The sequence below is a fragment of the Lepus europaeus genome, chromosome 14, assembly GCF_033115175.1.
Source record: "Lepus europaeus isolate LE1 chromosome 14, mLepTim1.pri, whole genome shotgun sequence".
Lineage (NCBI taxonomy): Eukaryota > Metazoa > Chordata > Mammalia > Lagomorpha > Leporidae > Lepus > Lepus europaeus.
In genome coordinates this window covers 39,107,538-39,244,629 of record NC_084840.1, presented here as the reverse complement: position 1 = coordinate 39,244,629, position 137,092 = coordinate 39,107,538, and the positions used below count along the sequence as shown (strand labels likewise).

The window sequence follows — 137,092 nt, the reverse complement described above, 5'->3', positions numbered from 1 at the left end:
GACAGCTCCTCCTCCCAGAAGGTCTTTCTGCCCAACTGTGCCTCTCTGCCTCTGCTCACTTTTGCCTTTATGGCTTCCCCCATTCTTGTTAACTGAGGATGTAGGCCTGGCTCATCACCTTCATCATCTTACCCTCTTCCCTGCCAATAAGTGACTTTCATACTTGTGTGGATAACCTAACCTGTAATGCAGCCTTACCATCAAGTATCTTATCTCTGTAATGTTAAACCCCAGTATTCACTCTGACTATATCTGCAGGTTTTCTTTCCTATTATGTTGAGATTTCCTTAAGAAGTGTTCCCTTAACACTTCTCTCTGTCTTTAATGATTTCTAGTCTCTTAATTTTTAAAAAAATTTATGTTCATTTATTTGAAAGGAAGGGAAAAGGAGGGAAAGAGGGAGGGAGGGGGAGAGAGAGAAAGAGAGAGAGAGAATCTTCCATCCACTGGTTTACTCTCTAAATGCCCACAACAGCCAGGACTGGACCAGGCTGGCCAGAAGCCCAGAACTCAATCTGTGTCTCCCATGTGGTGGCAGGGACCCAATCACTTGAGCCATTGCCTGGTGTCTCCCAGGGTCTGCATTAGCAGGAAACTGTAATCAGAAATAGAGCTGAGACTTGAACCCAGGCTCTTTGATATGGAATGTGGGTGTTCCAAGAAGCATCTTTTTTTTTTTTTTTTTTTTTTTTTTGACAGGCAGAGTGGACAGTGAGAGAGAGAGACAGAGAGAAAGGTCTTCCTTTTGCCTTTGGTTCACCCTCCAATGGCCGCCGCAGCCAGCGCGCTGTGGCCGGCGCACCACGCTGATCTGATGGCAGGAGCCAGGTGCTTCTCCTGGTCTCCCATGTGGTGCAGAGCCCAAGGACTTGGGCCATCCTCCACTGCACTCCTGGGCCACAGCAGAGAGCTGGCCTGGAAGAGGGGCAACCGGGACAGAATCCGGCACCCCGACCGGGACTAGAACCCGGTGTGCTGGCGCCGCAAGGCGGAGGATTAGCCCATTGAGCCGCGGCGCCAGCCCCAAGAAGCATCTTAACCACTGTGCCAAATGCCAGCTCCAACCTCTCTCTTTTGAACCAGTTAACTGCCACCCAGCTAGCCTGGATTCAATGATTTATCACCTCAGCATCCTTGACTCTTTGTCCTGCCTCACATACCCTACAAATCCCAAACACCTGCCTTTACTATTCCAATAGCCAGGTTTTTGGGTGGTGCTCAGGATAGACCCCGATTAGAGCTATTCCCAAAGTATGGTCTCCAGTTTCACTCTGCTTGATATACTGTTCTTGGCCGGCTCATTTGTCATAATGATCTTTCCAAATCTTTTCCTCAAGGCACCAAATCCATCCTGTCCTAACTTGGAAGATGGTTTTGGCTCTTAGGTGACAAAGAAAATTTACTTTCTTGCCCTCTGCTATAGTTTGGGTTTGATTTGTCCCCCGAAGGTTCATGTGCTGGAAGCTTGGTCCTCAGTGTTGTGACACTAGAGGTGGTGGAACCTTTAAGATGTGGGGCCTACTGTGGGTGATTAGGCCTTTGGGGGCACCACCCTTGGGAGGGACTGACGCTGTGTTGAGGGAGTTCTGGCGCTCACGGAACTGGATTAATATTGCTGAGAGCAGGTTGTTGCGAACGAGCCTGGCACTTGCCTTGTACCCTCCCTCCACACACACGCCCCCACGTTACACCAACCACCCTGTCGTCAGGCGGCAGGAGGCCCTCACCAGAGGTCTGCAGTCTTCTCCGGTTCACCACCTCCCCTACTTGAGAAGATACCAACCATCTGCTGATGATCCTACTTGATAGCTCTCCTGACGTTCCAGATGGAGACACTCGGCTAAGCTACCAGCCATCTCCACCTGCATGTCCCAAAGATACCTCATGCTCATCAAGGCCAGGAAAGGACTCATTGCCTTCCCTGAGAGCCCCAGCACCTGTATTTCTTCCTGTCCTCCTTTTTCGGTCAATGGCACCACCACCCCACTGACGGGGGAGTCATCTTCTACTCCTTCCTCTCCTGCATACCCCAAACCGATCATTTACCACGTAAATCTTGAATTTGTATCCCTCCATTCACAAACTAGTGCTGTAATCCAGCTCCATGGCTTCATATGCCTGTAATACTGCACTGGCATCTTCAGGGGGTCTCCCTGCCTCCAGGTGTAGACCACTTTCATTGGTCTTTTTTTTTTTTTAAGATTTCTTTTATTTATTTGAAAGAGTTACAGACAGAGGTAGAGACAGAGAGAAAGGTCTTCCATCTGCTGGTTCACTCCCCCAGATGGCTGCAAGGGCTGGAGCTGCACCGATCCGAAGCCAGGAGCTTCTTCTGGGTCTCCCACGTGGGCACAGGGGCCCAAGGACTTGGACCATCTTCTACTGCTTTCCCAGGCCACAGCAGAGAGCTGAATTGGAAGAGGAGCAGCCAGGACTCGAACCGGTGCCCATATGGGATGTCGGCACTTCAGGCCAGGGCCTTAATCCACTGTGCCACTTTTTTTTTTTTTTTTTTTTTTGACAGGCAGAGTGGACAGTAGAGGGAGACAGAGAGAAAGGTCTTCCTTTTTGCCATTGGTTCACCCTCCAATGGCCGCTGCGGTAGGCACGCTGCAGCCGGCGCACCGCGCTGTTCCATGGCAGGAGCCAGGTGCTTATCCTGGTCTCCCATGGGGTGCAGGGCCCAAGCATTTGGGCCATCCTCCACTGCGCTCCCTGGCCACAGCAGAGAGCTGGCCTGGAAGAGGGGCAACCGGGACAGGATCGGTGCCCCAACTGGGACTAGAACCCGGTGTGCCGGTGCCGCAAGGCGGAGGATTAGCCTGTTAAGCCACGGCACTGCGCCACTTTTTTTTTTTTTTTTTTTTGAATGGCAAAGTTAGACAGTGAGAAAGACAGAGAGAGAGACAAAGGGCTCCCTTCCAGTGGTTCACCCCCCTAATGGCCGCTACGGCCGGCGCTGCGCCAATCCGAAGCCAGGAGCCAGATACTTCCTCCCGGTCTCCCATATGGGTGCAGGGACCCAAGCACTTGGGCCATCCTCCGCTGCCCTCCCGGGCCACAGCAGAGAACTGGACCAAAAGAGGAGCAACTGGGACTAGAACCCAGCGCCCCAACTGGGACTAGAATCTGGGGTGCCGGCGCCGCAGGCGGAGGATTAGCCAAGTGAGCCACAGCGCTGGCCCCCTCATTGGATCTTGATGTGCCATTGCAGCCATAGAAGATGCAAACATGCTGAAAGCCCTACAGTAGATAGGAAAAACTAATTTATAGCAGCAGAAAGCACAGCCCTGGGGGCAGGGACATGGTTAGGGGAATCAAACACAAAGAAGCATGAGGGAGATGAAGAAATGTTCTATGCCTTGACTGTGGTATTGGGTATGTGGGTATATACCCAAGGGTACATACATGTACATATATCAAAATACATCAAACTGAACACTAAAAGTCGGTGGGTTTTATAGTACATAAAACAAACCTGATGGGAGAAAGATAAGCTTCCATGTCACCCATTGCCTGGAGGACAAGGTTCTGATGTCTTACCCTGTCATGGTGGTGAGAAACCTTCTGCCCTTGCTCCTTCTCACCCCCCACCCCCGAACAACAGTCATATTAAGTGCACAGCAGACCTAACACCGGCCGAGAGGTGCTGCTTCTCTGGCCACCTGTTCACCTCTGTGAGCCTCCCCCAGCCGGACACGAAAGGGACCCGACTCGGACTATCATACAAAGTTTTCGGTTATACTCGTGTTATGTCTTCACCTTCCTAAACTAGGATGTACGTGTGACGGCTGGACCTCAGCTCCAATCTTATCTCAGGTGCGCGGAAGAGAGCCGCTCAATCTTTGTTGGAAGAACCTGGCTTTTATCCATCGCAGTACAGCCTGGAGGGCATCGGGGCGGACGCTGCTCCTCCGCTACTACAGGGGGCGCTGTGGCGGCCGCCACCTGCCTCCCTGCTCCCCACTGCTCTAGGTCAGCTCCCGAGCTCCACGGCGGGGCTCCGCCCCCTCCCTGGTAGCATCCCTCCTGCCCATTGGGCGAGCCAGGTCGGGGCTGTCCAATGGGGAGAGGCGTTGGTGCGAGGCGGCGCCACCATCTTTGACGGCCGGGACTCCAGCATCGGTTAGCGGCCCCGGGAGTAGGTGGGTAGGCGGGCGCCGACTGCGGTCCCGCGGCCTTGCCTGTCTTCCCAGGACCCACCCCAGACCACGATGCCTCAGTACCAGACGTGGGAGGAGTTCAGCCGCGCGGCCGAAAAGCTCTACCTCGCTGACCCTATGAAGGTATTCACTGGCGCGTGGCTACCTGGGTCCGGCACCCCGTGCCCTGGTCAGGTTGTCCTCCCTGCCGTCCGCTCGTCCTCCGGAGCAGCTTTAGCACTCCCAGGAGGTGCCGGGATTGAGCAAAGGACGGGTCCCGCCAGGTCTGATTGTCCTGCTTCCTTCATCCCTGACCCTGTTGTCCAGTGAGGCCGTGTTAGGACGGTCGGGGTCATTTCAGCCCCAGACAGCTTGTGGCCGGCCTTGCCCGCCCCCAGTCCCTGAACTTCCCTGCCTTCATAGGTTTACGTGTCTCTAGGTCAGGGCTCCTCCCCCTGCAGCTCGGCTTCCTGTCCCTTCGTTGTCTCGGTGTCTTCCTCTCTTACCGCCAAGGCTTGGGTGTTTTGTGTGTATAAAAAATGGTGATGTTTTCCCTCCATTGCTCATTCTTAAAGATCCCAATTTAGAAGCACCTTGCCTCCACAGAATAGTAGATCTTAATCTTTGGGGGGTGGGTGCAGTGGCCTCTTGAGAACATGCTTGCTCCCTTTCCTCAGAAAAATACACTTATACAGAAAAGCAAACGATCTTAGGGGGCTCGCTGACCCCTGAAATCCATCCATCGTCCCCACAAAACCTAAAGGAAGCGGGTGTCAGAGGTTAACATTAATAAAAAGCAAAGGAATTTAGCATTGAGTCGTCCTCTTTGCTCCTCTCTTGAGCTTTTGTGTTTTTATCATCACATCTAGGAGTTATTTGAAGCAGCTCCTTGCTCCTTAAAGCTAGTCATTCTTTTTAGAGTTCAGCATTTTGGAAGGAATTTTATACTACACATCTCAGACCTGTAGGTATGATGGTCTTCTTTTTTGACTATTGAAGCAAAGCCTAATGGAAAGGGATCATAAAGAGGGTGCACCTGACACACCGGGCAGGCATCTCAGTAAAGAACTGAGAGCTGGTGTGGTGCCCTGGTGTTTTCTGTTGTAACTCAGTCATCTTTGTGCCCTGTGTATTCCCCATTCACATGTGCCTGGACTCCCAGTAATGTTAGGTTCTGTGTGAGACACAAAGGGGAGATCCAGCCCAATTAGTAAGGAGTGGTGGTGTTGGGTGCTGCAGATGAACTGTCTTGTAAGTATGTCCATTTAAGAAGGAAGAAAACTAAAGGCATTTAATATATTAATCTCCAGAAACTGGGACTCCTGGTTTTCTGTGTGAGGCCTTTAGTGATGATGAAATAGTGTGAACTATATTTTGTTTTTAAAGGTTTATTTATTTGAAAGAGTTACAGAGAGAGAAGGAGAGATCTTCTGTCTGCTGGTCCACTCTCCAAGTGGCCACAGTGGCTGGGATTGGACCAGGCCGAAGCCAGGAACTGGGAGCTTTCTCCTGATCTCTCACGCCAGTGTAGGGGCCCAAGTACTTGAGTCATCATCCACTGCTTTTCCTAGGCCATTAGCAGGGAACTGGATGGGAAGTGGAGTTGCTGGGACATGAACTGGTGCCCATGTGGGATGCTGATGTTGCAGGCGATGCGTTTACCTGCTTTGCCGCAATGCCGGCCCGGTGAACTGTGTTTTGAAAAGTCTGTAGTGGGCTGGTAACCTGTAACCCCAGTGCTTCATAGTGCTCACAGTGAATATCAGTGAACTGCAGCACGCTATGCTAGCGTTAAGATTGAAAATAGTCTTAGACCCATAGGAGACCGTGACAGTAACAAGAAGCTGTGAAACATGCTCACTCCCATTCATGAAACAGTACATGAGAGTAGTTCATTAGTTTCACTCAAAAATAGTTTTTTATTTATAAAACACAGCTGATGAATTAGATAGTTTTGAAATTGAATACTTTTCTTTTAATATTTATTTATTTGAAAGGCACAGTTACAGAGAGGCAGAGGCAAAGAGAGACAGAAACGTCTTCCATCCACTGGTTCACTCCCCAAATGTCCACAACAGCCAGAGCTGCGCCGATCCAAAGCCAGGAGCCAGGAGCTTCTTCTGGGTCTCCTATGTGGGTACAGGGACCATCTTCCACTGCTTTCCCAAGCCATAGCAGAGAGCTGGATTGGAAATGAAGCAGCCAGGACTAGAACCAGCATCCATATGGGATGCCGGCACTGCAGGATGCAGCTTTACCCACTACACCACAGCGCCAGCCCCCTGAAATTGAGTACTTTATGACCCTGTGATTTCTGACTACTCATTTTGGTCGGGCTTCTGTAGTTCACAGGTTGTTTATTTCTTCATGCAAGCAGTATACCATGAGAACATACAGGAATTTTGTCAAGAAGTACCCATCATACAGACTAAAAAATATTGGAAAAGACAGTAAAAAATACAGAGTTCACATAAAGAGGAGCTATATTTTAAGTATTATATACTTATTTATTATTTATTTGTTATTTCAGTGAGAGTGTGAGTTAGTTATCTTCTATCTCCTGGGGCTGGGCCAGGCTGAAGCCTGAAATCAGGAACTCAAACTGGGTGTCCCATAGTGGTGGCAGGGGTCCAAGTAGTTGAGCCATCATCTGCTGTTTCCCAGGGTTCACATTAGCAGGAAGCGGAGAGCGGAGGCAGGACCGGATCCCAGGTGCTGTGATATGGGATGCTTGCATCCCAAGTGGTGGCTTAATTCACTATGTCAAATTCCTGCCCCAAGAGTATGTTAAGAATGCGATGGTGCTGTATAGAAAATGAAAAAATAGCAGAGCCTCACTATGAGCAGAGCGTGCCCACAGTAGACAAGCAGGGGCACCTCTCAGCTCTACACCTAGACAGAATGCCACAGTATGCATTATGAGATTTTTTTGGATACTGGAGGGGATGAGGGAGGAGGGAAACTTTACTTTCACTCTTATTGAGTGACAGGCATATTACAGATAGTGTTTGTATGTTGTAGGCATTTAACATTTTTATATACATATATGTGGAATTTGTGTGAATAGTTACAGCAATCCATTGACGTGGATAAATAATCTTGGATACATGAAGTGCTTTGCTTAGACTCTGGGAGACAGCTGAAATTGAACCCCAAGTCCATTCTGTTTCTACCAGAGCTAAAGAAGAAATTTTGTCAGGACTCTGGACTGCCTTCCAAAGTTCTGTCTTTTCTGTCCACCACATTATGCCTGTTGGTTGTACTTCACATCTGTCCCCATTCTTCCTTGCATGACTCTTAGTTGAAGATGCTGTTACTGCTGGACTCTCGTAACCTCTTAGTTGTCTGCCTGCCTTTCTGGTCCCTTCTCCACACTCTTGCCACAACTGTCAAAAAAAAAAAAAAAAAAAAAATCAGAATCTGTCTCCTGCTGAAAAACTGGTTTTTTCTTGATTATTGGATAATGTCCCAAATCGCAGTCCACAGTCTGACCCTCTAGTCTCTCTGGCTGTCTCCTATCATTTCTACCATCCTCCACTCTAACCTCATGAAACTGTAGGACTTATCAGTTTTGTTCAGAAAGGGTCTTCAGGCTTTCTCCTGCCTTCCCCTTAGGAAAGGCATTATCATAGGCACCTGCCCTTTACTCTGTCCCTTGCCCTGTCTGAATTACCTCTCTCTGTAAGCATTTTATCTGTGTTTACCTTTGCAGGACCTAACTCATTTTGCCTTGTATTTGATTACTTTGATTGAGTTCAACACTCCCAACAGAAGAACCTTGATTTCTTTTTCACTTTTGACAACATTTGACATGATTGCTTAAGTACTCCCAAGTTTCAAGATGGACCCCCTTATAGTGTCATAGGCTTTTTTTTTTTTTTTTTGACAGGCAGAGTGGATAGTGAGAGAGAGAGAGACAGAGAGAAAGGTCTTCCTTTGCCGTTGGTTCACCCTCCAATGGCCGCCGCGGCTGGCGCGCTGCGACCGGCACATTACGCTGATCCGAAGCCAGGAGCCAGGTGCTTCTCCTGGTCTCCCATGGGGTGCAGGGCCCAAGGACTTGGGCCATCCTCCACTGCACTCCCTGGCCACAGCAGAGAGCTGGCCTGGAAGAGGAGCAACCAGGACAGAATCCAGTGCCCGGACCAGGACTAGAACCCAGTATGCTGGCGCCGCAAGGCGGAGGATTAGCCTAGTGAGCCGCAGCGCCGACCTTTTTTTTTTTTTTTTTTTTTTTTTGACAGGCAGAGTTAGACAGTGAGAGAGACAGAGAGGAAAGGTCTTCCTTCCATTGGTTCACCCCCCAAATGGCCACTGCGGCCGGCACTGTGCCGATCCAAAGCCAGGAGCCAGGTGCTTCTTCCCGATCTCCAATGCGGGTGCAGGGCCCAAGGACTCGGGCCATCCTCCACTGCCCTCCCAGGCCACAGCAGAGAGCTGGACAGGAAGAGGAGCAACCGGGACAGATTCCGGCGCCCCAACCGGGACTAGAATCCGGGGGTGCCGGCGCTGCAGGCAGAGGATTAGCCTAGTGAGCTGCAGCGCCGGCTGGTGTCATAGGCTTTTAAACTAGTTTCTCCTAGTGAGACTAGTGATTATTCTTTAAATAAAAGTTAAACTTTCTATAGCTGTCATATTTAGTATGTTTTTAAGTTGTAGTTTATTTTTATTTCTAGATAACTGGATTTTTAAAAATATGTAAGGAGTGGCATTGTGGTGCAGCAGGTTAAGGAGCTGCTTAAGATGTCATATTCGGGACCGGCGCTGTGGCGTATAGGTTAACCCCCTGCCTGTGGCTCTGGCATCCCATATTGGCTCCGGTGCTAGTCTTGGCTGCTGCTCTTCAATCCAGCTCTCTGCTATGGCCTGGGATAGCAGTAGAAGATGGCTCAAGCCCTTGGGCTCCTGCACCCGCGTGGGAAACCCGGAGGAAGCTCCTGGCTCCTGGCTTCGGATTGGCCCAGCTCTGGCTATTGCGGCCATTTGGGGAGTGAACCAGTGGAAGGAAGACCAGTCTCTGATGCAGCAGTTTTACCCACTACGCCACAGCGCCAGCCCCACTATGAACTATTTAAAGCCAGGATTGTGTTTATGTACATCTCGTTCTAAAACCTGGACTGAGACTCACTATAAAATTCAATCTTACACTGAACTACATTTTCATTTTTCACCTGGTTCTCCCAAACTACTGATTTTCTTTACATAGCTGAAATAAGTTTAGGTATCACATCACATTCAAACAAATACACTGTGATGCACCACAAGGCCAGCCCCCCCTACAATTTATTTATTTATTTAACTTTTTTGAGATTTACGTATTTGAAAGTCAGTTACAGGGGTTGGCGCTGTGGTGAAGTAGGTTAATCCTCCTCCTGCAGCATGGGCATCCCACATGGGTGCCGGTTCTGGTCCCGGCTGCTCATCTTCTGATCCAGCTCTCTGCTACGTTCTGGGAAAGCAGTTGAAGATGGCCCAAGCGCTTGGGCCCCTGCACCCACGTGGGAGACCCGGAAGAAGCTCCTGGCTTCAGATTGACCCAACTCTGGCCATTGTGGCCTCTTGGGGAGTAAACCAGCGGATGGAAGACCTTTCTCTCTGTCTCCCTCTCACTGTCTGTAATTCTGTGTGTCAAATAAATAAACAAATACACTTTTTAAAAAAAAAGTCAGTTACAGAGAGAGAGGGAGAAATGGAAAATGAGAGAGGTCTTCCATCCACTGGTTCACTCCCTAGATGGCTACAACGGCTAGAACTGGACCAGGCCAAAGCCAGGGGCTTCATCCAGGTCTCCCATGTTGGTGGTAGGGGACCAAACACTTGGACCATCTTCATCTGTTTTCCCAGGCCATTAGCAGGGAGCTGGATTGGAAGTGGAACAGCCAGGACACAAACAGGAGCCCAAATGGGATGCCAGCATCACAGGAGGTGGCGTTACCCACTATACCACAATATAGGCCCCTGTTTTTTGTTGTCGTTGTTTTGTTTTGTTTTGAAAACAACTTATTTATTTGCAGTTAAAAGTGATGTACTGAAAATTCTCAAAACATACATTCTGGGAATGTCTGTGAGGCAATTTGATATTTTTTCTTTTTCTTTTTTTTAAGATTTATTTATTTATTTGAAAGGCAGAGTTTTAGAGAGGCAGAGAGAGAGGTCTTGCATCTGCTAGTTCACTCCCCAGATGGAGTGAACAATGGCCAGAGCCGTGCTGATCTATAGCCAAGAGGCAGGAGCTTCTTCCAGATCTCCCATGTTGGTGCAGTGGCCCAAGCACTTGGGGCATCTTCCACTGCTTTCCTAGGCCATAGCAGAGAGCTGGATCAGAAGTAGAGTAGCCGGGACTCGAACTGGCACCCATATGGGATGCCGGCATTGCAGCATCCCATTTACCTGCTGCGCCACAGCACTGGCCCCAATTTAGTATTTCTTAACAGTAAGAATACATATCAACACACCTAGACACAGAGGAGTGACAGGAAAAGAAGGCAGAAAATGAGCAGAAATGGTTAATTAAGTCCAGGAGATGAGGAGGTGTTATAGCAAAGCGGGTTATGCTGTTGCGTGGGATGCCCATGTTGCCCTATCAGGGTGCCTGGAATTGAGTCCTGCCTGTTTCTGATCCAACTTCCTGCTAATGTACATCCTGGCAAGCAGTAGATCCCTGCCACCTGCAAAGAATAGCTAAATGGAGCTCCTGGCTCCTGGCTTTGGCCTGGCCTAGCCCAGCTGTTGTGGGCTTTTGAGGAGTGAGCTAGTGAATGGAAGATTTCTCTATCTCTGCCTGTCACTCTGCCTTTCAAATACAATAAATAAACCATATATACATGTGAAAGTCAAGGGGAGAACATTTGGTGAAAGTAGTTAAGACCCTGCCTGGGAGGCCTGCATCCCATGTCTGACGGACTGATTCGCATTCCAGCTTCTCTTCATTGCCTTTCCTAGGACGATTGTTCGGTGCGGCAGTTAAGACATGGCTTGGACACTCACATCCCACGTCAGAGTGCCTGGGTTTGAGTCCTGGCCCTACTTCTGATTCCCGCTTCCTGTTCATGCAACCCCTGGGAGGCAGTGGTGCCGGCTCAGTTGGTTGAGTCTCTGCCACGCATGTGGGAGATTGAGTTCCTGGCTTCTAAAGCTCCACCCAGGCCCCTCAAGATAAGTTTATAGTAAAGATACCTTTAGCTGTTTGGGATGTTTATCCTAAAAGGATCCTTTTCAGCCCACCTGAAGACCAGACTATTTATGGGAAATGTCATCTGTCTTCACTGATGCTAATTTGTATTTTTATTCCAGGCACGTGTGGTTCTGAAATATAGGCATTCTGATGGGAGTTTGTGTATTAAAGTAACAGATGATTTAGTTGTAAGTATACATTTTGATTTGTTGCATACTTTAAGATTTGTTAAAATCATTGTGTTGAATTACTTAAAATTTGTACAGATTATCCATTAGGATGCTTATTTTGCACTTCATTCCAAGGTGAAGAACCTCATTCTAGAGGCTGCTTTGACAGACATCCAGGAAATAATGTGTCTCGTTAATGCAGCACGGAAAGTGCAGTTTAGTGACAGCGGTCTTCAGACTTGGAGGAGGAGCAATGTGGAGACCAAAACCAGATGTCAGGGCTTAAAGGGCTCCTTCTTGGTGTGTGAGAAGGGAAGGATGCTACATGAACGTGAGCTGTAGACTGTATTGTGGTGTGTCTTCTCATCTGCCCACTCTTGTTGCTTCCTCTTGTCCCATTCATGCCTTGACCCTCTGCCTTCTGGTTTCTGCATGCTCTTTTCCATGGAAACAGCTCTTGGTGGTGCTCATACACCCTTAATTTTCTTTCTTTCTTTTTCTTCTTTATTTACTTGACAGGCAGAATGGCAGAGAAAGGGAGAGACAGAGACGTCTTCCATTTGCTGGTTAACTCCCCAAATGGCCACAGTGGGCTTGGACCGGGCTGAAGCCAGAAGTCCAGAATTCCATCAGTGTCTTCCACATGGGTGGTAGGGGCACAAGCACTTGGGCCATCTTCCCCTGCTTTCCCAAGCATGTGAGCAAGAAACTATCAGAAGTAGAGCAGACAGAATGCAAACCGACACTCATGATTATTTTGGCACTTGTGGCTCCATTTCGTCTATTTTATATTTTTGTTTCATTATTTGCCGATTATTTCCTTGATGTGCCCCATACATATTCGTTTCCTCAGGATTCTGCCCGTCATTGTCTTGTCATACCATGTTGGGAGCAGTCCATTCGCGTCCATTGTGGCCTGCATCTTTGTCTACTTGCGTGTTTATGTGTTGAGCTCGTATTTTCCTGGACTTCCTGACTTGCTCTGAGTTGAGCATTCTTACCTCACCTGCTCCTCGAGGCTGGCCTGTCCTGAGTGGCGCTTACCCTGCTTCTCAATTTGACCCCTTCTGTGCAGTCATGCACCTCATCAGAAACCTGGGCATGTGCCTTCCTTTCCCTCATTCTCATGTCCACTATTCCTTCCTTTGAAAAACTGATCCCCTCATAGTCCGCAACTACACTCGCTGGGCATTTGGAATGACCGATTTGGCCGCCTTCCTGTCGTTGCCTGTCATGAACTGTCCATCCTCACCATCTCTCTCTCTTCTTTTTAAGATTTCAATTATTTGAAAGGCAGCAGAGATATAGAGAGAGGTCTCCCATCCGCTGGTTCACTCCCCAAATGGCCACAATAGCCAGGGCTGGGCCAGGTTCAAGCCAGGAGCCAGGAGCTTCTTCTGGGTCTCTTAACACAAGTGCAGGTACCCACATACTTGACCCATTTTCTGTTTTCCCAGCCACATTAGCAGGGAGTTGGATAGGAACCACATCAGAATGGGCTTGTCACAGGCAATGGCTTAAACTGCTGTACCACAATGCTAGCCCTCACCTTCGCTCTCTTAAGTTTAGGATTGCATCAGTTGCCTTGACTGCTAGTCTCCTAACTCTATCCCTGCTTCCAGTCCCTCCCTCCATCATGCGGCCAAGAGTAATTTCTAAAAGTACAGATTTGCATAAAAGCCTGTAAATGCCACCTTCATAGCCCCTCCAGTTTCTGTGTTTTCCGTTTTACTTAAGAGCTCCTTTATTATGCTGCTCTGTTGAGGCCTCTGTGCTTTGAAAAGTTGTTTTTCTCCTCTGTGTATTGAGTCCTGCCCACCCCAGTGTGGCAGTGAGGGAGGATTGCTTCTTCTCTTACTTTTCTTTTTAGCTCTTTTGTGCTATATCACAATTCTTTCATCTCATGTATTTTCTTAATAGACTGCGAGCTTCAAGACAATATAGATGCATCAGTATTACTCTTACCTATATGTTAAAAATAGATTCTTTTAAAACTTTTGTACTATGTGATTTTAAGGATTCCTTTTTTTTTTTTTTTTTTTTTTTCGACAGAGTGGATAGAGAGAGAGAGACAGAGAGAAAGGTCTTCCTTTTTGCTGTTGGTTCACCCTCCAATGGCCGCCGCGGCCGGCGCATCTCGCTGATCCGAGGACAGGAGCCAGGTGCTTCTCCTGGTCTCCCATGGGGTGCAGGACCCAAGCACTTGGGCCATCCTCCACTGCCTTCCCGGGCCATAGCAGAGAGCTGGCCTGGAAGAGGGGCAACCGGGATAGAATCTGGCGCCCCAACCGGGACTAGAACCCGGTGTGCTGGCGCCGCAAGGCGGAGGATTAGCCTGTTAAGCCACAGCGCCGGCCAGGATTCCATTTTTTTTTTTTTTTAAGATTTACTTATTTATTTGAAAGAGTTACACAGAGAAGGACAGGCAGAGAGAGAGGTCTTCCATCTGCTGGTTCACTCCCCAATTGGCCGCAGTGGCTGGAGCTGCACCAATCTGAAGTCAGGAGCCAGGAGCTTCTTCCAGGTCTCCCACTCTGGTGCAAGGGTCCTAGGACTTGGGCCATCTTCCACTGCTTTCCCAGGCTGGATCAGAAGTAGAGCAGCCGGGACTAGAACCAGTGCCCATATGAGATGCCGGCGCCGCAGGCAGAGGATTAACCTACTGTGCCATGGCACCGGCCCCATGGATTCCATTTTAACGTTGCATGGAGTCAGGCCTTTTAATGTTTTTTTTGTCTTATGAGAGCCAGTCCAATTAAATGAAGTAACTGAAAATGTGAAACAAAGGAGAGAAAATTGAGGTGTGATGTGTTACACACAGATTCAGAAGATCTGATTCCTAGTATTTTGGCTTTGGAAAAGCTTAGGCCACTGTTGCACTGTAGGAGGTCTGTTTCCTCATCTGTAAGGTGCTGTAGGGATGGTCTGCTTACCTGTGTGGGTGGTTGTGAACCGTAAGAAACATGTGAAAGTACCTAGTATTAGTGCTTGTTCTGCAGTAGGTTTAATAAATGGAACTGGGAACATTTTTACTTGTGATTGTCAGAGCAGTTAGTTTGACCTGCTGAAGAGAAGCCAGTGCCTTCTGTTTTTAGAAGGGGTGGGGTGGGGGGTGTAGAATTAATTTGAATACAAAAAGCTTTATCTCCAAGTGGTACTCCCCTACCCTGTAATGATTCAGCGTAGTATCCATGTCAAGCTTGTTCTAAATCACTTTTTTTTTTTAATTAATTTTTTTTGACAGGCAGAGTGGACAGTGAGAGAGAGAAAGGTCTTCCTTTGCCGTTGGTTCACCCTCCAATGGCCACCGCGGCCGGCGCATCTCGCTGATCCGATGGCAGGAGCCAGGTGCTTCTCCTGGTCTCCCATGGGGTACAGGGCCCAAGGACTTGGGCCATCTTCCACTGCACTCCCTGGCCACAGCAGAGAGCTGGCCTGGAAGAGGAGCAACCAGGACAGAATCTGGCGCTCCGACCGGGACTAGAATCCGGTGTGCCGGTGCCGCAAGGCGGAGGATTAGCCAATTGAGCCGCAGTGCCGGCCTCTAAATCACTTTTAAAAACTGTACTTTTGAGGTATTTTATTATAAAAAGTTGTTGTTCCTGAACTGAAAATTCATATTTACTTCATTTTTTAGCTTGACCTTCTGGTAAATCTTTAGCTTCAGTGATTTTGGCTGCTATATAAGGAGATCCTCCCTTGTGTGGTGTAAGAGCATAACTCATCAGTGCGCGCCTCTTATTTTTCCTTTATTGGCAGTAGGGCTTAACACCTAGTTTTTTTGTTTTGTTTTGTTTTGTTGGACAGGCAGAGTTAGAGAGAGAGAGAGAGAAAGGTCTTCCTTCTGTTGGTTCACCCCACTAATGGATGCTATGGCCGGCACACTGCGCCAATCCAAAGCCAGGAGCCAGGAGTTTCCTCCTGGTTTCCCATGCGGGCGGGTGTAGGACCCAAGCACTTGGGCCATCCTCCACTGCCTTCCTGGGCCACAGCAGAGAGCTGGCCTGGAAGAGGAGCAACCGGGACAGAATCCGGCGCCCCGACCGGGACTAGAACCCGGTGTGCCGGTGCCGCAGGCAGAGGATTAGCCTATTGAGCCGTGGCGCCAGCCAACACCTAGTATTAACGCTGCTGCTTGTTTTATCATTTTGGGTTCAGATCTACCTCTGTAATAGCTGCCATTGAAGGTAGATTTTGGTAGACTTTGAAAAATTGGTTTTCTTGAGGCTCCATATATCATGCCTTTCAAATAAATAAAAAAAAAAAACAGAGTTGCAGAGAGGCGGGGTGGGGTGGGGGTCTCCCATCCTCTGGTTCACTCCCCAATTGGCCACAACAGCTAGAGCTGGGCTGATCCGAAGCCAAGAGCCAGGAGCTTCTTCAGGTGTCTCACATGGGTGCAGGGGCTGGCCCCAGGTTCATTTTTAAAATAGCCATGATAGCCAGGGCTAAGCCAGGCTGAAGTCAACAGCCAGGAACTTCATTCAGGTCTCCCAAGTGGGTGGCAGGAACCCAAGTACTTGGCCTGTCATCCACCTCCCAGGTCCATTAGCAGAAAGCTGGGCTAGAAGCAGAGGAGCTGGGACTTGGTCCTAGACACTCCAGTAATGGGATGTGGGCATCGCAAGTGATGGCTTAATATGCTGTATCACAGTGCCTGCCCCTAAACTTATCTTTTAATTCTATTTTTGAATCAGTCTTGGGATTTTTTTTTTTTTTGAAGATTTATTTATTTATTTGAATGGCAGAGTGATAGGGGCAAGGAGAGATTTTCTACCTGCTGGTTCATTCCCCATTGAGCCGAAGCCAGGAGCCAGCATCACCATCCTGGTCTCCCATGTGAGTAGCAGGGATCCAGGCACTTGGGCCATCTGCCACTGCTTTTCCCAGATTAGCAGGGAGCTGGATTGGAAGTGAAGCTCCCAGGAGTTGAACTGGTGCTCCTGTATGGGATGCCAGTATCACAGGTGCATTGCCGTGGCAGCCCTTCCTCAGGTCTCCGCCCCCACCCCCCCAAACTATTGAGAATTAATCCACATCTAGAAAAGACCAAAGATGCAATCAGACCATCTTCCTACAAAGGAAATTTATGAATCAACCCCAAAAGTTTATAAATCTGTTTTCTAATGACTCAAAAGTTTGTGTGTTTTCTTCTTCTTCTTTTTTTTTTTTTTTAAGATTTATTTATTCCTTTGAGAAGTAGAGTTAGAGAGGAAGAGACAGAGAAAGAGGTTTTCCATCCTCTGGTTTACTTCCCAAGTGGCCGCAGTGGCCAGAGCTGAGCCAATCCAAAGCCAGGAGCCAGGAGCTTCTTCAGGGTTCCCCACACAGGTGCAGGGGCCCAAGTACTTGGGACATCTTCTACTGCTTTCCCAGGCCATAAGCAGAGAGTTGGATTGGAAGAAGAGCGGCCAGAACAAGAACCAGTGCCCATATGGGATACCATAATTTTATCTGACCCCTTGACTAATGCCTAATGTTGTCTTCCACAAACCTAAAGTCTTTCATTAGAAACTGTAGTGGGAAATTACAGATAGTCTCTTGCAGCTCATATATGCACTAAAATGTGAATGATAGAGATTAGTGTGGTCTCTTTGCAAGATTGCCACATAAAATTTATATATGGAGAAAAAAAATTTTAAATGACTTAAGTGCTGAATGAATTCAGATTAGTTGGGCATGATAAGGTTGAATTCTAAGTTATTTAAGTTGATGACTTATTATAGGATTGTTCATTCCCGTTGCTTAAAACTCATGTGAACCATTAAAATAGGCTAAAGAAAATTAACCTTACTACAAAATGAGAAAAAGGCCTACCTGCTTGAAGTCAGTATTTTTGAAGATTCTAGAATAAATGATTTCATAACCAACCATTTTTTTAAGAGATTGATTTATTTGAAAGGCAGAGTTAAACAGAGAGGGAGACAGGGGAGAGAGGGAGAGAAATATCTTCAATTGATGGTTTACTCCAAATGACTGCAATGGACAAGGCTGAACCAGGCCGAAGCCAGGAACCCCAACCAGGTCTCCCATGTGAGTGGCAGGAGCCCAAGCACTTGGGCCATCTTCTGCTTTCCCAGGCGCGTGAGGGAGCTGGATCAGAAATGGAGCAACTGAGACTCGAACCGTTGCTCATATGGGAGGCCAGTGTTGCAGGTGGCGTCTCAGACTGCTGTGCCACAAAGCCAGCCCCCATGAGCAGATCTTTAGTATCTATCTAGTGAGTTTAACTGGAATTTATTAACTTGAAAGAATTTGATTGAAACCTTTAGGAAGTTGAAATTGAACCTATCATTAACACCCCCCCCCCCCCAATTTCACAAATAGAGAAGGGGATCCTAAAATTTCTTTGCTTTTTTCCAACATAACTCAGTTACTTGTGACCAGATCACAAGGAGAAAATAATCTGCTTTTCAGCCTTGAGTTCTCATCAGCCCTCAGCAGGATTTCATGTATTACTTAGCTGGTTGTTTTTGAGAGCTTCTGATAGAGTTGGTGCAGTCTTTTGTCCATAGCAATAGAGTGTAAAATCCTGTACATGAGGAATAGAATGGCTGGAGGCTTGGAAACTTGAGTGCAGTTTCCAGTAGGACCTCCAGAGAGAATAGAGCAAACAATGGAAGGAAGGGCTTGAATGTTCATTCACTTATGTTTCCTACACTGTCAATATTTAGTTTTACTTAATGTGTACTGTTAAAATTTCAACAGTGTTTGGTATACAGAACGGACCAAGCTCAAGATGTGAAGAAGATTGAGAAATTCCACAGTCAACTAATGCGACTCATGGTAGCCAAGGAATCCCGCAGTGTTGCCATGGAAACGGACTAAATGGTTTGAAATGAAGACTGTCGTGTTCTTTGGAAGTAAACATCTTGGATTTGAGAAAGTGTTGGGGCAGAAAACACTTTATGTAATAACTAAATGTGGGCTATTCAAAGACAAGAGAGCATTTTTTGTACTTTTTTTTTTAGTGTTTATTTGAGAGCGCTATGAAGGTAAATACTTTCAATTAGAAAGCCTTTATTTATTTTTGGAAATTGAACAAGAAATGCATCTATCTTAGAAACTTTTTGCAGATTATTTGATGTTGGGCAACATATATAATTATTTCCCTGGTAAATTTGTATGACTAATTTTAAAATGAAATATCAAGAAAAGCAAGTTCTTCCTTACACTTAGTTCTTCTGTCTTTAAAAGAGAATTAAATGTAGCCTTTTTGCTGGATCATTATATTTCTTTTGGAGCAGTTTGTGCTGTTGATGACCAATAGATATAAAATACAGTAACTGGAATTAACTATACACAATAGTATACCCGATTATGTAGTGTATTTCAGTTATATCTAGAACTAATCTTAAGATATATGCTTTAACCTTAATCTTTCCATATTGAAACTATTATTTTTGAATGTAAGGGATTTGAGTATCATCATCAGCTTATTAAGCTGTGACTTTGAATCCTGTTTTCAGTAATCGAAAGCAGCAGCAGTTGTTGGAATGCATGGATAGAATGAGAATCACTATAATGGACTGAAACCACCATGTTACCGAAGTATTTACTACATATTTCCCATCTATAGTTTCTCAGAAGGGCTAAGGATTATTCGAACTGTTGAATCTTTGCATACCTCTGTGACACCTCTACCCATTTTCTCTCCTCACTTAACCAAAGTGTTGAGCATGACTGTCACAACTGTTATGTTCTCCAGTAAACCAGAAGTCCAATATTATTTGATGTTTACCTTATATCTATAACCTGGTGTTACCACCTAAATGTAATGTTCATGTGTTGATTCTTCAAGAGTGAAACAAGGCACTACATTGAAATATTTTTTGTAGAGATAATATTGATCCACATTTTAGTATGGAAAATTCCATTGGCCAAAATGAATTTTGGCATGTTTCGGCGAGGTTGGTAAATAAAATATTATATAAGTACATATTGTTTCTGTTGAAATTTTAACTACTGGAGAATCACTGTTTTATTGCCTGGGATGTGCTGTGTTCATTTAATCTGAAAATACATTTTTTTTTTGGTTAGTTTCATTTCTCAGTATTTTTATTGCATAAATTTTCTGAGCTGTATGTTGATGGCAGGATTGTTTTCCTGAATTAGAAAAATAACATTGAATAGTATTGAGTTTTTTTTGCTTTAGGTTCCTGCCTACCACCACTGAATTTATTGAGGGGGTACTTTTTGTCCCCTCATTTACAGCATTTTTGCTTGTTTTTGTTACTTAGTTTGAAAAGATAGACATCTTCCATCTGCTGGTTTACTCCCTAAAGGTCAGACCAAAGCCAGATCTACCACATGGTGACAGAGACCCTGCTCCTGCTGCCTCCCAGAGCTTGAATTAGGAGCAGTAGCAGCCCTCACACCCAGGCACTCCAAAATACGACGCAGGCATCCCAAACAGTCTTACCTGCTGCACCAGATGCCTGCCTTACAGCTTCCGTTTCTGAGTACTGCTTTATGGAGTGACTTGGAAGGGAGGGATTCGTGTTTGGGCTCTTCAAGTCTTTGCAGCTTACAGCAGAGTGCTTCAGAACAGGTTAGGTTACCAAGTCAGACTGCTCAGGTTGTCATCTTGGTTCTACTGTTTTCTAATTCTTTTCCTTTTTTTTTAAGATTTTATTTATTTATTTGAGAGGCAAAGTTACAGACAGAGGGAGGGAGTGACAGAAGGATCTTCCATCTGTTGGTTCCATTCCCAAATGGCTGCAACCAATGGCTAGAGCCAAACTGATCCGAAGCCAGGAGCTTCTTCTGGATCTCCCATGTGGGTGCAGGGGCCCAAGGACTTGGGCCATCTTCCACTGCTTTCCCAGGCCATAAGCAGAGAGCTAGATTGGAAGAGGAGCAGCTGAGACACAAACCATCGCCTATATGGGATGCCAACGCAGCAGACAGAGGCTTAGCCTACTATCCCACAGCACCAGCCCCCCTGTTTTCTTTTTTCTTCCTTCCCTCTGTCCCTCCCCGCCTCCCCCCCCGCCCCGCCTGTCTGCCTCCCTCCCTCCCTCCCTTCCTTCCTTCCTTTTATTTATTTATTTATTTATTTATTTGAAAGAGTTATAGCCGGCGCCGTGGCTCAATAGGCTAATCCTCCACCTGCGGCGCTGGCACACTGGGTTCTAGTCCTGGTCGGCGCACCATCTTCTACTGCTTTCCCAGGCCACAGCACAGAGCTGGATTGGAAGAGGAGCAGCCAGGACTAGAACCAGCACCCAACTGGGATGCTGGCACTGCAGGTGGAAGATTAACCTACTGCATCATGGTGCTGGCCCCTAACTATTTTCTTATACAAGATTCTCTTTTTTTTGCTTTTCTTTTTTTTTAAATCTTATTTAGGGGCCAAAGTTGTGGTACAGCACAATAAGTTGCCATTTGGGACAGCAACCTCCCATGTCAGAGGCTGGTTCAAATCCTGGCTGCTGCGCTCTTCTGATCCAGCTTGCTGCTAATGCTCCTGGGAGGATAGCAGAAGATGGCCCACGTACTTAGACCCCTGCTGTCTGGATTGGAGACCCAGATAGAATTCCTGGCTCCTGGCCTGGCCCATACCTGGCTGTTGTGACCATTTTGGGAGTGAACCAGTAGGTGGAAGATCTCTTTCTGTCTCTTCTCTCTGTTACTCTTTCAGTAAATAAATCTTTTTAAAAAAATTGTTTATTTGAGAGGCAGAAAGGGATCTTGCATCCCAGGAACCCAGCCCACTTGAGCCCTCACTGCTGCCTGCATTACCAGGAAGCTGAAATCGGCCAGAATTGGGTACGGAACCCAGGTGCTCTGATTTGGGACATAGGCATCCCAACCAACATTTCAACTGCTATGCTAAATGCCTGCCCCTAGAAAAGATACTTTTCTAAGCTTTCATTTTCTTCTCTGGAAATTGGGCTAACAATAGTACCTTCCTTCTGGGACTGCTAAGATTAAACAGCATGATCCATTTTAAGATTGTAGCACAGTGCCCAGAAGATAGTAAAGCGCAATTTAAAAAAAAAGAGCTATGACTGTTACTACTATTGTTCTGATTACTGTTTTTCAGGTATAAGTAACTCTTACATTTTCTCAAATCCATACCCAGACACAATCATAATGAAACTGAAAACTGAAATAATCTTTGAAAGCTACCAAAGAGAATCAACATACTACCCATAAGAAAATGATGATTTGAATGACTATATTATCAGAAATTGTGGAGGCCAGAAAGAAGTGGCACAACAATTCTAAAATGCTGAAAGAACTGTCACAGTTCTACAGCCGGTGGAGATGGCCTTCAGTAATGAAGTAAAGCCAGCTGCGGAGGAAGAAAAGTCAAGAGAATTCATCACCAGTAGACATTATCTGAAGAGAATTAATTATGCCACAAGGAAACTTGGAACAGTCAGAAATGAGGAACGATAGAAATGGTAATGATCTGGGTTAAAGGAATAGACTGTTCTCTTGTTCCTAAAATATGTTTAAGACACCAACATAAAGGGGGAAGGTAAAGGAGCCTACATGATAATAAATTTCGTATATATTCCACTTGAAATTGTAAAATATTTATTCCAGATAGACTTAAGTATGTACAAGAGTATTCAAAGAGTTTAATTCCATTCAAAGAATGGAATTAAAAGTGATTTTATGCAAAAAACTTGGAAGCCATGCATAGTTTTGACAAAATACACATTTTTCATGAGCTTTTTGAAGACCCACCCATATAAATGGATTTCAAAGTGCTTTTGCACCAAAATAATCTTGTCTTTTAATTCCATCTTCACAAACTGAAATGTTTAAATACCTGAACCACTAAAAGAATATGCAAAGAAATATAATAAAAAAATTACTAAGATAAAATGAAAGGCTAAAAAGTGTTTAGCTCAAAGCTAAGAAACAGGAAGCAGGAATTAAAGGCCAGGAAGAGGGTAGACCTAAACACAGGCACCAATACTTCACTAAATGTGTATGATCTAAACAGAAGGATTGCAGAATGAATTAAAAAAAAAAAAAAAAAATGGAGGGGCAGGGCCAGAACTGTGGCGCAGTAGGTTGATCCTCCACCTGCGGTGCCTGCATCCCATATGAGCACCAATTCTGGTCCCAGCTGCTTCTCTTCCGATCTAGCTCTCTGCTGTGGCCTGGGAGAATGGTGGAGGATGGCACAGGCGCTTGGGCCCCTGCACCGGCATGGAAGACCTGGAGGAGGCTCCTGGCTCCTGGCTTCAGATTGGCTTAGCTCTGGCCATTGTGGTCATCTGGGTAGTGAACCAGGCAGATGGAAGACTTTTCTCTTACTGTCTATAACTCTACCTCTCAAATAAATGAATAAAAGTATTTAAAAAGAAAATAAAGAAAGGGAGGGGCCAGCGCTGCAGTGTAGCAGGTGAAGCTGCTGCCTGCTGCCGGCATCCCATATGGGTGCCAATTTGACTCCCGGGTACTCCACTTACAATTCAGCTCTCTGCTATGGCCTGGGAAAGCAGTGGAAGATGGCCCGAATCCTTGGGCCCCTGCATTCATGTGGGAGACCCAGAAAAAGCCCCTGGCTCCTGGCTTCGGATCAGCACAGCTCCGGCCATTGGGACCTTCTGGGGAGTGAACCAGTGGATGCTCGCTCGCGCTCGCTCTCTCTCTCTCTCGCCTCTGCCTCTCTGTAACTCTTTTAAATAAATAAATAAATCTTAAAAAAAAAAAATGGAACCAACGATATCCTCAAAAGAAATTCATTTTAAAAATGATACAGATAGGCCAAAACTAAAAGGTTAAAAAAGACATATCTGGCCGGCACCGTGGCTCAACAGGCTAATCCTCTGCCTTGCGGCGCCGGCACACCGGGTTCTAGTCCCGGTTGGGGCACCGGATTCTATCCCGGTTGCCCCTCTTCCAGGCCAGCTCTCTGCTATGGCCCGGGAAGGCAGTGGAGGATGGCCCAAGTGCTTGGGCCCTGCACCCACATGGGAGACCAGGAGAAGCACCTGGCTCCTGGCTTCGGATCAGCATGATGCGCCGGCCGCAGCGGCCATTGGAGGGTGAACCAACGGCAAAAAAGGAAGACCTTTCTCTCTCTCTCTCTCTCTCTCACTATCCACTCTGCCTGTCAAAAAAAAAAAAAAAAAGACAACTATACCAATGCTAATTAAAAGCTAATATAACTATCTTTTTTTTTTTTTTTTCCACATGCTTATTTTTCTCTCAGAAAGCAGAGAGAGTGAGTAGTTCTGGTTCAGTCTCCAGTGCCACAGCAACCAGGGCTGAACTAAGCTTAAGCCAGGAGTGGGTGGCAGGAACCCAAGCACATGGGCCATCATCTGCTGTTTCCCAGGATGCATTAGCAGGAGACTGGATTGAAAGAGTAGCCAGGACTCCAGTTGACTCTGCTAGGCGATGTGGGAGCTATGAGCATCAGCTTAACCTGCTAAACTACAATGCCCGCCCCCATCCCCAGTATAGCTCTCAGTACCAAAGTAGATTTCAAAACAAAAAACAGGCCGGCGCCGCGGCTCACTAGGCTAATCCTCCGCCTTGCGGCGCCGGCACACCGGGTTCTAGTCCCGGTCGGGGCACCGATCCTGTCCCGGTTGCCCCTCTTCCAGGCCAGCTCTCTGCTGTGGCTAGGGAGTGCAGTGGAGGATGGTCCAAGTGCTTGGGCCCTGCACCCCATGGGAGACCAGGATAAGCACCTGGCTCCTGCCATCGGAACAGCGCGGTGCGCCGGCCGCAGCGCGCTACCGCGGCGGCCATTGGAGGGTGAACCAACGGCAAAAGGAAGACCTTTCTCTCTGTCTCTCTCTCACTATCCACTCTGCCTGTCAAAAGAAAAAAAAATAAAAATAAATAAATAAATAAATAAAAATAAAAAAAAATAAAACAAAAAACATTCCCAGGGAGGATAATATATTGATAAGAGGGTCAGTTCGCCAAGAAGAAATAATCCTGTGATTGCCCATAAACAGAGCTTCAAAATGCATGGAGCAAAAGACATGAACTGAAAGAAAAAACAGAAAAATTATCTTCTAGTTGTAGTTTGAATCTGCAGTGTATTTCTGATAATATAAAGTTAGTGGGTTTTGTAGATTAAGGACAAGGTCCTCACTTTATTATTTTATTTTATTTTATTTTATTTATTTATTTGAGAGAGAGGGCTACAGAGAGACAGAAAGGTCTTCCATCCTTTGGTTCACTCCCTACATGACCACAACGGAGCCAGGAGCTTCTTCCCAGTCTCCCACATGGATGCAGGGGCCCAAGCACTTGGGCTCTCTTCCACTGCTTTCCCATGCCTTTGACAGAGAGCTGGATTGGAAGAAGAGCAGCCAGGACTTGAACCGGCGCCCATTTAGGATATAGGTGGAGGCTTAGCTTACTATGTCACAGTGCTGGCCCCAAGGCTCCCTTACTTTAGACAAAAGCAGCAAGCTTGGATTCCTAGGCCATCTGTGCTTCTGACCAACTGGCTGCGAATTTGGCTGTTTTCACTGGCTCCCCTGGGTTCAAGAATTCATTAGAATGACCTCAGAACTATGCTTACAGTTTTATTGTATAAGTCTCAGAGCAGGCATTTGGCACAGTGGTTCAGCCGCCGCCTGGGACACCCACATCCTAGTAGAGTGCCTAGTGAGTCCCAGCTCCTCTGCTTCTGATTAGGCTTCCTGCTAATGCACACCCTGGGAGGCAGCAGGTGATGGCTCGAGTACTTGGGCTGCTGGCTTCCACCTGGCTCAACCCTGGCTGTTGCAGGCCTCTGGGGAGTGAACTAGCAGACAGAAGATCTCTGTGTTTTATTTTGCTTTTCAAGAAATGTGAAAATAGATTTTAAAAAACTTTTTTAAAAAGGATACAAGCCAGAAGCAGCCAATTGAAGAGAGATGTAGCATAAGGTCTAGAAGAGTCCCAAATGCAAAGCTTCTGTGTCCCCAGGACAAGTGAATCATTGATGTATGGTTATCAAGTAGGGGAGCCTACCCAGCTCCAGGTGTCGAGTTTTTATTACGTAGAGATGTTTGGAATCATTGACCACTTGATTGAACTCCATCTCTATTCCCATCCTCTTCCTTGAGGATGGGTGGATATCATTTGACTTAAAACTCCAACCTTCTAATCCACGGTCATTCTTTCTGGCATGGCCAGCCCCCATCTGGAGTCATGTCATCAGCTTAAACTCAGGTATGGTTCCAAGGGCCCATAGTCCCTCTGTCACTCAGGAAATTTTACTTCTCAGGAACCAAGGACGAAGACCAGACAAGTGCTTTATTGTATACTAGTAACTCAAGCTTATATCTGTAATCTCCTATCTGGAAAGCAGAAAATTAGCAGCGACAGCCACCTGGATCAGATTAACGTAGAACACTCCATTTACCTGCAGAGTACACGTTCTCATTAGTGCCCACGGAGTGGTCACTCAGGTCATAACAGGAAACCAGCCAGTGCGATAAGGCAAGAAAAGAAAAGCCATCCAAATTGGAAAGAAAGAACTAGTTTCCCTATCTGAACGGGTAGTACGTAAAATGAGGCTTAAAAAAAAAAGCACTCCAAGGCCAGTGTTGTGGCATAGCAGGTAAAGCTGCCACTTGCAGCACCAGCGTCTTTGTGAGCACCAGTTAGTGTCTCGGCTGCGCCCCTTCCGATCCCATTCCCTGCTAATGGCCTGGGGAAAGCAGCAGAGGATGGCCCAATTATTTGGGTTTCTGTTACCCATTTTGGAGAACGGGTTGGAGCTTCTGGCTCCTGGCTTCTGCCTGGGCCAGCCCTTGCCCTTGCAGCCATCTGGGGAGTGAACCACTGGATGGAAGATCTCTTTGTCTCTCTAACTTTCAGATAAACATATAAATTAATAATTTAAAATAAAACAAGGAAACACTGCAGGTACTTGGGAGCGGGCAGGGGTCAGTGCAGAACAGAGAATAAAATGATTAAATATGGTGTTTGCTCTACTAGAAGCGGAATGGGGGAGGAGGAGCTGAGATGCGTCCTTTTTGTTCGTTTGGTTTTTTAAAGATTTATTTATTTTGTTTGAAAGGCAGAATTACAGAGAGGCAGAAGCAGAAAGAGAAGGAAGTCTTCCATCCGGTGGTTCACTCCCCAAACAGTCACACTGGCTAGGGCTGGGCTAATCTGAAGCCAGGAGCCAGGAGCTTCTTCAGGTCTCCCATGTGGGCGCAGGGGCCAAAGGACCTGGGCCATCTTCTACTTTCCCAGGCCACAGCAGAGCTGGATCAGAAGTGGAACAGCTGGGACTCGAACCAGTGTCCTTATTGGGATACCAGCACCCGCAGGCGGCAGCTTTATCTGCTGCACCAGCACCAGTCCCGACAAATCCTTTTTGTTTAGTAAAGGGTCATACCTTTTTACTGAGGGGCTTGGGTGAGCTTGAAAACACGATAAGGATGAGATCTGAAGTCCTTAGCTGGCCTTGTCTTCACTTTGTAGAGGGGGCCGGCGCTGTGGTGCAGCAGGTTAAAGCCCTGGGCTATAGCACCAGCACCCATATGGAAGAAGCTTCTGGCTCCTGGCTTCAGCTCAGCTCAGCTCAGCTCCAGCCGGTCGTTGTAGCCATTTGGGGAGTGAACCACCGGATGGAAAACCACTCTCTGTCTACCTTTCTCTTTCTTTCTTTCTTTCTTTCTCTTTCTTTCTTTCTTTCTTTCAAGATTTTATTTATTTGTTTTTGAGAGGTAGAGTTACAGGCAGTGAGAGGGAGATACAGAAAGGTCTTTGATCCCCCGGAGCTGAGCCAATCCAAAGCCAGGAGCCAGGAGCTTCTGGGTCTCCTACGGGGTACAGGGGCCCAAGTGCTTGGACCATCTTCTGCTTTCACAGGCCATAGCAGAGAACTGGATCAGAAGTGGAGCAGCCGGAGCCGGCGCCATGGCACCGGCATCGCTTATGGGCATCGGTTCTGGTCCTGGCTGCTCCTCTTCCAATCCAGCTCTCTGCTGTGGCCTGGGAAAGCAGTGGAGGATGGCCCAAGTGCTTGGGCCCCTGCACCCACACGGGAGACCGGGAAGAAGCACCTGGCTCCCGGCTTTGGATTGGCACAGCTCCCGCCATTGCAGCCATCTGGGGAGTGAACCAACAGATGGAAGACCTTTCTCTCTCTTTCCCTCTCACTGTCTGTAACTCTCTCTCAAATAAATAATTAAAGTATTAAAAAAAAAAAAAGTGGAGCAGCCAGGACTAGAACCGGTGCCCATATGGGATTTTAGCACCACAGGCGGAGGATTAACCTACTGCGCCACAGTGCCAGCCCCTGTAACTTTCAAATAAATAAATAAAACTTAAAAAAAAAAAAGAGAGAGAGAGAGACCTTGTAGAGCCACCTGACATTTCAAACATTTGACTCTGATTAAATAGGAAGTTCTTACACAACAGGAACAAGTACAAAATGATTCTTTTACTCTGACATGGTCATAATGCAGTGTCCAAAGCAGGCCCATAGAGGGCTCAAGAGGCCCTCTAGCTAGTGCTGCAAGTTGCCACAATGTATCTATTGTTTGCAGACTATTTCCTTCTGTTGACCTTTGATCTTTATGCTTTTACTTTTGTTGAACATGGCCCTTGAAATCCTAGGAATATGGTTAGAGATCTGAAGAAAGCTCAGGGGCCAGCGCTGTGGCCTAGAGAGTAAAGCTGCCACTTGCAACATTGCTTCCAGACCTGGATGCTCCACTTCCGATCCAGCTCCCTTCTAATGGCCTGGGAGAGCAACAGAGGGTGGCCTACGTGTTTGGGCCCTTGCCACCCTCATGGGAGACCCGGATGAAGCTCCCAACCCTGGCCATTGCAGTCATCTGGGAGCGAATGGCAGATGGAAGATCTCTCTGTTTCTCTCCCTCTAACTGGCTTTCAAATAAATAAATAAATATTAAAAAAAAAAAAAAGGGTTGGGAGCAAGTGATTTGTGGGGAGGAGTCAATGCAATGAGTTCATTTAAAAGAAGTATCAGGATTTAGAGAGTAAGGATTGTACCCGTGCCCCTTAATATAGATTTAGGGAAAGTGTTTGAAAAGTCAGTGCTTTGAATCCTTGCATCTTTTGATAAAGCTAGAAATCCAAATAGAATCTAAATCTCTTTTCCATGCATAGAATATTTTGTTAGATCGGATATCTCCTAACAAATACCTCTCTAGACCGGCGCCGCAGCTCAATAGGCTAATCCTCCGCCTGTGGCACCTGCACACCGGGTTCTAGTCCCGGTTGCTCCTCTTCCTGTCCAGCTCTCTGCTGTGGCTGGGAGTGCAGTGGAGGATGGCCCAAGTCCTTGGGCCCTGCACCCGCATGGGAGACCAGGAGAAACACCTGGCTCCTGGCTTCGGATCAGTGAGGTGCGCCGGCTGTGGCGGCCATTGGAGGGTGAACCAACGGCAAAGGAAGACCTTTCTCTCCGTCTCTCTCTCTCACTGTCCACTCCTGTGGACACTCCTGTTAAAAAACAAAAACAAAACAAAACAAAAAAACAAAAACCTCTCTAAATTATCTTGCCTGTTTTACATGGCCGATTTTCTGGACACTGGAAATTTTATGTAACTTATGGATTGCTCGGTTGGTTGGTGGCATCATATACAAATAGGGCTGATAACTACAAGTATACTTGACTGCAGAAATGATAAGCAGACACAGATATAAAACAATTTTGTTTAATTGGCATTCTTACAAATACTGTCTCTTTAAGACATTTTATATCCCCACTTGCACCCTTTAATCTCCCGGTGGATTTGTAATCTGTTCATTTTGAAGGTGACAATACTTTTGTAATAAGGAGCAGGTGTTGGACACTTGAGTATCTAACCCTAATAAGGTACATGCAGCCTGGTGCAGTCCATGACATTGAACTCGCCTCTGGTAAAGAATTTATTGGTCTGTATGGGGAGTTTCCAGAGAGGAGAAAGTACAGGGCAGGAGCCCCGTGGCAAATAAGAATGCAGGAAAAGATTAAGGAGAGGAGCAAAGGAAAAGCACAGGTTGTTGGAACTCATCCACAGCCTGGAATTTGGCAGAGAAAAAATTATATTTATTTTTTAAAGATTTATTTACTTGCAAGGCAGAGTTACAGAGATATCTTCCATTTGCTGGTTCACTCCCCAGATGGCCACAATAGCCAGGGGTGGGTTAGCCCAAAGCCAGGAGCCTGGAACTCCATCTGAGTCTCCCACATGAGTGGCAGGGGCCCAGATACTTGGGTCATCTGCTGTGCTTTCCCAAGTGCATTAGCAGGGAGTTGGATCAAAAGTGGAGTAGGCAGGATTCTTTTTTTTTTTTTTTAACGATTTATTTATTTATTTGAAATACAGAGTTACAGAGAAGCAGAGAGAGAGAGGTGTCTTCCATCTGCTGGTTCACTCCCCAGACGGCTGCCGCTGCTGGAGCTGCGCAAATCCAAAGTCAAGAGCTAGGAGCTTCTTCCGGGTCTCCCACATGGGTGTAGGGGCCCAAGGACTTGGGCCATCTTCCACTGCTTTCCCAGGCCATAGCAGAGAGCTAGATCAGAAGTGGTACAGCCAGGACTCGAACTGGCGCCCCTATGGCACCGCTACTCCACAGTGCCAACCCCATTGGGCAGGCAGGATTCTAAGTGGCATTCATAATGGGATGCCTGTGTCACAGGCGCCAACTTAACTATCTTACATGTGATCCTACTACTCCCACTCCATCCTCTCTATATAGTTAATAATCATAATTTTGGTTAAATCAATGTCTACATAATTATGATTATATAAATATTGTTCACTATACAATCAAGCAGTGTATGTATCATTACTACATTTTCTTTCTTGAACAATTTTTCATTTTTTCTGTAATCTTTTTCTTCCTTCTTTTTTTTTTAAAGAATTATTTATTTGAAAGTCAGAGTTACATAGACAGAGAAGGAGAGGCAGAGAGAGAGAGAGGTCTTCCATCTGCTGGTTCATCCCCCAGTTGGCTGCAGTGGCCAGATCTGCGCTGATCCGAAGCCAGGAGCCAGGAGCTTCTTCCAGGTCTCCCACGAGGGTTCAGGGGCCCAAGGACTTGGGCCATCCTCCACTGCTTTCCCAGGCCATAGCAGAGAGCTGGATTGAAAGTGGAGCAGCGGGGACTCGAACCGGCGCCTATATGGGGTGCCGGCACTGCAGGCAGTGGCCTCCCCCTATGCCACAGCGCCGGCCCCTCCTTGCTTATTTTTCAATGTGCTTCTCCTTAGTTTTTTTCTCAAGTATGACATCAGAGCCAACAAATGTCTTCATATTATTTTTCAAAAATACTGTTAATGCAGTTTTTGTCCCTGGAGAGCTACCTCCTGGCACCCTTTGTCTTCCTCTTCTGGTCTGGACAGATGGTCAAGCTGGAATCCCCTTTGCTACTCTTTGATACTGCATCTTGTTTCCCAAGTATCATATCTTCCTCTTTTATATTTTAACTTCCTTGGTTTGCTGGAGCAGATCATTTAGTAATTTCCCAAGACAAGGGTACATGAGAAGTAGAATTTAGTCCTTGCATGTATGAAAATAAATGCCCCTGAATTTGCCCTCATACCTCCTTGTAGAATCGTTTGTTGAAAATATTCTTCCCAGGGGCTGGCGCTGTGGCATAGCAGGTAAAGCCGCCGCCTGCAGTGCCGGCATCCCATATGGGCACCGGTTCAAGTCCTGGCTGCTCCACTTCCAATCCAGCTCTCTGCTGTGGCCTGGGAAAGCAGTGGAGGATGGCCCAAGTTCTTGGGCCCCTGCACCCACACGGGAGACCCAGAAGCTCCTGGCTCCTGGCTTCGGACCGGCCCAGCTCTGGCCGTTGCGGCCATCTGGGGAGTGAACCAGCAGATGGAAGACTTTCTCTCTCTCTGCCTCTCCTTCTCTCTCTGTGTGTAACTGACCTTCAAGTAAAACAAATAAATCTTTAAAAAAAAAAAAAAGAAAAGAAAACATTCTTCCCGTAGCCTGTTGAAGGCTTTGCCTCATCTTATGTGGGTTTGCTTTGTTCGGGCAGCAGATAAACGGAGACAGAGAGCCTGAGCTGTCCTCTGCCAGTTCATCCCCAAAGGCCCACAACAGCTGCGGGTAGGCCAGGCCAAAGCCAGGAGCTGGGAGTACAATACTGGTCTCCCATGTGGGGGGCAGGGGCTCAATCACTTGAGCCTTCCAGGGTCAGCATTGGCAGGAGGCTGAGATAGGGACCCAGGTACTCCCATGTGAGACACAGGTGTCATAGTTACACCAGGTCCTGGATATTTCCTTTTTATCATCTTGTGTTCATTTTTCATAGGTAAAATTAATCTCTTATCTCTTTAAAGGAATTGCAATTTTTCTAAAGATTTTTCTGCTTTTGCCTTATCTCTGTTATCTGTGAGTTCTTCTTCCTCTGTTTTGGGCTATGCCTTTCATGTCAGAGGCTTTCCGCAAGTGCTTGGTGATTGTTTCTGAATATTGTGCTCTGTAGAAGTGAGGCAGTAAAACATCCCTGGGAAGGGAAGTTGTGTGAGTGTGGTGGGCAGTAGCCTGATTGGCCTCCAAGAGGAGTGTTTGGGTGGGAAGTCAGCTATCTTGTTATAGGACCCCAAATGTCATCCTTCTCTCTAGAACCTCTTTCTTTCTTTCTTTCTTTCTTTCTTTCTTTCTTTCTTTCTTTCTTTCTTTCTTTCTTTCTTTCTTTCTTTCTAGATTCATTTATTTATTTGAAAGGCAGAGTTACAGAGAGGTAGAAACAGAGAGAGAGGTAATCCATCCACTGGTTCACTCCCCAGATGGCCGCAACAGCCGGAGCTGTGCTGATCCAGAGCCAGGAGCTTCCTCCAGGTCTCCCACGCAGGTGCAGGAGCCCAAGGATTTGGGCCATCTTCTGCTGCTTTCCCAGGCCATAGCAGAGAGCTGGTTTGGCAGTGGAGCAGCCAGGTCTTGAACCAGTGCCCATGTGGGATGCCGGCACTACTGGCAGCAGCTTTACTCGCTATACCACAGCGCCGGCCCCTTGGTTACTTCTGAAACAGGTGCTCTGCCACCTGCCTGGGGCTGATTATCTGGGGACAGCAGTGTTCTGTGAATCCCAAGTGGGAAGTGAGGTGGGACTTAGCTTATTGTGAGGACCTGCAGTTGACTATGTTATTTTCCGTTGAGTGCTACATCCCCGTATGTGTCCTACTTGGGTCTAGTGCCCCTGGGAAGGAAACTTCTCAGTTTCCAGAAGGTAAAACACCTGCTCTGCCAAAGTAAGGGCCAGCTGGTCATTGGCTTGGGGCAAGGAGAAGACACAGGAGGTATAATTTCTTCCACAGACATTAATCCTCCTGTTCTTTTTTTTTAATCTTTAAAAATTATGATAAAATATACATGACACAATTTGCCATCTTAACCATGTTTAAGTGTTAAATTCAGTAGCATTAAGTACGCCCACATTGTGGAGCGATCTTTACCTCTGCTTATCTCTAGAACTTACTTCATCTTGCAGACTCCGTACCCAGCGATGTCAGCAGTGACTCCCCATCCCCTGCTCCCCCAGCCCCTGGCAGCCTTCAGTCTACTTCTGTGTCTGTGAATTTGACTACTCTGGGGACCTCACGTAAATGGACCCATACAGTGCCTGCCTTCATGTGACTGGTTTATTCTTTGTAGTGTAAAAAGTTTGTCCATGTTGTAGCATGTGCCGGAATTCTTTTTTTGTTTGTTTTTAAAAATGTGTTTATTTGAAAGGCAGGATGACAGCCAGTGTTGGCTGGGGGGGAGAGACAGAGAATCTTCATTTGCTGGTTCAGGCCTCAAATGCCTCAACGGCCAGAGCTGGGCCAGGCTGAAGCCAGGAGCCCAGAACTCCTTCTGGGTCTCCCAAGTGGGTGGCAGGGATGCAAGTACTGGAGTCATCCAAGGCTGTGCCAGGAACTTAGCAGGAAGCTGGACCGGAGCAGAGTAGCCCAGCCCTGGGGCCAGGTACTCAGATGTCCTAGTGGCAGCTTAATGCACTGTGCCACACCACCACCTTCTGTTTTGTTTTTTTGTTTGTTTTTTTTTTTTTTTAATTTAAGTGTGTATGGATATAGCACACTTTGTTTATCCACTCATCCACCAGTGGGCGCTTGGGTTGCTTCTACTGTTTGGCTGTTGTGAATACTGCCGCTGTGAACATGGGTGTTCCAATAAGCCTTCAAGACCATACTTTCAATTCTCTTGGTTATCACAGAGAAGGGGTTTGATGGATCATATGGCAATTCTGTTTCTAACTTTTTGAGGGACTAGCGTGCTGGTTTGCACAGCAGCTGCACCATTCTGCCTTCCCAGTAAGTGCACAAGGGTTCTGAGCCCTCTGTCTCCTTTTCAACACTTGATAATGTCTTGTTGTATCGTTTTGATAGTAGTCATCCTAGCAGGTGCCAGGTGTATCTCAGGATGGTTTTGATCTTTGTTTCCCTAAGGATTTGTGTTGTTGAACATCTTTTCATGTTTACTGTCCATTTTCTCTTCTTTGGAAAGTACCTATCCAAGTCCTTTACTCATTTTTGAAACAGATTATTTGTTTTCATGTAATCACCCTGTTCTTTTTAACCTTACTGGCAAGAGTTGTACAGAGGATTTATTTTACATGCAAGCTAACAAGTTAGCCTGTTGTTGTTTTCATGGATGATGGCCAAAGACATAAAACTCTTAGGACAGAAATGGAGACTTTTGTCACTCATGGTGAAAATAGCCCAAGCTTCATGTTCCTATTGGTTCTCTTGCCCCAGAGTCCCAGGGAGAAATGCAGGGGGGCCCAAACTAGATTCCCGTGCACTCGGGGTGCTGTGTGATGGCACATGACTACTCTTCTTTTTTTTTGGAGGGAGGGTAGCTCACCATTGCCCCGTCACTCACGATTGCTTCCTGCAAACACAGTGCTGAGAAATGGCCTTGGAAAAGAGTCCGAGAATCAAGTCAGAACCTTGCATTCTCAGCATACCTGGCCGGAACGTGGCGAGTCACTAGGATCCATGACAGATTGCCAGTCCCAGCATCCACCTGCACCCTCCCTTCAGAGGTGCCCGATACCTCAAGATCTTGAAACTGTATATTTGTGTTTTTTGGTTTTTTGTTTTTGTTTTTTGTTTTTTGTTTTTTTTTTTTTTTTTTGATAGGCAGAGTTAGACAGTGAGAGAGAGAGAGACAGAGAGAAAGGTCTTCCTTTTCCGTTGGTTCACCCCCCCAAATGGCCGCTACGGCCGATGTGCTGCAGCAGGCGCGATGCGCTGATCCAAAGCCAGGAGCCAGGTGCTTCCTCCTGGTTGCCCATGCGGGTGCAGGGCCCAAGCACTTGGGCCATCCTCCGCTGCCTTCCCGGGCCACAGCAGAGCTAGACTGGAAGAGGAGCAACTGGGATAGAATCCGACGCCCCAACCGGGACTAGAACCCAGGATGCCGGCTCCACAAGCAGAGGATTAGCCAAGTGAGCCGTGGCACCAGCTGAGGCTGTATATTTGTGAATAGATAAAGACAGACTGAACAAAAGTTCAGAGCAAATTCGACATGATGCCCTATCACTCCTTAAATACATCAGCATATGTTTTCTAAAATCAAGGATATTTACCCAGGAAACAATTGAACCTTCAAATCAAAATGCTTAACCTTAACATAATACTATTACTTAATCTGTGGACCTTCTTAGAATCACTCCCATTGTCCCAGTGATATTCTTTACAGGAGCTTTTTTGTTTCAGTTCCAGAATCCAGTCTAGAAGGGCGCATTGTAATTGGCTTTTGTGACTGCCTTCTCCCATCAGGAACTCTCAGCATTGCCTTGTCTTTTTCTTTTTAATTAATTAATTTATTTGAAAGTCAGAGTTACACGGAGTCTTCCATCCTCTGGTTCACTCCCCAATTGCCGCAATGACCTGAGCTGGGCCAACAATTCAAAGCCAGGATCCAAGAGCTTCTTCTAGGTCTTCCCATGTGGGTGCAGGGACCCAAGGACTTGGGCCATCTTTCACTGCTTTCCCAGGCCACAGCAGAGAGCTGGATCAGAAGTGGAGCAGCTGGGACTTGAACCCGTGCCCATATGGGATGCCAGCACTGCAGGCAGCGGCTTTACCTGTCACGCCACAGTGCCAGCCCCTACCTTTTATGATGTCGTGTCTGAAGCGTGCAGGCTGTTTTTTAGGATGTTATTTAATTTGGGGGCTTTCTGGTGTTCCCTCAATATTAGATTCATACTGTGTGCTTTAGGCAGGCGTTTGGAGGGTGACTCAGCTATGGACTTGTCTCTCTCTGCCTCTCAAATAAACAAGTAAAACTTTTTAGAAGAATGTTTCTTTTTTTGGTGAATTGGGAATTGATCTACCCCCACACACATTTTTCATGCTACCCTCTGTACTTAGAAACTCCAGAAGTTTATTTAGAGGAACAGCCTTTCTTCTGTTTCATTTAAAAAAATTTTTTTGGAGATTACACTATTCCCATTCTTAAGTTCCATAAACCTTTTATTGGCTTTTGACCAAAAGCAATAAAAAAGTGTTTGCCCTATTGCATTGGACTCTGTAACTTACTTGTGTATTGATTGTAAGTTGTGTTTTGAAATATCTTGCCCTATTTTAGATTTCAGAATCATGCTGGGTGGATGATTAACCAAGGAAGGGAGTTTAGGGTTCAAGAGTGAAGTTGCTCTCTCACCGCAGTTTTTCTTTTAACAAAATTCACAGCTGTATTGAGTTTCAAATCACATACCATAAAACTCACCTGCTTAAAGCATATTGAGTGGATTTTCGTGGATTCCGAGTTGTGGTGTGGCTATCACCAGTTACCTGTCTTTAGAATATTCTCATGACCAGGATAAGCACCTGGCTCCTGCCTTTGGATCAGCACGATGCGCCGGCTACAGCGGCGGCCAATGGAAGGTGCACCAACAGCAAAGGAGGACGTTTCTCTCTGTCTCTCTCTCTCTCTCACTGTCCACTCTGCCTGTCAAAAATAAAAATAAAAAAATAAAATAAAAGAATATTCTCATCATCACTGCAGTTCTCAGAGTCACAAAATTGAGTCCTCTTGGGCTACCACTGTGGCTCATGGTTAAGCCACCACCTGCAACACAGGCATCCTCCACTCCCAATCCAGCTCCCTGCTAATGCATCTGGAAAAGCGTCAGAAGACGTCCAGACTTGGGCTCCTGCCATCCATGTGGGAGACCCTGATGGAGTTCCAGGCTCCTGGCTTTCTCTTGACCCAGCCTTGGTTGTCCCGGCCATTTGGGGAGTGAACCAGAGAAAGGAAGTTCTGCATATATATAACTGTGTCTTTCAAATAAAGCTTAAAAAATTTTTTTTAATTGAACCGTCTGCTGGAATGGCCAGAGGCAGAACTTGTGTTTAAGCTATTTGGAGGGCTGGGAGGGGGCTTTCCCGGACTGAAGTTTGGAAGGAGACGGGAGATGGCAGAGACTGCAGGTGCCAGAGGCTTAGGTGGCACTTAGGGGTGGAGTCAAAGGACCGGAGCAGAGGCTCGAGGTGAGATGAGCTCCAGTGTGTTTGTTGGCCCGAAACCGCCTCTCAATTAAAATGGAGCCTCATCCTGGAGTTGTGCCATGGTCAGCTGTGGTCGGACCACGGAGATCTCACACGGCTGCAGGGGTGGAGGAGAGCAGCCAAGGGGTAGGGGCGGGGTGGCGGCTGGGCGAGTTTCCTTCCTGCCTTGTGGGGCCGGGGATGGTCGCAGTGACCGGGCGTTCGGGGCGTGTGTGTGTGTGTGTGTGTGTGTGCTGAGCCCACCAGCCCTAGTGCTTCTCAGACTCTGTTCAAAGACAAAAGGGGTTTTGTTTTTAAATTTCAAATTGTCACGGGCCAATCCGTTTGTAAATTAAAAAGGCAAACAGCTGATCACAGTACGGGATCAAATAGCTGACCCAGTAGCCGAACGCGGGCCGCAGCCGGAGGAGCCCGGGTTCCTCGGGCGGAGGTGGGGTCTCAGGTGCAGAGATCTCCCCGCGGGCGGGGCCTGGGCCGGGGAACGCCCCGCTCGGGGGCCGGGCCTGGGCTAGGGCAGCGCCGAGGCGGCGGGAGACCGGACGAGAAGGAGCTGGCGAGTCCGAGTGCGCACACCTGCCGCCGCCGGAGTCTGCGAGCCGAGACCGTAAGGCCCGGGGCCGGGCGGGACAGCGCTCCGCCAGGACGGGGCGGCGGGGCCGCGGTGGGTGCAGCGGGACCTGCAGCCCGGCCGCCGCGTTCCCGCGGGGAAGAGGAAGACGCGGGCACAGGGAGTTGGGGAGCCTGGCGGGGCGGGAGCGCACAGACATGCCTGGGCTCGGTGCTCCCCGGGTGAAGCGCATCTGTGGTCACCCGCGTCCTCGCGGCCACGCCTCGGTTGGACCGTGCTGTCCGGTCTTCTCTGTCCCCGGCCCTCGGGAGCGGAGATCCGGCGCACGAAAGGGAACGCGGTCGGTTCCCGGCGGCGAGTTCCCAGTGCGCCGCTTCCCCGGAGCGCTCTGGCTTAAACTGCCCCCTCGCTTGCCCTGCCCCTTCTGGGAGCGTGAGGGTCCTGGGAGTCCTCCAGCCGCGTTGTCATCCGAATTTTGACTTTTTCTTAAATTGCGTGCCCGCTGCACTCCCCACCTGCCATTGTTTACTTGGGACTCCCCACGGCCCTCCCCCTGCTGCGGGCGGAGCTGGAAGGCGGAGTAGGGGGGCGGGGCGCCCCGGGGCCTGCGCTGCCCGGGGTGCAGGAGCGGTCGCCCAAGATCGCCGAGCCCTGTTTCTGGGACTTGAGCCGCCTCTGCGTCCGCCTGATTTAAAATAAATATGTTCAGGAAGCGGCGCTGCGGCAGAGTGTAACACTGTCTTCTTAGGCGGCCGCCTGCACGCCCCACGTGGTCTGGCTCAGCTGCAAAAACTGGGGGAGTGTCGGGCAGTTTCCCTTCCCGAGCTCCCCACTAGGAGGGCCTCGAGAGACCCCCGTCGTCCCGGGACGGTGTGGGCGGTGCCAGGGGCTGCTAGCCCCGCGCAGCAGAGGACAAGCCCCGCAGGCTTTGTGGTTTTGGGGGCTGCGGACAACAAAGGAAATTTGTGAAAACTATGTTAGAAGATGAGTTACACAACGGAGAAAAATGAAGGATTACAGAAGGAAGAGGGGGCCCGGCAGAGAGCTGGCGGCCTGGGCAGCTGGGGAAGTGGCTGGGGCACCCCCCAGGCCAGGGGCAGAGTGCCTAGAAGGCCCTGGGGCAGGGGTGTGCCCCACGTGGGTGGGTGATCTTCACAGCAGGCTGTCGGAGTGAGGCACTGGAGAAGCCAGAGGCCCCTGAGCTCCTGCTGCCTCCCCACAGAAGAGAGCTGCCAGGGCTCCACAGCCTCCCCGCCACTACCCCTGTGCGCTCAGCTGTGCCTCAAGCATGCTGGCTGGCACCCACTCAGAGTGGCCCCGGGGCAGAGACCCTGACCACTAGTGGAAACAGAGTGCCATCCCCTGCCTTCCTACCATGCCCTAGTTCCTCTCTGAAGTCAGCCCAGCTGGACACCCCCCACCACCATGCCCAGTGCCCACTGTCCCTCCTGCCACCAACATAAGAATCAACACTCCCTGCTCACCTGGCACCTTATTGTGGAGGTAGGGGCTGCCCAGACCCCATTTCTTGATTCTTGTGCCAATACACAGGAACATGGAACGCTGCTGAGCTTGCAAAGCAAGGGTGGGCCTGGCGTGAGCTGGGCCCCGCTGCTGAAGACAGCTCATTGCACACTTGCCCAGAGCTGCAGTGGGCTGGGTAGGGCAGGCGTGGGTGTGCTCACAGGGGCCTCCAGGAGCTCATACTGGACACGCACCTTTGGCAATTCTTCCCTGGGGTAGCACTGGGATGTGGAAGGAGGATTGGCCCCGAGGGCATCCGGCTCAGGGCACAGCTTGGCCTTTGCCACCCTCCCTGCCCCTCACCCACAGCCCCCGCAAGGCCCCTGTGGCTCCAGCACAGGGCGGTGCTGTGCATGAGGAGTCCAAAGGGAGAAAAGAGCTATGTGAGGGCAGGACCATGGCCTATGCAGGCTCAACTGAAGACAGCTGCAGGCAGAGGGAAGGGCACGGCCCCGGAGAAGGGTGGTGGGAGCGGGGCGGGGTGAGCATAGAAGCCTCATGGTCAGGGCCAGGGTTGAGGCTGGAGGGTCTCTGCCTCCTGGGGTCGCTCACTCTGGCTGGCTGGCGTGGTTCTTGGCCTGGCAGCTGACTGCCGGACCTCCAGGGGCTGCGCCTGGAAGGTGGGGAGGTTGCTGCAGGGAGACGGCACCTCCGCCAACTCCCCTGTCCCCCCCCCCCCCCCCCAGGAAACTAGGGCTTGGCCAAGGACGCAGCTGCACCCTGTCCTGAGGACGGAGTAGTTGGTGGGCGCCCGGGAAGAGCTGCTCCCTCTTGCCAGGAGAGGCTGCAGGATCACAGCTTGGTTACATAACTAAGCACCTGATTGTGCAATCCACACTCTGGCTGAGCGGCCTCCACTGCCATCGGAGTTTATGTACTTTCCCCGGAGAGGTCACAGGTCATCCTTCCCACCAGAGCAGTGCCCCACACGCTCCCACAGCCTGGCCCCCACCAGAGTCCTGGGCCCACCAAGCCACTGCCTCCCTGGCCACTCTCTCCTTTTGGTGCTGGGCCAGTGGGCACTGCTCTCCTCTAAGGAGCTGATAGAATGCAGGGCTCCGTGCAGCAAAGCCAAACCCAGCTGAGAGGACTCCAATGAGCAGGAGCAGTGCCCTGAGCTCTCTCCAGAAAATTCTCTGGCTGGCCACAGCCTGGGACTGCTTGTTCCTTGACGTTGTGGCCTGGAGCCTTGAGAAGGTTAAGGGGACTGAGTTTGAAGTCTTCCTGGCTCTTACCAGCTGGGTCAGCTGCAGCAAACAACTTGGCCTCTTTGAGCTTCGTTTTCATTATCTTTAACATTGACAAAGCTGCCCCTTACCTCTTAGCGGGCTGTGTTACGTGAGGTGATGAGCTTAAAGAGTCTGCCCACCCCAGGGGCAGGGGTGGGGCTTCCTCAGGGAGGCTGTGGGGGCCCAGCTGCTGCTGCACCGTAAGCAGTGCCAGCCCCGGAGCAGGAGGCCCCAGTGCCTGCCTCCTGGGAGCCGCAGCCCCAACGGGGCAGCCCCTCGACCCCCGTTCAGTTCCAGCTGCAGGGACTTGGCATCTGCCGGCGAGCAAGAGAGCGGCCTGGGTTTCGGTGCCCAGCCTCAGCAGGGTCTCTCGCCACAGGCTGGGCCTGGTGGGTCGGAGCCTCCCGGCGGAGCCCAGCAGCCCTACTCTCTTCACTGCTGGACAGGGCCGTGCAGACGGAGCCTGGAGGGGCACAGCCATCCCCTGTGCAGAGGCAGCGTCTGAGCTGCAGCGTTGCCCTCCAGAGTCGTGCCTGAACTCCACAGAGCGCTCGCTTTTCAGCCTTTTGGAGTTTTTTGTTCCTTTTTGCAGCCTAGACGTTCCCACAAGCAGACAAACCCGCGTTGCTCAGAACCGAGCCCAGCCCTCAGGCCTGCTCCAGCAGGGAGGTTACTCTGCGGCCAGTGCTCTCCTGTTACACTCTGTGTGGAGGAGGCACCTGGGCGTTGCTGGGGGGGGAGGGAGGTCTGGAATGTAGCAGGGAGGTAGGTAGGCAGGCAGTGTATGCTGTGTGCCAGGGCCTCTCCTGCTGGCCCCTGACACAAGCGTTTTCCTTATGGGCAGTGAAGCATGTTGCACTGGGTAATTTAGAGCCGACAGACAGCCGGACAGTGCTTGTTTCCATTGGCAGAAGGGGAGAAGGGAAGAGCAGGGTGCGTGAGCCCTGCAGTGTGGAGGTCTCTTGCCTTCTTTCCCTACAGGTGTAAGCAAGCTCGTGTGGCTTTCAAAAGAAGTGCTCGGGGCCCACCTGCCACATGGGCCGTCCCTTCCCCCTTCCCGACCCTCCTCGCCGGTGGTGGAGCCCGGCGCCTGGGCCAAAGGTTGCCTGGCTGGCAAGGGCAGGAGCAGGCAGCGAGTGCCTGGCAGAGGCACACCGTCTGCGCCGCGGTGCCTCCTCCCTGTCTCTCCTCAAGGCCCTCCACAGCAGGCTCTTCTCCGTTCTGTTTCCCTTTGTACCTGTTTCTCCTTTGCCCTGGGTGCTCTTTCCAAGCTGTCCTCCCAGGGCTTGCCTCCAGGTCTTGCATGGAGATAAACAAAGCCTTTGGCCTGGCCACCTCTGAGTGGAGAGGTTGGTCCCCTCAGGGTGTGCCTCCATCTCTCCTGGGCCAGCCCGCAGCCCAGGTGGTCTCTGCTGGAGGGCGCAGGGCTGGGAGGCCTGCGGTTTGGGTGGCCACTCGGAGTGGGCAGTGGCAGCACTTGTCCAGGGCAGCCCCTGGCGCGGGAGCCAACCATCTGCTGCTGCCTGTCCATGGGACGTGCCCCTTGCTTTGCCCGTGGAGGAGCCGCAAGCTGCTGTGCTGGGGTCATTGGTGAGGGGAAGACCCCCTAACGCCCGCCTTTCCAGCACCGCTGGCTTCTGAGTGGTGTGCGTGCCGCCACCGTCTGCCCCCCAGCTTCCTGCTTGGAGTGGCAGACGTCCCCCAGCAGGAGCATGAGGTGTCCTGGAAACCGTGAGCTCGCGGGCAAGACCAGGCTGCGCAGCCGGCACAGCGCGGCCACCTTCTGTGGCGTTTGTTCTGGGGAAACACTTGGGCACCCGGCCTTGTCATGCACTTGGCCAGGTTCAGGCACACGGTAGGTGCCGAGTCACCGTTAGCTAGTACCCCACTGTGATTTCTGGCGCTGTTCCCAATCCCGAGTCTGGCCGCTTGCCTGTGTCTGAGAGTGGGGAGTCTCGCGGGGTGGGCGGGTCTGCCCCAGCCTCGTCTTTTCAGATCCAGAACTTGTCTGTGGCACTCCCAGGGTGCTGTCCTCCGGTCTCCCGTTTGGGGAAGACTTGCCATAGTGCCACATGCCAGCTGCTCGGCCCTCTTCCTGTATCTCACTGTCTGCCCTACAGACCCAGGCCAAGAAACTGACTGTAGACAAGGATTACTCCTCAAGGAGAATTTGGTCGTAATGTTGTTCAAATGTTCTGATAATGTTCTGCACTGTCAAAGAATTGCTGTGTTCATTCGTTTGTTCACCAAACATGTGCTGAGCACCCAAGCAATACCAGGCATGCGGATCCAGCGGGGAGGGGATCTGTCCTCCGGAGGAGCTCATGTGCAGTGGGGGAGGCCGGTATTGGTCACGTCACACAGAGAAGTGTGACGGTGATGAGGTGCGGGGTGAGAGGTGACCGCTGGAAGGGTCAGGAGAGGCTGCAGCAGGGACATGGTCGGGGGGGGGGGGGTAGTTCAGGAACGGAGAAGTAAGAGTGCCTGGGTGGGAGCCCCAGCCCCAGCCCCAGCCCCGGCTCCAGCCTTCCTATTCACGCACACCCTGGAAGGCAGTGTTAGGTGCCTGCCACCCACAAGACCTGGACTGAGTTGCGATTCTTGGCTCCCCTCACCCTCACTGTAGGCATTTGGGGCATAAGCTAACAGTTGGGGTCTCTTTTCTGAATGTCTCAAAAACAATTATTTTTTTAAATAACAAAGAAGATAGGGAGTGCTGGAACCTGGGGGGGGGGGACGAAGTGGGCAGTTGGATTCCCAGGCCTTGAGGGCCACGTCAGCCAGTGTCACTTTGTGCCCCTGGGAAGCTCACACGTGTCTGTCATCTGCAGAGGTGGCTGTGGCTCCAGCAGCTGCCGCTTTCCCGATGCCCGGCCAGCTCCGTTACCACGTTTTGTCCAGGCCTCTGGCCATCAGGTGCCTGTGGGGTCCCAGGTTAACCCTCGTCCCCTGGGCTTCTCGGACAGAAGAAAGTCACACAGCAGATGTCCCTGCCCCGCTGCCTGCGCGTCTTGAGTGAGGCTGTGCTGGGGGACAGGCGTCTGACTCGCTGCTGACGGGGATCCCCTGGGAGACTCTTGCACCCTTGTGGCTCTTTGCGTATTTTTTTAACAAGTGCGTGCATTTGGTAAGAAGATTTTTCAAGGAACAACAGCTAATGCAGTGGAATCGTGCTGCCACCTGCCCTGTCCATGCAGGACGTGCTCCACAGGTACCCTGCAGCCACGAGGCCCGTGTTCTTTGGTCTGCCACCTGGTGCCTGCTTTTCTCCCATAACTCTCATGGAGATCTTGCTGTGTTGGTGCACATTTGCCTAGGTTTGTTTTTTTTTTTTTTTCTTTCCATTTGTTTCATTTGAAAGACATAGTGACAGAGACAGACTTTCCTTCCATCCACTGGTTCATTCTCCAGCTGGCTGCAGCAGTCAGGATGGGGGCAGGGCAAAGCCAGGAGCCAGGAATTCCAACCGGGCCTCCCACTTGGGTGGCAAGGGCCCATCATAAGCAGTCGCTTAACCTGTTGTGTCACAGCACCAGCCCCATCTGCCTCATTCTTTTTTTTTTACTCTTATGCGGGGCCAGTGCTGTGGCATAGTGGGTAAAGCCACCGCCTGCTGTGCCAGCATCCCATATGGGCACCTGTTTGAGTCCCAGCTGCTCCACTCCTGATCCAGCTCTCTGCTATGGCCTGAGAAAGCAGTAGAAGATGGCCCAAGTCCTTGGGCCCCTGCACCACGTGAGAGACGCAGAGGAAGTTCCTGGCTCCTGGCTTCGGATCGGCCCAGCTCCGGTCGTTGCAGCCAACTTGGGAGTGAACCAGCGGATGGAAGACCTCTCTCTATCTCTCTGCCTCTCCTCTCTCTGTGTAACTCTGCCTTTCAAATAAACTAATCTTTAAAAATATATTTATAAAAAAATATGGCCGGTGCCGCGGCTCAATAGGCTAATCCTCCGCCTGCGGCGCCAGCACACCGGGTTCTAGTCCCGGTCGGGGTGCTGGATTCTGTCCCAGTTGCTCCTCTTCCAGTCCAGCTCTGCTGTGGTCCGGGAGTGCAGTGGAGGATGGCCCAAGTCCTTGGGCCCTGCACCTGCATGGGAGACCAGGAGGAAGCACCTGGCTTCTGGCTTCAGATCAGCGCGGTGCGCCGGCCACAGCGGCCATGGAGGGGTGAGCCAATAAAAAAGGAAGACCTTTCTCTCTCTCTCTCTCTGTCCACTCTGCCTGTCAAAAAAAAAAGAAAGAAAGAAAGAAAACATGCAGAGCATTCTGCAGTACTAATAGAACACAACTGATAAACACTCAGGGTGGCTCCAACCGCCTGCTCCTACAGGCATCGGCCAGTGTATATTCTTACCCTTGCGCACCTAGGTGGGGTCCGTGCTGCGGGGTCTCTGGCGGCTTCTGCTCCACGCTGTTCCTGGGCTGCCTCCTTGTATTACATGTGGCTGTGGATTTTTCCTCTTACTGAATAGCAGCCTGTTGTGTGATCAAGCCCCGGTCTTTTGTGGCCGGGCTTTTGACCCGTGTATCCTGTGAACAAGCTAGTAAGCACGGGCACGTGTGGGTCTAGACCTAGAGGTGGACTTGGCTGTGACTTACACTTAGGCATGTTTAGTCCTCCTAGGTACTGCCAGGTAGCTTTCCGGAGTGACTTAGCAAAGGCTGCCATTACAATTTTACGTCTCCTCTAGGAGCCACTCTAGGGATTCAACTTTACATCCCATTTCGGTGGTACCCTCCACACCACATACCCCCTTCCGTCCTAAAGGCAGGTGTCCTGCTTGAGTTCCAGGGAGTGGCAGCACCGTCAGTCAAAGGCAGGCCTGACACCGGCTCCCAGATCTGGGTGTGTGGCAGCGCAGAGCCCTGTGCTCGGGGCACTGGAGGATTACCCAGCTGACCCCCAGCCTCCTGCCTCAGCGACTCTGGGTTTAACGTGCTGCCCTGTGCTCGGAGACACCCTGCAGTTGAACCATTGGTCAGGGGGATTCGTTCTCAGCAGGTCAGCCCCCGGCCCCACCCCGGGACATTTGGAACCATCTGGAGACATTTTTGGTTGTCATGCTGGGGAGAGGGAGGAGACTACTTGGCCACTAGCGGGTAGAGGTCAGAAATTGTGCCGAATGCTCTGGGCTGCAGAGGGCAGCCCCACAACCGGGCGTCCGGGCCAAATAGCAGGCACGCAGACGTTGAGAAAGAGCGATTGCGACAGAGAACAGAGAAAGCCGTAAGCCTTTGTCCGATGACTCCAGATAATGCCACTCCCAGGCCACATGCCCAGGGCCCAGGCACTGCCCCTCCTCCCTCTCCCCAGCTATGAAGTAAGGGCACTGGGCCCGAGGCTGTGGTGCTGACCTGTGGCATTTCCGCCCTTCTTTTCCTCTTGGGGGCCTTGGGTGTCCCTGTGAACCGTTGTTCTCTTGGTTCGGGTGATGTTTGTTTCTGCTGCCCAGCTCCATGGAGTCCACCCTAGGTCGGAGAGAGTCACCTGCCAGCTCCACAGCCCTGCCTCTTTGCCCAGGAGCTGAGCAGGCAGGGCAGGGCTGTCTACTGAGCCCCCAACCTCAATTTCCACATATTCTCAATAAGGCAGCAGCCCTGCTGCGGGAGCCCCAGGGCAGCGGGCCGCAGGCTAGCCTAGCCGCCAGTGGAGTGCGGAGGGGTCTGTGGGCGGGGTTAAGCAAGTAGCAGTGAATCCCTGGGATTTGACTGGTTGGACTCCTTGGTCCTACCCCTTCCTGGCTGGGTGACCCACCTGTAAGGAAAAGGTCTGATTTGTTGTTTCCATTTTCTGGGAGAAAATGTTCCAGCCTGGGAGATGAGGTGGGGCAGACGGCCTCAGTTCCGGTGCAGTGGTGGCTAGGCTGTGTTCTGGTGGTCTCAGGGAGCAGATAGGAAGGTTTGAGGCTGCTAGCAGGTTCTGGGGGTCGGTGACAAGATGGGCGGAGGAGCCAAGCCACATGACCAGTGACTGCCAGGGACCGAATGCTTTGGTCACAAACTCAGATCCTCACTTGCTGTGTGAATTGGAGCAAGGCCCTTGGCTACCCAGATTCTTTGTGTAGATAAGTGAAAAAGGAAACCAAGTTCTGTGAACTGTGACTCCTTAGTGGGCGAATTTGCATTTCCCTTGGTTCCTGACATCCCTTAGAAACTGACCGGGAGAGAATCCACACCTGCTGTCACACAGGGCTTGTCTAGAACACCTCCTTTGTGTACGTGTCATTTCATTTACTTTGTGTGCTAGTGAATGAGCCGCGGCTACCAAGTGGCAAATTAGCAGGCTGCCCTAAAGCCTGCTCTCTGATCTGATAGCAGTGGCTTTAAGGCCCTGTCCTGATTCTCTTAATTAGAATGCAAGAGAGAGGTTTTAAATTTCTCTTTGCATCTGCTATCCTGCCCTCCGCTTGAGCTGATACTGCCCAGGGTGGAGGCCAGCGCTGTGGCGCAGTGGGTTAAAACCCCAGCCTGCAGTGCCGGCATCCCATATGGGCACTGCATATCCAGCTCTCTACTAATGTGCCTGGGAAAGCAGCCAGGGATGGCCCAAGTCTTTGGGCTCCTGCACGCACGTGGGAGACTCAGAAGAAGCTCCTGACTTTGGATTGGCTCGGCTCCGGCCATTGCTGTCATATAGGGAAACATCTGTCTCTACCTCTCCCCGTAACTGTCTTTCAAACAAAAAATAAATCTTTAAAAAAAAGTATCCAGGGCGGTGCTGGCATTGGCCATCATAATGCCCCTGGGCCTAGATTCCTGATTTCGGGTGGGACCGGAGCACTAACCATTTCAGCCCTGCCTCCCTGGGGCCAACTGGGTTCAATTTACTGTTTGAAGTCCAAGGGAGATAACTGAACTGTGCGGACATCAAATCAGCTGAGTCAGCAGGACTGTGCAGTTATAGAAAGGCGGGCCCAGGCCAGCACCTACAGTGCTGTCTCGCCTCTCCCGCAGCTCTGCCGTGTCGCCGCGCCCAGAGTTCCACAGCTCTGCTTCCCAAGCAGGTGAGCAGAGGCTGACAACACAGCGCCCTCGTGGACAGGTAAAAGCACCCTGCCCAGGGAAATGGGGAAGATGGACAGTTGCAAGGGGTCTTCAAAAAGTCCATGGAACATGCATGTTATGGAAAAAAAAAAAAAAACTAGGGATGGATTTCAAAAAAAATTTTTTTGCACCAAAATAAGCATATCTTCCAATCCCATTTTTCCCACAAATTTTTTGAAGTGCCCTTGTGTGTCCATGGGGAGGTGATGGTGGTGCCCTTGGCCCGCTGTTGTTCCTATGCCTGCCGACTGCCTTATTTGCTTCCAGGGTCTGTAGTTGGCGCAGATACTGGCAGAATGCCTTGCTGGGCGGGGCATTGTGCTGGAGTGGGGGGTTTGTGACCAGGACAGACCCGGTCCCTGCCTTGCTGGGCTAGGGTCTCTCACCACCCACCTGCCCCTGCTGTAGGGGGCAGACCTGCTCTCTGCCTCCTCCTACACACTACCCACGAGCCCCGCAGTCACAGCACACGTAGCCTGCAGAGTGGTGCTTCTCCCTCTTCTCAAAGGGGCGGAGGGTCTCTCTGGGCATGGAAAAAGCCCATGCAAGTTTTCTTTTCTGAACTCTTTGAAACAACAGGGCTTCATCTCCAGCAGTCCTTGGCTTGTTCTAACTGCAGGACTGCTGAGCACCATGGCCCACAGTCTGACTTGCCTGGGGATGGGACCCACATCCCATACCACCTCTCTGGTGGAGATGTTGGAGACCGGCTCCCTGGCACATCGGGGACTTCAGTAAACATTGAGTCAGTGAGACCTTGAGCCAGTTCAATGTTTTACAGCCCAAAGAGGTGTGGGAGGCTCAAGGCTGGGTTTACTGGTTCTAAGACGTGCATTGGAGAGTGACTTGGAGAGGTAGGGCTGGGGGTCACCTCTCGAAAGCTGCCATGATCTCATTGTGTGGTGGCATCTCCGATGAGGAGGGGGCTCAGTTCAGAGGAGGAGGCTGGCTCTGGGTGGCATCAGCACGGTGGAGGAAAGTTGTCATGGGGGTGGGGGGAGTGTGCGATCAGACTGGGCCAGGGGCTGCACGGGGAGCTGGGAGGTCAGTAGTGCCACTGACAAAATGGTGTTTCCGGGCCGATTTTCCCGGTCAGGATCCCGCTGTGTGCCAGGCCCCGCTGGCTCTCTGGGGAGCTCTGTGGGTGGGATTTCTGGGGATGACCCTGTTCCAAGCTTAGGGAGGCAGCTTTGGGCAGCAGCAAGCCTGGGGCCTCTGCAAACACCCAGCAGGGTCGGGACACATAAGTGGTAGCAAACAGAGGGCGCACAAGCGGAGGCTCACGGGCAGGGGCCTCCAGGACCGAGCTGGGCTCCATGCTGGCCGCCCTGCCAGGTCCTGACCGCAGACATTCAGCGGTTACCTCCCTGGGATGTGGCAGTGCTGGGCTGGGGTCCTCACCAGACCTCCTGGGAAGCAGGTCTGGGGAGCAGTGGGAAGGAGAGCAGCTGGGTTCCTGTGAATTGGCAGAGAGGCAAGTCCCTGGAGGTGGGCGGTGGATGAGGCTTGCCTGGGGCCCTGGGGGGCTGGGGCAACTCAGGAGGCCATGCCCAGGGTAAGGGTTTCTCTGTGGTGGCGCACATGTTCTGAAATGGGCTTGTGGTCGTGAGTGGATGCATGTACATTGCATGCTTAGATGGGTGAGCTGTGCAGTAGGCACCATGAAAAGTTCGAGGGAAGTGGGATTAAAAGCTAATGTGCTTCTTGCGTCGGGTTTTTGAAGTGCCGTCGTATATGAATCAGATTTTGGTAAAGTGTCACACAGCTCAGATGCCCGCTGTGCTGGGCTTACTGCTGCCCAGCTGAGTGTCCCCTCTCAGCGCTCCCAAGACCCCCCTTTGCCTCTTGGATACCCGAGGGGGTACAGGCCCCGCTCCAAGAGAAAGGGGTGGAGCCATTGCTTCTCCTGGGCCGGCCACTCAGAAAGTCTGTTCCTCCTGCCCCAGGGGAGGGAGTCCTCTCGGAAGCTTCTGGAACAGAACGCCCCACACAGAAACCCGAGGCCTCTGGAACGCAGCTGCCAACAGTTTCTGCCCGGGCCCGTTCGGAAGCCAACGTGGGCTTGTGTTTCCCTGACGTGATGAATGATTGTCATGGCTTAGTGGGGCTAGAGTGCTGTGCCTTTTTCTGTAGTCCATTTTTAGTGTACCATACCTGTATTCTGGGACAAATGTAAACCAAATCGGGGTTGGGTGGGAGAGAAGCTGTGGAGGAACAGGTGGGGACGTGGACTCTGTGGTGGGGGCCGGGGCGGGGCCTGGCCAGGTGGCGCCCACGGCTAAGGGCTCACCCCTTGACTTGCAGGAGCCATGTTGCTGGAACTCCTTCTTGCCTCGGTGCTGGGCTTCGTGATCTACTGGTTCATCTCTGGAGACAAGGAGGAGACTCTGCCGCTGGAGGATGGGTGGTGGGGCCCAGGGTCGAGGCCCGCAGGCCTGGAGGACGAGAGCATCCGGCCCTTCAAGGTGGAGACGTCGGACGAGGAGATCAACGTGAGGCTCCTTTCCCAGCAGGCTGGGATTGCACCGAGACCGCGCTGGGTCGGGGAGGGGATGCGGCAAGGGGAGCAGCCCATCTCGGCAGTGTTTTCTTCCCCACTTCACCCAGGTGCAGCTGCAGGTGCAGGTGGCTCCAGACAGGCGTGCCCAGCTTGTCCACCCTTTCCCCTGCCCAAGGCCAGCCGTGCCCAGGCAGGAGAGGGAGCGCCAGCTGGCCCCAGCTGCCAGCTTCAAAGGTCACAGGAAGCACCTGCTCTCACCTCCCCTAAGCCCTACCTGAAACCTTGGGAGTGAACTTGCGGGAGAAAGTGAGCAGGATCCCGAAAGGGCCCAGGAAAAGCAGGGCCCTGCAGGCAGAAGTGCTGTTGTACTGGGAAGGCACCCACCATGCACCAGCGGTAATCCTGGCGGGGGAACATGCCTGCTGGTCTCACACAGAGACTGAAGCTCAGAGAGGGACGGTGGTTTGTCCGCAGTGAGCGAGTTAACAGGCAGAAGGAACTGAACCCAGGTCCACCTGCAACACACAGGGCTGGAGGCAGGAAGCGGGCGACCAGGGAGCGGGCAGCCTCCTGGAGGAGCAAGGCTGGGCCCAGCCCTGCACGGTCTTCCTTTCCTTCCGTGGCATCGGAGCACCTACTGTGTGCAGGGGCTCTGCTGAGTGTGCGGGAGGAGAGAGAGGCCCTTGCCTCGGATCACTGGTAGTCCCGTAGGTGAGAGAGGGAAGGTGCCCGAACAAGAGGCGACCAGAGATAAATACTGCAAGCAGTGCCCGTGGCAAGACAGGAGTTCTGAGGAGGAGGGCGTCTAGAAACAGGAGCTGGGGCTAGGACTTGGTACGGCCTGGCTATTCCGGGCGGCCGCTGCGCCCTGAGGACGATTCCTTCAGCGGAATCTTGGACTCCCTGGGGGTGACTGGAGCATGGGAGAGGAAGCCCTGGGAATGGTGACACTTAGGAGGCGCCATGACTGCCTGGAACTGTCCCCAGCCGGCATGGGGCTTGTAGCCTGGTCCGTGCCCGTTGGACGTACGCCCTCTCTCCTGGTCTGTCAGTTTTATTCAGCTGAGGTCTCACGTATATATCAGGGGTCAGCAAACCAGAGCCCAGGGGCCACATGTAGCCCGCCACCTGCTCTTGCAAAGCCCTCAGTCCAAAAAATAATTTTGACCTTTTTATGTTTTAAATCTTTGTTTATTTGAAAGGCAGAGAGATAGAAACAGACATAGAGAAATCTATCTGCTGGCTCACCAAATGGCAGCGACAGCCAGGTCTGGGCCAGGCCTGAGCCAAAGCCGGAACTCCATTCATATCTCCCTTGCAGGTAGCAGGGACTCAGGTACTTGAAGCATCACCTCTCCCCCTCCCCCAGGGTGCCCATGAGCAGGAAGCTAGAATTGGAGGCAGAGCTGGAACTCGCCCCAGCCCTTCAGTATGGGTTGCCGGCATCTTAACCACTGTGCCAAATGCCTGCCCCAGTTTTTACATTTTTAAATGATTGAGGGAGAGTCAAAAGAATATTTTGTGATATGTGAAAATTATATGGCATTCAAGTTTCATTGTCCATAAATGAATTTTTTAAAAAGATTTATTTATTGAAAGAGTGAGCAAGTGAGAGCATACTGTTCCATCTGTTGGTTCACTCCCAAGGTAACTACAACAGCCAGGACTGAGTCGGGCTGAAGCCAGGAGCTTCATCTGGCTCTCCCATGTGGGTGGCAGGGGCCCAAGGACTTGGGCCATCCTTCCTCTGTAGCCTTTCCCCAGCCATTGGCAGGGAGCTTAAATAGAAGTGGAGCAGCCGGGACTCAAACTGCTGCCCATGTGGGATCCTGGTGTTGCAGGTGATGGATTAACCCACTGTGCCACAACACCAACCCCTAGCTGAACTATGTTTATTAAATCAAAATCAAATACAATGTCAGTAGTGTGCATACATTTAAAAATAAAAGATAGGGCAGACATTTGGCCTAGGGGTAACACACCAGTGAAGGTGCCCGCACCCCACATCAGAGTACCCACATCCAGCTCCTGACTCCAGCATCTTGCTGACGAAGACCCTGGGAGGAAGCGGTGATGACCCACGTCATTGGTCTCTGCCACCCATATGGGAGATCTGGATTGAGTCTCCAGCTCCCAGCCTCAGCCACTGTGGACATTTAGGGAGTAAACTAACGGACAGGAGCTTTTTCTTTGTCTGCCTCCGTCTCTCTGCCTCTCAAAGAAATTGCAGGTTTAAAAAAAAAAAAAAGATGGGAAGAAGCCTGAGATTTACAGCGAAGAGCCTTGTGCTTTGGGGCAGCCAGTGAGGTGGGAAGGTTTGCGCAGTGCTCGCTCCGCCCCACCCAGCCCTCTCGCCTTTGCTCCAGGACTTACACCAGAGGATCGACAGGATCCGCTTGACCCCACCGCTGGAGAACAGCCGCTTCCACTACGGCTTCAACTCCAACTACCTGAAGAAGATCCTCTCCTACTGGAGGCACGAATTCGACTGGAAGAAGCAAGTGGAGATTCTGAACTCATACCCTCACTTCAAGACCAAGATCGAAGGTTTGTTTGCAGATTCCCCCGCTCCGCCCGGAGCAGCCTTCATGTGTGAGGTTCAGAGTCGCTCAGAGCTGGGGGGCCTGGCAGCTGACTGCGGGTCCCTGCAGGTATTCGTAAGCTGGGACTTACGGGAATGCTGAGTCCCTACAATTCCAAAGGTCTTTGGAGCTAGACAGAGGAGCATATTTAAAAAAAACAAAACAAAACAAAACTTAAAAGCCAAAGAAATAGAGAATCCAGTCCAGTGATGTGGCCTAAAAGCCAAAGAAATAGAGAATCCAGTCTAGTGATGTGGCAGTCCTGGAGAGGGAGAGTCAGAGATGGGCATGGCGTCGGTGTCGTTCTCAGCCTGGCCTTGCACTGTGGGGTCCTTCCACTGGGTCTGGGTCTGTTTGTCCTCTGCCCAGCCTCCACGGTGCCCCAGCCCAGCAAACCCTCGTGTGTCTTTTCCCCAGCCTGAAGTTGGTCCAAGGAGGCCCCGTCTGCTGTTCGTGTGCTGCCATCTCCCTCTCACCACGGACCTTCCCAGGGTCCTCTCTCGGCCTACTCTGAGCCCCGTGTCCCCGCTGCTGACTGCTCCAAGGTTCTGTCCTTGGCCCCACTGGCTGCACCCTTTGGCCTCCCTGTTCCTGCTTTTTCCCTCCCTGTTCTGTGGTGAGCATCCAGATCTAACCCACATCCTGCAACAGCAGGAGACCAACCTTAGAGTCTGGGAGCTCGCAGGGGCTCCCGAGGCCCCCGGTGAGTCCAACTGCAACCTGTGCAGAGGGCAGGAGAGGGTCTGCAGCCTTCCTAGCTGTCCACAGCTCCTCCCTTTTCCTACACCCCAGCTACTTGGGCCCTCTGGCTGTGGCACCCTCCGCCCCATGCTGTCCCCGTGCCCCCATCAGGCCGAGTGCTGCCTCCCGGAGTGCAGCACAGCTCAGCTCCTGGGTTGTGACCCAGCAGCCCAGCAAGCGTGTCCTTCATGTTGGGAAGTGGGGCCCCCAGGGGGGCGTGAGACTTGTAAAAATGTATAAATCCAAAAATTTAGGATTCAGAAAGTTTAGTAGGGAAATACAGGGATAGGCGGTCTCCCCCTCACTCCCAGAGACACTTCTGCTTTGTTTACTTGCCTGTACTTCAGGGAGAGCCAAGACACATGAAGCGTGTGTGTGTGGTTTTTCTAAGCTTAAAGGATAATGTGGTAGAATTTTAATTGAAAAAAATCATCTTGCATCATGCAGTATGTTCCAAAAGAGATAAGATTACCTACCAAAAAAAGCTTTAGAATAGGAATAAATTTAGCAACATAGAAGGACACCCAAGATACATTGTTAAGTGACAAAAATGAGGTTCCAGAATAGAATGCATGTAGGGTTCTATTTTTGTTAAAAGGAAGTTATGTTCTCGAAGTATTTTTCAGAGTCTGAATTGTCACCGCCAAGAGGAGTCTAAAGAGCCAACACAGCTAATGCCATGTTGTGTCCTGGCTGGGATCCTGGGGCGGGAGGGGTCCTTGGGTGAAAGCTGAGCGAACCTGGGTGATGCGCCCGTGGCTGCTTGTCCCAGGGTAGCGTTCAGCTGCAGCGTGCAGCGGCACAGGTGGGCCTGGAGGACTGGATGTCGAGCGCACTGGGCAGGTGATTCCCTCTGTGTGCGGCTCCTAAACACGCAGCCCGGCAGTGAGGCCGCCGAGGGCTCAGCTTCTGTGCCCGCCTCCAGCTCTGGAGTCCCACTTCCTGCTATTGTAAAACCCGGGGGGTCAACAGTGACAGTGACAGTGCAAGCAGTCTGGTTGCTGTCACCCACGTGGGAGACCTGGACTGAGTTGTTGGCTCCTGGCTAGAGCCCCTGCCAGGGCCTTTGCTGGTGTTTGGGCAGGGAACCAGGAGATGGGGCGGTACTCGATCTCTCTCCCTCTGCACTCCCTCTCCCCTCCAGCATCTCATTTTAAAAATGTTGTTTAAAATTACGAAGTACATGGGACACTAAGAACATGAAAGCACCTGATCCTACTCCAGAACTGCCTTTTACGTTTGAGTTCACCCTCCAGACTGCTGAAATGTATGTACACAGTATAAACGTGCATACACAACTGGATCATGCAGTGGACATGACTTGGCAATTTGGTTTTACCACCTACTAATGTCCGCCGAACTGTTGTTTTTTGTTTTTTGTTTTTTGTTTTTAATAATTCCTGGCTTTTTTTTTTTTTAAGTATTATTTCTTTGAAAGGCCAAGTGACAGAAGGAGAGGGAGAGACACATCTTCTCTCCTCTGGTTTACTCCCCACATGGCTGCAATAGGTTGAAACCAGGCTGAGCCAGGTTGAAGCCAGGACCAGAAACTCCATCCAGGTCTCCCACGTAGGTGCAGGGATCCGAGCACTTGGGCCATCATCTGCTGCCTGCCCAGCACGTTAGCAGGGAGCTGGATTGCAAGAGTAGCCAGGACTGGAACCAAGCACTCCAATGGGATGCAAGCATCCCAAGCAGTGGCTCAGTGTTACCCACAACACCTGCCCTTGAACTGTTTTCTGTGTTCAGTAAATTCACAGCTACACTGTCATCTTAAATGACTACTTTGTATTCCAAGACACTGTTAAACTGTTACCTATTTGATGACTCCTGTGTTGCTGGATATACAGGGTCCCTAACCCCAACTTTTTTTTTTTTTTAAAGATTTATTTATTTATTTGAAAGGCACAGTTACAGACAGAAACAGAGATCTTGCATCCGCTGGTTTACTCCCCAGTTGGCTGCAATGGCCGGAGCTGGGCTGATGAGCCAGGAGCTTCTTCCAGGTCTCCCACATGGGTGCAGGGACCCACGCACTTGGGCCGTCTTCCAGGCCATTAGCAGGGAGCTGGATCAGAAGTGGAGCAGCTGGGACTCGAACCAGCACCCATATGGGATGCTGGCACCATAGGCAGTCCCACACCCGACACTTGTTCATGGAACCCCACTGCGAGCCAGGAAATGTCTGGGCGCTGAGCCTACAGCGCTGCCTGCATAGGCTGGCCCTGTCCTCCTGAGCGAGCATTCTGATGTGACCGGGAGTGGTGACGGTGCCACGCTTGCGGGGAGGCCGTGAAGGTGGCGTGCAGCAGACGCTTGGTGGCTTGCCTGCTGCTCCTGCGCTCAGTACCACAGTCGGTGGGGAACAGCACTGGCCCTTGGCGCTCTGTGGGGTGCAGGGCCTGACCGGATCCCTGCCCCCACCTGACTGCGCTCTGTCCCCCCAGGGCTGGACATCCACTTCATCCACGTGAAGCCGCCGCAGGTGCCCCCTGGCCGCACCCCCAAGCCCTTGCTGATGGTGCATGGCTGGCCCGGCTCCTTCTTCGAGTTCTACAAAATCATCCCGCTATTGACTGACCCCAAGAGCCACGGCCTGAGCGACGAGCACATCTTTGAAGTCATCTGCCCTTCCATTCCGGGCTATGGCTTCTCGCAGGCATCCTCCAAGAAGGGTACGGAGACCGCCAGGGCCCACGGGCCCACCTGGCTGTCCTGGGCCATGCTCCATCGGTGCTGTCCTTCCCTGAGGATCGGGCAGGGAGTGGCCGAGGAGGCCAGGAGGGGGTCGGTGAGAGGCATGGTCGGTGCTCAAGGGCTGTGCGTCTTAGGGAGTGGGCAGAGCAGCTGCCAAGGCTGCTCAATGCCGGACAAGCCCTGCGCTCGCGTCCTCATGAGCTCCCTGCTTGGGGAGCCCAGTGTGGCCCACAGGCACAGCCTAAGCCCGTGAGCACCCACACATCCCCGCAGGGTGGCGGCAGTCCACTCCGCCCCCTAGGCCACGACAAGCACTGGGCACAGCCCTTAGGGGGCGGGAGCTCCTGCCCCTGCGCTCCCTCTCACCCCACGGGGGCTGCTGCCACCTCAGCTGCCCATGACTTCGCCCTCCACCTCCAGGCTTCAACTCGGTGAGCACCGCCAGGATCTTCTACAAGCTGATGCTGCGGCTGGGCTTCCAGGAGTTCTACATCCAGGGCGGGGACTGGGGGGCCCTGGTCTGCACTAACATGGCCCAGCTGGTGCCCAGGTGAGGCCACCCGCCGCGTGTGCAGGGAACAGACCCTGGGAGCATATGTGTGCGGGGCAGCCATCTCCGCAGGACACGAGGCGCAGCGTCTTGTCAGAGGCCACCCAGGAAGGGATGCTTGTGGGCCCGTGGAATAGGAAGGGTCCCTGTCCCTGCTGGGGCGCGTTGGCTTGGGTCCTCCCATGTGGCATAATGCAGGGTTAGTGACTCTGGGCCAGGTATTCAGAGAGGGCCGGTGAGAAGAGGTGGCAGGGAATTAGACCTTCCTGATAGACCAAGTCTGGAAGAGCCCTAGCCAGAACGTTCTGGAAACTCTGTTTTGCCCCCAATCCCTGTCCTATGACTCCTGTGTCCGTCCCGGGAGTAGGCCAGCCTTGTGCCCCTCCCTCTGTGGCTGGCCTCCCCCCCTCCCCCTGCCTTGGCAGCAGCCCAGGCTCACCTACCTGGCCCCTCTCTGCCCTCAGCCACGTGAAAGGCCTGCACTTGAACATGGCTTTGATTTTAAGAAATCACTACACCCTGACCCCCCTGCTGGGACGGCGCATCGGGGGACTTCTTGGCTACACTGAGAGGGACATGGAGCTGCTGTACCCCTTCAAGGAGAAGGTGTTCTACAGTCTGGTGAGGGAGAGCGGCTACATGCACATCCAGGCCACCAAGCCCGACACTGTGGGTGAGCACAGCTGCCCGGCCGGGGGCTCTTGGGCGTGGGCGTGCAGGGTGGCACACGCCTCGGGCAGCCTCACCTCCGTGGAAGCACCGCTTACTTGTAGGGAACACAGAGCTCGTTGGGCCCCTACTTGCACCTTGCCACGGAAGTGAGTGTCAAGTTCCCAGGCCCATCCTGCCACATCTGTTGAGCCGGTTCCATATCCATAGTGATTTGACCCCTGACCCGCCCCTGAGCCCAAGTCTTGCCTGAAGAGGCCGAAGGAAGAGGTAGGCAATGTGGAGCAAGAGGAGGCTCCAGGCTTGGCAGCTCTGAGCTGTGGGGGAAGGCAAGAGGGTGGCCCAAGGGCCTGGAGCCAGTTCCTCGACCCTTCTGCCGTGAGGGTCCTGTTACAGGCTGATTGACACGAAGGGAGGTGGTGGAGGAGCAGGCGTCTGGCCCCACCTCAGAGGCCCTGGGTTTGAGACACAGCTCTGCTCCTGACTCCCATCTCCTGCTAATGCAGGCCTTAGGCAGCGGCTTGAATGCTTGGGCCCCTGCCGCCCACATGGGAGACCCGGACTGCGTTCCTGTCTCCAAAATCCAGAATCATAATCAATTAAATCTCCACCGAACAAGATTCATTTGCATGTGAATGGAACTCATCTGAATTCTGTAACTCACCAAGCTCAAAGATGGGGCATAGTGTGCCCCCCTGCCCTCCAGGGGATCAGACACCTCCGGAAGGGCCCACTGCACGGCTCCAGGTCCCCGTCAGAGGACAACCAGGAGCTGTGCTGCCCATTTTAAAGTCTTGTAGGCGAGTCCCTGCTTGCGGTCCTAACTGTAGCAGTTTATTAAGCCATTTCCCCTGTGAGGATAAGACGCACGTTCAAACAGCACACATTGGCAAAGGCAGTCCACCTGTAGCCCCTCCTCCACCCCTCCTGTCTTTGAAAGGAGCATGCTGATGGCGTGGCTGGTTCATTCACGCCCTGAGCCTGCCCTTGTGGCCAGCAGAAGCCCAGCACCCTGGACGCCACTTTTCTGTGCCCCCGGGGCTACTCACCCCCGGGCTCCTGATAGCGTGGTTTGCACTCTGCACTCTTCCCGTGGAGGGGTCGCAGGGTCAGCACGCCGGGGTCCGCTGCGCTGGCTCCGTGTCACAGTCGCGACTTACCGAGCTGTGGGCCTACTGATCCCCATCCTGGCCTCTTGGGCTGCTTCTCAGTGTCACGAATCAGAGCACACACGCAGACCAAAGAACCCCACCTTATTAAATACAGCTGGGACCCTTCCGTCTGAAGAGCGCCACACACACAGGGTGGGGAGGTGGCATCCCCAGGTGTCGGGGATCCCAGGTCAAAGGTCAAGGAAGGTGGGCACAGAAGTGCCAAAGGGGATAGGGTGCAGGTGTCCTCCCAGAATGCCACTGTCCTGATGGACAGTCCCTGGGGACCCAGGCCTGAGCCCCGCCCTCGCTCCTCCCTACCAGGCTGTGCTCTGAATGACTCTCCCGTGGGATTGGCTGCATACATCCTAGAGAAGTTTTCCACCTGGACCAACTCAGAATTCCGAGACCTGGAGGACGGAGGCCTGGAGAGGTGAGAGCTGTCTGTCCGAGCTGCCAGGGACCTGGTCCTGGCGGCCACCCCCCTCCTGCTCATTGGAGGGTGGTGAGCAAGTTCCCGCTGTTGCTGGCTTCCGCACAGGTGTTCACCCCATGACCAGCACAGCCCTGGGTTTTGACGAGGGGGTCTGGTGACTGGCCCAGGCTTCCTGGTGGGGCGAGCAGATGTGGGACATAGGGCTGACGGCACCTCTGCCCTATGGCATCCAGGAGCCAAGCGGTCAGTGAGCACCCCTGTGTTGCCAAGAGCACCACGTGACCCTGTAGTCTGTGGAGGCTTCAGGAAGCCTGGGGAGGCACAGGTGCTCCTCAGGGAGCACCGGGCACAGTGCAGGATGGGGAATGGAGGCTGTGGGGAGACTGGCTCCCCCCTTGCAGTAGGGACTCTGTCTTGGCCATGCTCTGGTCTGAGCACCTAGAACAGTGCCAGGCTGTAGTAGGTGCTCAGGAAACATGTGAAATGAATGCGCTCTCTGGGAGACCAAAGAAAGGAGAATTGACTTTGTAAGCGAGAAGAGGGGAAGTGACTGGGAGAACGTGGCAGGACGTGTAGGAGTCTGCCAGGTGGGGAGAGGTGAGAGGTAGAAGCTGGGATTTCAGAGAGAGCATGAGAGGCAAGGCGTGCTCGGGAAGGGTGATTGACGCAGAGCCTGTAGCGGGACAGGCCCTCACCCTGGGATGTCCCAGGGCCCCGGGGCAAGGGGCTTCTCACACACAGGGGCCAGGAACCTGATGTGAGCCTCCCCCCACCCCAGCGCCAGGGAGCCCCAGGCTTTGAACAGGTGTAGCAGACAGGATCACAGCTGTGTTCTAGAACCACTGGCACCAGCCGGTAGAAACGGTGGCCGTGGTGGGTCTCACGCTGTGTCCAGAGCCGCCAGGGAGACACAAGCAGTGGGCCAACGCCAGCTCGCAGTGTCACTACTGCTGTGGTTCCCGGTTTCTCAGAGGGGAGTTTGATCTTGCCATCAAAACTGCAAAACCACACTGAGCAGGGTGTTCTGTCACGGTCCCTGCTCTGCACTGCTGTGGCTGGGGACAGGGACTGAGAGGGGCAAGCGTAAGGAGCGCACGTTCCTGGGTGTGCAGAAGTCTCGGGAACCGACTCCACTCCCAGGAAGCCTTTGTCCGTGCATTCTTCCCGTCTTCCTATTTGGATGCCTAACTCTATCTGGGTCAGCCTGCCCCATTTTACCATCCTTTCCCAGGCTGAGGGCCAAGGTCACCTCCTCTGAGAAGTCTTCTCTGACTTCTCCTTCTACCCAGGCCAGACTTGTCTCTGTGCCCGTGTCCACTCCCACCTCTGCCCCAGGACAGTGCAGCCAGTGTGGCTTATGTCACAGTCTCCCTGTCAGAACAGCTGTTCCCTCCTCCAGGCAGGCACCCAACCTAGTGCATCTCTCAGCACCTGGCAGCCAGCTGGCGTTCAGTGAACGCATCATCAGTGAGGCACCGGTACAGCAGTGACCCTCTGACCAGTGGGGAACTTGGAGCCAATTCCTGCCTGGACACGCAGTCATAAACGGGCCTGGATCCATGTAGTGGATCCCCTCCAGATGTTTTCCAAGTGGTGTAGATCCTGTTGTCAGGACAGGAGAAATGGAGGCAGGGTAAACAACTCCCAGTCCCAGAGCTCCTGAGCACCATGGCTAAGACGAGACCCTGGACCCCCGGCCCTCTGGGCTCACTGCCTCCAAGTTGCAAGTCCCTTAGGCTCCTGAGGAATGCCACACACACTGCCCTGGAGAAGCCCCTGGTAGGCTGGAGTCGAGTGCAGGTGGATGGAGGGGAGCCGTGGGGTGTGCATCCTGGACCCTGTGCCCCATCGGCGCTTGAGAGGGGAAAAGGAACAGATACAGCTGAAGGGGCTCAGAAGGCACTGCCTTGTGCGGGGTCAGCACTGCGCTCCGGGCAGTGGAGCAGCTGGTGAGCTGGGTGCAGCCTCCCCGCAGCAGGCGGATCGAGGCCCACCGGGGGGTGTGGTGCAGGACAGGGCCTCAGCCTGAGAGGGGCCGCTCTGGGGACAGCTGCGCCTGGCCTGAGTGCACTCTGTGCTCTGCCTTTCCAGGAAGTTCTCCCTGCAGGACCTGCTGACCAACATCATGATCTACTGGACCACGGGCTCCATCGTCTCCTCCCAGCGCTACTACAAGGAGAACCTGGGCCAGGGCTTCATGGCCCACAAGCATGAGCGGTGAGCCTGCCCGAGCACACGGGGGCCTCCGAGGCTGGAGGCAGGGGCATGGCCTGCTCTTGGCCTCCAGGGAGGGCATGGGGGCAGATCAGCTACAGCCTTGCCTGGGGTGTGGACAGGAGCAATGCCCTCGGCTGTCCCACAGGGCCCAGCCCCAGCTTGGGTATGGGCTTGGTGTGCCCTGGACGGTTCTGAGACTTCTAGATTCGTCCTGGAGAAGGGAACACAGTGAGAGCACTGGACTCAGTCCATGGCCCTGCCCCCATGGCCTCCTAGGAGAGCGTGGGCCCTTGGAGATCTGAACACAAGGAGGGGTTAGAGCCCAGGGCCTCTTTTTTTAAAAAAAAAAAAAAATTTATTTGAAAAGCAGAGTGACAGGGAGAGCCAGAGTCAGCTTCTGGGCGTTGGGTCACCCCCACAAGTGGCTACAATGGCAGCAGCCATCTTCCATGGCTTTCCTGGAGTTGTTAGGGAGCTGGGTGGGAAGTGGAGCAACTCAGACTCGAACGGGGCACCAGTTTAACACTGCCCGCCCGTCCCCCCCCCCCCCCCCGGCTGTGTGAGGGCGGCAGCAGGCTTGGCCTCCATCCTCAGTGGCGGCTCTGTATTCTTTGCAGGCTGAAGGTCCAAGTGCCCACGGGCTTCGCAGCCTTCCCATGTGAGTTAATGCACTTGCCGGAGAAGTGGGTGAGGACCAAGTACCCCCAACTCGTCTCCTACTCCTACATGCCCCGTGGGGGCCACTTTGCCGCCTTTGAGGAGCCGGAGCTGCTGGCCCGGGACATCTGCAAGTTCGTGGGGCTGGTGGAGCGGCAGTGATGCCTCCCAGCCTTGGCTGGGGTGAGGGGTCAGCTTGCCTCCTCCCCTGGCCTGCTGGAGCCCAGCTCAGACCTCCGTTCTCACTGCCCCACCCCCATGGCTTGGCTGATAAATGATTTGACTCCCATGCATGGTTGGACTCCAGTGATGGGCAGGGGGGTTGGCTCTGCTGGGCACGCCCAGGCCACGCCAGGCAGAGTGTGAAGGAGGCCCCACCAGCCTGTGCCTCTGGCGCCCCCTGGGGGAGAAGGGAGGCAGCATCTAGGGCAAGAGTTGGGCTGCCCCTAACCCCGGAGGTTGGGACACCTAGCTCTTGGCGAGGCAGGAGAGGCTTCATCTGGCCCAGAGGGCACTTTTTTAGTCATCCCGGTGGTCTCTGCCTGCGACAGAGGCGTGCACGGCGGGTGGGGGCACCTCCAGCTCCTCCATGGTCCATCTGACAGCAGTGGGTGAAAGACGCAGCACATGGAGGGGGCCGGACTCCCATCCAGACCCGGCCCGCTGTGGACTCTTCGGTTACCGGCTGGCTGGCTGGGGGCCTGCAGAGGGGTGGGCATTGTCTGGTGCTCAGATGTAGGGGTACTCCCCTGCTTACCCTACACCGTGACCAGGGCTGATTGGGGGGGGGGGCACAGATCCCCACACACAGCCCCAGCTCTAGAGCTGGAAGCTCTGGCACGAAGGAGGGGAGGGTGCAATGTGTACTCCCATTACAGCTGCTGTGACTCAAAGGATCCCCCGCCCCTCCCCCTGAGCCCAGATGCCGGGCCTCCCCCGTGCTGCCTTTGAAGAGCAGGGGGAGCTTGTGAAGCAGACGGAGAGATGCTGGGAACCCGGTTAGGGTTGGAGGGGGTGGGGTGGGGGGAGCTTGGCCCTGCCCCGCAGCTCACCTGTGCTCAGGCCTCCTGGTGGTCAGCAGTCACAGTGTCCGCAGGGCTCGGAGCCCAGTCCTGCCCTGGGACGGTCCCGCTGATGTTGTGGATGGCGCCATAGGTCTGCTGCCGCTGCGGGGACAGGGCTGTCGTCTCCGAGGCAAAACCACTGAGGATCCGGGGCACGTAGGGCTGTCAGCAGAGAGGAGAGTGAGTGCCCGTCCTCAAAGAAGTGGCATCTGTCCGTGTAGGGCATCAAGAGCCCAGAGAGGTCAAGTGTGCAAAACGGCAGATGGCACGGTGCTCGTGGTCTTGCCAAAGGGAGCGCCACAGAGGAGCCAGACATCCTGGCACTGGGCTCCAGGGGTCTCTCCCTCCACACAGGCAGGCAGGACACAGTCCGTGGGACTGGCCGTGCTGAGTGGATCTCCTAGGCCAGTCTCTGGCTGCCTACTCAGCACAGGCCCCCAAGCCAGGCTGAGAGGCTTACACCTGCCCTGCGGGCACAGCTGCAGGTGTGTGGGCAATGAGTCTCCCGAGGGGCCTCGTCTGGGGCTTGTCCAAGGGCAGACACGGATAACAGGGCCTGACACCTGGGCGGCAGCGCCTGGGGTGAGCACTGCTGACAGGAGCCTCTGATCTGCCAGGAAGGGGGTGGTCACAGCCCTGGACCTGTGGCTCTGCTGTGCAGCCCTTCCTGGAAGCAGGGAGAACCAGAAAGCAAAGTGTGGTGTCTCCCACTCACTGCCTTCCTCCGAAGCAGGTGCAGCGTTCGTTCATGAAACTCAAAGGGAGACGTGTCTGCTATCCTCCTGGTGCTGAGTGGAAGCCCTCACACAGGCAGGCAAGTCTGGTGACAAAGCTTCACCAAGCCACAGGGCCTGCTGACCAGACTTCACTGAACCCCAGCCTCCCAACATGCAATAAGGAGAGCAGGAAACCGAAACCCAGAGGGAGGGACAGCCACCCAGGTAGGACCGATTGTCTTCTCCCTTGTGAGGGGGTTTCCAACACGCAGGCCAAGACCTCCAGAGGCCATAGGGGTGCCTTCTCCATGGACGTTAATTCAGACCTTGCCTGCCATGTGGTCAAGGGACTCCTACCTTAGCAAGAGAGGATCAAGGCACATGTGCCAGGGCCCATCTGGCTGGAGCTGATTTACAGCCAGAGCAAGGGCAGGTGACACGCACTGGGCCGTAAGGAGCATAGGTCACTTACTGTGAACGGTGGGGGCACGTGGACCTCGGCCTCATTTGCTTTGTCACTTGTTGGTTCTTCTGTCTGCAGACAACAACAAAAACTTGCAACACTTACCAAAAACTGATCTTCCTGAGCTAAGATCCTCCCAACAGACTGTTAACGCCCAGATTAATAGTCCCAGCTGGCACCAGGCTCCCAGCAGCAGCCCAAGGTGGGGGCCGGGGGCGCACAGGAGCAGAAACGGTTGGGCGGTGCGGGGGAGGAGGGGCCGCACATCATATCCAGACCCACGCCTGTCCCAGGGATAAAGTCTCCAGAAGTCGGCTACTGTACCAATAGTGGGGGTTTCTCCCTGTGCATCCCCCGTTCCCTATCTCTTCCTGGGTCTTGGCTGGGCGGCGGCAGGTGTCTCTACCTTATAGTTCAGTGGGCTGAGGTGCCGGAAGCATCCAAAGCAGGTGTAGGCCAGGCAGACCAGGATGGTGAGCAGCACCACCAGGAAGGTGAAGAGGGTGGCAGGGGCCTTCATCCCTGGGGACAAAGATGCACGCCTTGGAGGCAACCCACAGTGCCAGCACCCTGCTGAGGAAAAGGGCTACGCCCAGCACAGGAACTGGGGGGGATGTCTCCCCCAACCCCTCGCTCCAGGGGCACGTGGTGTGTCCCTCCCATTTTTCCTCTTCAAGTTTCAGGTGTTGGGACACCAAGTGATGGCATTTCGCCAGCACCCTTGCTGGGTCCGTCCCCTCCGGTCTTGGGTACCCCAGGATGGGGGCTCCCCTGGCAGAGGATATCCCGCGTGTCTTCTACCACCATCCCCACAGAGCATTCTGGGTCCGCCATTCCATCTCCTCTGGGACTGCCCTCTCTCTGGCTGCCTGGGGCAAAGAGCTGGCCTTACCAGGCTTGGAGCTCAGGAGCTGGGTTTTCACATTCGGATTGGACACCCAACCAGCCCTCACGCCGGGCACATGTTCTGACTGGACGCCAAATTGTAAGAGATCTGAGTGGCTCATGTGGAGGTGGGAAAGCAAGGCCAAGGGCTGGGACCCTGGCTCCAAAAAGGCCCTCACCCAGGCGCAGGAAGGAGAAGAAGTAGAGCCAGAAGAGGCAGAGGATGGGAGCAGCCAAAGCCTGGTTCACAGCAGCAAAGTGGATCCTCTTCTGCAGCTTGGTCGGGAGGTAGATGAAGTAGAGGTTGTGCCGGTCCACCAGGTGCTTGAGCAGGATGTAGATGAGGCCTGCGGAGAGGGGCCAGGGGCTGGGACCTCACTGGACCATGGCGTGCCTCTGCCCTTTGCTCTTAGGGGCAGCTCGCCCGCTTGGGGCTGGGGCTGACTGCGCTCTACTGCAGAAACCAAACATCAGGCAAAAGGCACATCCTGGCTGCTGGTGTCTGCTTCCCTCCTCCTCCCTCTCACCCCTTTCTCTGTCATTCTGTCCCCGTGCAACTCTGAAATCCCAGGATCCTCTTGGGAAATGGGCGGTGTCACTCGCAGATGCCTGGACTCAGTCTTCCGGGACCCCTCCCATGCTGAGCCTCCCCCCCACCCCCGGCTTCTCCCACCCGGGCTGCCCCCTCTGCCCTCAGTCAGAAACCCACAGGTCTGACTCCTAGCCTGGGACAGAAGGTGGGTGAGGTCTTGGCTTAATAGAAAAGTACTTCATCTAAAAATGTTTTCAAGGAGTATCTATTTTATGCATTTTTATATATTCTATGTATAGAATTATATATTTTTTAAATCACGCAATAGAGTCTACAGGGAAAACAAACTTCCTCCTATCCCTAAACCTCAACTGTCACTGGCAAGAGTCTGTTGGGTGTTCTGGGTTTTTCTGTGTTTTCTTCCATCAGTCTGCCATTTCTTGATGTTTTATTTTAGTGGCAAGACCCTTGCCCTTAAAGTCAAACAGTCCTCAAGTTCAAGTCCTGGCTCTCCTCCTTTCTAATTTAAGTTCTTCAAGACCTGCCTGGGCGGGGTGAGATTTAAACAGGATTGCCCACATGGAGGCGCTGGCATCTGGCCAGACCAGAACAACAACTTGAGAGCTTCAATCATTACGTCGTCCTACATGTTGTTAAAGACCAACCAAGAATGGTCAGCACTGTGGCGCAGCAGGGGAAGCCACCACCTGCAACTCCAGCATCCCTTGTGGGGGCTGGTTCATGGCCTGGCTACTGCGCATCCAGCCCTGCTCCCTGCTAATCCACCTGGGAAAGCGGCAGAAGATGGCCCAAGTGCTTGGGCCCCTGCCACCTACACAGGAGACACACATGAAGCTCCTGGCTTTGGCCTGGCCCAGCCCTGGCTGTTGCAGCCATTTGAGGAGTAAACCAGCAGATGAAAGATCTGTCTCTCCTTCTTTCTCTGTAACTCTTTCAAGTAAATAGATCATTTAAATAAATAAATAAACAAACAAAACACCTAGAACAATGAGGCCACCGGACAGAGCCGCAGGCCAGCAGCAGAAGTACTGAGGGGGGGTCACACAGGAGGCCAGTGGAAGGAATGCATTTAGCAATGAAATAAAATTGGTGTCACCTGTGGTCCTTGGCAGCTTGCGGTTCTGGTGCCTACAAGAGGTCCACCCTGTTTTCGGGGGCTCCCACTGTCCCTGGGGGGCTGGCTGGGTGACATCGGCTGTCCGTGTACCCTGGGACCAGCTCCGTGGCACTCACCAAATGGCACGATAATGGGGCAGGTGATGCTGTAGGCCATGATGACAGTGAAGACGCACAGCATCCACGCGTACATGGCTCCAAACTCGTACTCGGACGCCTGGTTCTGAGGGAGGAGTGGTGAGCAGCTCACAGGCTGGTTCCATCCAGACACCCTCCACACACACCAGATGGTGAAGCGAGGACAGGATTGAAGGGGGTGGAGGGTGGGAATGGGCTTGGGAAACGAGACAGCTGGCTGCCCTCTCCCGCTTGACCATCCCTCCCGGCCTGCTCCAGCCCCACTCCCGAGGCGGAGCGAGCCGCGTTTTCCTAGCGTTTCCTGTTCTAATCATCCTACCCAGCAGGTCTGTGAGCCCTGGAGGGGCTGTAGAGCGACTCCCCAAAGCCTCGGGCATCAGACTGCCATGAGCTCGGCCCCCCAGCCCAGGGCCAGCTCAGTTGCAGGGCTGTAAACAGCGGCATGAATAGCACCTGCATCCTAAGGGGCGCTGAGGAGCAAACAGAAGAAGGTAGCCGCTGCCCCCTCCCCACTCACAGTACCCCCCTGGCAGAGGAGAAAGAGCCCCAAGCCACCCCTTTTAGGGACTCCTGCCCTAAGCCCAAAAGGGCTCCGACATCCACAGTAATCCTAAGTATACAAACGGGGGGTCGGGCGCTGTGGAGAAGGAAGTCTGCGTCCCAGTTGTTCATATGTATGTATGTGACCAAACGTGAACATGCAAAAATCCTGGGGCTTCAGTGTGGCACAGTGGGTTCAGTCACCACTTGCAACACTGGCATCCCATACTGGAGTGTGGGTTCCAGTCCCAGCTACTCCACTTCTGATCCAGCATCCTGCCAGTGGGCCCGGGAAGGCAGCAGAGGAAGGCACGAGGACTTGGGGCCCCTGTCACCATGTAGGAGACCCAGATGGAGTTCCTGGCTCCTGTGTTCAGGATGGCGCAGCCTGGGCTGTTCCAGCCATCTGAGGGCGTAATCTAACTAGTATGTGGGAGATAATTGTCTCTCCCATCATTCTGCATTTCAAATCAATCTTAAAAAACGTAAAACTTGCAAACACTCTCCTGCAGCCTGTGAGTGGGAGCGGAGGCTGGGGGGGGGGGTACATGGTATGTTCCTGCAGGAGCCCCCCTGGCCTGAAGTACCAAGCTCAGCACCTGGCCCAAAGCGGGTCAGAGACACAGCCCCACCCACACCCCGGAGCAGCACCTGCTTGATGTTCCTGCGGTCGGCGGCCGTCTTGGCCATGACCATGCGGAAAGAGTAGAGGATGAGGCCCGGCAGCCGCAGCATCTCCATGCCATTGCCGATGAAGGCCGAGGCGATGACGTAGTTCACAAAGAAGGCACCCTGGTCAGGGAGGAAGACGCACCTGGGGACCCAGGTGGGGTCTGTGAGCGGAGAGCAGAGGGAGAGGAAGGGCCCTGGGCTGGGCAGGGGCTGCCAGCACATAGGGAGGCTTTAGCCCCACCCCTCACTCAGCCCATCTCTGCACCTGGCACTGAGCATAAAACCAAGGCCAGCACAGCCGGAGCATGAGGCCGAAGGGGGCCAGGGGTCGGGGAGAGGGCACAGCCGGGCAGGAGACCACGGGGATGGCTGTGGACACCATCCAGGTGCAACAAGGGGGCAGTCGTGTGCAGGTGGCGAGGCAGGTGGAGTTCTGGACTCGGCCCATGCAGAGCTGGGGGCCTTTGCTGACATACACGGTGAGGTAGGAAGGATGGGAGACAAGAACTCCCGCTGGAAAACACGACGGAGTGGGGAACACAGAGGAGTAGCAGATTTGGGGGTAAAAGGAGTTTGGTGAGGGGAGGTAAAGTCTAGAACTCCACATGCCGGGAACTGAAATGCAAGCGGTGGACAGAGAGTGTGGGCTGCAGGCTGGAGTTACGGACGTGGGTGCCAACTGCGTATTTTAGCTCAGGAGTGGTGGTGCAGCCCTGAAGGCCTGGGTCCAGCTAGGGCCACCCAGAGAGGGCTGAGCCCTCGGGCATGCAAGGTCTGGAGTTGTGAGATGCGAAAGAACCTACTAGGGGCTGTGGAGGTGAGGCTGGGAGGGACGGCCGAGGGCTGAGCTGCAGGGCCAGGAGAGACAGCATTTCAGCAAGGAGGGGCTGAGAGCACAGAAGAGGAGGGCTCAGAGTGGCTGCAGGGTCTGGCCATCTGGAAGTCACCGTGAAGCCAGACAAGGGCCGGCAGAGTGGACGCGTCTGACTGCCAGCTTCCATGGCGTCAGCCTGCCTGGCCAGAACACACTCCAGGAAAGCCCCAGATTCCTGTCCATGGTCGTTGGGAAGAGGCCACCCCAAGCCCTAGGGCCTATGCTGGGACCCGCAGAACAGTGCCGTCGGGGCTGGGGTTGACTTCGAGCTCTCGTAACCAGCTGGGTACCTCTGAGTCTCAGTCTCCTCATCTTTAAAATGGGTAAGAGCAGCCGATGCTGTGGCGCAGTGGGTTAACGCCCTGGCCTGAAGCACCAGCATCCCATATGAGTGCCGGTTCAAGTCCCGGCTGCTCCACTTCTGATCCAGTTCTCTGCTATGGCTGGAAAAGCAGTGGAAGATGGCCTAAATCCTTGGGCACCCACACCCATGTGGGAGACCCAGAAGCAGCTCCTGGCTCCGGATTGGCACAGCTCTGGCCGTTGCAGCCAACTGGGGAGTGAACCATTGGATGGAAGACCTCTCTCTCTCTCTCTCTTTCTGCCTCTCCTCTGTGTAACTTGACTTTCAAATAAATAAATAAATCTTTTTTAAAAAAACATAAAACAGGGTAAGAGTGTCTAGTTCACAGTTGTACAGGTTAACCAAGGGGCAGGCGTCTGGTGTAGCACTCAGGTCAACACTTGGGACACTCACATCACACACTGGAGTGCTTGATTCAAGTCCCAGCCATTCACTTCCAATCTACCTTACTGCTAATGTGTATCCTGGGAGACAGCAGATGGGAGATATCTCCACCTTTCAAATAAAAAGATTTTTTTTTTTTAAAAAATTGCATTTGAAAAAAGGCTAAATGAATTAAAGATGTATAAAGCAGTTAGCTAGGGACCAGCACTGTGGCATAGCAGGTGCTGGCATCCCACGTGGGGGCGGGTTCAAGTCCTGGCTGCTCCACTTCCAGTCCAGCTCTCTGTTAACAAATCTGGGAAGGCAGTGGAAGATGGCCCACGTTTTTGGGACCCCTGTGCCCACATGGGAAATCCGGATGAAGCTTCCAGCTCCCTGCTTTAGCCTGGCCTTTGCAGCCATCTGGGGACTGGACCAGTAGATGGAGTCTCTCCCTCTCTCTCTCTCTCTCTCTGTAGCTCTTTCAAATAAATAAATAAATCTTACCAAAAAAAAAAAAAAAAAAAGGCATTTAGCTCTCCCCATTAGGTGGGTGTGGGGTGAGCTCAAATGGCCATCAGGGTCACATGACACTGCTGCCACGCCTCCCTGCCATTGACCTCCCCTTTCCCCGGCACCACTGAGACCCCACCGGCCCTTCTCCCCAGAGGCTCAGGAAGCATGGCTGAGACTGCCTCTAACTGCGTTTTGGCCTGAGGGATCAGGCACATTTCTGCAGTGCAAAGTGGGTCAGCTCGCAGTGTGCGTAGAGCCTGAGAGGTGGATGGGGAAGCGCTGGACCCCCCTGCTTTCTCAGGGCTGGGTTGGGGGTTGGGGAGATGGGGTGGGGGTGTCAGATGCTGTTCTGAGGCCCGGCCACACCCTCCCCACCATGGCCCATGCTGGAGCCCCTCTGAGACTTTTCCCCAGGCCCGCGGCTCTGGAACACAACTTGGCTGATATACTTACTCCAACCTGATAGAGGTCTCTGAGGAAGTTTTGTCAAAGAGCCACCGGAAGAAAAAGTCCAGACTGAAAAACAAACGCACCCCGTAAGTGATCGTCTCGGGACAGTCCGTGTGACCCCTGCACGTGTCTTCCACTGCTTCTCCTCTGAACAGGCTGGCTCTCGAGAGCTGCGCAGGTTCTCGGCCACACCCACACCGCTCACGGGCACAGCATGACCCCCTGCCTCCAAAGGCATTTCCACCCCCCCCCCCCCATGACTCTGAGTCTCTTGGTCAGTGTGAGAGGCCGCACCGTGTACCTGGTGAGGCCGAGGGAGGGCAGGATCAGCACCATGAAGATCAAGAATATGTACACCTTCGTCACCATGATCCGGTTTTCCCCCGACCTGCGGGAAGTCAGAGGTGACCACAAACGCCGGGGACCGCTGCCCGGGGCGGGGGCGGGGGGCAGGGCCAGAGGCCGCCGGCACTCACTTGGTCCAGTGGGACTCCAGCAGGGTAGAGTAGTAGACGACGGAGGGCAGCAGGGCCGAGAAGGACCACAGCAGGAGGGTGGGGAAGAACTGGCTGATGACGGGGTTCTGGAAGACAAGGTCAGAGCGCGCCTGCAGGAGCTCCGAGTGACCCGGGGGCAGCGCTGGGTCACCCTTCCCGCTCAGTGTGGTGGACTACACCATAGCGCCACCTTCTGCCTGCCTGGTTCTCGGCAGTGAAGCAAGTGCACCTTCAACTCAATTCCTCTTACCCGATGGACCGGATTAGAGACCCTCCCTTCCTCACACAAAGCCACTGATGCCAAGGCAGAGCGAACTCTGGGGGCCAGGGCTGCCCTCTGCCCACCCGGCTCCCCTGCTCCAGGCCAGGGCTGCTCGCCTGCCTGCCCGGCTCCCCTGGTGCGGCTGCAGCTTACAGGACTCTGGCATTTGCCCCAAATCCTGCTGATGCTGCTTCTATTTGTTACTGTACTTACATGACCTGGGTAACTTACTGCTTTCACTGATCAAATGAACTTAAGGCAATTTTCTGGGGCCAGCGCCGCGGCCTGATTAAACAGCCACCTGAGACACTGCCACCCACGTGGGAACTGATTCAAGTCCCAGCTGCTCCACTTCCAATCCAGCTCCCTGCTTCAGTGTCTGGGAAAGCAGCAGAAGATGGGCCAAGAGCTTGAGCCGCTGCACCCACACGGGAGACCTGGATGAAGCTCCTGGCTTTAGCCTGGCCCAGCCCAAGCCATTGCGGCCATTTGGGGACTGAACCAGAAAATGGATGGAGGATGGATCAAAATCCCTCTCTCTCTAACTCTGCCTTTCAAACAAATAAAATAAATTTTCAAAGATAAAAAGATTTTGTTTGTAAACTGAGAGGTATACTTTGAGAAGACTTAATTAAGGCCCATTTCTAATACCACTGAATTAGATAAAAGTAAGTAAATTATAGAAGATCAAGGGATATGAAGTTTCCAAAGTTTCTATTTTTAGAGTGGCTTTGCAATCATCTTTAAATTTTTGCTTTACTGGGGCTGCTGTTGTGGCACAGCAGGTTAAGCTGTTGCCTGCAACAACAGCATCTCATGTGGTGCTGGTTTGTGTCCCGGCTGCTCCTCTTCTGATCCAGCTCCCTGTGATGGCCTAGGAAAGCAGTAGAGGATGGCCCAAGCGCTTGGGCCCCTGCACCCGCATGGGAAACCTGGAAGAAGCTCCTGGTTCCTGGCTCCTGGCTTCAGATCAGCCCAGCTCTGGCCATTGTGGCCATTTGGGGAGTGAACCAGTGGATGGAAAACCTCTCTCCCTCTTTTCTAACTACCTCTCAAATAAATACAAATCTTTAAAAAAAAAAAAAACTGGAATCAACAAAAGCAGAATATGTGTTTTGTGTTAAACAGACAAAGAAGACCCTTCCTCACAAGAACAGGCCTGTCCCCAGGTCACAAGATCAGCAGAGGAGTGAACGCTGATCAGCCTCGGGTACCCCAGGGAGCTGCTATCACACCGCAGGTCAGGTGAGAGCGCCCAGCACCCCGGCCCATTCGACCGTCAGCACAACCACCTGGCGGGTGTAATGCCGCTGCCACCTCAGCTCCTGTCTCGGGTGAAAAACCAAGGCTCAGAGTTCCCTAGGGGGAAGTGGCAAAGACCAACTGGGACCTTAGGTCCCCTGCTAGGGAGCTTTCTCGGAGGATGATCAGCCAAATGCCAACGGAAGAGGGAAAAGAGAGATACAGGGCATTAAGCTGTGGTCTCACTGAGCCATGTAAGATTCTTGGAAATAACTGGCAAACAGAACACAAGACATACAAATGATTAACAGAAACTAAAATCTAGGAGGAATCATCTGTGCTCCAGCCCACCCCAAACACAGAAGCTCCGTTCATTTCCCCCCCCCCCCCCCCGTGGTGTCCCCATGTGCCCACGTCACTGGCTGGAACCATCGCTTTGAGACAACTTTGCATTCTGCTTTTAGCTGAAGCCCCGGGTTTGCCACAAAGCCCACACCATCTTTAATGGGTGCCTAACGTTTTGTCTGTCTGGACATACTCATTCCCACTGCTGAGCATTGGCCTGATCCCATTAAAAACGTGTTTTGGGCGTTACTACAAAGATGTCATGATTAACAGAGCCATGCACACAGACGTGAGCTGAGGGACGTGGCCTCCAGGCTCAGTTTCCCTTATGCCCCTCAGCCTTGTCCACCTCCTACCCACCCTCTTCTGACCAGCCCTCGCCAGCATGGCCACTCACATTCAGTGCATGGATGGGCTTGGTGACGTTGAACTTGTCCATGGTGGACAGGATGATGGAGGGCGTGGTCAGGAAAAACAGCCCCACGAAGAGGACGAAGTTGATGCCCAACCACTGGAGCCACCAGCGGAGGCCCTGGACGGAGAGGTTCTTCCTGCAGAGGGCGGGGGTACAGGGGCCTGCAGGTTGATCGCCCACACTTAGGCCCTGTGAGGCCAACAGTGCCTATGGTTCAGGGTGTCAGAAGGTCAGATACATGGGGGCTGGCATTGTGGCACAGTGGGCAAAGCTGCCGCCTGCAACACCAGCATCCCATATGGGCACTGGTTCAAGTCCCAGCTGCTCCACTTCCCATCCAGCTCCTTGCTAATGGCCCATGTTTGGGTCCCTGACACCTACATGGGAGACCCAGATGAAGCTCCTGGCTTCAGCCTGGCCCAGAACTGGTTGTTGTGGTTATCTGTGGAGTGAACCAGCAGAGATGGAAGATCTCTAACACTTTCAAGTAAATAAATTTAAAAAAATTGTACATTGTCAGCTAAGTGCACATGCATACACACATACACAGAGGTCAAATATAGGCAGGCCCAGGAACCCTGGCTGGGGGCTCCCTTGGGCCTCAGGGGTACAGGCAAGCTCTCTGCCCCAACTTCCAGAAAGGCCAAATCTCAGGCCCCAGGGAGCTCAGAGGAAATACATCATTGCCCCGGACCCAGCTCCCCAGCAAGAGACCCTTTCAAGGGGATGCCATGAGCACCCAAGCAGACCACATGAGCCCCTGTGTGGCAGCTCCTGGACACACCTGCAATGCTTTGTGGCCAGTGGCACATTCTTCCCAACAGGGCCTGGTGCCTCTGCCAGGGAGGCAGGGACAGAGGAGCAAAGGCACAGCTGGAAGCTGCCCCCGCCTCTCACTCCCACCCAGAGCACACCCACACCCCAAACCCAAGCTCGGGAAGCCCCTGAACCAAACAGCAAAACCATGACAGGCTGAGCCAGCACCTGGGTACCTGAGTACCTGACATCTATTCTATATAACCACCGAGGCAGGGCCACACAGGCCAATGTGCCAGGGCTTCTGTTGGGGCTGCCCTCACCTCTGCATGGCACCTTGGCTTGCGCATGGCAGTGTGGACGTGGGCCCCTCACCAGCCTGATGCCAGGCTGCTGCCCAACCTCAGACTGCACTGTCCAAAATGATAGCCACAGCCACTTGGAAAGTCACTGGTCTAAACTGAGGCACTCGGGAATAAAATACACAAGCTCCCAAAACAAAACATGAAAAGGAGTGCTTAAAAAACAGACAGGGGCCAGTGCTGTGGTGCAGTGGGCTAATGCCATGGCCTGAAGCGCTGGCATCCCATATGGGTGCCGGTTCGAGATCCAGCTGCTCCACTTCTGATCCAGCTCTCTGCTATGGTCTGGGAAGGCAGTAGAAGATGGCCCAATTCCTTGGGCCCCTGCACCCATGTGGGAGACCTGGAGGAAGCTCCTGGCTCCTGGCTTCAGATCAGCACAGCTCTGGCCATTGTGGCCATCTGGGGAGTGAACCATCGGATGGAGGACCTCTCCCTCTCTCTGCCTCTCCTCTCTGTATAACTCTTTCAAATAAAAAAAATAAATCTTTAAAAAGAAAAACAACCCTAATTAAACAAAGTTGATTCTATGTTGAGATGATTAATATTCTGAGTATACAGTAGTCCTCCATTATCTGCAGTGTCATCGTCCATGGTTTCAGCCCAGGCAAATGAGGTCCAAAAATGTTCATGGAAAATTCCAGAAATAAACATGCATGTTTTAAGTTGCACGTTGTTCTGAGCAGTATGATGAAATCTCAATGTCTGGGATGTGAATCACCCCTTGTCCAGAGTATTCACTATCTGTCCACTAGCCACTTAATCACTGCCTGGGTTGTCAGGGCTACCGTCACAGTGGCGCAGTGCTTACTGTGTTCAAGTGACCCTCATCTCCTTAATAATGGCCCCGAGGCACAGGAGTGGTAATGCTGGCAACTTGGGTACCCCAGAGAGTGTCAGAGTGCTGTACAAATGGGGCTTGCTTGCTGCTACCCACAGTCGCAGGCATCCCCCGGGGTCTGGGAATGTATCCCTTGCAGATAAGAGACACACTGTACTGGGAGAGATACAGGATGAAAATTAATTGCAACTGTTTCCTTTCGCTTTCCAGCAAGGCTCCTGGGAGATTTTAAATGACATGGGCAGCTTGTATCACATTTCTGCCGGCCAGGGAGTCACAAGGGAGGGACGCACCAGGGGCAGACACCCAGTCATCGCGGCACAGGAGGTCAGCTTGTACCTGTGCTCCAGGGGACACGCCAGCCCCCGCCAGGAGCCCAGGCCTCTCGAGGCCCCCTCCCCAGCCCCAGAGCTCACCAGCAGATGTCCTCAGGGTATGCAGCGAAGGCGACGGCCCACCGGGAGGTGCACAGCTCCCTGCTGCAGGAGGACGGCTGGGGCTCCCCCTTGCAGTGGAGGCCCTGGCACTTGCAGGCATTGAAGTCTTTCAGGATGCTGTATAAAGGCAGACGTGGCTGGGGCACCACGCACACGTGGCAAACACAGACCGGGGAGAGGGCCGGCTCTGAGGCACCGGATCTTTCCTTCCTGTTCTCCTATCGCTATAATGATCGCTCCCAAAGAGGGACAAGCATGGCAACTCTGTACACCCTCAGGACAACCCTGCAGCCAAGAGCCCGCCATCTGCCCCTACAGGTAAGGAAAGGGAGGCTTCTACAAGGCAGGTGCCGTGCCCCCCACTGGTCTGAGCCCCCCAACACAGGGTTCCTCTAGGGCCCAGCCCTGCCACTCTGCCCACGCAGCTGCAGCTCTGACTCAATCCTGCTGCCAGCCCAGCGCCTTCTCCTTCCCACTCCTTCTCTGGGGCCCGGCCCTGAGAACAGCACCAGATCACACTTCCTGTTCCCTAACTTCCCTCCGCAGCACTCCCGCCTCAGCCTTCTCATCTCAGTGGCTCCCTCTCGCTCCCTCTTTAGCCTCCTAAGAAGCAGCCGCCAGCCCTGACTCCTATAACAGAACACCCCTCCTGGGCCAGCACTGTGGTGCACTGATCTACGCCGCTGTGTGCATCAATGGCATCCCAGATCAGAGCGCTGGTTCAAGTCCTGGCTGCCTGCTTTCCATCCAGCTCCCAGCTCATGTACCAGGGAAAGCAGCAGCAGGTGGCCCGAATGCTTGGTCCCATGTCATCCATGTTCCTACACGGATAATTTCAGGCTTCAGCCTGGCCCAACCCTGGCCATTGCAGCCATGTGGGGTATGAGCCAACATGTGGAGCCAACATGTGGAAGAGCCCCTTCTCTCTGTAACTGCCTTTAGAATAGATAAAATAAATCTTCGAAAAAGAGAACCATCTCCTACTACTCCTGCAGGGAACCTTGGGAGATGGTCCCCAGGGCCACCATGCCTGACCCAGGGAGGGCAGGGGAGGGGGCACCGGATTGCCCTTTCTGCATCTTTGTCCCCACCCCAGCCCCTGCTGCTCCCAGGGTGAGGGGACACTTGATGAGCTTTGAGCTCCAGGCTTCCATAGTCAAGGGTGCCCTGAAGCAGCCCAGAGGCCTTCCCCTGCAGCGTGTCGTCTGTGAGAGGCAGGATCCATAGACAGGAGGAGGCCCTGCATTCCTGAGCAGGTACCTACAAAGGAGGTGTACTTACCCCACCTGGCAGAGTATGGGGCACAGAGCCACTGGGATGACCCCTGGGGCTGCTGGCAAGAGCCCGGCGGCAGGGCCAGGCCACAGCAGTCCAGGAGGGGGTCAGCTAGAATCACCCAGTCCATGTCCACCGCCCATGCCCGGCCCCCACCAGCTGTCTCAAACACAAGGAGCGAAGGTGGCACCATCTCTACCCAAGAGAAGGGGACAGGGAGTCAGCCAACTCAGGGCCCGGGATGCCCACACTCACTAGGTGGCCATGGACTTCTCCTGGAAAGTGACAAAGGCCATGCCCAGGGGCTGGTCCTGGACCCGGCGTTCCTCCTCGGTGATCCTCTCCAGCAGCCTCTCCTTCAGGCGTGTGTAGTAAGAGATGGCATCCTCCTGCCAGCAGACACAGCCCCGGGGAATGAGGTGGCCCCGTGCGGGCGTCGGGGCCCCACTCCCAGTGGGGGAGGCTGTGGGGCCCTTACCCGCTCACACCCGCGGACTTCACAGCAGCAGAACTGGCCACAGGGCTTGGGGTTGATGAGGGTGGGCCGGCCGCTCTTCACCTGCAGGTTTGTGTAATAGGCCAGGCTCTTCTCGGTCTTCTTTCTGCAGGGGGGTGGGGGGGAGTTGAGGGGCACAAACTTCAGATCCAGTCCTGTGGCCCTGACCCCATATCCATGGCTCAACCACCAGTGGCCAAGAAAGAACATCTTTCCAAAACAAGGAGGCAGGGCACACCCCTCTTCCCCTCCCAGCTGAGGGACCCTAGGCCAGCAGGAGGAGGTGGGCATCAGGGCAGGGGGCAGGGTCGGAAAGCACCCAGCCTGCCCACCGCCGCTCCCTTACCTCTCTCTGCACAGGTAGATCAGCTTGGCCACGTTGTAGCACAGCTGCACATCCAGCACCTCACACGTGGGGTACGCGTCCCTGGGGCCAGCGCCAGCCAGAAGCAAAAGCAGCCATTGTAAAAGAGAACCCTCGGCAGGAGAGTGCCCTCGTCCCCAAGCTTGCTTCTGGGCCGTCCGAGACCTCCTCGCTCTTTTTTTATTCTCCCAGAGGGAAGCAGTTTGGAATTGAACACAAATAGGCCTTTCTCAAGGGTACGCAGTCACTGCTGGCGGTGGGGACGTTTCCACCCACTCGGCTTTCAGCCGGCGGACTCCCTTCCCCTCCGACCACCGCAGCAGAGTCATCGTCTGCTCCAGGTCAGCACCTGCCCTGGCCATCACTGAAACACTATCGAGGCTGTAACCTTTTTGAACGTCACAGACCTTTTAGAGGGTCTAAGGAAAGCAAAAGATTCTCAAACCAGAAAATGTCTATGCACATAGCAACAATCACAAAATACATACTCATCGCTGGCCAGGTGTCGTCACGATCTGAATTACTTAATCCTCATCATAATCTGAGGTTTTGCCCTCATTTTACAGATGAGAAAGTGGAGGCCCACAGAGGTGAAGCGGCTTGTGCCCAAGGTCAATGGTCATAGCCCCCACGCATCACCCCCTCACCACACACTCAGAACCACATAAAGCCCAACCTACACGGGGCCGGCACTGTGGCACTGCAGGTAAAGCCACAGCCCAAGATGCCGGCATCTCATATGGGCACTGGTTAATGTGCCAGTTGCTCCACTTCTAATACAGCTCCCTGCTAATGCGCCTGAGAAAGCAGCAGAGGATGGCCCAAGTGCTTGGGCAGCTGCACCCGAGAGAGACCTGGCTTCAGCCATTGTGGGGAGTGAACCAATAGATAAAAGATTTCTCTCTCCCTTTCTAACTCTGCCTTTCAAATAAATAAATTTTTTTTAAGATTTTTATTTTTTTATTTGACAGGTAGAGTTACAGACAGTGTGAGAGAGAGAGAGAGAGAGGTCTTCCTTTATCCATTAGGGTTCACTCCCTAATGGCCGCTACGGCCGGTGCTGCGCCAATCTGAAGCCAGGAGCCAGGTGCTTCTTCCTGGTCTCCCATGCGGGTGCAGAGGCCCAAGCACTTGGGCCATCCTCCACTGCCCTCCTGGGCCACAGCAGAGAGCTGGATTGGAAGAGGAGCAACCAGGACTAGAACCTGGCACCCATATGGGATGTCAGTGCTGCAGGTGGAGGATTAACCTAGTGTGCCACCGTGCTGGCCCCTCAAATAAATATTAAGGCTGGCGCCATGGCTTAACAGGCTAATCCTCCACCTTGCAGCACTGGCACACCGGGTTCTAGTCCCAGTTGGGGTGCCAGATTCTATCCCGGTTGCCCCTCTTCCAGGCCAGCTCTCTGCTATGGCCCGGGTAGGCAGTGGAGGATGGCCCAAGTTCTTGGGCCCTGCACCCGCATGGGAGACCAGGAGAGGCACCTGGCTCCTGGCTTCGGATCAGCATGATGTGCCAGCCACAGCGGCCATTGGAGGGTGAACCAACGGCAAAAAGGATGACCTTTCTGTCTCTCTCTCTCACTATCCACTCTGTCAAAAATAAATAAATAAATAAATAAAATATTAAAAATAAATAAATAAATCGCAACCTATTATTATTCTAGGTGCTGGGAACAGAGCCTGGACAAACTTACATTTTATGAGAGACACAGCCCACATACATGTCAGTCACTCAATTACTGGGGCAGGGGCCAGCTCTGTGGGGTGGGGGTTAAGCTACTCCACTTTCAATCCAGCTAGTTCCTGGCTTCAGCCTATCCCAGCCTCAGCCACTGCAGCCATTTGGAGAGTGAACCAGCGGATGGAAGATCTCTCTCTCTCTCTCCTCTTTCTTTCTCTCTCTCTCTCTCTCTCTCTCTCTCCTCTTTAACTCTGCCTTTCAAATAAATCAACAAATCTTAACAAAAAAAATTTTTTTAAGAAATCAGTGGAACAGTCTTAGGGCCCCATAAGAGTGCCGAGAACGAGCCGCAGTTTAAGCAATCCACGCACCACTCCCCACAGACCACGGCAGAGCTAAGAAGCTTCCTGAACAGGGAGAGAGGGACTCCATGATGTTCGGGGTACAGGGGACTCTTTTCTGCTTAATGCACAGCTAAGTGGTACTATGGTTTCCAGACGGTACAGAGCAGGCAACTGTGGGCAACACGATTTCCGTAACGAGTATTCGCATCTAAGTGAGCATCTCTACAACACTTGGGGTTTCTGAAGAATGCATTTTCAACATTCACTGCATGATTCTATTGATACCTAATAACTCACTGAGTGCTTTCCTCATAAGCGGCACAAAATTAAATGGAACCTATGCAGACAAGTGAGTGGCTGCGCCCAGTGAACTGATCCGCAGCGTTCAAGGCAGGTCTTCGAGTCCTCCAGCGCAGCATCTGGGAGCCCTCTGGGGCACTAGACCCCCAGCCCAGCCCCAGTGCTTACTCCCACAAGGACCCCAGGCCTTCCTCCCAGTCTCCAAGCCATCCTCCACGCGCAGCCGCTGCTGGTGCCCATGCTCCCCGGGGGCTGCAGGAGACGCGGCTCTGGATAAACCCGCAGACACACATGGCCCTGAGGCCCTGCCCCGGCTCAGGCTCCCGCCCTGCAGGCTGGCACACAGCCTCCACTCCCGTGTGCCTATTCTGCAAGGTGACTCCCTCAGGTGTCACTGAGAACCTCAGGGCAGGCATTTTCTCCCCCCTGTACTGTGCCTCTCCCAGCCTGCACTGGGGCCACCCCAGCCTTGTCTCTCTCACGCTCCCAGCAGAGCCAGCACATGGCAGCCATTTGACACCAGCGTGGCAGGGCCAGGTCCTTCTCTGATGTCACCTGGATGCCAGGTAGAAGGTGCAAGGGCTCCTGTAAGGTGCCTGCCCGAGGGACTGTGGCGGCCCCACCTGGAGGAGACTCAGCAACCCTTCCATCCAGGAGTCCTGCTCACCGGAAGTGGCTCTCCACAGTCTCCTTCTTGGCCTCCCTGGGGAGTCCGGTGATGAACAGGGTCCGCCTCACCTGCAGGAGGCGGCAGCAGCAAGGAAAGTCTCGGGTGCCGGCCAGCGCACAGGGGCCAGGCTCCCACCCCAGCCAGCCTCTCCCAAGGCAGCACTGGGAACGCGCAGGGCCGGGGCTTTCTGCTTGCAAGGCTGGGAAAGCCCAGGCACGGTATCTGCCAAGCACCTCTGCCAGGCTGGAGAGTCCACTTCCAAAGCAACGCCGGGAGCCCCTCTGATGGCAGGAGACGGAGAGGGCACCCGGGGGAGGAAGTCACTCAAACGGGTCCCCCAGCAGATCGGAGCAGGCCCCATGCAGGGCCCCACGTGGCAGGACTCCCCGCCCCGCCAAGCTGTGAGGCAAAGGGGCTGCTCTCACCCACACTTCTTTACTTAACCTCAGCAAGCACTGCCCAGACCCCACAGGTCAAAGGGCAAAGGACAGGGCGGGGCCCAGGGGTGGAGGGGATGTTCCAAATTTATAACAACCTACCAGGAAATTAGAACACGAAAAAAGCCTGTCACAGCCCAGTGGGAGCAGAGTGCGCAGGCCGGCTCGGTGCTGTCCCGGCACCGCGGCCTCAGGCTGCGAGGCCCTTCCCTCCCCAGCCCCCAGCCGCACGTACCAGGCTCTCCTCCTTGTACTTGATGGACCGGGTGTGGTGCCACATGAAGCCCACGGTGAGCAGGAGGTAAATGACGGCAAAGACGGTGTGCAGCCAGAGGAGGTCGTTGCTGAGGGGACAGCGCCTGCGTCAGCAGTGGTGGGACCAGGGTGCTCCCAGTGGGCCCTGAACCGGGGGGCGAGAAGCTTCACCCCAACAGGTGCCTCCAACAGAGGCTGTATGGCCTACGGCCCTCTGCCCACCAGGAACACCGAGAGTGCCGGTGCTGACAAATGAACTCCAGATCCCTGGGGCCTCCCTGTTCTGGAGCCCCCTTTACCCGCCACGGCAGCAGCCTGCGGTGTTCCAGGCCCAGGCCCAGGCCCAGGGGCACGGCAACCACAGTGGCTTGCAGACCCCAGCCTACTGCTCCAGACCTCCTCCGGCGGCCCTGGGGCTCCAGGCTCTGCCTTCCGCCAGGACCCAGCCACGCACCCCCTCCGGCCCGCCGCAGACACAAACACTCACTCGGTCTGCAGGTTTGCTATCGTCGTCCTCCCGAAGCTGTAAGGGTCCTTGTCTGAAAGGAAGCAGAGACTTAGTGGCAGGGTCGCAGTGCGAGAGGAGGGGCCGGCCTTGGCGCATGGAGCTCAGAGGAGAATCAGTGCCCAGTGCCAGGGACGCCAGGCCCAGTCGGGGCTCCTGCCTACTGCAAGGTGCCCCCAGCAACTTCTCAACCCACTGTCGCGGGCGAAGGCAGGGCACTCATCTTGCCTTCAGGTGTTCTGTTTTGTTTTGAAGATGTTTCAAGAAAACAGCAAATACCCTAAGCTGTTTGTTGCCAGCTCCAAGGCTGGGCACGACGGGCACCCTAAGTGGGCGCAGGATGGCATTTCAGGCGCCGGATGCCTGTGGGTACCCGCAGCCGCACTCGGAATCCCATTGAGCACCACAGACACTCCCCAGTGCCCCCAACTGCTACCTCCTAATTTGGGTGAGAGTGGGAAAGTAGAAAACACCCTCCCAAAGTCCCCGGTTCTCTAAGTCTTGGAGTTTTTCCCTCCTATTTAGATAGGACCAAAAACTGATATTAGGGGCCCTAGCTCTTATCCCGAGTTTGGGGTACACTGTTTTCCAGATCTTTAACCAGATGGTCACCTCAAGACACCTTCCCCCACCAGAAAGGCTGGCCACCACGGGCCCCCTCCCGAGAGCTGTGCCCCCCACCCGGGTCCCAGGCGCTCAGGCAGGGACAGGAGCTCACCCAGCAGGTCTCCTGAGAGGTTGACGGGCAGGATGACGCACAGGGACAGGAGGCTGAGCAGCACCAGCAGGAAGATGATGTGTCTCTGGAAGGACAGGTAGTGGATGGCGTCCTCCCCACACCACTGCAGAATCTGGTCGTCGCTGCCGGAGACACAGGCGCCGCCTTAGCAAGCACAGGACAGGCACCCTGGGGCTCGTCTGGATCACCCCGTCTAGTCCACATGGTAGTCTTGGGAGCTAAGCCCTCTGTGTTTTCACACAGAGGAAAGCAAACAAGTGGAGGGTCACAGCAGGGCTGCGGTGTACTGGAGCCTGGCCCTTCAGCCCCTTCACCACGCCCAGGGTGGAGGCCCAGCCACCACTCCGAGCCAGAGGTGAGGTGTATGAACCGCATCCCAGACTGCACCTCCTGCTCCACAGCCAGACAGCTGCTGGTCTCATTCCAGATGTGGCTGGGATGTGTCCAGCCCCAGGCCCCACCCAGTCCCCTGGCTCCCCTCAGGCAACTGGGCGGAGAGGTGAACAAGGCCTTCCCCTCCCCCACCCCCAGGGAGGGGAGGCGATCTGCTCCACCCCTCCCTGCCAGTGCTAGGAGGCTCTGGGCCAACTCAGAGTCCAGGCTCGGCCAGCCAGAGAAGGGGCAGCTGCTCAGTCCACCGGCCCCTCCCACAGGCCTCTGTCTTGGGAACAAGCCCCGGCCAACCTGCCCATGCACAGCACCCCTCCCCCCTCACGTACTGGTTTACCTGACTTACTAAAGCATGGGTTATCCTCAGCCTCCTCTGCTAGCTGGGGAAACTGAGGCCCAGGGAGAGGGAGTAACCCAGGGTCCTGCAACCCCCATCGTTCATCAATTCTAAGACGCCCTTTTCCTATTTCAACACCTCGTAAATGGGCCGCACCTGCAGCTACAGCTGCTGGTAGCTTAACTGGCTGCATTTTCCTGTTCTTGGTGCTGTGCAACTTAACACGCCCCCTAGAGCAAAGACTCCTTAGATGCAAAGGAATGGGGCAAGGGGACAGACCAGGACCCACATCTGGGCTCCAACTCCCAGCTCCTGCCACGAGAGACGACTTTCACCAGCGCTTAATCACCAGCCACATCTTTCAGACTTCTCTCCATGGACCCCAAGTTTTGAGAAAAACCAAATGAGCTTACTGTATTTTATTTCTCCACTTTTCACTACTTCAAAGACATGGAAACCTGCTAGAAGAGCTTCCGTCCACAAGGAATGTGTTAAATAGAATAATGACTGCCTAAAGAAAAAGTCAGCTCAGGCATGATGATGACAGAGGAACAGGTGCCAGGGCGGGCGCTGTGGTGCAGCAGGTTACACCTCTGCCTGGGATGCCCACACCCCACATCACAGAGCCTGGATGGAGCGCCGGCTGCTCCGCGCTTCTCATCCAGCTCCCTGCTGATGCACTTGGGAAAGCTGCAGATGATGGCCCAAGTACTCGGGTTTCTGCCAGCCACCCATATGAGAGACCCAGAGGGGAGTTCCAGGCTCCTGGCTTCAGCCTGGCCTAACCCTGGCTGTTGCAGGCATTTGGGGAGTGAACCAGCAGATGGAAGATATCTTTCTCTTTCTCTTCCTCTTTCTCTCTCTCTTTCTCTCTCTCTTTCTCTCTCTCTTTCTCTCTCTCTTTCTCTCTCTCTTTCTCTTTCTCTTTCTCTTTCTCTCTCTCTTTCTCTCTTTCTCTTTCTCTCTCTCTCTCTCTCTCTCTCTCTGTCTTTCTCCTTCTCTGCACTCTGCCTTTCAAGTAAGTAAATAAATCTTAAAAAAAGAAAAAAAAAAAAAAGAAAAAAAGATGAACACAGGGTTTCCATTGAGTAGCTTGACATAAAGTTCATGACCACTGTCAAGAACCCATGGGATCCACCTGCAGCTGCGCGGCCCCGAACTTCAGCAGGCTCTGCGTACCCTCCAGCACCGAGGCTCCCATCCTCAAGGCCTCTATTCCCAGTGTCCCCGATGCTGAGGGCTGCCTGAGTCACCTTCGTTCTCAGCCCCCACGTCCTGTCTGGGACCTGAACTGAGACATATCCAGGAGACTCCATCTTAGGATCAGCACCTTGGCTCTCTCCCCAGCTGGCCAAATACCCAGTCAGGCCCCAGCAGCTGCCTGTGGTACTCACTGCAGACGGAAGATGGCAGTCAGCCAGGGGCAGCATCCCTGCAAAGAGAGAGAGGGGATCGGCTTCCAACACCTGTGTCTGGGAGGCAGGTGTCAGCCTCCTCTTTGACACTAAGTAACCACTTTCCTCCTCTTGTATCTCTGCCCTGTTCCTGCCAGCTGCCCCCGCCCAGTCATGACAGAGAACCAGTCCTTTGCCACCAGCATGCCCTGCCTGGAATTCTTGAGACAATCTCTCAAGCTCTACAACTCGTAGAATCACTGAAGCCCCAGGATGGCATCAGAAGACAGCACACAGGTGCACATCTGATGGTTTCAAAGTGAATGAAATGAGCGGTGGGACAAAAGAGAGGAGTCCAGCCTACGGCTCTGGCCGGCCCCTTGGAGTGGGGTTCAGAGAGGGAAAGGCGTATCTGGGGGTTCTATTGTCCTTCCCACTTTAATCCTCGCCAGAGAGGCGCTGCTCCTAGTCTGGAAAAAGACAAATATTTGCCTATCATTCATTCAACGATGACTAAGCCCCTACCAGGTCCCAGTAGAGAACAGAGCTGGAAAAGGCAGGGCCCCTGCCCACACTTGGCTCCTAATCTAGCAGACCAGTCAATAATTAACTGCACCAAAGTCACAGGTGTGGTAAGAGCCAAAGCCCAGGGGGTGCTGTGCCCGTTTTGCTTTCACATTCATGGAGCTGCAGGCTCCCCCTGGGGATTCTTCCAAGTTCAGGTGCCTGCACTGGTGCCGAAAGGCGCTTTCCCCAGAACTTGCTACTCAGGGCTAAATTCACTGCTGAACCAAGAGGACAACTGCCCCCCCCCCCATCACCACGGCCGGTCCCCACCCCCAGCCATGACCATGCCTGGGATACCAACCAGCTCATTTTCAAAGTCTTGCTGCCCTGAAGAGGAAGTTGATGACAATCTCTGGTATCTGGACTCACTAGAGACATAAAAGAAAAAAAAAAAAAGACAATTATAAAAAAAAAAAAATCCAGAAATGATGTCCAGGACTTTGCTGCCTCTCAGGGCTCAGGACCAAAGCCAGCAGCCTCCCACGTGGGAAGTGAGATGGGGGAAATGCTGGTTCCCAGGTGCCGCGCAAAGCTCTGTTACCTGGGGTGATTCCACGGGCTCCGAGCACAGCAGCCTTCCCTGAGCCCACACCCTTCAGCCTCTGGAACTCGTCCACCTAAAGTGACTTCAAAGTGAGGTCTGCTCACAGTGCATTTCATAACATAGCAAATAAAGCTGCACTCCCCACATCCAAGACACCACGTGTGTACAGTACCTAACCATTTTATGAACCAGTAAGAAATAAAATCCTGCCAATTAGACTGATCACCACCGATCACAAGATGCCGAGGTGAGAAAATGCCAGCATGCAGACGCTGGAGTTGCTGAGCTGCAGCACCTTGACCGGACCCCCCGAGCACCCCGGGAAGACCCCCTGTTCTCTCGGACGTAGAGGCATCTTCAATATGTGACTGCTTGCTCTTCTCTATCCCCTGCTCCTGGCCCCACAGTCCCTCCTCGAATGGCATAAAACGTGACACAGCTTCACTTTCAGAGCACTTACCCAGCCATTATCTCACAGTCACTCCACGGGGGAGTGAGAACAGGAGCCAGACCCCAGGTGGCGTGGGGACCTGGCCGAGATCTCAGCCAGGGAAGCGGCAGGGCCTCCTGAAGCCCAGGTGCACTTGTCCTGCTCAAGGCTGAACAGGTCACAGGCACAGCAGACGTGCCAGAAGGTTCTCCCCCAACTTCAAGGTCATCCCCTTGGGCTTTCACCAATGCCAGAAGGGAGAACTTGGGGGAGGAAGTGCACTTACAGACACACCTCCTCTTTCCGGGAGAGAGGGGGACACCCCATGGGCCACACCTCCACAGGAGCCAGAGCAAGCCTCCTCTTTGATACTAAGTAACCACCTTGCCAGCCTCCCTGACTTCTCCCCCAGGTGCTTCTTGTTGCTGCATCTGATACAAGATCCAGCATGCACCACGGCCAGCTGCAGCTGGAGAGTCCGGTTGCGCAGACCGGGAGTTCATTCCCACTCAGGAGGCAGGGAACAAAGAGCCCGCGTGGAGCCCACGCTCCCCGCCCTGACCCAGCCGGCCAGCTCCCTACGGCCCTGCTGCTCTCCGTGACGCGCTCCGCCAGCCCCCGCCCTGAGTCCTAGACAGAGAGCAGGATTCCCTCAGTTACCCCGAAAGCCCTAAGGGACAGAGTTTCCTCAGAATCCCAGCCACAGCCACGGCCCAGCCAGAAAGCCCCAAGAGAGCTGGGCGCCTGGGCCTTGGCTGGTGCGGAGCACAGTGACGGCAACGGGGTGACCTCAGGGTCTGAGGCGAGGGGTGGACAGGACACAACCTCAGGGAACACAGGCTACTGCCACAGTCAAGTGTGGGCCCTGGCTGCACGGCGGGCCTCGCGAGCACCCGGCGCACTCCAGAGTGTGTGTGTGTGTGTGTGTGTCTAACACATACACAGAGACACACACACACCCACAGCGTAAGCTCCCTGCCTTTCTTACCTGCCTGTTTCTGACACCAGGGCGATGCGGCCATAATCCCAGAATCTCCTTCTAATGATGGAAAAAATCCCAATTAAAATCTAGGAGCAGAAAAGAAATTGAGTCAAAATCCATCCGACGGCTTCTAACAGAGGAGACCCCTGCCCAGGCTCAGCAGGGCTAGCGGGAGGTCACCCAGGCCCAGAGAGGGCGCCTAGCTACCCAAGGTCACACAGCCCAGGGGCCTGACGCGCTGCTCCTAGCACCCAGGCGCTCAGTGCTGGAGCCTGCCTAGCCAAGCACATCAGCTCTGTGCTTTGCTCTCAAGGCAGTGTCAAAACTGAGGCCCTGACCCACCGCCAGCAGGCCCTGAGCCAGGGGGAAGGGTTGGCCCCCTCCTTGCATAATTTCATTTTTAGTAAGAACAGAGGTAGCAGAGCATCCCCAGGCTGAGCCAGGAGTGGCCCGGTTTCTCCGAGTTCAGGTCTCCCGCAGGCAGCTCAGCTGAAATCTCTCTTTATCCCCTGGTTCTAGAAATCCACAAATTCTAGCCTGCTCCCCACTCCCACCTCGGCTCTCTGACCAGGGAGGTGGAAAAGGACCCCAAAATTAGCTCCAGTCAGAAACTGGGGTTTTAAGGGGAGGGTCGCATCTCCAGGCAAATCAGGAAGTCAGTGCTGGTTGCTCAGAGGCAGGTGAGTCATGGCAGCCTACCTGGGACAACTGCTGTCTTGGCACAAGGGGTGTGGACACCTCCCACCCGTCCGTGTTCCCCAGGCCCTCCTGGCCCTGTCGCCTCCCCGACAGTCTGCTAGGTTCCTGCAGTACAAACCCACCCAGCCCAGCTCACTGCACCAGAGGGGGACGCTCTCGAGCCCTGCTGTAGCCATACCATCTCCGCCAGGTCCCCTCTCCCGACTCTCTCGTCACCCTGGAGACCTGAGCCACCCCCTCCATGAATCCGACTGACTCCCAAATCCACCGCCACTGCCCGCCTGGCCCTGCTTCTCCACCAAGACTGATGTATACCACAGTGCTCTCCGCCGACAGCAGGCTGGAGCTATGAGAAATGGGTCCATGTGGTACGGACAGAGCCCTTTTCCAGGAAAGCAAAGGGGGTGGCCTGCAGGTCCCCAGCCCGGAAAGGAGCAACAATGCAGCAAAACTCTAATGGGATCATGTGGTTCTTACACCCAGGAACAAACACAGGAAGAGAAGGGGAACCCCCGCCCCCTTCTGATGAACATGTTTGAGGCCAGCAAACTGGTGACCGCTACCCTTCCTTCCTGCCTCTGGGGGCCCTGTTCCCTCAGGAACTCCCCCTTACTCCCCCTCCCCAGCTCCCCCCACCCAGTCTCCGTTCCATGTTAGGAGATGGCATCAGGAGTGCCCCACCCTCCCACAGGCATCTGGGAACAGCAAGTGCACTTTAACCCCAAGAAGTCCCAACTAGCCAAGGCCATACAAGGAAGAACTTATTTCAAATTGAGGGGCTCTCTGTGAACAAGAGGTTTATGCTGAACAAGGACTGAGGTCAGCTCTGAGACACAGGGCCCCAAGGGATCTTGGAGGGGAACCGGTGGTGACACTGACACCTGCAGTGCTCTGAGACGGACCCTCTCCAAGGGCCTTGGAGCAATCCAGGGGCAGCTGGGTGTCTTATCCACATCCAAGGCTTGGCTAGACCTCTCCAAAATTCTCCTGGGTAGCAATCGTTACCTCCATTTTCCTAACAGCTGGAATGCAGCAGAGCTGGGACGTAAGCCCAGGGATGTGTGTCTGACTCCTCACCCGCGTCTCCCCCAGAGCCCTGGCTGGTGGATTCAGACAGACGAGCAAGGAGGGGACCTGCCCGCCCAAGCTCTCACCAGGAAGCAGCTGACGTCTAGGAGCAGGACGGTGGGGATGCCGCCGAACGTGACCCCCTGCAGCACGGTGCTGTTTTTGGCCGAGTTGTAGCAGTAGGAGTCATTGGGCTGGTCCCCGAGGCCCAGGCGCTCCCGGATGGATACGGCCTGGGGCTGCCACAGATCCAGAAACGCGGAGTCGGTCATGGCGCCTGCCCTCCCTGGAGAACAGAGCGATGCAGGTAGTCAGGGCTGGAGCTGCTCCGTGGCTCCTGCAGGGGCTGGCAACCCAGGACCAGGGAGAGCCGGACACTGGCCCTTTGCGTGCCTGGCAGTGGCCGCAGAGAATAGTGCCATTGTAGGAAGAGTCCCAGAGAGTCAGATGGCCAGCGCAAATGGCTCACTCGAGACACAGTGGGCGGATCTCCAGGAAGGCAAACAGGGAGAAAGGAGGTGGCAGGGACAGAAGCTGTTGGAGTTCCTCCGGCCTCGGGGACTGCTGCTGGGGTCCTGTGGGACAGGGGTTGGGGACACGAAGGCAGGGAAGAGGACAACACAGATGCGACCAAGGCGGGAGGGAGCAGCGAAGCTGATGGTTGATCCGTTGGAGCCACAGACAAGACCTCACTCACTGCCGCTGTCACAGGACATCAGAGATGGGGCCTCAGGGATGAGCCAGTCCCATGCACTTGGAAACTGCGGCTCAGAGTTTGACGAACCTGCCCCAAGACAGAACGGAGTCTCAACCAGTTCCCACACAACACACTCTCTTCCTTCCACACCAGACGACTGACAAACAGGTGTGAACTCACTGAGACCAAGCACCTGGCTTCAGAGGGGGCAGCCAGGGAGCATGAGAGGACAGCGGAGAAGGCAAAGGGGGCAGCCGAGGCCGGGGACGGGGTCGGGAAGGAAGTCTCAGGGCCTCCTCAAGGGCTCCAAGAAGGCCCGCATTTCCAAAGCGAACACAGCTCCAGGCTGGACTGCTGACAACACACGGGCAGGTGCACCCACCCACAGGAAGTGCAGGAAGCATGGGTGGGTAGGAGGCAGTCCCGAGGGCTTGGGAGGGCTGCCCGGAAGGCCGAGTCACTTTCTCAGGCGCTGTAGGTGGCAGGGGTTGTGACGGCAGGGACGTGAAGCACGACAGGCAGCTTCCCTGCCCGCAACCCCACCAGGGGCACCACTGGGATGCCCCACTGCGCCGGTGCTGAAGCCAAGGCCTGTCCCACACTTCCCAGACGCCGGCGCAGGTCCATGAGAGAGGCCCTCAGCGGGAGCTGAGAAACACAAAGGCAGCACTGGCCACCTCCGGAGCCGGGCCCCGGGCCTGCCACTCGTGTCCTGCCGCTCAGCCTCCACAGCCGTCCCTGCCCCGAGGGGGACAGGGGCACTGCCCTTCTCCAGCTTAAGGGTCCCGGATGGAAACCCCCTCCGCACACTCCCCCTACGCAAACATAGGACTCAGATGTCCCCATGGAGCTCTTGTGCCCCCCAGTGGGCTCCCTCCTCCCTGGGTCTCCCCTAAACTCACAGAAGTGGCTCCCTTCGGTCGGGGCGCCCCTGAGCTGCTCACTCCTCCTCACCCACAGCACCCACGGCTGGGGCCCTGCTGGGGCGGGAGGAAGGGTCCTCACCCCCAGATGCGCTGGTGGCTGTGGGCTTCAGCGAGACTCCAGGTCAGGCCTCATGCAGGCCCCGGACTGTGGCTGCTAGGGAGGACTTTGCTCCCGAGGCCAGAATCAGGGATGGGAACTCAGCTGAAAACACAGGGAAGGCTTGAAAAGTGAGTGGAAAGGAAAAAACATCCTCACCAAATGCTCACAGAGGGCGCATTGTCCCCAGGAGGCCACGGCTGCTGGGGCGGTGCCGGGGTGGGGGCCAGGGCCGTTGGTCGAAGCTGCTTCATTCGGGCGGCAAAGGAGCGGGAAGGCGGGAAGGCAGGCCGGCCTGCGCCTCCTCTCAATCACTTCGCTCTGGCCCAGCAGGCTCCCTGACGTGGGCTTAACAAGTTTGATGAGAAACAGGCAGGGAAGCCGGCCGGCCTGGCCCCAGGACGCAGGCACCAGTGGAGAGCACGCCTTTGGGGGTCCACTGTGTCTCAGACCTTTCAGCCAGGGCACAGCCCATCCCTGACCCCGAGACGGACAACGTGTCCAGACTCTGCTGAGGCATTGGGCCCCTCTGGCTCGCATGGGCCACACTGTGGGTCTTCCCCAGCGGGCTCAGCCCCCGCCCCCGCCCCCACCGACTCTGCTGTGTGAGCCACGTGGGAATGCCAGTCACTACCCGTGCCTTCCAGAAAGCATGCATCGCTTCTTCCGTCATCACCGCCCCAACTTATGCCCCAAGGTGACGCCAAGAGTTGCTTTCTGAACTCGGGCCCCCAACCAAAGCTCAGCCCAGGAGCACCCAAGAGGCTGACTGTGGCCTGCAGAATAGGGCTGAACCAACAGCTGTTCTCAACTTGCCAAGTAAGTAAACCAGCACCACGCACCCTGTCCACCTGAGCCGGCAGCAAGGCCCAGCTCTAAGCCGACTGGCGATCTCCAAGCCTCCCTTCCAGAAACACCAGCAACAGGCTGCAGGGAGTGTGGGGGCATTACAGTTCTGGCAAAAATGGCCCTGTTCCAACTCCAGGCACCTGGATCACCACCAAGTCTCTGAGTTTCCTTAGCAGCTCTGGGCCTTCTGCCTCAGAAGCTAATTCTGATCTTGCAGACGCTTCACAAAGTTGCAAACACAAACTTCTCCTGTGGCACTGTCATGAGCAGGAGCCTGCACTTGAACCTGGAGCAGCAGGACCACGGTGGGGTGGCGCAGACCCGGGAGGCAGCGCGGCCGGCCGCGGGTTCTGTGAGCAGGCTCTGGGGTCGGGTCTCAGCATCAGGCGCCACTCAGACAATCAGCTTAACCACTCCCTGCCTTGGCTTCCTTCTCCATAAAAGGGGAGTCACGGGCTTTTTCTGATGATGCAGCCAGGCCCACACCTGAGACAGTCCTTGTAAAGCCCTGGGCCTGGCCCCACCTCTCAGGCTAATAGAAATGCAGCAGCAGACAGGGGCCCCCCAAAAACCCAGACAGGCATCTGCCCCAACCGTAAGCAGGTGACAGGGGTACGTGGAGGGAAAAGGAGGGCTTGGCTTCTGTCCACATCCACCTTAAGGTGCAGCAGGCCTGAGGGTGCCCTGGCAGGGGTCAGAGGAGAGAAGGAAGACAGAGGGCCATAGGGGAGGGGAAGGAGGGCTACTTTTCCCCTGGGGGTGACCCGTGAGTGTTCTCAAGCCGCGGCAGCCAAGCAGGGAGGCCCCAGGATGCTTCCAACAGCCCCCTATGTCCTCCGCGTGTGAACTGGTGACCAGCATCTCCCAGCTTAGCTCCAAACCCTCCACAGGTAGGAGCAAGACAAAGCCATGAGCCCTGGGGGCTGAGCGGCCTCGCGGGCAGAGCTCGGGGAAGCGCAGGTCCCCGCACAGAGGCCCCCTGCCCTTCAGGGCGCCTGGGGTGGACCAGGTGCTAGAACCTCTGCGGATTCGGTTTCTGGGCAGAGCGCCCCTCGTTCTCCCTGCCGACCTTCCCCTCCCCAAGAGCCTGACCTCCCGCCCCAGGGCTGCAGGCAGCGGCCACGAAGGGCCCGAGCCTTCCCCGCGTCAGCAGGCTCCTCGCCCGCCCGGCCTCTTCCCAACCCTGCCTCGCCCAGGGTTGGAAACGGAAAAACACCCGGGGCCGTGCTCCTGGCCCGGTGGCGAGGTCCGACTCCAGCCCACAAACCCCAGAGACGGGACTGGGGAAGAGGCAAGGATCGGCCGCCAAGGCGGAGAGCCGCAGCCTCGGAGAAGCTGTCAGGGGTCCCGAGGAGCGCGGGGCCGAACGCGGGGCGCCCCGGAGTCCCCCCGGCTTGCAAGCGCGGAACGCCGAGGCTGGCCGCAGACCCCGGGCTCCGGCGGCTGCTTCCTGCCCCTCCCCGGCGCCCCTTCCCACTTTACCTGCGGCGGCGGCAGCGGGGGCAGATGTCCTTCCGCACCTGGCCGGGCGGGGCGACGTCCCCACCACTTAAAAGTTACAAAGTGAAACTCGGACGCCTCCTGCACATGCGCACAGCCGCGGCCGCCTCTTGCCCAATTTGGAGCCGGAGCCGGAGCCGGAGCCGGAGCCGGAGCCTGCGCCCGCGCCCGAGCGGCCCCAACGCCCCTCTCCGCCGTGTGCTGGCGTCCAGGGGCTAGGACCCCGGCGCACGCGGCGCGGGAGGGTCTCTGCGTTGCTCTGAGTTTCCCCCGACGGGCTCTGGGTGCCGCGCTGGTGGGCAGAGGTCGGGGAGCTCTGTCCGCAACGCTGCTCGGGCAGCCCCTGCAGTTGTCAGAGCAGGGACCATGGAACCCTGAGGCCCAGCATCCGGCCCCCGACGCGGGTGGCCGCACGGCCAGAGCTGCCCGGAGCCGAGCCAGGGGCGCCCAGCCCCGTCCAGCCCCATGGCTCCGCGTGCTCCCGGCACGGTAGCCAGGTGGTGGGCTGCCTCGTTAGCCTCCATCCCGGGGTGCGCATCACGCACGCTTGGGTTCCCTCATCCGCAAAACAAGGGCTCAGACCAAAGCTTCCCCCCAGCGCCTTCGCCGCTCCCCACTCCCCACATGGGCAGCTCTGCAGCTTCCCTGACCTCTCTCTGTTTCTCAGCTTTCATCCGTCACTGGAATGATAAAAATACCCTCCTTGCAGCCTGTCCCCGCTCCCCGCAGCTCCCTGCACCGGCAGCTCCCTGCACCGGCCGTGCAGGGGGAGGGGTGCCTCTCTGCCTCCCCCACTCAGTTCCTCTCTGTCCCATCCACCTCCTCCCCTCCCCCAAGCCCTAGGCACGCCCCTGAGTGTCCCTTCTGCCCCTGTCTCCCCTCTCCTGCTGTTCCCACCTGCCCCAGGACCCCACACTGACCCCACCAGGTTCCTGGGTGTGGCCCCCTGGACTTGCCCTGGCTTCTCAGACTGCACCTGTTCATTCTTCTCCCCCTCCCCGGGTGTCCCCACCCCACCCCCGCCTCCAGAACAGTGCCAGCCTGGTCAGGCCCTGGGTCAGGGAAGTCCAGCTTCTGGCCCCAGTAATCGGTTCAGAGAGGGAACAGACGGCTACACTTCTTCAGTGGGCTAAGACTAGTCCAAAGAGAGAAGTTCAAGAGAAGGCCAGGATGGATCAGCTGTGAGTGGAGGGAGAGCCAGAGACTGTTCCCTCAGTGCGTGCAGTGCTTGTAGAAACAGTGAGCCTCGCTCTCCACTAAGTGTATGGAAGTCAGGGGTTGTTCCTGTTAGGGAAGGAAATCCAGCCCCTGGGCGTTACCAGTCACGGAGGGGAGGGCGGTTGCTGGAGCCAGTCTCCTGGGTTTTTTCCTCAGCTTAGTATAGAAATGAAAAGCCAGGGGCTGGTGCTGTGGTGTAGCGGGTAAAGCCACTGCCTGCACTGCCAGCATCCCACATAGGAGCCAGTTCGAGTCCTGGGTGCTCCACTTCCAATCCAGCTCTCTGCTATGGCCTGGGAAAGCAGTAGAAGATGGCCCAAGTCCTTGAGCCCCTGCACCCACGTGGGAGACTCAGAAGAAGCTCCTGACTCCTGACTTTGGATCGGAGCAGCTCCGGCCATTGCAGCCAACTGGGGAGTGAACCAGCAGATGGAAGACCTCTTTCTCTCTCTCTCTCTCTCTCTCTCTCTGCCTCTCCTACTCTCTGTGTAACTCTGACTTTCAAGTAAATAAATAAATCTTAAAAAAAAAAAAACAAAAAAAGGCCAGGAAACAATTTGCAAAGAGGCAGAAACTTTTATTCAATTGGCAAGCAACAGAGAAAGCGTCTGGTCCAAGAGGAGAGCAGGCAGAGTGCCCGAGCGGGACACTGGCTTTGAGGAGGTGTCCTGGGTTTCTAAGGCATTGGTATCTGTTCACTGGGTCATCCTACTGGGGGTCCCATTGGACAGGGGTCTCACATACATATGTTGATTGGCTTGGGGCTCAAGGAAACAGTGAGGGTCTCCAGGAGACTGTCCGTCTCCTAGGGGCTCAGCCCCCTCCTCTGCTAGCTCTGGGTGGAAGATTGCAACTAAATTACATGATTTAAAACCACAAGGTCACACAAGATAGCCAGGGTCTCTTAGAGCCAGTCCAACTCTCCCCAGGGACTCAGCCCCTGCCCTGCCAGCTGAGGGTGAAAGACTGCAGCCACCCTGAAGGTGTGATTTCGGGCTGCAAGGTCACACGTGCAGCACAAGGGGCTGTTAGTGGGGGAGATGCCGGTTGGCCTGGAGACAGGCTTTCCAGCCACAGCTGACAGCTTGCATGTGAAGGACGTTCTACCTGTGTCTGCAGGGGCCCACAGACCCCCAGCCCCACTGGGCGGCCTCATGGAAGACACTGAATTTATAGCTAAAAAGGGCTGTGCAGACTGGCAAAGAACCCAAGATGTCTGAGCCCCAGGCCCAGACTCCATGTCAAAGTCACAGACTTGAAGCCCCTGTGCTCTTGGCGTTCTATACTGTGAGATCCAACGCTGTGAAAATCGACTCTCTGTGCCCAAAATCTAAAGTGCTGACCCACATCCTTGTGTCAACGATTGTTCTGATAATCAGCTTTTTAAATTGTTGATGTAAGCAGTTGAAATAACATCCAATCACTATGCAACAAGACCATCAACAACAAAAAGACGTGTCTCACAGGCATCACGGCCACTAGAATCCGAATGCATTTGAGTCCTGGCTTCTGGTATTGCTGAACCAAGACCTTGACGAAGCCAAGCTCCTTGCTTCATTCTCCGTCAGCTAGCCCCAATCACTGTAGAACTTTCCATTCCCTTCCCAGCTTGTAGGGCTTTAGATAAAATAGAGAAAGACAAAGTTAACAGAATAAATTTGTTTTGTGTGTTGCAAAGCCCATGTAAGGGGAGGCACAGCCCACACTTGATCTGAGGAATTAGCTCCAAAGTAGTGGCTGGAGGCCAGCCCACACTCTGTGACGGGACAGGAAATCAGGACACCTTGGTCCCTCTGCCCTGAGGTTCCAGTATCAACACATCTAAGCGCTTAGGGTATGCTGCAGCCAAGGAGGAAGAACAGAGAACACTGGACGAGAGCTACTCCACGGCCAGGGTCTCAATCCTGGGAGCTGACTCGACGAGCTGACTGTCAGAGGAAGCAAATGCCAGACTTAGTGGACAGCACAGCGTTTGCCCCTTAGCAGTCAGTATGCTCCATCTGACCTGGTGCCCTGGAACACTTCGGACACACACCCAGAAGCCAAGTCCCCTGGGACCACACAGGCACCTATGGCTCAAGGCCACTGGGCACAGCTGCACTGCTTCACCCTCATGTTGGGCAGGCTGACCACCCGGGGCCTGATCCTGCCTCCCTCCTGGATGCTGACGATCATGGGCAATGCGGCCATCTCCGAGGCGATGCACCGCCGTGGTCCCAGAAACGGCCACTTGAAAGACAGGGGCTCTGGCAGCTGCCAGCAGCTGCCCACACACTCGTGGGCCACGAAGCCTGGGGGCTCCAGTATCCAGTTCTCGGCCCACTTCATCCCCTGCAGGTCCACGAACATCTCCCGGCGGCAGCAGCGAGTGCCCTCAGTCAGTGGCACCTCAGGGTCACAACTGCCCTGAGCTCTGTGGGGACAAAGAGAGGCAGGCTCAGAGGCCAGCTGAGGGCAGGAGACCCAGAAGGTTCCAGCTTAGAGTATGCTGGATGTAAGGGCAGGTGTCACGGAGCAGCGGGTGACGTGGCCATTTGCGAAGCTGGCCTCCCAGGTCAGAGTGCTGTTCGAGTCCTGGCTCTGCTGCTTTCAGTCTAGCTCCTGCTGATGCACCTGGAAAGCAGTGGTACTCAGGTCCCTTCCATCCCTGTGGGAAACCAGGATGGAGTTCCTGGCTGCCGGCTTCAGCCTGGTCCAGCTCTAGCTGTTTGGGAGTGAAACCGAATATAGAAGATCTCTCCCACTCCCCCCCCCCCCATCACCACCCTTTTTTTTTTTTTTTTGGTCTTTTTGTCATTCTATCAAATAAATACATAAAATAAATGTTTTTAAAGAAGGTAGATATTTGTGATGAAGACCTACAAATAACATACAAACAAGAAAGTGCCATTTACTGGGGCCTCCCAAGAGGGGAAGAACTGTGCACCTGTTGTCTCATTCCTCCCCCATAAAACTCAGCTGCCCACTTCAAAATAAGTTTAATGCCCTATATATCTATATATCTTTGTATTTGATCCACAGGTTGGCTTATTGCACCTACCCGTAATCCTTGAGGTCCAGGGTATGCAGCTCCAGCTGCGGCTCGTCCTGCACGCCACCAGGCTCCCCCTGCGGGGCAAACCGCACCAGCTTGTGCGCGCTGGACGCCCCGGGGACCAGGTGCTCCCTGTGCACCGACACCAGCAGCAGCAGTGTCTTCCAGCCGCTCTCGTGGAGGGACACCAGCCTGAGACAGAGCCCAGTCTGAGCAGTCGGGGCTGGGCCTGGCAGTCCTGAAGGCCCGGGGGGGGGGGGGGGGCTCTCTGGCACTGCACGCCCATGCTCCCTACGCGCCCCCGAGCCTGGCGCACCCTTCTGCCCGCCCCCTGCCCCCGAGCCCAGCACACCTCCCTACCCCCCCCCCACGCCGCCCCCGCAGCGACTCCCACCTGGAGTCTATGAGGGAGGTGCGGTTGGAGCCGTCCTCACGGACGCGCAGCCACTCGATGGTGACCCTCGTCTGGGCGTGGCGCGGGGACAGCCCGGGCCTGCGCAGCGCCGCCTTGGGGACCGGCTCCTGGAAGAGCCGAAGCACGGCCTGCACCAGCTCGCTGTTGGGCGGCAGCCGCTTCTCCATGCTGAACTCCAGCAGGTGCGTGGAGGCGTCCGACAGCAGGAACTTGCCCACCACCTCTGGGGACAGGAGCAGGGTCAGCGGGCGCTCTGGGCACGGCCAGGCAGCTGAGGACGCCCTCGGGCCTGGCCATCTGCACCCAGCAGGAGGGCTGCCAAGGTCCCCTCAGGGGAGAGGTTGAGGCTCAGAACCCTCCTGCAGGCTGCTGTCCTTGGAAGCTCTGGGGGTGGCTCCCAGGGCAGGGGTCTAGTTGGCCCCAACGGGAGTAACTTGGCCTTTGACTCAAGTATTTTCCCAAACACACCTCTGTCCCCACCCAGTGTCTGCAGTGAGCACAGTGCGGGGAGACAGAAGGCAGATATCCCAGAGGACCAGGCGTCAGGGAGATGCTCTCGGACAGGCTCAGACCAGAGTGCTCCGGGTCGGAACGGGGCCCCAGCAGATCCTGCCTGTGCCCCGCTCGGCTCTCCTCCTGTCCATGGGCCTGGCCACGAGGGCATCTTCTGTGCACAGCCAGAGGCCAGGGCCCAGGCCGCCATCCTCCCAGCCATGGCCCCTCCTCATCACATGGTGGTGGTGGGAGGGAGGTCACACCCTTCTTACCTCCTGGGAGCTCAGCAGCCAGACAGGTCCCTGAGCCCTGAGGAGGGGCTGTCTGGACTGAAGGCAGCTGCCTACTACAGTCTGTTCAATGGCCCTGAGCTCCTTCCTCACCTTCAGTGTTGAGGTCAGAAGCTCATTTCCTGGGGGCTGGCACCGTGGCGCAGTCGGCATCCCATATGGGTGCCAGTTCTAGTCCTGGTTGCTCCTCTTCCAATCCAGCTCTCTGCTGTTGCCTGGGAAAGCAGTAGAAGACAGCCCAAGTCCTTGGGCCCCTGCACCCATGTGGGAGACCCAGAAGAAGCTCCTGGCTCCTGGCTTCGGATTGGTGCAGCTCTGACCATTGTGGCCATTTGGGAGGTGAACTAGCAAATGGAAGACCTTTCTCTCTGTGTCTCCCTCTCACTGTCTGTAACTCTATCTCTCAAATAAATAAAAGCTTAAAAAAAAAAAGTTCATTTTGAAGAGGTGGGGGCTCTCATCTCTGCCCCCATCCAGCCCCAGGTTGCTCGGTTGCTCTCTGTGGGCATAGAGTTCTGTTGCTTGCTGCCCCCAGACCCTAGCGGGAGCTGGAACTGCCCCATCAGCCTCAATGCTCCGGGACCCGGCCTGCCTGCAGACACGAGCATCCCCAGCCCGAGCTCAGAAGGCTCAGGGGGACCCTGGCTGTGGATTTGTCCCTACAGCTTCTCCACTGCCGGGCAGGGGGCATTCCTCCACAGGAGTGACTGGTTGGTGCTGACGCGTTCCGTCCAGTAAGGAGCCACATCCTCTCCCTCTTCCTGCTGCTGTTCCTAGAGTTCAGAGTTGGCCGCCTACCCTCTCCCCTGATTGTTTTTGAGCAGAGAGAAGGGAGGCTCTGCATGGCCACAACTTCCCCAAGCTCACACAACTCATGCTCCGGTCCACGTCGGAGGTTGGCCATTCCCAGCCTAGAGTGCTTTCTCCGCCCTCACACTGCTTGCTGCCAAGTCCTGCCCTGACCCCCTGAGGCCAACCAGGTGGACTTAGTCCAGGTGACCGGGTCTGGGCAGGGGGCCAAGGGGCCACCCCCTATCCGGAGGCTTCCCCTACACAGAGGCCCCCTCTCCTGTGTCGATTTGGCGGCTGGTTGAAGCCAGGGGTAGGGGTACCAGGTAAAGTAAAGGAAGCTACCTGCATCTACTGATGCCAGAAGATTATTGGCTGTGTATCTGAGGCTTAGATTTTACCACAGTCCTTCCTACATTTCTATTTGCCAAACCTGCAACCCTAGCCAGGGGCCAGAAGAAGAAATCTGGTGTGGATTTAGAGGCCTGCTCCAGGGCTGAACTGTTGTCTGGGAGCAGGCACCCCACTCTTTGTTTTGTAGAAGGAGCCACTGGGCAGCCTTGGGCTTGAGGTGCTAAGATGGTCTCACAGGGGGGTCTCCTGCTGCAGGGCTGATTTGGACCTGGCCCTGGGCCCAGAGTTAAAGGGGTGAGGGGTTGGGGACACAGATGAGGATCAGGGCCATGTGCTGCTGACCACTTCCTGCCCTTGGAGGCCGGGATTTGACCCCAGCCAGGGACCAGACTGCCATGTGAGGGCCATGGGAAAACACAGAGGTCAGAGGTCAGCCTGTGTCCTGAAGGATTGGGAAAGGGATGAGCTGGACCCAGGCCTGAGTGCCTATAATTGGGGCCTTCAGACAGGCCTCTGGGTGGACCTGCCCTGGGGCCCAGGAGGGTATGGGACAAGGCAGGAATAAGGACCCGATTTTTTTTTTTTTAATATTTAGTTATTTATTTGGAAGGCATAGTGACAGATTAAGAGGTCGAGACACACAGAGAGAGAACTTGCATCCATCCACTGGTTCACACTCCCCAAATGGCTGCAACAGCCAAGTCTGGGCCAGACCAAAACCAGGAGCCAAGAACTCCATCCTGGTCTCCCACGTGGGTGGGTGGCAGGGGCCCAAGTGCTTGGGCTGTTTTCCGCTGCCCTCCCAGGTGTGTCAGCAGGCAAGCAGGACTCTAAGCAGTGCTCTGATACGAGATGAGAACGTTGCCCTACACACTGTGCATGTCAGCCCCGGGCCCCACATTCTGTTTGTCATGTCTGTCCTTTGACAAGGAGGAGTTCAGGGGCAGGTGTTGTGGTACAGTGGGTCAAGCTGCTACATAGGATGCCTGCGTCCCATGTGCCTTAGCAGAGTGTGACTTTCCCGGCCTCGGTTGTATGCCTCTCTGGCCAAGCTTCCACTCAGATCCTAACGAAAGCACGTGAGGACTTGCAGGAATTGTGATCCGTTGAGCATCGACAAGAGTAACATTTACCCAACACAAGGGCGCCTCAGGACGAGGCAGAACACACAGGCTGGGTTTCACTTTGCTTGGCTGGTTCTCTTCAGGGTTCATGTACCCCTGAGCTCCAGCTGCCCGTGAACCACTTCCCGTTGGGGAAAACACCTCAAAAGCGAGCAGCGAGAGTGTTGATGTCACCTCTTCTCTGGGCTGTGCAGTGTACATGTGCAGGAAAGCCCGTGCCTGGAGTAAACAACCCCGTGACCATGGAGCCGTGCCAGCTGCGCTCTGCCGGCTGCTGCGGGCTCAGCCCCGCCCCTGCCTCGCACCACCCCCCACCCGAGGGCTGCGCCTCACCGCCAGCTGCCTGCAAACCCCCAGCTGTTCAGGCTTTGGAAAATCAAATCAAAATTGCCCTGTTAGGGGGCACGGCTGTATCCAGGGTTTTCTTTGGTGGGGGCAGGGCGGGGAGGGGGATGGTATGATCAGGTGACAGTATCAGGCTCTCACTGGCTCCCCAAACAGAAAATGCCCCAAGTGGAAAACCCTCACATGAACCAGTCTGTCTACCTAAACCTTGCCCAGAAGAAGAAACTTCCAGAAGACATCATCACCAGAGCTCCTCTTCCTACCTCTCTTTCGCTTCAGTTCATTCAGTGTTTGTTGATTTTGCCCCTTTTTGGGGTAGCGAGGAGACAAGGAGGCCATGGCAAGGACTGCAAGGTCAGGTGCAGGATGGGGTCCCTCTGCAAAGGGGCCCAAATGCCCCCCTCCCCGGGCCTGCTCCACCCTGTCCCACACCAGGAAGGCACTGGCCTCATCCCTGCTCTCCCAATATGTTTCTCACTCACTCTGCCCCATCTCTTTCACAGGGGAGGCTCAGAGCAGTGAGACCCTGGTCTAAAGCCACGAGAGCGCCCAAGGGGATGGATCCTGGCCCGGTGACCTTGGACATGTTCAACACCAGCCTGCACCTGGTTGGGAACATTCATAACATCTGTGCCATAAGCTCACAGTGAGGACCAAGTGATCACCAAGCAGAGGCCCAGGATCAGCGGCCAGACAGCATCAGCTACTGACGGCTCCTTCCTGCCCCTCTTTTCAGAATCCTGCCTCTCCGGGACTCCTGGCGCTGCCCCATCCCGTACCAGAGCACCTGCGTGTCCCACCACTGCTTTGAATCCAGCTTCCTGCTAGTGCAGAACCTGGGAGGCAGCAGATGCTGGCTCCAATACTCGGGTCCCTGACAGCCACATGGGAGACTTCGATGGAATTCCAGCCAGCCGGGTCTGGCCCCAGCTTTGGGGGACATTTGGGGAGTGAATCAGTAGATGGAAAATATCTGTCTGTCTCTTCCTTTAAAATAAAGAAAAATAAAGGCTTCGTGGTATAGTGGGTTATGCCACAGTCTGCAGCTCCAGGATCCCATATGGACACCAGTTCAAATTCTGGCTGCTCCACTTCCGATCCAGCTCCCTGCTAAAGCACCTGGGAAGGCAGTGAAGGGTGGCCCAGGTGCTTGGGCCCTTGCACCCACATGGGAGACCTGGAAAAAGCTCCTGGCCCCTGGCTTCAGTGTGGCCCAGCTCCAGTTGTTGCAGCCTTTGGAGACTGGACCAGCAGGTGGAAGATCTCTCTCTCCCTCCCTCTGTAACTCAAATAAATAAAAAATAAATCTTAAAAAAAAAGAACATCCTTCTTTGTTTAAAGAAAGGAGAGTCCTGCCTCACACAGCTGCCTGTCACAGTGGGGTTCGTTGGCTTTTCCCAAGGCTTGCCCCAAGCCACACAGCCACCGAGTGGCACATTCGGGACTGAACTCAGGGCTCAGCCCAGGGGCGGCTGCCCGAGCTGAAGCCTGAACTGAAATGTGCTCCTAGTTCCTGGGGCTGGCAGCCGGGAGTGGGGGAAGGAGGGAGTTGATGACGTGCGGCAGCCCAGGGTGCCTGGGTCTGGTCTGGCCTTGGGGTGTTTCCTGAGCACTCACAGGAGTCTCTGCCCCTGAGCAGGCAGGGGACAGCCGCCTCCCTGCTGAGCCCTCCCAGATGCTGTGCCCTAACCTGGAGAAGACCTCTCCTGGACTCCCTACCAGGCCCAGAGCCCTTTATTTCCCAGCTTGGGCCTGGGTCCAGCTCAACCCTGCCAGGAGGCTCAGGATGACCTCTGGCTGGGGTCAAATCCCAGCTGGGAGGGGCAGAACAGCTTCCCCAGGCCTCAGGCCCAGCCCCACCCCCAGGGCTTCCACTGGCTGCCTTTCCTGCATGACAAGGAGCCGGCAGCCCTCCCTCTGACAGCTTGCAGTGAAGGACCCCCCAATCCACACTCACTTTCTTCTGGTTGCTCGCCCAATTCATTTAATTCCCCAGCAGAACTCTTGAACCCATCTGGAATGCACTTGCAGGATGCAGACCTATGTTTGCAGAGGGATATTAGCCCGCTGTCTGCGCTATTTGCTTTGTCTGTCCCTGTGATCCCCTGGCCAGGCCCATACTCAGCAATCCCCTGCATCGGTGACATCTCACCTTCTGCCCAGCCCTGGCCAGGAAGGCCCCAGGGTCTGATGTGCAGGTTGCAAACAGCCAGAGGTCATGGAAGAGCCTGGCCTGCTGCTCCCCCCACCCCCCACTGCTTCTAAAGCACACGGTGGCTCCAGGGGCCAACCTTTCCCAGCCCCATCCCAGGCTCCTCACTCCAGCTGGAGGACACATCCAAATGTCCTTTGACACTTCAGGTTCAGCCAGGCTCCATACCCGGGAGTCAGTCTGGATTCTTTCCTATCCACATCCCTCAGAATCCATCCCTAGCAAGTCCCTGGGTCCAAACACATCTCGCGTCCATTCCCGACCCTCCATTGCCTGCCAGGGCAATGCGACTGCCTTGTCCCACTCCAATTCCCCAGCCCACAGCCAAGGGTAGGCTGCAGCGGGCATTAACTAGAAAGTGGGCTCTCTCAGTCAAAATCATCCAAAAACTAACTCAGAATGGATCACAGTGGGGCCAACACTGTGGCTCAGCAGGTTATGCTACCACCTATGATGCGGCATCCCATAAGGGCACAGGTTCGAGCCCCAGCTGCTCCACTCCCTGTTAATCCATCTGGTCCAAATGCTTGGCTCCCTGTCACCCACGTGGGAGACCCAGATGAAGCTCCTGGCTCCTGCCTTTGGCCAGGCTGTTGCAGCTATTTGGGGAGTGAACCAGCAGATTGAAGATTTCTCTGACCTGTCACTCTGCCTTCCAAATTAACAAATAAATCTTGTATAAAAACAATAGATCATAGGGGCCGACGCTGTGGTGTAGCGGGTAAAGCTGCTGCCTACAGTGGCAGCATCCCATATGGGTGCCGGTTAGAGTACTGGCTGCTCTACTTCTGAGCTACTCACTGATGGCCTGGGAAAGCAGTAGAAGATGGCTCAAGTCCTTGGGCCCCTGCACCTGTGTGGGAGACTCAGAAGAAGCTCCTGACTCCTGGCTCCTGGCTTTGGATTAGCCCAGCTCTGGCCATTGCAGCCATCTGGGGAGTGAACCAGCAGATGGAAGACCTCTCCCTCTCCTCTCTCCCTCTGCTTCTCTGTAACTCTGCCTTTCAAATAAATAAATAAATCTTTAAAAAAAAAAATCATAGATCTAAAGGTAAAACTATGAAACTCCTAGAATATAGAAAACACAAATCACCTGGGGTTTGGCAATGACTTTTTTTTTTTTTTTTTTGGACAGGCAGAGTGGACAGTGAGAGAGACAGAGGAGGTCTTCCTTTTCTGTTGGTTCACCCTCCAATGGCTGTTACGGCTGGCGCACTGCAGCTGGCGCACCGCGCCGATCTGAAGCCAGGAATCAGGTGCTTCTCCTGGTCTCCCATGTGGGTGCAGGGCCCAAGCACTTGGGCCATCCTCCACTGCACTCCCGGGCCACAGCAGAGAGCTGGACTGGAAGAGGAGTGACCGGAACTAGAACCTGGTGTGCCGGCGCCACAGGCGGAGGATTAGCCTATTGAGCCACGGCACCCGCCCGGAAATGAATTTTTAGATACAACACCAAAGGTATGATTGATGAAAGAAAAAATAAGCTAGATTGCATAAAATTAACTTCTACTCTGCAAAAGATATGGATAAGAGAATGAGAAGACAAGCTATAGACTGGGAGAAAGTATTTGTAGAAGACATATCTGATAAACGACTGTTGATCAAAATATACAAAGATGGGTGCCAGTGTTGTGGTGTAGCAGGTTAAGCCACTACCTGTGATGCCAGCATCCCGTATGGGTGGCCAGTTTGAGTCCTGACTGCTCCATTTCCAATCCAGCTCCCTGCTAATGTGCCTGGGAAGGTGACAGAGAATGGCCCAAGTGCTTGGACTCCTGCCACCCACGTGGGAGACCTGGATGGAGCTCCAAGCTCCTGGCTTTAGCCTGGACCAGGCTCAGGCTCAGCTCCAGCCACTGTGGCCATTTGGGGAGTGAACCAGTGGATGGAAGATCAATTTCTCTCTCTGTAAGGTTTCAAATGAATAAATAAACCTTTATAAGCAACAGTTTGATGCTACTACACAACTATTAGGATGGCCAAAATCCAAAACACTGACAACACCAAGGGCTGGTGAGGATGTGGAGCAACCGGACCACTTACTCATCACTGGTGGAAACGTGAAATGGAACAACCATTTTGGAAGACAGTTTGGCTGTTTCTTACTCAATGAAATACACTCCAGCCACAAGATGTAGCAATCATGCTCCTTGGTACTTACCCAAATGAACTAAAACTTATGCTCGCACAAAACCTGCAAGTGTGTGTTTGTCGCAGCTTTATCCCTAACTGTCAAAACTTGGACGATGCCCTTCAGTGGGATAAGTAAACTGTGGCGCATCCAGACGATGGAATGTTATTTAGCACTAAAGAAAAAAAAATGAGCGATCAAGCCATGGAAAGACGCGGTGGGAGCTTAAAGGCATACTACTGTGAAATCAGTCAAACTAAAAAGGCTACACTCTGTCTGATTCCAAGTCTGTGACATTTTGGAAAAGGCAAAACTATGGAGACAGTAGCAAGATCCGTGGTTGCAGGGGTCGGGGGAGATGGGAGGAGCAGGCAGAACCCCGGGGGGTTTAGGGCCCAGAAACTTCCCTGTGGGGCCACGGCAACATACATGTGTCCCAATCCCCACCGCGTCCAACAATGAGGCCGACACCGATAGGCCAGCGTGGGTTCACTGACTGCAACAAGAGCAACGCCGGGGCGGGGGTGTTGACAGTGGGACATCAGGCACTCGGGGAGTAGGAGGTACATGGAAATCTTTGGTACCTTCTGCTCAATTCTACTGCAAACCTAAAACAGCTCTAAAAAAAAACAAAGTGTGTATTCAAAAAGGAAGACACCCTGCGAGGGCTTCTCGAACTCTGGAAAAAATTCAAAATTCCTTCCCATGTGCGTGCCGCCCCCGGGGTTAAGCTGGGTCAGGTGTCCCACCTCGGATCCCACCTCTGTTCAGGTTCAGCCTGAGGACCAGCCCCATGGCCTCCTGCACACGCCACGCCTGTCCCCCTCAGGGCCTTTTTTTTTTTTTTTTTTTTTTTGGCTCTGAACCAGGACTTTTATTGTTGTGGGGTAAAGCGGGGAGACGTCCAGCAATAAATTAGGGGGGCCGCGAGGGGCGGGGCGGGCCCTCCGCACGTGGCCGCGTCTCGGTGGTCGTGGTGGTGACGGCACAAAAATAAATATTGAAATGAGCCTGCCGGGAAGACACAGCCGGGCAAGCTGGCGCGGGTGGACGCCCTGTCCAAGGGAGACTGAAAACGAACCCCCGACAGAGGCCCTTGTCCTTTTGCTTAAATAAAAAACCCATGTATGAAACCGTGACGGTGAGGCCGCAACGCCCTGCCAGGCGGGCAGAAGGGGCCCGCCCGCCGCCCTAGTGTGCCCGAGGGACGTGGGGGGGGGGGGGCAGGCGGGACCCCAGCCCCGAGCCCCTCGCAGCTCTGCTCCAGCGAAGATTTACAGTATACAATGGGAAGGAAGGCGTTACGGAATCTGTGCGATAAAACGTGCGTAACTCTATAGATATATATCTCCTTTCTCTTTTTAAATATCTCCCGTGGTCCTTACTGATATCCAATATGGATTACCTACCATGGCTATGGTATCAACAGCTGTTTTTAGAAACACCTGGCCCGGCTGTCTGCTCTGAGGGGCCCTGGGCGCGGCAGGGGGAGCCGCACGCGGACTGCTTCCAACGGCGGGTGCGGGTGCGGAGCTGCGGCGCAGCCCCCAAGGCTCACCTCTGCCCTCCTCCTGCCCACCTGGCCCCTGGCCCCCGGGACCTCACCGGGAGGTGGAAGCTGGGGCCCTGGGGGCTGCCCCTGCCCGTCCCCCTCAGGGCCTTTCATGAGCTGTTTCTTCTGCTAGCAAGGCTCTTTCTCCAGACTTTGGCAGGATTTGCTAATTTTTGAAAAAGATTTATTTATTTGAAAGACGGAGTTACAGAGAGAGGTAGAGATAGAGAGAGAGAGGTCTTCCATCTGCTGGTTCACTCCCCAGATGGCCGCAACAGCCGGAGCTGAGCTGATCTGAAGCCAGGAGCCAGGAGCTTCTTCCCGGTCTCCCACATGGTGCAGGGGCCCAATGGCTTAGGCCATTTGCTGTCCCAGGCCATAGCAGAGAGCTGGATCAGAAGTGGAGGAGCTGGGACTTGAACTGGCTCCCATATAGGATGCTGGCACTGCAGGCGGTGGCTTTAACCTGCTGTGCCACAGCCCCAGATTCACTAATTCTTATCACTCAGATCAAATGTCACTTCCTCCGAAAGCCCTCACTTGCCCATGCATGGATAGTTGTGTCCCCTCCCACTCCCCTTCCCCCCTTATCCCCCGTTTGTCTGCTTTGCGGCACTGAGACTGCACACATTTCCTCCATCTCGTAGCTTAACCATTTACTCTACCCCCGCAGGTGTGTGCTTCCACAAGCTCAGCCCATCTGTGCGATGTCCTTGTGCCAAGACAACACCCAGTTCCTGGCAGGTTCAAAACCAAAATTTGTTGAATGAAGGAATGAACAAAACGATGAGAGTTTTAGCTACGCAAGCCTAAACTATGGGGAGAGAGAGGCGAGGGAGCTGGGCTGCTCTCTGGACAAGGTCTCCCCAGGAGCGGGAGCCACCGTGGGCACCTCCCTGGAAGCCCTCTGCACACCAGTCCAGGGCTCAGTCCAGCAAGGGAAAGAATGCCAGGTCCACACAGTGGCCTCAGGCAGTTCTGCCCTGTGGGGCTGACTACCACCTGCCTGCTGTGTCTTGGTGAGGGGCAGGCCCAGCGTCATCTAGGAAACAAGCTTTTTGTTTGAGTGTGAGATTCCGCAGAGGGCTGCCATGCGGGCAGGTCCTTGCTGAAATGAGGCAGGCAGGGGGCTGGTGTGGCAGAGGCTGCTCAGAGAGACCCCTGCCTAGGAGTCTGGCCCTGTCACTACCTCCTAGACAGACACTTCTGCCTTCCAGGCCCAAGGGACAGGCAGGTGCTGCACCTCCATCAGAAGTCTCTGCGCCCACTCCCCCGGAGCAGGAAAGCTGCCCAGGGTGGCGGAGAAGGCAAGTGGGGCGGGCCATTGGTGGACAGCTGGGAAGAGGGTTAAGTCAGGCCCATCCTCCCGGTCCCTGGATCCAGGGCGCTGACCAGGCTGGCACAGTCCTGGAGGCGGGGGCTGGGGAGGACACCCGGGGAGGGGGAGAAGATTGGACAAGTGCAGTCTGAGAAACCAGGGCAAGTCCAGGGGGCCACACCCAGGAACCTGGTGGGGTCAGTGTGGGGTCCTGTGGCAGATGGGAACAGCAGGAGAGGGGAGACACGAGGCACAGGGGCAGAAGGGACACTCGGGGACGTGCCTAGTGGCTAGGGCTTGGGGGAGGGGAGGAAGTGGATGGGACAGAGAGGAACTGAGTAGGGGAGGCAGAGAGGCACCCCTCCCCCTGCACAGCCGGTGTGGGGATCGGGGACAGCCTGCAAGGAGGGTATTTTTATCATTCCAATGACGGATGAGAAAGAGAGAGAGGTCAGGGACGCTGCAGAGCTGCCCACGTGGGGAGTGGGGAGTGGGGAGCAGGGAAGGCACTGGGAGGAAGCTTTGGTCTGAGCCCTCATTTCACAGATGGGGAAACTGAGGCCTACCGGGCTGGCCCCTGTTGGTGGTGGAGCTGGGCTGGGGTCAAGCTTCCAGGCCCCAGGCCCCAAGCCCTGCCCCCTGCCCCGTCCATGCCCGCCCCGCAGGCTTTCCTTTGGGAACACAAGAATCAAATTAAAAAGCTGAGTCTTCGCGGCTCAGCCTGGGGGGCCCTGCACCTCAGGACTGTAATTAAAAGCGAAATCCCAAAGAAGGTGAGGAGGAAGCAGGTCCCCGGCTGCTGGGGGGCCAGCCTCTCCCTGCCCAACATGTGCTACAACTTCCTGCCCGGGGCTTCCCAAAAGTGATGGAGACAGCGGCCGGCAGCTTGGAGGCTGGGGGCAGTCACCCATCTGGCTGGGACAGCCCCGCCTGGGATCCGAGCACCAGGGAGCGCCACGTGAGCCTGTGGTAGGTCAGCGAGGGAGGAAGGCCGGAATGCACTTTTGTGCCTTGAGCAGCGGCTAAGGGGGCCTGCCGGGGAGTGGCCGCACAGGGCCGCGGGACCCTCTCTGGACAACGGGGTATGATCTGCACCACGCTCACGACTCACTGGCTTCTGCACCCACACCACGCTGTCCCCACGGACTAGGAGCCATCTGAGAAGTGTCTGCCCGACGCCCACCCCTTCCTGCTGCCGGCAGTTTCCACGGGAGGGTTCCGGGGTGCTGGGCTGGTGTCCAGAGCAATGGAGTAAACAGAAGCAGTCTGTGTTGTGAGCGGGCTGCAGGCATGAGCTTGGCCACGTGTCCGGTCCTTTCCCTGGATGGCGCTGGATAACGAACCCCACGTCCCGGGAAACGCTTTGCCCTCCTTAGTGGGAGATGCAGCTCCCTGGGAAGGGTCGGGCCTCCTGCCTGGCACCCGAGAGCCCCAGGCCGTGTGCAGTGATACAACACAGCCTGTGCAGGTCTCACGGGCCTCCCCCCAGGTGGGAGCAGCCAGAGGCCGAGTCCGCACAGGGCAGAAGCAGGAGACGGCGCCTCTGGCGGTGGTGGGGGCGAGGAGCCCTGGGCCGGCGCTCTGAGTCTAGGGGTCAGCGGTTCGGTGCTCAGGGCCTTTCAGTGCTGGCTGGGCAGCCGCCATCTCTCCAGGTTCCTGCTCTCCCAGCTCGCCCAGCCCCCACCAGCACCCCTCAGCTTCTGCGGGCCCTCTCCTCCTCTCCCCTCAGCCCTGGAATCTCCAGGAGCCCCAGACTCCCAAGTCCCTGTGTCAAAGCCCTAACTAACCGCAGTCCCTCCAAATGGGGCTGACCGACAGAGGATCCTTACACAAGAAATGCAGTGGCAATGAGCCTGCCGGGGGGTCCCTGACCCAACACCACCAGGGTCCTTTTAAGAAGAGATCAGGAGTTCAGGACACAGGTACATCCACAGACCACGGGAGGACACAGGCAGGAGGCGGCCAACTACAGGCCAATGGGAGCCCGGCCCCAGGTGTGGCATTCCATCTTTTTCCAGTACTTTCCAGGACAGGTCATGGAAGCCTTGGCCAGCCTCCACACCTGCTTCTCCCTCACCTGCCCCCATCTCATTAAGAACCTACTAATCCCCATTAAGGGTCAAAAATGGTGCAGCCCACAGACAGGAGGAAGTGCCGCTGATCTGCATGGCCTACAGACTGATGTTTAACCAAGTGAGGGACACTTGGGTGCCCTGGGGGAGCCAGGGGTCCCGAAGCCCGGGAGATTACCCTCTTCCACCAGCCCCCTCACCCTTTCCCCACGCACCAGCTACAAGACGCAGGTACTGGTGTCCCACACACTAGGAGTTTGCTTTCATAGGCAAACATCAAGGCCCCATCCCTCTCTGCTTCCCCAGCTCTGGGAGCTGCACCTGCCTTCCAACGGGCCAAACCCAGCATCTTCCAGGTCCAGCCTCTCCCACCACTCAGTCTGTCGCCCAGTCCCCGCCAGCCCCAGCCACACACACTCCTCTCCCCTCACGCTCACGGTGGGAAAGACCTCACCCACCCTGACAAAGGTGTCCACGGCGCCCGTGGACACAGGGAGTGCCCATCACAGGAGGGCCACTCCTTAGCCAGCCCTGCCCCCAGCCCCACATCTTTCTAAACATGCAGTGGCTTTTACTAAGGCTTCCCCAACTGCCTCTGCTCCCGGGGAGCCCTAAGCCCGCATGCCTTGTCTTGTTGCATGGACTTGGCAATGGTTTCTTTTTTTTTTTTTTTCTTTTGACAGGCAGAGTGGATAGTGAGAGAGAGAGAGAGACAGAGAGAAAGGTCTTCCTTTGCCGTTGGTTCACCCTCCAATGGCCGCCGTGGCCGGCGCGCTGCGGCCAGCGCATCACGCTGATCCGAAGGCAGGAGCCAGGTGCTTCTCCTGGTCTCCCATGGGGTGCAGGGCCCAAGCACTTGGGCCATCCTCCACTGCACTCCCTGGCCACAGCAGAGAGCTAGCCTGCAAGAGGGGCAACCGGGACAGAATCCGGCGCCCCAACCGGGACTAGAACCCGGTGTGCCGGCGCCGCAAGGTGGAGGATTAGCCTATTGAGCCGCGGCGCCTGCCGGCAATGGTTTCTTTATAGTCCTGTGCTTCCTGCCAGACTGGGAAAGCCATTAAAGGACAATGCGATCAAGTCTGGTTGTTTTTAGCTCTAGGTCTGGCACATAGTATGTGCTCAATGTGAAGACTGAATAAGTGACTCAACGAATCAATGTATTCAAGTGGGACTGAGGCAGGTGGTTCCTGCATCTCATCTAATCTCTCACAGCTGAGCACACGCACATGTCTAGGCAGGCCAACACACAATCCCCCCACCCCTACTCCCTGCCCTCTTACCTGTGGTTACCTCCGGCTTCCCTTCACCTCCATGTCCCAGGGCTGACCCCAAATGTCTCAGGTAGAGACACCTTTGCATCCGGCTGGTATGTGAATAATTTATACTTTAAGTGCACAAAATAAGACCTGGATAAGTGTAGCTTACCTGGGCTAGCACCTTGGACGCCTGGGAATGTTGGCTACTGGCTACAATCAGCTTAAATCACTCCTTAAAAAAGATTTGTTTGTTTGAAAGGCAGAGGGACGGGAAAGGGAGGGAGGGAGGGGGAAGGAGGAGGGAGGGAGAGAGGGAGGGGGGAGGAAGAAGGAAGGGGAAGGGGAAGGGAGGGGAGGGGAGGAAGGGGAGGGGGTGAGAGAGGGCTTCCACCCATTGGTTCATTCCCCAGGTGAACAGTTAGGGCTGGGCCAGGCCCCCTATCTGGGCTTCCAGTGTGGGTGGCAGGACCTCAGGACTCTGTTATGAAATGGAGACTTAACCCACAGTGCCACAGGGCTGGCCCCCTGCCAACTCACTTTAGCAAGTATTTGTCCAGCTCCCAGGACAGTGCCCGGGCAGTGGCTCCCACACCTGGCCGAGGCCGAGTCTACAGTGGAGCTGCCAGAGAGGTCTGGGGAGGGAGCTGGGAGTCTGCCATGGGGCAAAGACAGGGAGGAGACAATGGGTGAGCAGAAACGCATGGGGTTAGGGTAGGTCTGGGGTTCAGGCTGAGCGGGTGTTTTGCAGAGTTGAGGGTAATGAGGTTGGAAATGGAATCTAATACATGCTTGCTTCCCCTCCATTCCCTTAATTCAAAAGGCAGACACTCGATTGCTTTAAGAACCCCCTCTGGAGCCAGCGGGAAACGTCAGCCCAGGGCCCACCCAGCCGGAGCCTGATTCCCGCCCCTCGACCCCTCTGCTGGGGCTTCCCGGTCCTGTGCAGCCCTTTCAGCTCTTGGAGCCCCAGGCTCCTCAATAACTGCAGTAAACACAGCAGCCGCCAGGCGGAGCCCTAGCTCACTTCCTCCTCCGCTCCGCCCTTCCGAGTGGGGACTGCTCAGCCTCACTTCACAGAGCAGCTCCTGAGTTAACGAAGTGACGCTCAAGGGTGCTCCCGAGCGACACTGGTGGCCCCTGAGCAGGTGACCCACGAGGGCCCTGAACACGGTGGACACTTGCAGTGCCAGGCTAAGGTTTGCAGGTTTCTGCGGGCAGCTGCCTGCCAGTCCTGGAGGGGGTGAGAATGGATCCAGGCACTTTCCTTGGTTGTGTGGATGCACGAAATTACGTGCCACACCTGGCCGGCGGACGCCAAGCTGGCCACGTGTTTTGACTCCGTTGTCTTCCAGGGCCCAGGCCTCTGGGGTTTCGCTGGGACTCAACGGTTGGCTCCTGGCGCCCTCTCGTGGCCAGAGGCCTTTCCTCTGTCGCTGGGCCGTGGGGACACATGGACTAGGCACCTGCTGGCGGCTGATGGAGCATTTTAAGGAGCCACCAGTGCTGCCCTTGAGGGCTCAGGCGTGAGTTGATGGGGGAAAATTGGCAGGAGGACTTGGATCCAGAAGATGGGGAGGCGCTAGCTCCCCAGTGGCCTTGTACACGTGCCCAGTGCTCCTGTGTGCGAGATGGGGATGCCTCCCAGCCCCGTGTCCCAGAGGGGTGTGGGGTCCTGTGGGACAGGATGGGTGACCACAGCATCTTGTCAGCTCAAAAGTGCTACAACAGACCACAGCACTGCGTTCATGAGAAAATACCCCACCGTGCAGGGTGCCAAGGACCCGAGGTGGCTGGGCATGGGGGAGGGAGAGAAGCTGGGCAAGCCAGTGGGGCGCAGGGCAGGCAGGCTGAGGACACAGGAGAACTGTGAGGGGATGGGTAATGGCGTTGGAAGGAGCTCCACAGAAGCTCGCTTCTTTTTCCTTCCTCTCAATTTCTTGGGCATGGGGCTGGTGCTGTGGTGTAGTGGGTGAAGCCGCCGCCTGCGGTGCTGCCATCCCATACGGGCGCTGGTTCAAGTCCCAGCTGCTCCACTTCCAATCCAGCTCTCTGCTGTGGCCTTGGAAGGCAGTGGAGAATGGCCCAAGTCCTGGGCCCCTGCACCTGCATGGGAGACCTAGAAGAAGCTCCTGGCTTCAGATTGGCCCAGCTCTGGTCATTGTGGCCGTTTGGGGAGTGAACCAGCAGATGAAAGACCCCTCTCTCCATGTCTCTCTCTCTGTAACTGCCTCTCAAATACATAAATAAGCCTTTTTAAAAATTTTCTCAGGAATCAAGGACTACAATTATCTCAGTTGTGAATTCCTATCCAGTGCCTCTCTTGGTGAAGGTGGAAGTGGCCACCTGGGTTTTCCCATTTCAGGAAGAGCTTTGGGATGCACCTGTATTGGTTAATAATTGAGGACGTGTTGGGTCCAGCGCTGTAGCATAGCAGCTAAAGCCACCACCTGCAGTGCCGGCATCCCATATGGGTGCCGGTTTAAGTCCCAGCTGCTCCACTTCTGATCCAGCTCTCTGCTATGGCCTGGGAAAACAGTGGAAGATGGCCCAAGGGCTTGGTCTCCTGTACCCGCATGGGAGACCTGGAAGAAGCTCCTGGCTCCTGGCTTCTGCCTGGCCCAACACTGGGCATTGCAGCCATTTGGGGGATGAACCAGCAGATGGAAGATTGATTTATCTCTCTGTCTCTCCTTCTCTGTGTAACTCTTTCAAGTAAATAAATAAAAATCTTTATATAGTATAGTAGGTAGACAAATTTTATTTTTTATTTCCATTTGAAGAGTTACATTTCATATAAAAGTTTACAAATAAAGGTTTTTATTTCGATTTTTTTCAGTATAAAAAAGTTGCCTTGATGGCATATATGATGCAATAATAACTGCTTGTAGGATAGTTAAATGTCGGTACTGAAACCTGATCTCCAGCTGCTGTCTTGCAGATCTGAACGTATTTTGTATTTTGTTGCGTTCTACACTGCAACTAATAAGCCAAGGAATCTACATGTATTAGATGCGAGTACTGTTTCTAAAAACTGCAAATGAAGAATGATAAATTATCGATGTAATTCTGCATTTTGCTAATTTTACTGCACTCTTTTGTTATATATATGTCGGGATGTCCTAGGGATTATAAATTCAATTTAAGTTTAAAACCACATATTTTATTATGAAGAGCCTTTAACTTAAGATGGCCAAAGCACTGTTATTATATATTTGCTGTAAAGAGAATTATGAGTTTTTTAGTTTTCTGATATTAAAAGTTACTTAAGGCCGGCGCTGTGGCTCAACAGGCTAATCCTCCACCTTGCGGCGCCGGCACACCGGGTTCTAGTCCCGGTTGGGGCGCTGGATTCTGTCCCGGTTGCCCCTCTTGCAGGCCAGCTCTCTGCTATGGCCTGGGAGTGCAGTGGAGGATGGCCCAAGTGCTTGGGCCCTGCACCCCATGGGAGACCAGGAGAAGCACCTGGCTCCTGCCTTCGGATCAGCGTAATGCGCTGGCCGCAGTGCGCTGGCCGTGGTGGCCATTGGAGGGTGAACCAACAGCAAAGGAAGACCTTTCTCTCTGTCTCTCTCTCTCACTGTCCACTCTGCCTGTCCAAAAAAAAAAAAAAAAAGTTACTTAATAAAGACTTATTTCCATTAACTTGAAAAAAAATTCCTCAGACAGGAATGAGGTCTCCACCTCCCCAAGCAGACTTCCCAGTGCCCTTGGGAACAAGGCCCCCACCGCTGTGGAAGGCTATGAGAGGTCTTCCACCTGCTGGTTCACTCCCCAGGTGGCCCCAGGTTCACTCCCCAGGTGGCCGGAACTGCACCAATCTGAAGCCAGAAGCTTCCTGCAGGTCTGCCACATAGGTGCAGGGGCCCAAGCACTTGGGCCATCCTCTACTGCTTTCCCAGGCCACAGCAGAGAGCATGATCAGAAGTGGAGCAGCCGGGACTTGAACCGGCGCCCATATGGGATGCTGGCACTGCTGGTGGCGGCTACACCACAGCGCTGGCCCCGACCCAGCCTGTTTCTCCAGTTGCTCCTTGTGCTCCCGAGTGCCCACCCTTTGAGGGCAATGGGCTGGCAGAGCCGACCTGAGGCAGCACAGCTCAGCGCTGGGCCTGGATTTGCCTCGTCCTCATTGGCTGTGTTCCTAACTTGTCCAAGCCTCAGTTTCCCCGTGAGGGTAACTGGAAAATGACAACCACATCATAATTAAGATTCCATGAGGATGGTATTGGGCCTAGTGGGTAAGACAGTGGCTCGGATGCCCAAGGCCCACAGTGAAGTGCCTGGGTTCAATGCCCAGCTCCGGCTGCTGACCCCAGCTTCCTGCCAGAGCAGGCTCTGGGAGACAGTGGGGGTGGCTTAAGTGAGTGGGCTCCTGCCACTCACATGGGAGACCTGAATCAAGTTTCCAGCTCCCAGTGGGACTGCAAGGTTGTGGGCATTTGAAGAGAAAACCAGCTGACGAGAGCTTCCTCTTCATGTCACTCAAATAAATAAAAATTATATAAAAAAGCGGAGACTGAGGCTGGTGTTGTGGTGTTAAGCCATAGAGACACCTGTTCGCGTCCCAGCTGCTCTACTGATCCAGCTCCCTGCCAATGGCCTGGAAAAGCAGCAATGATGGCCCGACTGCTTGGGCCGCTGCTACTCACACAGGAGAGCTGGAGGAAGCTCCTGACTCCTGGCTTCGGCCTGGCCCAGCCTCAGCATTTGCAGCCGTTTGGAGAGTGAACCTGTCTCTGTAACTCTGCCTTTCAAATAAATAAATCTTTAAGAAATAAAGAAGACTGCATGAGATCATGTGTCCTGCATGCATACTACTGAGCCTGGCCCATAGGAGGGAAACACGTCTTTGGTAAGGGGCTTTCTACATCCGGAGCCGTGCTCGACCGGAACCACGAGCCGGCCTCCCGTGTTAGGGAACGGGGAACCTCGCCACATGGTCAGCTGCGGAGCTGCCTCCAAGATGCGTGGTGACCCGGGCGACCTCAAGGGCTTCAGGCAAATCCACTGGCCACCCTGGGAGCACTGGCCAGGGCTACTTGTTTCCCACTTTAATGAAACAGTAACACATTGAAAAGGAAGTAGACTCCGACTCGCCTGAGGTCACACAGCCAGTGAGGATTAGAACCCAGGCCGTGGCTCTCTCTGTTACCAGAAATGTATTAACTAATCTAACAGAAAAAAAAGCGTTCTTTGCTGTCACCTACCCAACAAGACACTGCAAGTGAAATGCCAATGTCATATTCACATGTATGCGGCTCTGGGGTGGGACGGTACCCAGGAGGCACACCCCTCTTGGTCACCCAGCCACCACCGAGCCTTCCCGGCTGCTTCTGTTCTCAAGCAAAGAGAGCATTCCTCCACAGAACCCCTCCTAAAACGGTTGTGCACGGACGGCTCTCCAGCCCTGCTTCTCCCACACGGCCCTCAGCTGCTTCCCTCTTACCCGAAGACGCCCACAGCTGTAAGAGTTGGCAGGATGTCTTCATTGGGTGAACACCCTGAACAGGCTCTTGGGCAGGCGCGGGCTACACTGATCCAGGTTCCCTGAGACAGAGAGGCCAGGCCAAGAATTCACACCCAGCCCATGGGACTCGCAAGACTGCGTAACAGAATGGCTTCCAAACCTCTTGGGCCTCAGGCCCAAGAGCAGTCTGGGAGCTGCACGGGGTGTCAGCCCAGTGACCAGAGACTTAAGGAGGCACACCTGACACGCAGGCAGGCAGGGGCGCTGTCCTCACCAATGCGTGCCTTCAGCTGTGTCTCTTGGCTTGCACGCACAGCTGTGCTTTGCTTACAAGCCCTTCCAGGATTGACAGCAGGCATTCCAATCCCATTAACAGATGATGGGCACGAGCTCCAGCCCAGCCCAGCCCAGGCCCCTGAGCTCCCAGGCTGGTGGGGGAGGCAGGTGAACAGCAGATGAGCCTGCAGTGTGGATGTTGTGGGTGTTGTTGGAGAGGAGGCTTAGGTGGGGGCTCCCAGCCTTCCCTGGGGACCAGCTGCACAGAAGGTGGCTTTAGGAGGAAAGAAAAGGTGGGCAGAGGGTACCCTTCTGCTTATCTTTGCTTGGGGGTTCTGGACCCAGCCCTACACCAGGGTGGGAGCCCCAGGGGCCAGCCTTGATCAGCTCAGGGCCAGGGGCTCTGCAGGAGCACGGAATGGCCTGGGTATGGCCCAACTAACCTGTGACTAAGCAACAGCATCGCGTGACTCCTAACTCCGCACAGGATCCAGGGTGTGTGATGCAGTGCCTCGCTCCTGTCCTGCTCCATCTGCCACGGTCTCCTGCCTCTCCCCCAGAATGGAGACCCCTTTTGTTGGTTGCTTGTTGAATCCTTCTAGAGTTTATCTAATTTTTAAAAAAGATTTATTTACTTATTTGTAAGTCAGAGTTACAGAGAGAGAAGCAGAGCCAGAGAGAGAGAGCGAGAGAGAAATATTCCATCTACTGATGGTCACAATGGCCAGGGCTGGGCCAGGCTGAAGCCAGGAGCCAGGAGCTTCATCTAGGTCTCCACATGGGTGCAGGGACCCAAGCACTTGGGCCATCTTATGCTGTGTTCCCAGGCACATTAGCAGGGATCTGGATAGGGGGTGGAGCAGCTGGGTCTTGAACCAGCACCCATATGGAATGCCAGCTGCAGGCGGCAGCTTGACCACTATGCCAGAGTGCTGGCCCCAAGTTGAATCTTGCATTCTCTCTTTTTTGAGTTAAGGTAGTGTGCTAGCCACACTGGAACCGGCCTTTTTTTTTTTTTTTTTTTTGCCAGGCAGGCAAAGCGGACAGTGAGAGAGAGAGAGACAGGGAGAAAGGTCTTCCTTTACTGTTGGTTCACCCCTCAGTGGCCGCTGCGGCCGGCGCATCTCGCTGATCCGAAGGCAGGAGCCAGGTGCTTCTCCTGGTCTCCCATGCGGGTGCAGGGCCCAAGCACTTGGGCCATCCTCCACTGCACTCCCGGGCCACAGCAGAGAGCTGGACTGGAAGAGGGGCAACCGGGACAGAATCCGGCGCCCCGACCAGGACTAGAACCCCGGGGTGCCGGCCGGCGCCACAGGCAGAGGATTAGCCAAGTGAGCCGTGGCGCCGGCCAAGGAACAGGCCTTGAAAAGCGGTGCGTTTCATTTTCAAAATGCTACTGATTTCACATGGTGACAATGTCTACTTCGGTCCAGACGCTTTGTTGGTAAAAGCGGAGCGCAGGCTTTGATGGTTTGATGAGGCTCGCAGAACGGCGGGGAATGGGGAGGGAAAACGCAGTCCTCTGGGGAGCGTTGCTTAGCAACAGTCACGTGGGCTGCGGGGGCTAGAGGAGGGTGTGTGTGTGTTCCCACAGGGCCCAGAGTGAGTAATTGTGGAAAAAAAATAAGTCAACTAACAACCGAGAGTAAAGTAAAGCAAGCAAGCAAGGGAGAAGTCAGCCTCAACCTCATTTCCCTAAAGAAGTGTCCTTAACGCTTGGGGCAGGAAACGGGGACGCTTCCTCTGGGGTCCTGAGCCCCGGGGACTGAGGGCAGCAGGGAGCAGGTGGTCAGTGAGTGTGGATCGGGTGCTGCTCTCACCAGGAGCGCTAAGTGCTGCCCACTGCGGCCGTTGGCGGCGTCTCCCTGGGCAACGCACGGCAGTGATGCGCACTGGACCTGCACTGGACGCGCACTGGGCGGAGGCTTTGCGAGCACAGAGGAGACGGCGGCTCAGCTTCCGCGGCCGTGTGCCCGGCGGCCTGGCAGGCTGGTGCTGCAGCAGAGCCACCCGGCCCCCAGCTGGGGACAGATGTGGCAGAGGTTGGCCAGGTGCCCCCCCCACACACACACCCCGGAGCAGAGCCTGCTCAGGGTAGCCACTGAGCCTGGACCGGGGAGACACCCACACGGGGTGCGTGTCCAGCCCGGGCTGTGAGGACTCCTGGTGTGGGGGGCCTCACACCGCTGAGAGCTCGCTGAGAGCTCACTTCCCCCGCGGCCGACTCCCTGCTCTTTCGCCCTCTCCGCTCGCCTCGTCCTCTTGCTGCTATGCCTGCCACGTCTCTGTGTCAACAGCTACCCTCTACCCGGGAGGCCACGTGACAGGTGCAGCAGCACGCACTGGGTACCTCATCGGTGCCGCCCCTCCCCCAGCTCTAGTCGGCGCCTTCCCTGGGGGCACCGGGAGCAGCTCTGGGATCTCTGCCCAGGGCCTGGCAGGAGAGGGGGCGGGGAGGGGGGCGCCTTGGACACCCTCCGGGAGTTGCCAGCCCTGGTTCTGACCCCAGCTCTGGCAGTGGGGAGGGGACCGGAAGTGCTGTTCTGGAAGGAGCGACCCTCTGACGTCTCCCTGGGGGAGGGCCAGGGCTCCAGTCACCATGGGTCAAATCTGGCCCTGACCCTACCCTGTGGAAATTCCGAAGTGGAGGGCAGTGGTCCTTGGCAGGTGATGGCTCGCCTGAGCCAGGCCAACCCCAGGCACCAAGAGGTAAGCTGGGGCCTGGCAGAGTAGGTCCTCAGAAATGTATTTTGGTGGATTAGGCCTGGGCAGGGGTGGTCTTGCAGCAGTGGAGAGGAATATGAGGGCGGCCAGCAGGATGAGCACAGAAAGGACAGCATTCGGGTCAGAGGTGAGTGCGAACGCCGGCCGGACTTAATACTGTATTAAGACCTGGGCAAGGGGCGGGCACGGTGGTGCAGCAGGGTAAGCTGCTGCCTGGGCTGACAGCGTCCCATGTCAGAGCCCCTGGTTCAAGTCCCAGCTGCTCTGCTGCAGACTTAACTTCCTGTTCACATGCCAGGGAAGGCAGCACAGGATGGCCCCACTCCCTGGCTTCCTGCCACCCACGTGGTAGACCCAGATGGAGTTCCAGGCTCCTGGCTTCAGCCTGCCCAGCCCTGGGGTTGTTGGCATTTGGAAAGTGAGCCACCAGATGGAAGATCTGTGTATGTGTCTGTCTCTTCTTTCTGTCATTTTGCCTTTCAAATAAATAAATATATCTTTCTTTTAAGAGATCTGGGCAATTTATTTTTAAAACCTTTGAATATAATTTACACAGGGTAAAATTCACATTTTTGAGCACACAGTTTGGGCTTTGTGGCACAGCAGATTAAGCTGCCACCAGCATCCCATATAGGTGCCAGTTCAAGTCCTGGCTACTCAATTTCTGATCCAGCTCCCTGCTAATGCACTGGGAAAGCAGCAGAAGATGAGCTGAGTGCTTGGGCCCCTGCACCCACATGGGAGACCCAGATGACGCTCCTGGCTCCTGGCTTCATCCTGGCCCAGCCTCAGCTGTTGCAAACATTTGGAGAGTGAACTAGCAAATGGAAAATCTCTTTCCACCTTTCAAATCAATAAACACAATTTTAAATAAACCTACAATTCAATGACTATGTGTGAGAGTACTTCAGAAAGTTCATGGGGTGCATATTATCAGAAAACCACGCACAGATTGATTTCAAAAAATTTTACACCGAAATGAACTTAACTTTGAATTACATTTCTCCGTTAACTTTCCTCCCCCCCCCCCCTCCCCAGGCAGAATTAGACAGTGAGAGACAGAGAGAAAGGTCTTCCTTTTTCCTGGTTCACCCCCCAAGTGGCCGCTACGGCCAGAGCATTGTGGCTGGCACGCTGCACTGATCTGAAGCCAGGAGCCAGGTGCTTCCTCCCGGTCTCCCATGCAGGTGCAGAGCCCAAGGACCTGGGCCATCCTCCACTGCACTCCCAGGCCACAGCAGAGAGCTGGACTGGAAGAGGAGCAACCGGGACAGAATCCGGCGCCCCGACCGGGACTAGAACCTGGTGTGCTGGCGCCGCAGGTGGAAGATCAGCCTAGGTGAGCAGCGGCACTAGCCTCTCCATGAACTTTTTGAAGTGCCTTGCAAATACGGGGTCACATCTTCACCATGATCTTGTTTTGAATCATTCTGATTGCTTCAAACAGAAACTGCTCTTCCCACTCCCACTCCAGCCCTGGCAACCACTGCTCTGTCTTTACATTTGCGTCTTGTGGATGTCTCATACGAAAAGAATAAGATGTAGCCTTCTGTGACTGGCTTCTTTCTTTCTTTCTTTCTTTTTTAAAGATTTATTTTACCTGAAAAGCAGAGTTATAGAGAGGCAGAGGCAGAGAGAAAGAGGTCTTCCATCCACTGGTTCACTCCCCAATTGGCTGGAATGGCAGGAGCTATGCTGATCCAGAGCCAGGAGCCAGGAGCTTATTACAGGTGTCCCACATGGGTGCAGGGGTCCAAGGATTGGGCCATCTTCTACTGCTTTCCCAGGCCACAGCCAAGAGCTGGATCAGAAGTGGAGCAGCCAGGACTTGAACTGGCGCCCATATGGGATGCCAGCACTGCAGGCAGCAGCTTTACCCGATGTGCCACATATGCACAGTGCACAGTGGCTTTTCACTCAGCGTTTCTCAGGGATGTCATGCTGTAGCACGTGTCAGCAATTCTTTCCTTTTTACTGTTGACTAATACAAGGACACCTCAAAGAGTTTGTGGAAAACAGAATTGATTTTCATGCATTTGTGCTGTTTTTTTAGAAGCGTACATCATCCATGAACTTTCTGAAGACCCTTTGTATACATGGATTTAAAAGTTTTTCACCAAAATAAACTCAGCTAGTAACTCAATTTCCATTCTCTTTTCCTGATATTCCATTGTGTGGACAGAATGCGTTTCACTTAACCACTCACTAGCTGATGGACAGTGTCGCCACCTTTTGGCTATTATATTTTTAAAGATTTATTTGTTTGAGATAAGAGTGACAGAAAGAGGGGGAGAGAGAGAGAGGAAGGGAGGGAAGAGGGAGGGAGAGAGAGAGAGAGAATCTTCTATCTGCTGTGCCAGGTCAGTCAGGAGCCCAGAACTCCATCTGTCTCCACGTGGGTGGTAGGAACCCAAATACTTGAGCCATCATCCACAGCCTCCCAGAGCATTAGCAGGGAGCTGGATTGGAAGCCTGGAGCCAGGACTCCAATACGACATGCAGGTGTCCAAAGTGGTGGCTTAGCCTGCTGTGCCACGAGGGCTAATCTGAGTAATGCTGTCACGCGCACTCACTGCAAGGCTTTGTGTGGGTACCTGCCTAGGAGTGGAATGGCTGGATCCTAGAGTTACTGTTTAATCTTTGGAGGAGCTGCCAGGCTGTTTTCTCAAAGTGGCCGGACCGGTTTGCATCCCGGTCAGCAATACATGAGGGCTGCAATGTCTTCATATTCTCAGACATTTGTTATTGTCTTATTTAACCAAAAATAATCGCACCAGTGAGTGTGTAGTATCTCAGCGGGTTTTGCTTTGCATTTCCCCCAAGAGGTTCATGTGCTGCTCCACACGTACAGATCTACTTTGGTGAAATGTTTATCCCTATCTTTTAGGGCAAATTATTTAACCTCTTTTGAGCTTTCCTTTACTCTTCTGGGAAAAAAATACACGATTACAAGCAGTGCCTATGGCCATGATGAGGTGGTACGTAAAGTGCTGACAAATGAGCTGTGAGTACTGGGCTTGTCGCAGGAAGGAGCAGGGGCTGTCAGATTTGGCTGGAGCACTGGGCTGCCTGGAGCACTGGGCTGCCCGGCGAGGTGGGAGGAACAGGAAGGCTCTGCTCCCTTCAGCTGGGGGGAGGGGACAGCACCATTTGCAGGAGGGGTCCATCATGTTCTAGACGTTCTGTTGAGCAAGTCCATGTGGTCTCACTGAAGACTCACCAGAACCTGCTGCTGAAGCTTGGCCTCCGTATGTATAAGGGATGAGCCCTGCAGGTCAGAGCATCTAGGACTTCTCCAAGACGGTGGCGCTTCTGCAAGTGACAAGATGGAAGTGCTGAACTCACGCTGATGCCCAGGGCAGTGCCCAAGCCTTTCCCCTCTTTTTAATACTTATTTATTCAAAAGGAAGACTGACAGAAAGGGAGGGAGGAACACATCTTCCATCTGCTCGTTTACTTCTCAAATGCCCACAAACAGCCAGGGATGGCCAGACGAGAGCCAGGAGCCAGGAACTCCATCCCGGTCTCCCACACGGGTGACAGGCACCCCTCTACTTGATCATTACCCACTGCTTTATCAGGCACATTAGTGGGAACCTGGATCAGAAGCAGAGTACCAGGACTCGAATTGACACTCTGACAGGGGATGCCGGCATCAGAAGCTTAACCGGCTGTCCTGGCGCGGGCCCCACCCACGCCTTCTCACCAACAGCCTTGCTGCATGCAGGCAGTGCGCTCCTGTGGATGAGCACCAGCCTAGAGCTCAGGGTGCTGTGACCCAGCCTCGGCTTCCGGGAGGCTGGCAGGGGTCTGTGGGCAGGGATGCAGCCCCGCCACCAATCAGCAGCACAGCAAGGGCACACGGCTTCCCTGCCAGGCCTCTGACATCCTGGAAAAGATTAGAGAAACAGAACACTTCCTCCTTCAGAGAGCAGCTGTGTCACAGGCTGTGTGGGGCCGACAGCGCTCCCCTCGGTCCCCTCGTCTGGCCTACTGCCCAGACCCCAGCAGGGCCACTGCACAGCTCCGCCATTCGCCTCGGCCCACCCTAGGATGCCACGTCTGGCCTCTGGCCCTACTTCTTGCCGGTGGACGGGGTGCTCCCCCAGAGGTAGCGAGGACCTGGCAGTTCTTTAGAATCATGCCTTGGATGAAGCACGAGAAACTCAGGATAATGAAAAATAAACTTTATTAAAGCAGCTAAATTTAGGAGTAGCCTTTCTCCAATGGTATATTTTTAAAGCAAGAGTCAAATACAAGCATGGTCTAGCTCCATACCCTCTGACTAACTGTGATCATCTTAGGTTGCTCACTTCACGGAGTGAAGCCCTGAGGGCCCTGCCTGACCCTGCCAGCGGTAGGAGGTGTGCAGGGCTGTCTGAGCTTCCACCACACCACACCACACCACAGCGGGAAAGCAGGGCTTCTCAGTCTGAACAGTATGAGTTTTCACCATGAAGACCTCCAAGCTCCCTGCCCCTCCCTGCACAGCGCAGCGAGGATGGCGGGGCGGGCCCGAAGGCTCTGGGGCACAGGGGAGGCAGGGGCAGCCTCAGTCCTTCTTGTCCCCGGGGGCCACATTTCTCGTGAGGAGCTTCCCTGTGCTGGAGGGGGCCAGCGTGGACACCATGGGGGACTCCAGCTTCACTCTGTCCAGGAGCGTCTTCTTCAGGGCAGCCGGGGAGATCTTTTCTTGGTCAGCCATGGACTGCAGCTCTCTGCAGACAGAGCCCAGATTCAGGCCGGAACCAGGGAAGCCCCGGCCCTTGTTCTCTGACACCACCCAGGCTCGGAGCCCACACCAGATGCTCCTGCCAGCTCCTCAGAAGCACTCCTGAACTAAGTACGGGTTTGTAGTATTTATCCCGTTTGTTCTGAGCTAGACAGAGCGCTAAGCACTATTTGTGATCCTATGAAGAGAGTGTGGGAAATTACAGGTCTAGAGCCACAGACTTGAAGTTGGAGCCTGCCTCCATCACTTATTAGCTGTTTGACCTTGGAAAATGAGTCCTAACTTCCTCATTTACAAATCAAAATGAATCCCAGCAATCAGAAACGTGGTGAGAGGTAAGTAAGGCTGCAGACCCTTAGCAGAACCAAATCTAACAGGCTGTGGCTTAGAAACAGCACGGACTCCAGCACCACTAACAGGACCCAAGACAGCGGGTTCTGCAAGGCGGAGCCCAGTCCAGGGGCAGAGAAGGAGTGTGAGCTGGACCTACCGTGTTCGAATACAGGACGCCTCGACCGCATTGATGAGCAGAGAGCGGAAGCCCCCACTCTCCAGGAAGTGCAGGGCGTGGATGGTGGCCCCCCCAGGGGAGCAGACGTTGTCCTTGAGCTGGCCTGGATGATCCTCCGAGTCCAGCAGCATCTTGGCAGCTCCCTGTGGCAGGAAGGGAGCAGTAGGGGAGGGCGCCGCTGGTGCACTTGGGACACGCTGTCCCACACCCACTATACCTGCCCCATCCTTGTCCCAGCTTCCTAACCCAGCCCTGCCCCCAACTCGGAGACCCACAGGAACCACATCTCACACCCTGATCCCAAATGTGCAGGGGAAAGATACTGACCAGCAAGGCCTGGGCCCCCAGTCGTACCGCCAGGCGCCGCGGCAGACCCATCTTCACCCCGCCGTCGGCCAACGCGTCCACGGCCATGAATGCCTGTGGAGACACTCTCTGAGCCCCAGGCAGCAGGCACTCAATGCCCTCCCCAGGTCTGCTTTTTCTGAGACTGGACCTAGCTCCGAGGGTCAGCTTCCTCCTCCGGCCAGCCACACCCTAGCCCCTCCCGCTGCCCAGGCTCCCAGAAAGCTGAGAGCAGGCGAGGCCTCACATAGGCAGGCCCACTGCCGCTGAGCCCCGTGATGGCGTCGATCAGGTCCTCCTCCACCTCGGTGCAGAAGCCCACACTGCTCATGAGCTGCTCCAGGAGCTGGCCATCCTCCACGAGTGCGTGGGTGCCCGTGGCGTACACTGTGGCACCCTCCCGCACCAGCACAGGTGTGTTGGTCATGCAGCGGATCACTTTGGGGGCCGGCTGGAAGGCCATCAGCTTCTGCAGCAAGACACAGGGCCCAGTGAGTGGCCTGCGCCTCCTGCTGCCACCAGCGCCCACCCATCGGTGGCCACTCCCAGGGGCATGAGAGCTAAGAAGGGCACCTTCTCCACAGAGCTGATGGTGACCCCGGCTGCACAGGAGACCACGATGTGCCTGGGCTGCACGTCGGCCCCGATCTCGTCCAGGATGAAGGGGATGATGTGCGGCTTCACGGCCAGGAACAGGACGTCGCTGTGCCTCACGGTCTCCTTGTTGCTGCGGGTCAGGTTCACACCCATCTTCTGCAGTAGGAGATGGCCAGGCTTACTGAGCTGGGGCAGCCTGGCTGGGCCCAGGCCTCCCTGGAGCAGCTGAACCCTCGCCAAGCTCACTCTGCCAGCTGCAGCCTGCAATTCCTTGCCCCGTACCCTCAACTGCCACAAAGTTTTCCACCGCTGCTACTGGACAAGTAAGTACAGGCAGAAGTCCTGTAAAACTTCTCCATGGCAACCAGGAACCGCCCCCCCCCCCCGCAGTGTTCCAAAACCGAAGGCACCCTCTGCATGGTGGAACGTGGCACAGGGAAGCAGACACGTCAGCACCCAGTGGGTGGGGCAGAGGTGGGTCAGGCCCTACTCTAACGGCCTCCATGTGGGCCGGAAGACGGCCAACTGAACAGCAGCCCATCCTAGGCAGAGTCACCCTGTCCCCTGCCTCATTACCCACCCTCTCCCCCAGGGCTCAGGGTTTAGGTGAAGGTGGAAAGAGAAACAACTCATTCTTTCCTCTTTGTGCCTCGGAGTAACAACAAAGCGGCTATTATTCTACATGAAGAAACAGCCTGGGGGGGGGGGGGACTTTAAAATCACACAACTCTGGTCTGAGGGAAAATGAGTCCTTCGTTGGGTGCCCGTTAGTCCCACCCTAAGTGCTGCCCGGGAAAGGTGTAAGAGGTGTGTGAGGCTGCAGGTGGGGAGGTGAGCGGCGCACGGCCCGGCCATCCGTGACCCGAACCCCCTCGCGCTCCCCCACACCCCGGCCCTGCCTACCCTGAGCGCCGACACCGTGGGCAGGTCCATTTCCGGGGAACTGGCCATTATCTTGTGAGCCGACAGGATGCCTGCAGAACCCATGCCTTCTCAGCGGGGGATCGGACCCGCCCCGTTCCCACGCTTTCCCCGGGATCGCAGAATCAAAGCCCACAGTCGCCTGCAGTGCCAGGTTCTGTCACCCCGTCAACCTCCCGCGCGCACCAAAGACGCACCTGCGCTTAACAGCTGTCTCATCAACCCCACTGGCTTCAAATCACCCACGCGGAGGACCATTTACCACGCCTGCCGCCACGCGCCTACCTGCCGCCGTGAAGCCCCGCGCCAGCGCACAGGCCAGCTGGCCGGCGCCGATGAAGCCCACGCTCATGGTGCCTGGCTCGCGTCTCCCCGCAGCAACCCGCTCGGCGCCGGCCCAAGAAGGCCGGAGAGTGCGGGGCCCGCCCGCGGCGCGTCGACGAGGCCGGATCCCGGGAGCTCCCAGCAGATTCCGGCCGAGGCTGGGATCACTCCCTGACGCGGTCCCGCGACCCCCTCACTCACTGCGGGATGCGCGGGCGGCAGACGGCGCGGCAGGCCACGTGGCCCCGCCACACCCTGGCGACCAATCAACAGTCGGCGGCTCGGGGCGGGCCAATCGGCAGCCGCGCCGGGCTGTACGCCCGCCTCCTCCGCTCGCGACCAGCGGGCGGGACCTCGGCTGCGGACCAGGGAAGCTGGCCGCTCCGCCTGCCGGGAGCCCCCGGCCCTAGGCCGGAAGTTGGCGTCCACCGCCGCTGTGGGGGTTGCGTGTTCTTACTTCTGGCGGTGGGCGTCAGGCGTCCCTAGAGGCCGAGGAGGACTTGTCTCCCCAGCCCCTCCGCTGCGGCCCTCTTAGCCAGCACTCGCGGGGCGCATCTGTCCTGCCCCCCCCCTCCCCCGACCCACTGCCATCTCTGGCAAAGTGGGTGAGGCCGCATCTCTGTTCACTTGCCCAGGTTCCTCGATCTCAGGCCTTGGGCCCTCCCTCCCCGCTTATCTCTAAGTAGCAGGCCCATCCCTACTGAGAATTGACCCCACCCAAGCCCTCTGTGATGCAGGAAGCTCTCGGGGCTGGCGGGGCTGGCATACTTTTTTTTTTTTTTTGCATTTATTTTTGTTATACAAATAACCCATGTTTATTGTGTAGAGATCAGGAATTGCATCCAGTGGAAAAGGAAACACTGCCTTTAATCCCAATTAAATGGATCCCATGTGGCCCTGTGGAGTATAACTCTACATTTATTTCTCTATGCAGTAAGACACATTTTTTTAAAAAAAAGATTTATTTATTTACTTGAAAGAGTTACACAGAAGGAGAGGCAGAGAGAGAGAGAGAGAAGTCTTCCATCCGCTGGTTCACTCCCCAATTGACCACAAAGGCAGGAGCTGCCAGGAGCCAGGAGCTTCTTCCAGGTTCCCACGTGGTTGCAGGGGCCCAAGGACTTGGGCCATCTTCGACTGCTTTCCCAGGCCGTAGCAGAGAGCTGGATCAGAAGTGGAGCAGCCAGGACTAGAACCGGCGCCCATATGGGATGCTGGCACTGCAGGCAGTGGCTTAACCCACTATGCCATAGTGCCGGCCCCTAGACAGAGACATCTTAAACTTTTTATTTATATATGATCAAAGATTTATTTTCATCTATTTGAAAGGCAGAGAGACAGATCTTCCATCCATTAGTTCACTCCCAAAATGCCAGCAACAGCTGGGGGTGGGCCAGGCCGAAGCCAGGAGTCCAATCTTCATCTTCTACTTGGGTGGCAGGAACCTGACCATCATTGCTGTCTCAGCTGGAATCAGGAGCAGAGCGGAGCAGGGACTCCACCCCAGGCACTCCGATAATGGATGTGGGCATCCTGCTTGATCCTAACTGTCTAACGTTTTGTAGGTAAGGAGTGTGAGTAGGCTCAGCCGGTTCTTTGCTCCTGATCAGCCACCCAGTCAGGGCTCTCAGCTTGAGGCTCTGTGGGAGAAGCCCCGGCCAGACTCACTCAGGTGTTTCAGAATGTGCGTCTGCACGCCCCCTTCCTTACTGGCTGTCGGCAGGGAGTTGTTTCACCTTTTAGAAGCCACTCAGTTTCCCCGGCTCATGGCTTCCTTCAAACCAGCAATGCGAGGTCGAGTCCTTCTCATGCCTCACACTTTAAAAAAAAAATAAAGGTTTATTTGAAAGAGTTAGAGAGAGAGGGAGAGGGAGAGGGAGATACAGAGAGGTCTCCATCTGCTGGTTCACTCCCCAAATGAACACAAGGGCAGTGCCAGGGATGATCCGAATCCAGGAGCCAGGAGCTTCTTCCAGGTCTTCCACAGGGGTGCAGGGGCCCAAGCATTTGGACCATCCTCTACTGCTTTCCCTGGTGCATTGACAGGGAGCTGGATCAGAAGTGGAGCAGCCAGGACTTGAACAGGTGCCCATAAGGGATGCTGGCATTACAGGCAATGGCTTTACCTGTTATACCCTAGCGCCTACCAGCATAGCGCCCTGACCTACATGTCTATGTCATCTCTCACAGCTCCAGCCAGAGAAAGTCTATACCTGGAAGGGCTCCTGCAGTAAGGTATTGGATAATCCAAAATAGTCTGTTTTATGTTCCTGACCATGATTTTATCTGCAAAGTTCCTTTTGCCATGTAACACACTCGCGGTCTCCAAGGATCAGGACATGGATGTCTTTGGAGAGAACATTCTGCCTGCCTTCCACACTTTCCCCTGCGCTAAGGAGCACATCCTCACAGTCTGAGCTGAAGCCGGTCTCCTGGGTGTTTAGCCTGGTTCGGCAGGCCCATCTTTACCACTGATTGCAAGTGACTGGCTGGGGTCCACAGCCCTTTCAGAGCCACAGATAGACTGCAGAGTGGCTAGAAGAATTCTTTTTATTTTTAAAAAAGATTTTATTTATTTATTTATTTTATTTGACAGGTAGAGTTATAGACAGTGAGAGAGAGACAGAAAGGTCTTCTTTTTCCATTGGTTCACTCCCCAAATGGCCGCTATGGCCGGCGCTGCACCAATCTGAAGCAAAGAACCAGGTGCTTCCTTCTGGTTTCCCATGCGGGTACAGGAGCCCAACCACTTGGGCCATTCTCCACTGCCTCCCTTGGCCACAGCAGAGAGCTGGACTGGAAGAGGAGCAACCGGGACTAGAACCCGGCGCTCATATGGGATGCCGGCACCACAGGTGGAGGATTAACCAAGTAAGCCACGGCGCTGGCCCCTAGTTATTTATTTGAGAGGTAGAGTTACAGACAGTGAGAGGGAGGGAGAGAGAGAGAGAGAGAGAGGTCTTCCATCCGCTGGTTCACACCCCAGTTGGCTGCAACAGCCGGAGTTGCGCTCATCCAAAGCTAGGAGCCAGGAGCTTCTTCCAGGTCTCCCATTCGGGAGCAGGGGCCCAAGGACTTGGGTCGTTTTCTACTGCTTTACTGCTTTCCCAGGCCATAGCAGAGAGCTGGATTGGAAGTGCAGCAGCCGGGACTCGAACCGGCTCCCATATGGGATGCCGGCACTGCAGGTGGAGGCTTTACACGCCACACCACAGCGCAGGCCCCTCCGCAATACTCATGTTGTGTCCTCAAGTCCTGGCTGTTGACATTTTTAAAGTGCCATTTTTCTTCCACTATTCAGTTGCTATTAATTAGCTTTCTGGGTAAGACATAGACTACGAGCTAAAGGCAACACCGTCTCCATAGCCAGGCAGAAAGAAACCCAGCTCTTGGGGCGGGGAATGTGGAGGGGAATTGCCAGATATGACAGCTTTCAAATGAGATTTTAACTAGATGCCTATATCATCAGCAGAACACAGACCAGGGAATAGGGTGGGAAAGTTTATTTATCACCCATTCTACAGTGTAGAAATCCAGCACATTTGTATGGCCTCAGCCACAGTTTCTTCACCTGGAAAGTGGGAATAACAACACCTGCCACAAGGGATAGTTACAAGAATTGTGGAAGAATGGACGTGACCTTGCCTAGTTCAGTGCCTTGGTTCACAGGGAGTGTTTAGTGACGGTTAACTTGCTTCCCACACCGCTGTCACACACACACCCCCATTCTCATGGCCACCAGTGCAGGGTTAAAGTGCGTTCAAAGAGCATGCAAGACTCCCTTTGGAATGAGACTTGTGTGGGAAAAGAAAAAAACCCGAAATGAAAACTTTAAATGTAGTTATTAGCATCTTCAACACCTTCTAGAAGCTGGGGGAGGGGGGGTCTTTGGTCCGCCCTGTCTTGAGATCACTACGTTGCTTTCATTCCCCAATATTGCTCCCTTCTCTCCTCTGTAAGGAGTGCCAGAAATTAAATACACTGAGTGAAACATCGTTTTGCTTTATTTATTCAGCTTTTCTACCTTCAGTTGTTTTTGCTACATTAAAAAAAGAGAAAAACAATGTAAAGACCAGTGGTCTTTGGTGCCAAGTTCCCTACAACAGGGCAGCACCCTCAGTGCTGAGTTTCTGAAGGGCAGCAATGAGGTCTTGCAGCCAGAGCCCACGCCTCCCTTTTCAAGAGGATGTGGTGGTCCAAATCTTCTGCATGTGCTTGAAGTCCCAGCGTGCAGCCCCACCAGACGCAGAAGTCAAGTGCCTGGTTCCATGCCCACTGCCCCAGCCGGAAGCCCTCAGCCTTCTTCCTGGTACCCCATCTGGGGAGAGGGAACTTGGGTGTGTTTACAACAGTCCCGAAGGGGTCAGTACCTGGGAGGACAGGGGCCTCTTTTTCAGACATTCTCCCTGTCTAGGAGAAGCGGGGATTTTTGTTCCTTTGTTTCACCACAGAATAGAGTAAACCAGTTCAGCTTCCTCAGTTCTCGTCAGAAGGTTTTGCTGTCCCATACTCAGTTGAGAATCAACCAGCCAGAGAACAGAACTTCTCCGCTGAACATCTGTCCATTGCTTGGCTTGGTCCTTTAATAAGCAGGCCAGGATTTCCTACTACAGTTGCATTCTTTACTCACATAAGTGCTTAGGATGGGCGGTGGACAAGGACAGGAAGTGGAAGAACACAGGGCAAAGGCTACATGGGGGCACTAAATTGGGACAGGGGTAACTAAGTGTACAGATAAGACCTACGTTAAGACTGCCGCTCTGGCCGTGTCTGGGCAGAGGCCTCAGGAGCTACACTGGGGGACCATGGCTCTGTCTGGGCAGAGGCCTCAGGAGCTACACTGGGGGACCATGGCTCCAGCCTACTGGGCACAGGTGCCCCGTCCGAGGCACAGCTGCACTGCTGCACCCTCATGTTGGGCAGGTTGACCACCTGGGTCCTGATCCTGTCTCCCTCCTTGATGCTGACGATCATGGGCAATGTGGCCATCTCCGAGGCGATGCACCGCCGCGGTCCCAGAAACGGCCACTTGAAAGACAGGGGCTCTGGCAGCTGCCGGCAGCTGCCCACACACTCATAGGCCATGAAGCCTGAGGGCTCCAGGATCCAGTTCTCGGCCCACTTCATCCCCTGCAGGTCCACGAACATCTCCCGGCGGCAGCAGCGGGTGCCCTCAGTCACTGGCACCTCAGGGTCACAATCGCCCTGGGCTCTGTAGGAAAAAAAAGAGAGGCAGGCTCAGAGGCCAGCTGAGGGCAGGAGACCCGGAAGTGAGGCATCTGGGAGGGAGGCTTATGATGCCCCATCTCTCATTAGGTTCACAAAGTTGGGTATCTATGATAGAGGATGAACAAAAAAACATCAAGGATAAATCAGCCACAGTTTGTTGAGGGTCTCCTCCTGCGCCAGGAGCCAGGTGCTTCCCAGATGTTATCTCAGGTGACACCTTCATTTCATCCTCAGGTGAACCGTGTCGGGCAGGAGGCTGCAGCAGGCTGAAGGCAGAGCTGGACTTGTGTAGTGGTATCCATGGGGGATGGGTTCCAGGACCCCCCCGCCTTGGATAACAAACTCTACCAGTGCTCAAGACCCTTAAATAAAATGGCATAGTATTTGCATATAACACATGCAATTCTCCTGTATGCTTTAAATCATCTCTAGATTACTTATTTTTTAAATTTATTTGACAGATACAGTAAGACAGTGAGAGAGAGAGAGACAGAGAGAAAGGTCTTCCTTCCTTTGCCCCCCCCCCCCCAAATGGCCGCTATGGCCAGCGCTGCGCCGATCCAAAGCCAGGAGCCAGGTGCTTCCTCCTGGTCTCCCACGCGGGTGCAGGGCCCAAGCACTTGTGCCATCCTCCACTGCCCTCCCAGGCCACAGCAGAGAGCTGGACTGGAAGAGGAGCAACTGGGACAGAACCCGGCGCCCATATGGGATGCTGAGGCGCAGGCGGAGGACTAGCCAAGTGAGCCACGGCGCTGGCCCCTCTAGATTACTTATAATAATGTCATGTAGATGCCTCATCTCTAGCTGTTCTACTATATAGTTTAGGGAGTATTGGCAAGAGGAAAAGTCTGTACATGTCCGTTCCAGCTGTATTTTTATTCTGAATATTGGCCATCCGAGGCTGGCTGAAACCGCAAATGCAGAATCCGCAGGCACAGGGGCAGCCTGCCGCACACAGCACTGTCTGCTCTGAAGAGTTCCTTTGTCCCAGGAAGAGGGCAGTCGCCAAAAGCAGGAGGAAGGTGTTCAACCCTGGTACTAACGCTAATGTTTTTCCAAAGACTCATCATGGAGAACAGTAAATAAAAACAGAGGATTGAAATCAAATGCATGATTCAACGACAACATGAAAGTCCCCTGAAAAATTTCAGATGTTTTTCAATAACTGACAAAACTTCTACCACTAGAAGACCGCCCCGCTGCCCCACCCCAGCAGCCAGCCCAGGGGACAGGGGCCTGGACTCCCAGTCACCGCGTCCACCTGGCACCTACCCGTAATCCTTGAGGTCCAGGGTATGCAGCTCCAGCTGCGGCTCGCCCTGCACGCCGCCAGGCTCCCCCTGCGGGGCAAAGCGCACCAGCTTGTGCGCGCTGGACGCCCTGGGGCCCAGGTGCTCCCTGTGCACCGTAACCACCAGCAGCAGCGGCTGCTGGGGCTGGCCTAGCTGCTGCCAGAAGGTCACGGCCTCGGTCACGTCGAAGATCTTCCAGCCACTCTGGAGGGACACCAGCCTGAGACAGAGCCCAGTCTGAGCGGTCGGGGCTGGGCCGGGCAGTCCCGAAGGCCCGGGGCAGCCCCTCTGGCGCTGCACGCCCACGCTCCCTACCAGCCCACGCTCCCTGCCCGTCCCCGCCCCCGAGCCCGACGCACCCATCTGCCCGCCCCCTGCCCCCTCCAGCCCAGCGCACCTCCCTCCCCCCCCCCGCCCCCGCCGTCCCCGCCGTCCCCGCCGCGACTCCCACCTGGAGTCGATGAGGCAGGTGCGGTTGGAGCCGTCCTCACGGACACGCAGCCACTCGATAGTGACCCGCGCCCTGGCTTGGCGCGGGGACAGCCCGTGCCTGCGCAGCGCCGCCTTGGGGACCGGCTCCTGGAAGAGCCGAAGCGCGGCCTGCACCAGCTCGCTGTTGGGCGGCAGCCGCTTCTCCATGCTGAACTCCAGCAGGTGCGTGGAGGCGTCCGACAGCAGGAACTTGCCCACCACCTCTGGGGACAGGAGCAGGGTCAGCGGGCGCTCTGGGCACGGCCAGGCAGCTGAGGACGCCCTCGGGCCTGGCCATCTGCACCCAGCAGGAGGGCTGCCAGGGTCCCCTCAGGGGAGAGGCTGAGAACCCTCCTGCAGGCTGCTGGCCTTGGAAGCTCTGGGGGTGGCTCCCAGGGCAGGGGTCTAGTTGGCCCCAATGGGAGTAACTTGGCCTTTGACTCAAGTATTTTCCCAAACACACCTCTGTCCCCACCCAGTGTCTGCAGTGCGCACAGCGCAGGGAGACAGAAGGCACATGTCCCAGAGGACCAGGCGTCAGGGAGATGCTCCCGGACATTCTCAGACCAGAGTGTCCCAGGGGGGAGCGGGGCCCCAGCAGGTCCTGCCTGTGCCCCGCTGGCTCTCCTCCTATCCAGGGGCCTGGCCACGAGGACACCTTCTGTGCACAGCCAGAGGCCAGGGCTCCAGGGCCCAGGCTGCCATCCTCCCAGCCACGGCTCCTCACCACACGGGGCCCATGGGCCTCGCCAGAGTCCACAAAGCAGGGCCCTCCCACACCACCTCTGGGGCCAGGGCACAGCTGGGCTGGGGCTCACCTCGGAAGCGCTGGCTGAGGCTGAACCTCTTCCCGCGGGAGCGGTCCCTGCGGCTGGGCTGCAGCAGGGCCAGGTACTCGGCCCTCACGTGGGCAGGGATGGCCAGGCCCTCCACGTCGGCTCTGTCCAGGACGGGCGCCTGGCTGAGGTTCAGCTGCTGCAGCAGGCTGTCCAGGATGTGCTCCCCGGTCAGGGCTGCCCCGTGCCCAGCCTGGGGCAGCAGCCACAGTGCCCAGCAGAGCCACAGGGGCCGCATGGTGCTCTGTCTCAGAGGTTGCAGGAGGGCCTGGGGTGCAGCTGCGTGTGCTGAGAGCCAGGGCTGGGCCAGCTTTATAGCCGGGCCTGGGCTGGCCTGGGGTGGTGGGAGGGAGCGAGGAAGGGAGGGAGGGAGGTCACACCCCTCGGACCTCCTGGGAGCCCAGCAGCCAGACAGGACCCTGAGCCCTGAGGGGCTGTCTGGAAAGGACTAAGAGCGTGTGGATGCCCCGCGGCCGGACCCCTGGCTGTGCTGTCTCAGCTCAATATTGTTAGTGCCTGTTCCATATCCTGGGCTCTACCCTAGTCCTAGTCTATGAGAAGCCGAGTCTTAGGTGAAAAGGAGAGTCCCATCAGCCAGCTGCTTACAGATCTTCCTGGAGGCCAGTCTGGGTGTAGGTTTGTTCACCAAGAAGCAAGGAGTGAAAGGGTCCTGCATTCCTGCCGGCTCTGCCCGCTGTCACAGAAGCCCTTGCTCCATCCATTCGCCATTCAGGCCTTGCAAGTTCCCGTTTGTTCTGCCCTTCCTAGGTCCCTGAGGGCTGTGTCACAGCCCTTGACCTCACCCATGACAGAGGAAGGACAGGAACCTGGCAGTTCCAGGAAAAGCGACCCTGCAAGTGTCTTGTCAATGACAGCCCCAGGGTGAGACTCCCATGCAGAGAGCCGCAGGATTCTGGCCAGGCCGCTCTCAACACTGGTGCTCAGCTGGAGTCCAGGTCATTCCTAGACATAGGATAAGGGACAGGAATCAGGAAGCCACAGGCTCATTCCGGAATGAGGGTTTGAGGAAGCACTGGGGGCCCCTTGGAGTGGGAGACCCCCAGTGCCTCCTCAAACTCTCATTCCGGAATGGCTGCCTTTACATATGGGATCTGCTGCTTACTTGACGTTTGACCGGCTAGTAAGTTATGCAGTCTCTCAGTGCCTCCATTGGCTCAGGTGAAGGAGTGGAGGGATGGCTACCTCCAGGGTTAGGAAGAAGGTTCTTTGGCTCAATACATGGGAGCTGTTTGGCCCAGGGCCGGGCAGCTGGTGCAAGCTCTATTTGGGTTTGCTGTATCGTTAGTCTCTGCCTGAAGTCTGTGTTCCCAGGGTTGGGGCTTCCTAAAACCCTCAGGATCAGGGGCAGCAGGCAGCCTTGAATGCCCACTCTGTGCTGGGCATTGTTCCGTGCTCTGAAGAGGTGATCAGACAGCGTGAGGAGCAGGTGTATCTGTCAGAGCGTTGCAGCAGAGGTGAAGGGACCTGCTGGCTTGAGGTGAATGCGGCTCGGTGGTTGGCTCCAGGGGTCCCTGCTGGCACAGGGGGTTTGTGGATGTGCAGGAGGAAGCCCTTCCTGCAACTTGACAGTGTCATCCCGTATTCTGTCGGGGGAGGCGAGCAGATGGTGGAGGAGGACAAGGAGAGACGGCTGAGCACCCTGCCCGCTCTTCCCAGTGAGGCAGGTGTTCTGACCCCGTCGTGGCTATGCTTTGTGATGGCCAGGTTGCTCGTGTCACCCTCTGCCTCTGTCCTCCTCCCGTGTGCCAGGCAGGAGAAGAGAGGCCCTGCCGGTGCTCGGGCGGAGTTTCTGCTGTGTGAGAGACACCATGTGCCGTGTCCTGCACAGCGGTTTTCGCCTGG

General features: G+C 54.6%; 6 protein-coding genes across 11 annotated transcripts; 2 read left to right on the top strand and 4 right to left on the bottom strand.

Moving 5' to 3' along the window:
* Positions 1–4,096: 4,096 nt before the first annotated feature.
* Positions 4,097–22,017, top strand: SRP9 (signal recognition particle 9). Of its 2 annotated transcripts, XR_009867926.1 has the most exons (4): positions 4,097–4,286; positions 11,436–11,504; positions 18,195–18,481; positions 21,574–22,017. XR_009867926.1 is itself a non-coding variant. In XM_062210481.1 (3 exons), exons 1-3 carry the CDS (start codon positions 4,215–4,217, stop codon positions 18,312–18,314), a joined length of 261 nt encoding a protein of 86 aa, XP_062066465.1. In that variant the 5' UTR covers positions 4,097–4,214; the 3' UTR covers positions 18,315–19,425. The 2 variants fall into 2 exon arrangements, 1 of the variants encoding a protein (XP_062066465.1); XM_062210481.1 differs by lacking the exon at positions 21,574–22,017 and having other exon boundaries at positions 18,195–19,425.
* A 15,402-nt stretch (positions 22,018–37,419) lies between these two features.
* On the top strand, positions 37,420–61,766 carry EPHX1 (epoxide hydrolase 1). Of its 4 annotated transcripts, XM_062210477.1 has the most exons (10): positions 37,473–37,516; positions 47,188–47,275; positions 49,582–49,769; positions 52,144–52,324; positions 55,548–55,775; positions 56,218–56,347; positions 56,812–57,020; positions 58,492–58,600; positions 60,695–60,820; positions 61,438–61,766. In XM_062210477.1, the coding sequence occupies exons 3-10, from the start codon at positions 49,587–49,589 to the stop codon at positions 61,637–61,639; spliced, it is 1,368 nt and encodes a 455-aa protein (XP_062066461.1). In that variant the 5' UTR covers positions 37,473–37,516; positions 47,188–47,275; positions 49,582–49,586; the 3' UTR covers positions 61,640–61,766. The 4 variants fall into 4 exon arrangements, with proteins under 4 accessions (XP_062066462.1, XP_062066461.1, XP_062066460.1 ...); XM_062210478.1 differs by lacking the exon at positions 47,188–47,275 and having other exon boundaries at positions 37,420–37,516; XM_062210476.1 differs by lacking the exon at positions 37,473–37,516 and having other exon boundaries at positions 47,141–47,275.
* A 37-nt stretch (positions 61,767–61,803) lies between these two features.
* Positions 61,804–92,966, bottom strand: TMEM63A (transmembrane protein 63A). 2 transcript variants are annotated; one of them, XM_062210474.1, is made up of 24 exons: positions 92,879–92,966; positions 88,914–89,113; positions 87,067–87,146; positions 85,406–85,472; positions 84,538–84,575; positions 82,396–82,538; positions 81,660–81,711; positions 81,153–81,261; positions 80,478–80,548; positions 77,466–77,546; positions 77,102–77,225; positions 76,879–77,012; positions 75,328–75,465; positions 72,935–73,088; positions 70,668–70,774; positions 70,493–70,579; positions 70,195–70,257; positions 67,604–67,766; positions 66,392–66,497; positions 64,785–64,952; positions 64,127–64,242; positions 63,730–63,792; positions 62,530–62,703; positions 61,804–62,178 (listed from the first exon to the last, which is right to left on the bottom strand). In XM_062210474.1, exons 2-23 carry the CDS (start codon positions 89,097–89,099, stop codon positions 62,536–62,538), a joined length of 2,418 nt encoding a protein of 805 aa, XP_062066458.1. In that variant the 5' UTR covers positions 89,100–89,113; positions 92,879–92,966; the 3' UTR covers positions 61,804–62,178; positions 62,530–62,535. The 2 variants fall into 2 exon arrangements, with proteins under 2 accessions (XP_062066458.1, XP_062066459.1); XM_062210475.1 differs by having other exon boundaries at positions 88,914–89,066; positions 92,879–92,893.
* Positions 92,967–94,743: 1,777 nt separating this feature from the next.
* Positions 94,744–101,299, bottom strand: LOC133773406 (left-right determination factor 2-like). Its single transcript, XM_062210765.1, has 4 exons — positions 101,224–101,299; positions 97,543–97,786; positions 97,155–97,340; positions 94,744–96,527 (listed from the first exon to the last, which is right to left on the bottom strand). The coding sequence occupies exons 1-4, from the start codon at positions 101,297–101,299 to the stop codon at positions 96,191–96,193; spliced, it is 843 nt and encodes a 280-aa protein (XP_062066749.1). The 3' UTR covers positions 94,744–96,190.
* A 22,847-nt stretch (positions 101,300–124,146) lies between these two features.
* On the bottom strand, positions 124,147–127,606 carry PYCR2 (pyrroline-5-carboxylate reductase 2). The gene is made up of 7 exons (XM_062210473.1): positions 127,363–127,606; positions 127,060–127,130; positions 126,133–126,312; positions 125,807–126,028; positions 125,542–125,634; positions 125,194–125,357; positions 124,147–124,689 (listed from the first exon to the last, which is right to left on the bottom strand). Exons 1-7 carry the CDS (start codon positions 127,427–127,429, stop codon positions 124,524–124,526), a joined length of 963 nt encoding a protein of 320 aa, XP_062066457.1. The 5' UTR covers positions 127,430–127,606; the 3' UTR covers positions 124,147–124,523.
* A 4,541-nt stretch (positions 127,607–132,147) lies between these two features.
* On the bottom strand, positions 132,148–135,467 carry LOC133773405 (left-right determination factor 1-like). Its single transcript, XM_062210764.1, has 4 exons — positions 135,212–135,467; positions 134,374–134,617; positions 133,903–134,142; positions 132,148–132,613 (listed from the first exon to the last, which is right to left on the bottom strand). Exons 1-4 carry the CDS (start codon positions 135,465–135,467, stop codon positions 132,148–132,150), a joined length of 1,206 nt encoding a protein of 401 aa, XP_062066748.1.
* Positions 135,468–137,092: the final 1,625 nt, after the last annotated feature.

What these genes read in the sequence shown, in the direction of transcription:
- LOC133773405 (XM_062210764.1), bottom strand. Translation starts at nt 135,467, where the DNA reads ATGCGGCCCCTGTGGCTCTGCTGGGCACTGTGGCTGCTGCCCCAGGCT. An exon ending in ACCTGCCTCATCGACTCCAG is followed by an intron (nt 134,143 to 134,373) that starts GTGGGAGTCGCG and finishes GCTCTGTCTCAG; the next exon opens with GCTGGTGTCCCTCCAGAGTG. An exon ending in CTGGACCTCAAGGATTACGG is followed by an intron (nt 132,614 to 133,902) that starts GTAGGTGCCAGG and finishes TTTTTCCTACAG; the next exon opens with AGCCCAGGGCGATTGTGACC.
- EPHX1 (XM_062210478.1), top strand. Translation starts at nt 49,587, where the DNA reads ATGTTGCTGGAACTCCTTCTTGCCTCGGTGCTGGGCTTCGTGATCTAC. An exon ending in CGTCGGACGAGGAGATCAAC is followed by an intron (nt 49,770 to 52,143) that starts GTGAGGCTCCTT and finishes CCTTTGCTCCAG; the next exon opens with GACTTACACCAGAGGATCGA. An exon ending in CACCAAGCCCGACACTGTGG is followed by an intron (nt 57,021 to 58,491) that starts GTGAGCACAGCT and finishes CCTCCCTACCAG; the next exon opens with GCTGTGCTCTGAATGACTCT.
- LOC133773406 (XM_062210765.1), bottom strand. Translation starts at nt 101,299, where the DNA reads ATGGCCTCCTTGTCTCCTCGCTACCCCAAAAAGGGGCAAAATCAACAA. An exon ending in ACCTCCCTCATAGACTCCAG is followed by an intron (nt 97,341 to 97,542) that starts GTGGGAGTCGCT and finishes GCTCTGTCTCAG; the next exon opens with GCTGGTGTCCCTCCACGAGA. An exon ending in CTGGACCTCAAGGATTACGG is followed by an intron (nt 96,528 to 97,154) that starts GTAGGTGCAATA and finishes TTGTCCCCACAG; the next exon opens with AGCTCAGGGCAGTTGTGACC.
- PYCR2 (XM_062210473.1), bottom strand. Translation starts at nt 127,429, where the DNA reads ATGAGCGTGGGCTTCATCGGCGCCGGCCAGCTGGCCTGTGCGCTGGCG. An exon ending in CCACGGTGTCGGCGCTCAGG is followed by an intron (nt 126,313 to 127,059) that starts GTAGGCAGGGCC and finishes CTCCTACTGCAG; the next exon opens with AAGATGGGTGTGAACCTGAC. An exon ending in GCGGCAGTGGGCCTGCCTAT is followed by an intron (nt 125,635 to 125,806) that starts GTGAGGCCTCGC and finishes GTGTCTCCACAG; the next exon opens with GCATTCATGGCCGTGGACGC.
- SRP9 (XM_062210481.1), top strand. Translation starts at nt 4,215, where the DNA reads ATGCCTCAGTACCAGACGTGGGAGGAGTTCAGCCGCGCGGCCGAAAAG. An exon ending in ACCTCGCTGACCCTATGAAG is followed by an intron (nt 4,287 to 11,435) that starts GTATTCACTGGC and finishes TTTTTATTCCAG; the next exon opens with GCACGTGTGGTTCTGAAATA. An exon ending in AAGTAACAGATGATTTAGTT is followed by an intron (nt 11,505 to 18,194) that starts GTAAGTATACAT and finishes AAATTTCAACAG; the next exon opens with TGTTTGGTATACAGAACGGA.
- TMEM63A (XM_062210474.1), bottom strand. Translation starts at nt 89,099, where the DNA reads ATGACCGACTCCGCGTTTCTGGATCTGTGGCAGCCCCAGGCCGTATCC. An exon ending in ACTGTGGAGAGCCACTTCCG is followed by an intron (nt 77,547 to 80,477) that starts GTGAGCAGGACT and finishes CGCTGGCCCCAG; the next exon opens with GGACGCGTACCCCACGTGTG. An exon ending in ACGTGCCCCCACCGTTCACA is followed by an intron (nt 62,704 to 63,729) that starts GTAAGTGACCTA and finishes CTCTGCTGACAG; the next exon opens with CCCTACGTGCCCCGGATCCT.